Raw genomic sequence first — 112,922 nt, 5'->3', positions numbered from 1 at the left:
TTTATTTATTTATAATCAGAAAACCGGTTTGTCCATTTAATTTTCAGTGACGTCTGTCTGAGTCTAGTCTTCATTTTCGAAACTGCTAAAATTCCTCCCAGGTCATTTCACAGTGTTAACCAACGCTTCTTCCAAAACATGACAAAACCGTCCCGCCTTCAGTTTAAAGTGACGTCACCGCGTCTTCAGGTAAAAACGACTCACCTGTTAACCTCACACGCGCGCGCGGAGCTGCGGCTTACCTGGCTGAAGGTATGCGGAAGTGAGGCGGAGAAGAAGGCTGTTGTTGCGGACAGAGAGGGTTTCCAGGCTATTTCTCGTGATCAGCAGCACTCGTCGGGATGTTTGTTTGTGACAGGAGGACGTTCATGGAGTGGACACCGTCGCTGTTGATGATGCTGGAGGCTGGTTTTCTCTGCTGAGCTTCACGTCAAACACGATCCAGCATGTTCTTCAAGGCTACTGAGGTAAACAGACCCAGCGAGGCTTCTGTCTTCTGATCCAACAGCAGGACTGTCTCCTGTCCTGAGAGGAGATGCAGCTGTGGTGGCTTATAGTCAGTGTTCTCTACGCTTGTTTCACACTACCTGCAGAAAATCCGCCTTAGACTTAAATCCACGTGTTTAGGGACAGGAACATGTTAAGTTGGCTGTTTGTATAATGATGAATGTAAAGATCCATTATTATTTTTACATTAATACATGTGAAGTAGAAGATACAAAATACAAGGCCTGTAATATTTATGTTGCTGTATTGAGGTACTCTTATCCCATAACCAGTCAAGTTACAAAAAAGTTTTGTTTAGAGATAAAAATCATGTTATCTAGTTAGTTTTTATTTTTGAGATGCTGCTGTTGTCACCACAAGGTCTTATAAATATGCTGTTTGGTGTTTTTTTTTTTTTTTTTTTTTTTTACTCTATCTTCCATAACTCTATTGTAAAATGTATAGTTTTATTTATTTATTTTCGGAAAAAAGCTGCACTCAGATTTCCTCCATCTATCAGTCAAATATTATCACCCTTTTTCTAGCACAAACAGTTTGAGGTGATGAAACTACATGATCTGAACTGATACTGTTGGGACCAGATCTTTTGAGTCACACCTAATTGTTCACGCTTACTCACCCAGGATAGAAACTTGGTTTATCTGTCATCGTACCTGTTCTCTTATGTTTTGAGGCAGTAAAAATGCTATGACGCTGCACCTCAGAAAAACAAAGTCTTTGGCGAAAACAGGAGTTGGTCAAAACAATGGGAATGTCTGGCAGGTCTGAACCTGCAGGCTGCTGCAGCGTTCTGGCACAGAACCACACTTTCTGCTCCATGATGCCGTCTGACTTGTACTATTCCATTTGGTAACATTTGCATTTGTTTTGGGACATGATATCTGTATGTAAAAAAATAAAATAAAACAATGAAGCCTGATGCAAATAGTTGAAACTGTGAAATGCAGTTAGAACAGGAAATGGTGTCAAAATGCAGCTCATCCAAACACGGGCCCCTCAGAACCATGAAGTTCTGCTGGTAACAGGTTTGGTTTATATTACAAGTGCTGCACATTCACATTCAATAAAGTATTCTGCTAATCTGATAAACTGTCATTGTTTTACCCACTTTGAGTGACAATAGTTGAAAAAATAAAACGCACCAACTGGAAGCATAAGAGAAAAGAGAGACTACTTCACAACAGAGCAGCATCCCAAAAGTAATGATAATATATTGAATTTATGACTTCTATCAGGGTTACTGATTTGTCTGGAAAAGTATGGAATGAATGTAAAGTATTTGTGGATAAGAAAAAAGAGAAATAGAAAAAAGTCTATCTAGCCATGGTAATCGCTTCCATCTATCCACCCACCCATGAATCTTTGCAGGGTCTATATTGAAAACCTCCCCAGGTTTTTTTTTTTTCTACATGAATTAATAGTGTACAATTGTATTTATACTTTCTAAATGGGCTTAAAAGGACTAAAAATGTGCCAGGCTGAAAAGTATGAACTTGTGTCTTATTAAAAGATATTGGAACCCTGTCATAGTGTGTGTTGACGTGGCAGTAAGACTCATGATCCCAACATCTGGTTGAGTTCACAAACCTTTTTAAGAAATTGTGGGAAGTGATGTTTTTTTTTTTTCTAGTTCTACAGACCACTGAAGAGCAGTCGTACTCTCAAAGTGAGCGTATCCATATATCAATGTTCAGAACAGTAGGAAACCTGGAAGTTAAGCGCCATGCCCATGGGCACATTGACATGTGGCAAGAATTGAACCCAGTACTTTCTGACTAGTCTAGAAACTGAAACACAATTTTGCCAATGCCAACATAAACATCAACAACCGATATATATTTTTGCCCATATGTAGGTTCCTTCTCTTTCTGTCTTAAAGGAGAACATGGAGATGTCTGAAAAAGGGAACGGTCAGCGCAGCACTGATCCTTTACTTCCTTCAATGGTAAGAGTCCGCCTCATCCTCAGCTTCAGCCTCAGCCTCATCCTCAGCTTCAGCCTCATCCTCAGCCTCAGCTTCAGCAGCGCTTTGCCTAAACCTCCAAGATAACTGTAGACCAGCCTCACATGGAACATGCAAACACAGAAGATGCCTGCTCATGTGAAAGAGCTCTCTCACTGTTCTGGCCTGATAGACCTATATTACAACACTTAACAGGTGGAGTTTAACCCGCTGTCAGCATGATAAAAGTCTGATGCTGCTCAGGGTCTCATTTGGCTGACAAATTATGACAGAATCTGATATTGATACTGCAGCTAAGTTTTTGCTCTGGCAGCAAACATCTGAACACCCATTTACTTCGGTTCTGCTGGCTGCTGAATAGAACCAGAGCAGGCCGGTTTGGACGGATCCCAAAGAACTGAGTGGGCGTGTTTGCTGATAACACACATCCTTCAGATAGGAAGTGTCAAAGAGCAGTATTCACTTGCTGCTGTTATGACACCTTCACCCTGATCTGAGTTTGCCGTAGTGTGGAGGGAGGCTGCTAGGTCTGTTCTTACCGATTTTAACTGGGTTCATCCATGGTGTCACTTTGGCAGGTCAAATGCAAGCAGACTGAACAGAGCTGCTTTTGCCTGTCCAGGTCTGAGGTGTGCACCTATGTTGTTGAATTTTGGTTCTAACAGAGACGCAGAAGATATTCTGCTCATGTGTTGTCACGTGGTCTGCATGCTCAAAACCAGCTCTGAGGTTTTTTTTAACTTTTTAAATCAAAATCCACCAGGGGTATGAATAAGAATGCAGAAGGCTAGTTTATCCACCAGAAGGCAAACCTTCCCTCTACTGTCCTGACACGACTCCCTGCAAGCAGCAGCACTATATTCTATAAAAAGCCTCCATTATTCTCAGTGTGCAGGCAGCTAATTTAAGACTAATAACCAGCATATTCTGACAACCACACAAAAGCTTAACTAAAGGAGCTTTTATTGCATGATGGTCCATGACCACAGTAAACCTGCATAGTTATTTTGGCCTAGATTGAGACATTTTGACTGCAGCGTCACTCAAAAGTCTCGCTATGGTGAGGCACGGTGGTGGCTCCATCATTCTGTGGGGAGGCTGTTTAGTTTAGAGATGGGGAAGAGCTGATAAGAAGATGAATAAAGCTAAATTCTGCTGGAGGTTTTCCTTCCTGTTAATGGGGAGTTTTTCTTTCCACTGTCGCTTCATGCTTGCTCAGTATGAGGGATTGCTGCGAAGCCATAGACAATGCAGACGACTCTCCCTGTGGCTCTACGCTCTTTCAGGAGGAGTGAATGCTGCTTGTCGGGACTTTGAAGCAATCAACTGGATTTCCTTAGATAGGAAACTTTTTGACCAATCTGTATAATCTGACCCAATCTGTATAATCGGATTGAATTTGACTTTGGAAAGTGCCTTGAGATGACATGTTTCATGAATTGGCGCTAAATAAATAAAATTGAATTAAATAAGGTGCAACAGTGGAGGGAATCAAGATAAATAGAGCAAAAATCCTGAGACTAGGTCTCTCCTACATAACAATGATCCTAAAATACTACCAGAGCTGTAGTAGATTAGTTTGTGTCAAAGGTTAGATGAGTTCTTCAAAATGGTTTAGTCAAAGTCCAGACACAAATCCAGCAGAGAACTTTTGTCAATGCTTAAATGGATATTCATAGATGCTATCCAACCAATCTGACTGAGTCTGAGCTATTTTGCAAAGAGAAATAGACATAAACTTCCGTTTGTTGATGGCAAAGCCGGTACAGACAAATCGCAAAGACTTGATGCTTTTAATAGTAACTAAAAGTTGTTTTATAAAACCTTTACTGTGCGTTTCAATACAAATGCACAGCAAAGATTATTGTTATTGTTGTTGTTATTATTATTATTATTATGGTTTTTGCTTGTAAAAACCATTGAAAAACATATATCATTTTCCTTCAGATACACACTACTTTGTTTTGGTCTTTAATGTAAATACAGTATAAACTGCTGTCACTGGATCACTGTCATCACTGGATAATCCTTAAATTTTTCTCATTTTTTTTCTTTCAAATGTGATTTTTTTTTTGCTGTTCTTTTGGTCATCTGTGTTTCAAAATGAAATGTTTTTTGTAGTATGAAAAGGATATTGCACAGCGGCTGCAGAGGACATTTGACTACGTACTAGTGGCCAACAAGGAGAATGACGATGAGGACCCAAGGTTCCCGAGGCGAAAAGCCTTTTTAGACGCACTAAAGGAGAAACGGTTTCAAGTCAAAGTATGTTTGCACAAAGCATCAAGCTGCTGAACAGTCACCGTGACCCAAACAACCCACCAAATGTCTCTGTTCTGTTTCTGTGTTATCCGGCAGGAAATTGTCTATGACGATAAAACATTTTACGGCCTGCAAGCCCCCAGAGAGATATTTGAGGACTATCAGTACCTGCTCAAAGTTTCTGACTCCTGCAACTGGTGTGGAGATGAGAAAGGAATCACTCAGGCTAACCGGTAGGTCAACACACACCCACACGCTTCCATTGTCATTCAGACACGCCTACCTATCAAACCCGTGGAGGTAGTTCTAAGAAGCTGTTTTTAGTTTTGATGTTACCTATATGATGCAGTTTACTCTCAGAAAACTCAAATCACTGAAACTCTGCCTCAGAGCCTTAAAAAGTAATTGTCAAATATGGTTTTACCTGCAAATTATGAGCAATAAAGCTCTTCAGCCTAGATGTCACTTAAGACCTCTCTTCGGGTTTCACTTGTCGTTATACAGACTTTTCTTCAACCTCAAAACATTTACTGGTTTTGAGCAACAGCGTTAGATCTCTTCATTTTGGTTTACTTGCATCTCATTTGGGAAAGGTTCATTTCATGTGCTGGACAAAGACCCATCCCATGGGGACAGAAAAACAAAACATGATTTACCTGTTTGCTGAAGTGAAAGTTGAAAGGATTCTGAGAAAACAATTGACTCACTTACTCTAGAAATGATGTCTCATCTAACAAACGTGAGCAATGTTGGCGTTTGTGTCAAGCTTTAATTTTACTTTGCTGCAGTTGCGGTTCATCTTGGGAAAGGAAGAGAAAGGGATTAGTTTCTTGTGTGGGAAATGGCAGATTTTAGACCGTGTGGCAAAGCAGAAGTCCTCACACCACTGTTTAAATCCATCTGTAAAAAGAAATTTCAAAATTAGGATTTTTTTTTTTTAAGACCCTTTGATGTTTTCTAATATAGATGCACCGATATGAAAATATGGGCAGATATGTTTACTGATACTACATGTATAATATGATATTACAATGTATAATCTGATGCCTTGACATTTCTTTGTGGCTTAGTGCTTTTTTAACCTCCTGTCTAAGAAAAAGGATGTATCAGTAAAACAGGGAAAGCTTACATTGGAATCATCTTTGCCTTTTAGGTAGATCATTTTATGAAGAGTGTTTTTTCAGGAGTAGTCATTAAGTTGTTAGAAGAATCCAATGTTTGTTGAACTGACAAAGACTTCAACAAAAAAGTTACTGACAAGGAGACTCATAGGAGTTGCTTTGCTCTACAGCTCATATCTAATTCCAGGAATTATAAATCTATTTATCTTGCATCTTGACCTTAAGCACTCAGTAATATGTTAATTTTCTCACCCAGACCTAACTTTGTGACCAGTTCTGATATCAACTTGTTGTTTTTTTCTTACCAAAGAAGTCCAGTGTCAGGGATTGAGGAAGAACATGTGGGAATGTCTTGGAGTATCTGCTTTATTAGAAATTGATCGCTGAATTACTGGATGGGCTCCGGCTTTCTTGCCCCAAATGTCACCAGTGGCAGTCAAAATGGCAGGAGATAACTTTTGAAGCCCAATGCTGTGTTCCTCTTGTCTCCTTGCTGGAATTGAGATATTCAGGCAGTCATGAAGTGACCCAAGTAGAGCATGCTCTAGCTGCAAGTTAGAGAACGAGGAGGTTTGCTATTTGTTATGTCAACTGTTATGACCAGCACAGGTTGAGATGAACATATTCTCTGTTCTGCAAGTTAAAACACTTCAATAACATGTTGTACAGTGTTGTGTGACACTGGTTTAGTAAAAAAGACACATGCTAATAAAGTTAATTGCAGTTTTCTCAGCCCCAGTATGAACAGCAGCCCTGTTGAAGACAGAGGTGCTCTGTAAGCTTCAGTTTTCCCAGTCAGAGGATTGACTCCTCATTCTGTTGCTGTGGGAGAATTTGAAAAATTTGACCTAAAAGTGCAAAAGGAAACCTGTTATGCCCTTGTTTTCTAAGGTGTCATCAGTCTGCAAAAAATGTTCAGGGAAACGAGCCTCAATCAGTCCCATCAGCAAAACAAGTGACCCATAAGGTGAATGCACTAATGACGCTTTTCAGGGTGGTACCTAAAACGAACCAATATTTATGGAAATTATCACATTGCACATCAGCTTTACTGTCGCTTAAAATACAACAGTTTATGAATCGAATTCCTCAAATAATACCTTGATTAGGATTAACTCGTGCAAAGCATGACGTGATAGGATCTTCTCAGGATTCCGTAACAAAAGATTTGACTTCACCAGAAAAGATGAAGATAAGAAAGACGGCACAAGAATCTGAAAGAACCAGAAATCTTTTCTCTCTGATGGACTTAAATATAGCGCATGATAACGACTGAAAAAGTCTGTTTTCCAAACAGAGGCAGTTTGTAATTCAGACAAAGCGAATAGTTTGAGCGTGCAGGCCGTCCTTTTCTGTCATATCTCTTCCTGTTAACAGGATTGGAACCAAACTCTTTGTTTCCTGTTCTTTCTGTCTGCACTAAGGATTGATCAGTCAATGGTCATGACTTAATTAATTATTGTCTCTGAATAGCCACTCATGTATATTTCCGGTTCAATAAAACAAAAGTTGGCTTTTAGAGCTAAATAGTTAAATTTCATGGCGAAGTCTCTGCAGTATTAAAAAGAGTCCCTACCTTGGCTGTCAATGAATCACAAAGCATAAGACAAGTCAGATGGAGCATGTCTGAAATCAAAACTGATCAGTGCTACCTGATGGGCTCCGTGAGGCATCTTCTGAAAGCAAATCCTGGTGAGCTGTAGGGACTCCAGGTCAGTTTGGCCCTTCTCCAGTTTATACCCAGATTCCATGTCATTCCTTTGTTCCTTTTGTTTTAGAATGTGTCTTGGGACAGAGTTATTCCTTTACATCGGGCTGAGCTGCACTTAAAGTCTTGTTATTGGTCTTTATGCCACTGCGTGCCTTGGGCCTATATCCATTTAGCTGCTTCTCTGGTATATCCCAGATAGACCCCCAGATAGACACCCCCCCACACACACACACACACACACACACACACTTTTTCTTTAGAAAAACCCCTTAAGTTATGTTGTGTATGCCTGGTGTAAACGTAACCTGGCTCCTGTCAGTAAATCAAATTTGTGGTTTCTGTAAAATAAGGATGTTTTGTACTCTCTGTAGTTAACCTTCCTGTGTGTTCCCCAGGATCCGAATTATACATTTCATTCTCTACAACACTGGCATCAAAAAAGATGATGGTGGAAAGGGTGGGTTTGATTTTTTTTTTTTTTCTCCATTTCTTTATTTGTGTATTGTTTCCGTCTGTGTATGTAATATATTAATAATGCAGGTTTTTGTGTACCAGCAAACTGGAAATCCTCTGGCATAATTTTTCTTTCAGAGAAACTGGAGGAGCTGATTCAGAAGGGTGTGTTTCAAACTACGTTCTGTCTTCATGAGGTGAGCAAACCGTTGAGCTGCTGCTCCTCTTGCCTCAGCCTGATCTGTTTAGTAATACTGGTCAGGTATAAATGAGCAGGAGGGAATGCAGAGCCTTCAGCTTTCAGGTTCTGTTTGCTTGCCTCATCCTGGCTGACTAATTTACACACCACAAGAAACCAGGAAGTTCTTATTTTAAACACCTGTCTTTCTTTAAAGTAAAATATGTTTAAATTTAGGTCTCCATTGATGCTTGTTTTATTTAAATTATTTTATGTTTCATGATTCTCAGAAAAAGGACCAGAAGCTCCTGAGAGCGAAATGGGCTCAATGGTCAGCTGTTTTTAAAGATCAACCATTTGACGACATCAAGTCAGTTTGTACCTCTTTCTTTATCTCTATCACTGCTACTGTATAAATGGCACTATTCAGAATTTTAATAGATTTTTGTTTAAACAGATTATAGTCAACGGTGTCAACCGTTGGTCATTGCTGGACTCGCACGTAGTTTGGTTCCATAATGGATCCATTTCTTTGTCTGTCAGACACCAGAACCCTCGTTCCTATATAACAATATCATAATGTTTACATAGTGAATTCAACAAAGTAGCCACCGTGGCTAAGAGGAAGTCGGTCACCTTAACGGATCCCCCGCAATGATACTGTGCCTGTTTTAGATCTGCTACGTCATATATTTTTCCTTTTTCTTTTCTTTCATATTTAATATTTTTATATAGATATAAATATAGTTATTTTATTATAATACTATATTTTTAACTTCACTTACATAGTTGTCTTCATATAGCGGCGGATAAGCCTATTTGAAGTGTGAGGAGGCATTCAGGCGAGGCCGGTAAAGAAATTAACAGTACAGTGTTGCAGTCCTCCTAATTCTTTCCCTGTAAAAGGGGGTCTTCTTTTATTGTTGACTTCATTTGTAGGAAATTACTGTTGAAACAGAGACTATACTTTAATGTATTTAGTCTAATAAGCCAGAGAAATGATACAGCTTCAGTACTGGACTCTTATACTTTAAACAAGGGAGTGTAAAATCAGGAAGTGGAGAGTTCCAAACCCCTCATTTACGACAGCTTAGACGGATCAGCATGGACCTGTCCATTTGTTTATGCGTGCCACATCTGTGACGTCTCCGTCGTCCGTGAATTATCTGTAGTTTCCTCGTTAACTGCCCTCTGCAGCTCCAGCATCTGTGATCCCATTAACAGTCCGGCCCACAACTCCCACGTGCCTCCACTCAAAAAGCACTAATCACTGAGAGTGGGTTTGCTTTTCCCTGCATTGAACAGAAAATAGTCCAGCTAGCACTGGTCCACAAACTCCTTTGTTCAAAGTACTCTGGATTGTCCTCACTTGTGATGAGACTGACGGTGGCAGAGTACTCTGAGAACTTCTGAAGGTGGCAACCTGTGAGTTAAAGCAGAGGTCTGCAGTTTAGAGGGTGAAGCCGCACAGTGCCAGCACCGTACTGTAGACCGACCTGTACGCAGTGCAAGGGTGTAGGCGGCCAGTTAGCAAGTCCAGTATCCATTGGGAAAGGTGGTGGTCCTCTCAGGACAGCTCCAGCTCATCCCACACAAGTCCCGGTTTCACATTGTTAAAAGCACTAGAGGAGGACTGCTTTTCCAGTTGGGTTAGAGCTCAATGCAGGAAGGATTTTGCTTGATAACAGAGCAGGCTTTAGAGAAAAAGAAATCCATACAGTTCCTAATTAAATGTTTTTTTTTCCTGAATGACTACCTTGTACGTTTGTTTATGTGATCATTTCTTCATCATTTGGCTGTTTTTCTTGCAGGCTGTACTTTGGAGAGAAGGTGGCACTGTACTACCTGTGGCTGAGCTTATACACCAAAACACTGATTCCAGCGGCTGTTCTGGGCGTAGTAATCTTCCTCTATGCTCTGGCCTTTTTCAACACCAGCTCTCTCATGTGAGTCAGGTATATGCACAGGTAGAACAGCAAACAGGGTTAACTTCAAAGGCAACCGGACTCTCGCTCAGTTTTTCTGAAAACATTTCAACACCTATCCAGAAGTCTCTGGCGGCTCATGCTGAGCAACCTGCAGTTGGAGCGCTGCTGTTTTTAAGGACATGGAGGCCCGTCCTCCTAGGCGCATTCTCAGTCAGATGCAGATCAGTGACCCACATATCACAGTCCTGAGTCATTAGCAGCTAATGCTTGGTGTGAGTGGAGTAATTGGTCACCTGAATGATGATGAGACTGCTGATGTAATCTCTCTGGAATGTGTTGGACGACCGAGCTGTAAACACTGGGGAGTTGGAAGTGCAGTCCTCCCCCTCTGTTCAGTGTTGGCTTCTCTCGTTTCACATTTTTAGCACTAACTTTAGATTAGACTTGCCTGTTCTTTTTTTAATTATGAATTACCATAACTCTGTCTGTGTTTTTGCCACTGTCACATTCAAGTCTTCCCATCATAGGACAATATAAGTGTCAAATTGTTTTCAGAAAAACTGAGCGAAAGTCTGGTTTCCCACAATTTAAGCCTGTTTGCAGTCACGATGACCTGTACAACCGACAATCTGAACAGGCACGTGTAGAATAAGTTAGGTGTTAATCGATTTTCAAATAAAAACCAATATCAAAACGCTTTTACGAGTGCTTGTTGTATTAATGCTTTAATATTTGTTTGTGTTTGTCCAAAGTAAGGAGGTGTGTGAGTCTAACATCACCATGTGTCCTCCCTGTGATAAGAGGTGTGGAGTATGGCAGCTCTCAGACACATGCACCTATGCAAAGGTGAGCTTGGTAAATTTAATGGTCCTGGTCATTAGTTATAGAATAGAAGGACTGGCAGTAAAGAACTAGATAGTAGAGGAGTGGATGCGTACAGAGATAACACGGTTTCTGTTTGTGACGAGGAAAATCCAAAGAAGTCAGGCAAGATATCAGGAAAAGAGTTTTTGACCTCCAGTCTAGTTCATCCTTGAGTACAATTTATAAATAGCTATAGGTGCAAGGTTAATTTAAGGAAATCATATAATTACTGGAGCGGAGATCTTGTATCTGGATTTTCAGTTACTTTTGTTTTCTTTAAAAAAAAAGCTACTCTTAATCACCTTTTACATCTGTCTGGGGATTCATTAATAACTTTGCAGGAAAAAGTACACAAGAAATAGCATGTGTTGCATTGACCAAGCAGAATGAATTCACATTTAAAAGTAAGATGGGATTTTTTTTTAATTACATAAAAAGTTCCCTTTTTAGAGGTAAAAGGTTATCTGGTCTATTTGCAATATCCAAATGGACCACACAAGCCTAAGAATACCATTCCAGCTGTACAGGGTGGCAGAATCACAACATGGGTGGCACGTTAAGGAAAGAAAATGATGTGGAAAAATAAAGGCCATGAAATCAGCCTTAAAGGAATTACTGCTCATGGAACAAGTAAAAAAATAAATATAAGATAGGCCGACAACCTGAGTCTAAATCCCTTTACCTGGAGCAGTTACCAGATGGGGGCACAATCAGGGCTTTAGATCAAAATATTAAAGCTTGTTCCTGCTACTAGTCAGTTTATTGAATGTATTTCTGGCTGAAAGGCTCATGGGTTGCTCTTTCTTCTTCTCTACACAGGTCAGCCATTTGTTTGACAACGAAGGCACGGTTGCATTTGCTATGTTCATGGCAATCTGGGGTCAGTCTCTGATGTAATCACGTTTGCTGCGTAGCTGGTGCTGGATGATTTGACATTGTGTTTCTGTGTTTCAGCCACACTCTTCCTGGAGCTGTGGAAGAGACACAGAGCCAAATATGTCTCTTCCTGGAAGGTCTTTGACTGGTGTGAGGAGGAGGTACAGCTTCTGTTCCACATCCCAACAATGTCATGCTTTTTGGTGTAGCTTTTAGTAGTCTTTAGGTAATAAATAATCTGAGGTGAGTTTGGTCATTTGCCAAAAGAGAAAAGCCGTAAATCATGGATACAATTGAATAAAATATTATGTGCTCTTGATGATGGCTTTGACTATGAGCTATGATTAAATTATTCTATGCATTAAGTTGCCTCCATTTTAATTCTACCGTTTTGGCTTGTATTTGGACTGGAAACCCATGGTGGTTTGTATTCGGTAGTCAGTGTTCCCAAAGTTAAAGGCTGACTTGGTGTTGATGGTGCAGACAAAAATAAGAATACAATAAAATAAAATAAAATTGAATAAAATGGATATATATACAGAAGCAATATACATTCAGTAAACTGTGCATTAATGTAACGCTTTGCAAATAAAAAATAAAAAAACACAGCAAAACAGCATCACCATTCAGAGGAACATGTCTAGCGAGTGTATGAGCTTGTCCCTTTTAGTGTTTGAATGTGAAATCTGGAGCGAAATACAGCATTAGCAGCACAACAATTGGCGATTCCCACCAGCCCTCTAACTTGCGACCAGGAAAAACTTGGCTAAATTCTTAAATCTGAGCTACGACTTTTGGGGGAACCCCATAATTCCTCGTCATCCACTCCTGTACGTGTCTGTTCCGTTCCAGACCGCCTGCTACATCCGCGGTAACTCCATCTAGCTTCGCTCCAAAGCCTCTTGGAGCCTGAGGGGAGCATATGTGATCATTGTCATTACAAGCAGAATGCAAATCTATTTGGAGAGGAATACCTTGTTTCAAATTAAATGTTGAAAAGACAAATCTGCTTCCTGATCTGGTGCAAAAACTGTGGTTTGCATCAGATATTGAAATAAAACAGTTAATTGTATTGTGAATATTAAAAAAATAAATTAATTTGTGGTTAACGATCTCTATTTACACCATTTAAATTTGACAAACCAGACAACGTTGATGTTCTTCTCCCTGTTTGCTACGATTGCAATTGTGGTGCTTGACCGGGCCAAGGTCTGACATATCGGAACGGAGCGGAAAAATGGACTCAATCCGTATTTTGACGGTGAATGAAGTGGAGCGGACCTGCTGACGGTGACGTTTAGAGTAGTCACGGAGAATGTGGAGCTGCTCTCTTTTTAATTAAAATAACATAGTTGTGCCGTCGGTCGGACATGTACATATGTGAACGGAACGGAGCAAGCACATAAGATGTGGAATACGGTGTTAAATCAAATGCACTATCATCATGTTTCAGATGGGTCAACTAAAAGGCAAATCAAACCTAACCCTAAAAAATCAGGTTGTAGTTTACTACATAACCAGACAGTATTTCTAAGTTGAAGTTTTTTTTTGCTCTGTGTAAATTCCACCAAAATCTCATATGTAACTTTAAGTGTGTGTGTCAACAGGAGGAACTGATCATGGACATCGTCAATGATCCAAACTGTGAGCCCAAAAGGTTCATACACTCTTACTGGCGCAGCACCCTCGTCCTCATCCTAGTCACAGTCATGGTAAAAAAAAAACACACACGCACATGCACACATCCTTGTTTAGTATATATAGTGAGGCCCATTCCTTGACTTCCATTTTCAACCCTTTCCATAGCCTTACTATCCCCTAAACCTAACCTTTACCAGTACACACCTAAACCTAATTGGCACCTTTTTTGGTCCTCACTTGGTGGTAAAAGTACAAGAAATATGTTCTCACTCAACTGGCAATACACACACACACACACACACACACACACACACACACACACCTTTATTTGTACCCAGATTAAGACTTTTCACTGACTTCCTCTTATTCCCATTCTAGTACCTAAATGTATGCCTAGATATTAAATTAAATTCAATTCAATTTTATTTATATAGCGCCAAATCATGAAACATGTCATCTCAAGGCACTTTACAAAATCAAGTTCAATTATATACCATTGTTTATTATATTACCATTGTCATCCTAACCATAACCTTCACCAAAACATGATTGACTCCATACCTCTACAGTTGGGCCATACTCTTTCCATTTCTGGATGATGGATTGAACAGACCTCTGTGTTCTAAGCTTTATAGCCTAAGCCTGCTTTAAACTTCTTCACAACTTCATCCCTTACCTGTCTGGTGTGTTCCTTGGACAATTTAATTCAAATTCTGTTGTAATTTTATTTTCCATAACCATAAAGGTGTAGGGGATTGGGAGTGCGTCAACCCAGTTGGGACGCAGATGGGGGTGCATGGCTAAAACATTTTTTGGGAACTGCTGATCTAGAGCAACCAAACTTTGATTCTATTTTCTTGTCCACATTAAACATCTGAAATAAAGCACAAAAGCTTTTAAAAATTGTTGTATTGTGTTTACATCTGTCCTGTAACTTAGACGTAACTGTTGTTGCTACAGACCATGACTGAGTAGTGTTCCCTATAAATAAACTCTGTGGGGGAAGGCTTCAGGGCACTTTTGATTAAACGCCCCAAAACAATGGCAAGCCCGTGTAACTCATCCACACTCATTTCTACCTTTTTTAAGGTTTTCTCAAAACGTTTTTCCCCCTTGGAGAAGACATGTATGGGGGAAATGTTTTTTTTTTTTGGTTTACCTTATTCTGACAGTCAGTGAGACTGTCAGAATCTCGCCCAGTGAACACTAGAGATAGGCACCAGCAACCCCCACAACCCCATGAGGGATTAAGCGGGTCAGAAGATGGATGGATGGATGGACCTTATACTGACTTATAATAAAATCCACCATCAAAGAACAGTTTTGCGAGACAAAGTATCATCAGATTTTAGTTTTTGTTTTTAATTGTTTGACTTTAGTGTGTGTGTGTGTGTGTGTGTGTGTGTGTGTGTGTGTGTGTGTGTGTGTGTGTGTGTGTGCTTTGCAGCTGATGGTGATCCTCGGACTCACTCATGCTCTTGTGGTGTTTCGGGTGGTGGCTGCTCCTTTGATGTCGGATAGCAAGTGGGAATTTCTAGAAGCCCACGCCAACACTTTGGCTCTGCTGATGGGAGCAGTGCTGCACTACATCACCATTCAGGTCATGACCAAGGTATGTTTACACAGATTTAATCCTTCCACTTCATTTACAAAATGTAACAAATGGTGAAAAAAACCCACTACTTCACATAGTTTGAAATTCAATTTCACCTGCCACACCTAGGCCTCATTACTGCCAGAAATATTTTATATGGAATCTTTCTAACAACATGAAGTAGATTTTATCATTAATTCTGATCAATCTGGAAAAGATTTCAAAGGCATTTCTAAGGATTTGGGCCCTGGGAAAACCACAATAAGAAGCCATTATCCAAAAAGAAAAAAATAGAGTGATGGTGAACATTAGCATGACTGGCAAGCCTCTCAAAATTACTCCAAAATTTAATTCAATTCATTTCAAAATTCAAAAATACTTTATTAATCCCAAAGGGAACTTAAATACTAGTGCAACTCATGGGATTTCTTCAGTTTGCTGTAGATGCTGATGGCTGAGGGCAGGAAGGATCTCCTGTAGTGGTCTGGCTTATAGCTGATCTGGAGAAGCCTCTGACTGAAGACACTCTGTTGTTCTATGACAGTCTGATGAAGAGGATGCTCAGGGTAGTCCACAATATTCTTCATTTTATGAAGAATCCTTCTTTGCAACATCATCCCTAGAGGTTCTAGAGATGAAGTAAAGTCAGTTGATCTGATGCTGCTACCCCACCTGATACAATCACACTCTGCACAACAAACCTATAGAAGATCCACAGCTTCATGCTGCAAACCCTGAAAGACCTAAGCTTCCTCAGGAAGTACTCTGCTCTTTCCTATCTTGTAGACAGCGTCACAGTTGCCTCTCCAGTCTAGTTTATTGTCCAGGTGAACACCAATGTATTCATACTCCTCCACCACCTCCACTTCTCCTCTCAGGAGGGAAATTGTGTTAGTCCTATCCCTGTTTCTACTGAAATCTACATCATCTTTGTTTGATCCACATTCAGAATGACATGATTGCTTCCACACCATTCCACAGACCATGAGTACAGCTCCCTGTATTCAGCTTCTTGTCCATCTCTGACACATCCAACCACTGCAGAATCATCTGAGTATTTCTGCAGATGACCAGAGTCTGTCTTTACTGGAAGTCTGAGGTGTAAAGAGTGAAAGGTGATTGTTGAGGCCTCCACCTGAATCTTCTGGAGTTTCAGACAAAGCAAATCAAGCTGAATTGTATTAAATTCACTGGAGAAATCAAAGAACATGATCCTTGCAGTGCTACCAGCTGACAGTGGGTTTGTTGAAACAGGTGTATGATGGCATCTTCAACTCCAACTCCATGGTGATAGGCAAACTGCAGGGGATCCTGATAGCTGCTTATCTGTTTACCCAGGAGGGCCAACAGAAGTCTCTCTAGGACCTTCATGACGTGGGATGTCAGGGCTACAGGTCTATAACGGCTGATGGGTGGGATTTCCTTGATACTGGAACAATGCAGAAGATCTTTCACACCATTGGAACTGTCTTCTTGGTCAGACTAAGGCTGAAGAGGTGCTGTAGAACCCCAGAGAGCTGCTCTGCACAGACTTTCAGGACTCTGAGGTAGACATAATCTGGACCTGCAGCTTTATTTCGTTTCAGTCTCTCCAGCTGTCTCTTCACCTGACTTCTAGAAACAGGAAAGTGGGAGGTGGTGGCAAAGGGAGAAGCACGATTTTCTGATTTGGTTGGCAGAAGGGTCAATGGCTGATGTGGAAGATAAACATCTAAGGTGACATAGAGGCTTTGGGTCAAAGGAAGGTGTGATGTCAAAACAGCTTCTAGGTTCACCAGGAGCTCACAAAAGAACCCAAAACAAAACTGAAAGTTAAAATTTACTCAAGTAACATTTTAGTTGGAACGCACAAAAACACTGGCCCCCTATTAAGCTTCCTCAAGACCTTTAGAGGTATATTAATCTAGAGTGGGGAAAGATTCATCAGAATTTACCACTAGTGTTCATATATAATACACAGTTAGTTGAGACGCTTTAAATTTGACAGCAATGAAACCAGAAAAAACATTTCTGAATCTGTAGTTATTGTCTTTCCATCATTTTTGCGTCTCTAAAATTGACCTAATGCTGGAACAAACCATTCTCAGCCGACTGAGAGAACATACATAAGTCTCTTGATTCAATTCAACAGTAACATGTTTTTTTTTTTTTTAAAGCACCAGAAGAATGATTTACTTTCTTTGTTCTTGGTCATTGTTTCCATTACGTCTTATCTCATATTTGTCTGAATCTGTTTTCATACAATCTGCAGGTTAACAGATGTGTGTCCCTAAAACTGTGTGAGCTAGGTGAGAGCACGTGTGTAATAGTTAGTATGAAGCATTTCTTTTATTCAATTTGAAACAACATCCACAGTTCTTCTCACTGTTGTGAGTTCTGGGTTGTCTGTGTTCCTCAGAGAAGCTGAACTCAGTCGCTGCCAAAGAGAGAAGCTTCACAGTCAAGATGTTTACCTTCCAGTTCTTCACTCTCTTCTCCTCTCTCTTCTACGTGGCTTTTTTTCTGGGCAGGTACGTACCGGCTGTAACGTCAATGCCCTGGAAGACGGGACTGGCACAACAACACAACATGTAGCCTCATACTCGATGTTCCATTTCTCCTGTACATGCTTTAGAGTACTGCTTGATTCTGGTCAAGCGTTTACGTGAAATTATTTTCATATAAACTAAAGGCTTCCAATTTCTAAGCAAATCAGTGTAATATAGGTTTTCTTGCTTTTTATCAGGGTAAACGGACATCCAAGAAACTACTCTCGCCTTGCAGGGTTTAGACTGGAAGAGGTGAGAAAACGCTGCGGTTTCCCTGCGTCTCACTGAAACAGATCGTAAAGAGATCAATAAAGCTTAGCTTATCTTATCTTAAACCCTGACGTATTGCTTGTCTTTCAGTGCCACCCTAGTGGCTGTTTAACGGACCTCTTTATCCAAATGGCAGTGATCATGCTGCTCAAGCAGACTATCAACAACATCTTGGAGTTCACTGTGCCGTAAGCATAGTGTCTTGTTTCGCACATTGGGTTTGGGTCTGCTATAGGATCCAACATTGGGTCTATGGTGAACTGTTTGTCTTGCAGTTGGGTCAAGAGCTTCATAAGAAGAAAAACGGCAAAGCGGCTGAAGAGACAGTGCGGTCGCTGTTACAGGAAGGCTTGTCGCAGTGAGCAGGGCAGTGTTGAGCGATGTGACACTTGCAAAATCCGAGACTGGCTAAGAAACTACCACCTGGATAACTCGGATGCCTTCAGCCTGTTTAATGAGTTCCTGGAAATGGGTAGGTCTACCGATGACGCTGTAGCGATGAGGGATCCACAAAGCTTTACCTCCAGGACATAGTTTTTAAGTTGGCAAAATGTCTTGTGTCTTTTATTGGGCATAAATGTGACGACACCGGAAAAACATTTGAGACCTCGCTGGTCCTTAATAATGCTCTGGATTTGTAACAGGAGCATAGGTATCAAACTTGTACAAATTTGGGTTTTAGGCTTGACCTTAGAAAAGCCTGCCAGCCCTTCACCACCCCTACTACTCATTTTGGACACGCCTTCTCATTAAATGGTCTGTCTTCATTTTTCTTCCTACCTCTGGGAACTCCTTTGAGACCGTTGGAGAACCAGTTATGGATGTCTTCTCATCCAGAGAAGGCTAGTAGTGTACAGTAATCAAAGGAAAAGGGGGGCTATTTTAAAATATTTAAATGTAAAAGATATTTTGAGTTGTCTCAAATTACATACATCCTTATATAAACTTTTCTTTCATAGACATGTCTTTACTATGTGTCTACAATGTAGAAAGTGATACAAAATAAAGCAAAGCCATTGAATGACAAAGCTGTATCACAAGTGTCTTTTTGCCCTGCTAGCTGCTATATCTGTAACAGTAATATAGACAAATGTAAAGTACGAGTATGCGTCTTACAGGCAGGTTATAGAACTTTGGATTCAATTCTAAAGTGGAGACCTAAAGAAACTCTTATGTTGTTAGTCTTGTGTGAGTGGTTTTCTTTTTTTGGTTATCATTTTTTTGTTTTCTTTTACAGTGAAATACAACACTTATTATTTAGTAGATACATTATAATGAACTGATCTGTAACATGCATATGGAGATTTAGATGACCCCAATGATAACAGCAGCTTTTATGATCCGTTTTTATTTTAATGGTTAAACTTTTGTCAAACATAGCTTGGTTGTTGTGACATCATTTTATGTTTCTCTCGGACATCCTTTTTCCGTCCAGGTGGTAGAATTGAATGTTGCAGTTTTACTCATGAATGAACACGTTGCTCACTGCTGTCTTTGCTCTGCAGTGATCCAGTTCAGTTTCACCACCATATTTGTGGCTGCATTCCCCCTGGCGCCCCTTCTGGCTCTTATCAACAACATCTGGGAGATCCGCCTGGATGCCATCAAAATGACCCGCTTGGAGCGGCGCCTTATTCCCAGGAAGACCAACGACATAGGTAAGGCATGGCAAACAAGTATTTCATGTAAAACTGATTAATGTTCACACCAAAACTATTAGATACACTAGTTTTTGGGAATTGATTTTAGATCCCAGGAACCCTTTTTGGCGCTCATGTGGCAAGCAACACATAAACAAGTGTTTCTAAGAGTGCTTTATTTGGGGGTTATTGTTCTGTCTGCAGGTGTGTGGATGCAGGTGTTGGAAGTTATTGGTGTACTGGCCGTGATAGCTAATGGCTTGGTCATTGGAATCTCATCGGACTTTATTCCTCGTCTGGTTTACCGCTATCATTATGGCCCATGTTCCCGTGGCAGCCCTTCCACAGAGTCAGTCATGTCTCCAGCTTGAAAGTTCTAACAAGTCATGGCTGGATTCTGTTCTGTCCTCATGTTGTTGTTTTTTTTTCTTCTTCACAGCTGTATGGAAGGCTACATTAATGACACTCTGTCCGTAGCCTTCTTGTTGACTGAAAAAATAGGTGAAAATAAATACAATCATACATTTATAGATCCGGTGCTGAGAAACCAAGTCAACGTCTCCCAGTGCAGGTGAGAGAGCAGAATGATTCTGTTTTTTGTAAAGACATGCAGCATATAGTCAGAGATGGTTCACACAGGCCAAACTGTCATCTACAGCTATAGAGACTACAGGAACACGGAGGACTACTCTCTGACCCCAAAGTTCTGGTTCGTCCTGGCTGTACGCTTTGCCTTCGTCATTCTCTTTGAGGTTTGTTCTTGGAATGTTGCAAACGTCTTTTATTCAAATAAAAGCTAATTTGATTGTTTACCTCATTTTGTCTTGTTTGTGTTTTCTTTCTACAGCATGTTGTGGTGGTGTGTAAGTTCATCGCGGCTTGGTTCGTCCCAGGCAGTCCCATGAGGGTTAAGAATAAACGCTTGGATGATAAGATGAAACGACTCAAGGATGAATTACGGTAAATTTGCCCCCAAGTGGAATAAATCTGTCATCTCTAAAGAAAAACTTGCAGATGTTTTGAACTTACTCTATAGATGATATGTGACAGTTTCTGTCAAACTCTAAGCTCGGACCACATTCCAAAGTGACCCAGACCCAATCTGAGCCCCACCAATAAACTTGAATTGTTGGCCCGAGCCCGGAGAAAACTTGACTGAAATACTAATTTTTTTAATTAATGTTATCAATGCTACTAGTCGTCCAAGTGCTAGTACTTGGAACTAAAGTTCTGGTCCTCTATTTATAATAAGGGTAACCACATTTTGTATCCACTACATCTAAATAGACTAAGCTTATATCACTTGAGATGGAAAAAAAAAAATAAAAATGACCACCCTGCGTGACATCAAGACCCAAGCCGGCACACATTTTGGGTCGGGCTTGGGTATATGACCTATACTCTCCTCAGGGCATGACCCCACGTGGCCCCCTCCCCTACATTGTGACCCTATTGCTATTATTATGTTTATATTTAAATTAAGGCTGTTTTAACACGTTAACTTTCTTAGACCATAAGGGCAACATTTTTTTTGACGCGTGTTAGTTTTTTTTCCCTGTAGCGCTCTACGGACTTTTTTTTTTTATTTATTTTTTTTACCCTTGGCGCTTTCCATAGTTCCAAGAATGCTAGAGACTGTAGCAAAACAGACCCGCGCTCACTTTTGCCAAGTCCACTTTTTTCATGCGACTTTGGGCTTCTTTATTCTAAAGTCACTTGTAAATTTCATGAGTCGCGGGTGGCAATTTTTTTGGACTTGTTTCTGAAAGTGAAGTTGCTTATTTGAGCTCTAAAATAAGTGCTGCCGCCGCACTACAGACACAGTGAGTATAACCAGCTGAAATATCCCTCCGCCTGATTACGCGCTGACATAGGAGCCGAGGGAGTAAAGGTAGAGGGAGCAACACTGCCCGTATTTTCTGCAGTTTACGGTTGCAATAACTGGTGACTGCTGAAAGATTACGCGGTGCTGGTCACCATTTTTATCAGAGATTGGTTCTGAAGAGGAGTTTTTACATGCTGATAACATTGTAGAAACCCATCCCATAAACTATACTTTAATGCTTATTAATGTGTTGCCTTTGTATTTGACAAACTAAGGCTGAATCACATAGCCAAATGAACTACCCTGGAGTTACAGTGTCAGCACATGAAGCTGTGCTAAACAGTTCTCTTTCAGGGGTACTAAGCTCCTGCCCCAGTTGCAAGCAAATTGTAAGACTCTGGAATGACCTTTTCCAGGCTTTAAACTGTATGAATGTGGATATAAACAGCATACAAAAATATATGATGAAATTATTAAAATGTAAAATTAGTATTCATTTATATGTAAATGCTTAATACCATGTCTATCTTTGTTTAAGAGGCAAACAAATATTTATGCAAGGCAAATTTATTTGTATAGCACAATTCAGTACAGAGACAATACAAAGTGCTTTACATGATTAAAATATATGAAAATAAAACAGAATAAAAGCAAGTAGGCATAAAATGTAGAAACAAAAATAGAACATTGAAAATAGTTGGACTAAAAAAGTTGAACTAGTGATATTTCAGTAGAACTATTTAACTAGAGCAGTCGAAGGCAGTCCTAAAAAAATTAGTTTTTCATCTTGATTTAAAAGAACTCAGGCTTTCTACACTTTTACAGTTTTCTGGAAGTTTGTTCCAGATAAGTGGAGCATAGGAACTAAATGCTGCTTCTCCGTGTTTGGTTCGTGTTCTAGGTATGCAGAGTAGGCTGGAGCCAGAAGACCTTAGTGGTCTGGATGGTTTATACACTGATAACAAGTCTGTGATGTATTTAAGTGCTAAGCCATTTAGGGATTTATAGACTAACAGAAGTATTTTTATTTATTTTTTGGGCTCTAGTGGCTCGCTTTTTATTACAGTAGGCTGACAGGAAGGGGGTGGAAGAGGGGGAGAGACATGCAGCAGAGGACCGCGGGTCGGATACTAACCCAGGTCGACCGCGTTTAGGACTAAGGCCTCCGTACATGGGTCGCGCACCCTAACAGAAGTATTTTAAAGTCTATTCTCTGAGATACAGGGAGCCAGTGTAAGGACTTTAGAACTGGGGTTATGTGCTCTACTTTCTTAGTCTTAGTGAGGACGCAGGCAGCAGCGTTCTGGATCAGCTGCAGCTGTCTGACCCACTTTTTAGGCAGACCTGTAAAAACACCGTTGCAGTAATCAATTCTACTAAAAATAAATGCATGGATTTGTTTTTCCAGATCCTGCTGAGACATTAGTCCTTTAATCCTGGAAATGTTCTTCAGGTGACAGAAAGCCGACCTTGTAATTGTCTTTAGATGCTTTTGGAGGTTCAGGTCTGAGTCCATCACTACTCCCAGATTTCAGGCCTGATTAGTGGTTTTTAGCTGAAGCGACTGAAGCTGTGTTCTAACTTTTGATCTCTCCTCTATTGGTCCAAATATTATTACTTCAGTTTTGTTTTTATTCAATTGAAGAAAGTTTTGGCACATCCACGTATTGATTTCTTCTAGGCATTTACTCAGTGCTTGAACTGGTTCATAGTCACCTGGTGACATGGTGATGTAGAGCTGTGTGTCGTCTGCATAGTTATGGTAGCTGATGTTATTTTTTATTATCTGAGCTAGAGGGAGCATGTAGATATTGAATAGGGGGGACCCAGGATGGACCCTTGGGGAACCAAGGGTCCATCCTGGGTCCCCCTTGCTACTAAGGTTTCTTCCGTTTGAAGTAAAGATGTCTTCTGTAATAGAACCATCCCCTTTAACCTGGTTAGAAATCTGTCACTGGAATGTGGGTGGGACTTGGACTTTAATGGAAGCGGTCTCATACCATCTCTCACGCTGTTATTTCTTGTTAATCAAAATCTCATCAGATTAAACCAGGTTTGTGTGGGGCACCAGATTCATCTGTCAGCAAAACAGCAGATGATGCATAATTGGAGCCTAGAAGAAGAAAATGAAGAAAAGTGTTCAGTGTTCAATTGCCTTAGAATATAAGAGAGTGGTCATGATGTCCTGACCTGCTCTAAGTATGAGCTATATCAAAAAGGACAGCCTAGTGTTCAAAACGTACAGGGTGCCTGTCTCATGGACAACAGCTAAGGATCAGAAGCCTCCCTTGGATGAGATACTTTGGCGTGCTCCACTTGGGGAAGATCCAAAACTCATTATATAACCCTTCTGGCCTGGGAAACACCAGGGGAGACCCCCAGGTTTAGATGGAGAGTTTTTTTTTTTTTTTAAGAAAACTGATGACAATATTTCTGTCCTGGAACATTTACCACTGCAACCTGATCTCAGACATGCAGAAGACAATGAATGAATGAATGAATGAATGAATGAATGAATGGATGGCCTGAAGTGTAGAAAAACCACACAGAACAGGCCCATGTAAAGTTGAAAGGTTTTAACAACTAGCTGCAGTGGGTGAACTTTGTAAAAATGTATCTTCCACATATTTTTTCAAACTGTCATGACAGTAGAATACTAGATGGAGGATCTGTGAAAAAAACAATCAAGCTCCTGTGGTTCCTCCCAGGGGTCCTGTTGCCATTTGCAGAAATACACCGTTCCTGGTATAAAACAACCAATCAGAACCCAGGAGGCGTGTTTTAGCGGTGTCAGTCAGTTATGCTCATGCTCACGCCACCCAGCAGTAACCCATCTGCAGAATGCTGTGAACAAATTATTAAATGAAAAATTTTGCATGTATGCATGCTGTACAGTTCACTGCGATCTGATCTTATTCTGTATGTCTTCTGTCTTTTCCATTCAGAGAGAAGAGATATGGCAAAGGAACAGTAGTGTGACCTAAGCTGACCACAGATCTGCTTCCATTGAAAGGCGTTTAAATGGAAATGTTGCACTAATGCTTTTTAATCATTTATACCTACTGTTGGAACACAGTAACTCAGATTAATGTGAGATCTTTGTTCAAGAAAAATTTATTAAAAGCTTTAGGCTTTGTTTCATTGTGAAATTTAAGAAATGTATTTTTTATGTTTATAATTTGTTGCTGAATAATACGCAGCGGACCATTCAACTTCATTCTTAAAGTTGTGTCATTGTTGTTCTTCTCTCAGGTTTTTCGGAAACGACAAATAGAGATATTTTTAAGAAGACATGTGCAGTGACCCAAACTGCAGGGTACTTTCATTTCAATGTTTGTAGCTAATTTAGTAATGGAAGATAAATATGGAGCCATCTCTTTGTTCTGTGTACATCATTTAAACAAATGAAATAAATGAGCCTTTCTTCGAGGCTTGTCTCATGTTAGCTGTATATTCTCTGCACTGTTGGCTAAAGAATATGAAATACATGAATAAATACAAATAAAATATCAATGAAGGAAAGGGGATTAAACAATACATACTACATCTACGCTTGTTTTTTTTTTTTTTTGGAAATAAACACTTGGAATGAGCTGAAGGTTTTCTGGGAAGCAGGTTTTATACATAACAGAGCATATCTCCATATTATTTTAGATGAACAGACTTTAACACTGCTGTTCAGATTAAATCGTGTTTGTATTAGGACAGAGGCTGAACATGGGATCAATTCTCATGTCTTTGTTACTTTTGCATTTATCATTTGTTTTTCATTTGTTCAATGAAGTTTACTGTTGCTTTGGTGAAAAACTGCATGTGAAATGATGCTTTGCCACTTTTTTTGTCTACAACATTAAAAAAAAAGTTATTTTTGTAAGGTGTTTTCAACATTTCCATTGCCAACCATTTTTCCATTCATCACCTTTTTTCACTTCTCAATTTAATATTGAGCTCATGCAGTACCCCCCACCACCACCTCTTTTCTTTAGGCAAATATGCTTTTATTGCTTATATATTATAACATGTTTTAAACGTCTTTATTTTAGATATGCTGTTACTATATTTACTATAACTGTGATTTTGCTCTAGCTGGTATTCCCCTATGCGCAGTAGTACTGTCACTTTTTTGATGTTTTCTTTCAACTTGAAGCACTGGTAAAAGTTGTACTATGTAACATATATGCACCACAGAGAGAATAACCTAATTTTGTTCCTAATGTTAAGCTATTGTGCAGTCTTGAAGGTCAAATTGTGATAGGAGGAGATTTTAATCAAGTTTCATATGAGTATATAGACAGGAGTGGAACAGCAATAAGCTGCTCTGTTAGAAATAAATCTGTTCCTACCATCTAGGAAATTGGGCTGGTTTACATCTGGAGACTAACACACCCTTTGGAAACGAAATATACATTTTATTCACACACCCACCAATGCTATTCCTGAATTGATTCATTTTTAAATCTCTGGTCTGGAGTGTTGATGTAGGTGTGGGATTTAAGAAGACCATGCTCCAGTAGAATTACAAATAGATCTACAAGCTGAAAAGAAGAGTCTTGTCAGATGGAGATTGAACTCAAGTATACAACAGGACAGGCAATTTATGGCAACACTAAATGTTGATGTAGATTTTTTTTTTTTTTTTTTTTGTTTTAGAAGCTAACACTGGCACTACAGATAGGCTCGGTACTATGTGAGATGCCCTAAAAGCTGTCTTAAAGCTCTAAAAAGGTAAGTAAACGTATAAGGAAAAACAGATAAGTGACTTGGTAAAACAACTGGTAGGTAACACATTTAGAAGAATATGCCAACTGACATTTAGTATTCATGAAATTTAAAAAAGAAAGGCAGAATACGCACTGTATAGGCTTAAAACAAATGTATGAAAATGAAAAAGCAGGAAAGTGAATGGTTGCACAACATAAGTGACTGGAGAAGCACAGGGTAATCACAGCTTTAAAAAAGGATGACAAGATAATATCTGATAATACTGTTTTTATATCTGAAAATGTAGCTAGTATTGAAGATTTGGAGTCATTTTCTGACAAAATAGCAATACTAAAAATTTCTCAGGAAGGAAAAGCTATACTGGAGGTATCTATAACGGAGGCTGAAAAGCTGTTACAGGAATGAAAACTTAAGTTTCTTCATATAGACGGCTTAAGGACATACTTGCATCAGTTTTAACTCAGGTGTATCAAGAAGCTTTCCAAATATGGTACACTCCATGAAAGTTTCAATCAAGCTAAAATAACTCTCCTACCAAAAGGTGACAATAACCCGCTTTCCATTAAAAGCCCCAGACCTGGTTTCCTGGGGTAAACCATGTTTTTGTGTTTCCACTTGCTAAGGGCCATTTCTGTAAAACAGCTTATGACGCGTGGGGAAGTCGTGAGGAAAACAGTCTAGTGTTGTTTTGTGTTCATAGCATCATATGTGAGTCTCCTGACAAGAGGATATGTAGCGCATTTATAATTCTATCAGCATTTATTTTGTGAATAACACTAGACTTGGTAACAGATTTTGAAGCATTGTGTATATTTACCATTTATTATGGTAATCTATTCTGTATTTTGCCTGATATTGGTGATGTTGGGGTCATGATAATGGGGCCCAGGGTACAGCAAAGTATATTGGAATTAATTCAAGTCCTATACAAACATCTGTTGAAGATTTGAATCTTGAATTAATTAAATATTCTTGTAACAAAATCATACTTTTTATCTGAGCTCACTCAGTTTCCAAATTTAATAAAGCTGAAAGCTTTACCTTCTCCACCTATCTTTCCTCCACCTCATGACTTTGCAAATGAAGGCAATAAAATAAATTTTTAGTTTTCTTTGGCTGCATGCTAACGAGATATTCCATCTCACTTTTCCTCATTTTTATAATTATTTTAATGTGCCTACACACATGTAAAGCTTCACAGGCAACAAGTCTAAAGTTATTTTCAACATTACTCTCCAAATCTAATGCCGTTGCTCATAGATAATTGTAGCTGTGGTACAGGTTGGTAATTTGTGCTACTCCATATTCACCAGCAAGGAAAATACCCAGGCTAAGATTGATTGATTGAGTGGCTGACTTTGCAAAAATAAAATCATGCGTCCATCTCAAGATTTAGTTTTTGGATCAACAAATCACATCTGCATTACCTCTATTTATACATTCAAATAAGGAAAATCTTAAATCAGAGTAATAAATGGCTGCCATATTTTGCTGTCGGGCACTGCATTTGGAAGCAAACTGTTGCAGTTATATTTTATGGTAATTTAACCCAAATCTGTCATTTCATGTTGAACGATTGATTGAAATGAGTAGCAGCGGTTCAAGATAGCATGAACAGTTAAATATGCTAGACCCCACCTACCTGTAATATGGACTGCCACAAGAGGGCAGCTAAGGCTGCAGGAGAGCAGCAGGGAGTCAGTCCGGACCTCCTTCAAGTTCTCTAACTAGGATCAGATTAGTCATGGAGACGGAAACCACAGGCCCACGCAGGACCACACCTATTGTCGGAAAACTGAAGCAACAGCATGTCTGTGAAACCAACATGAAGGACAGCTGGTTGAATTTATCAGCAGAGTGTTTGGCATTCCTGTAGAGATGAAAGAAATCTTTCAACTGCAATTTGATATTCAATTAACAAAAGTAAATATTGAGAGCCTGCTTATATAGTTCCTTGTAAAGCTCCTCCTACCACTTAGACTTTCCCCTTTGTGTCTGATTATACCCACAAACCTGAATGAGTTTTCAAATGTTTTTAATAAAAAATAACTGAATAGTGGGACTGGCATGCATTTATATTTAGCCCTGAATAAAATCTTGTCAATTGATCTCAGAAATCACGAAATTAGCCATTAGACCTGACCTGTCTAATTTAATCATGTTACACACAGGGTGACCAGATCTAAAAAAAACAACAATAAAACAAAATAGAAATGTGGGACAGCAAGGATGTTTATGAGAGTCAACACGGGACACGCTATGATGCTGTTTACATTTTAATTTAACACAAACCACATATTACAGCAATCATTCTCTGCTGTGCCTTTGCCTTAGCAGAAAATGTTATTAAACTTTTGTGTAAAATGAAAGATTAAAGTTAATCTTTGCTGCAGTACCCCGTCTATCTGGCAGACATCTTTGGCTTTGAGTCAAACAGAATCCATAGATCGGCATTTTCAGCAGCGCGTTTCTTCTGTGACTCACAGTGTTGCTTTACATCAAACTTCACCTTTCAAACTTCAAACTTCTCCGACAATCGCCACGCTGGCCTCTTCCACCTAGAAACTGTTCCTCTGTCTTCGTTGTAGCTGCATTTTCTTTTCTTGACGGCGTCCATTATGTTCTGCATAGCCACATCAATATTTTGGTCATGTTCCGATTTATTTAATGAGCATCATGTGCAGGTTGGCCATGACGTGGGACGCTGCTGCTTATTTTGATTGCCAATTAAAATTGTTTTAGTTTTTTTGTTGTTTTGACTTTTCGAAATTTGACCCAGTCAAATGCGGGTCATTGAATCCTGGGGAACACACAAGGAGCAGACAAGGAGAATGATGTGGAGAAGGTTAAAGGAGAGAAACATGACAGAGAACTAACACTGCACACAATCCTAGACACCAGTGCCACAGCAAAACATGGTGGGGGCCGCTGTTTGTTTTTTTCTTCTTTTAGAAGGGACAGGAGAATGATGGCATGTTCCTCTGGAAACCAGTATTTAAAAATCGCCACTGCTTAACCTTGTTACCTCGTCACAATAGCTACAATATCAGTAAATTGACGAAAAACATGATGAAGCAGACCATGATTTATGTCCCTTTCAAGGTTATTCTGACTCCAAAGTTTAATTTTGTGATGTATATTTTTAGTGATATTAATTAATCAACTGCAGTAAAGTTCAACGGGTTTATCAAAGCCTTATTAGACATTAGCTTTGCAAGTTAAATCATTTCAGTTCTTGGACAAGATTTCTGATCTTAAATAATAAATAAATCCTAACGATGAATCGGTTCATTGACCTCATAACATCTGAAAGTCTCAGATCTGGTGTGAAACACGAGTGCAGCTAGGTTATTCAACTCCTGAGTAATATAGCAAGCTCACCCTCTGCTGCATTCGTCCAGCAACAGTCTAAGTTGCAGGACCAATGCAGTAGTACGCACAATGGAAGTGTGGTGGAGTAACTATGTTATGTGAACCTGTGTAGGATCGCTGGAGCCAAAGCATGACAGTACTTTACTGGAAGTAAATGTAAGCTTAAACACAAAGCAATATGCTTTCTGAGGTTTTTCTATGATCTCCAGCCTCTGAACGGCCTCAGATGTAAACAGACTAATATTGAAAAACCTTTTCTCTTATGGAAGCCACTGAGGTTTGCCAATAGTTCCTTTCTGCTGTGCAGGATGACACTTTTCTTGAGCCTCTCACCAGAAGGCTCCAGCTGGTCTGTTGCCTTTTTATTTGGATGATCTTAAGATCAAGAAATTCTCACGTCCGTTCCACACCCGCCCACACAGCAGAATGCTTTTAAAGCAGTCACATGGTTATGCCAAGTCCAGAAGTGTAGCTAGTGTGTTATTTATTCAACAGAGAATCCTGCTACCTGCTCAGCTTCATTATATTTAGAAAACTGCATCTATGGTTTGATGATACATGTAAGGTAAAAATGACCAGAATATTAGGAATATTTTACATGCAATCAAGTTAAAAAATATTCTGCATTCAGGAGATTAATCACGGGCACGGTACCCAGACAACCATGACCCTTGGCTTAAAATCCAGGAAGTATCTTTTAGTAAAAAAGAAAAAAATAATAATTTCTTGGTGCACATTACTTTAGGTACCTCAACATTGTGCGATATTGTTGAAGAATCATAAAGGCCACAGCATTTATGATGGCAGTTTTAAACGTGCAGACAGACTGACAGGGTGAGTCCAGTTCCACCTTCCCTATCACTCTCCCCTACTTTCCAATGATGCATAGTCAAACTGATTATGTGCGCTACGAGGCCCAGTGATACTGGGATGTTCTTCAAAGGCATTCTTCAGTGGTCCACTTACTAAGGCAAGTCTTGTCAGAGGTCCAGGGTTTGGTTTATTATCCCTTGCTAATATTTGTTGTCATGTTACATCCTGTCAGGGTTCAGTTTTCCTGTCTCACCCTGGACACTTCTAGAACTTTCCACCTCTCACCTGTTGCCTCTGTTCTCCTCTCACCCGCTGATCATTTACACCTGTCATGACTAACCAAGCCTGGACTCAGTGCACCTGCCAACACCTCTACTTAAACCTCCCTCAGTCTGCTCTACCCCACCGGATCATCATCCTTAAGATGAACCTCATACCAGCCTTGGCTCACGTCAACATGCCTGTGTTCCTTTCATCTACCTGCCTGCTCCCTGCTCCAGCCATCTCCATCTCCACCATTCCTCTGCTGCAGCCTGGTACAGCCTTCTGGTTCTACTTTCCACTATTTAACAGTCTCAATAAAGACTCTTTTTAAACGTGGCTCTGTGTGTGGCTGAATTCGGGTTCAGATCCTACAATCCTGACACATCCTAATGGAGCTTTTCAATGAGCTTTTCAATGAAGCAGATGAATAAATGTGCAGGAAACCACCACCATTCAGAAAAAAAACACATAAAAAGGCATATAAGCAACTTCTACTTAAAATGTTTATTCTAATTGTTTCAAACACAGATTAATTTTCCACATTTTCTATTACCTTTACTAAACTTCATTACACTGGAAAATGCTGCGTTGTCGAGCCAGTTTAACAGAAGTGACTGAAGTGCCGAGAGAGGAACAGAAAACATGTGATGAGTTTATTCTCACATTAAACAGTTTTTTTTTAACATCGTTGGTTCAAAGGCACTTAGTGTTTTACTAGTTTTACACTTGTTTGTTAAGCACCGATCCTTCATCTTGGAGAGTTGTTTAGCATGAACCCCTCACTCATAGTACAGATAGCTGCACATTAATGCATTCATTTGCTTCCCCTAAAAATATTAGTGATGACACAAAAGCTTGTATTGTAACAAAGTTACATAAAGTTAGGCCTGTTTACCACACATTTAATGTTAGACAAAATTACCACACTTCTAACCTGCATTAACCACGTTTTTATGAACAATCACATCATGTACTGAAAATGACAAATTTTCTGTCCACAAAGCAGAACCCGCGGCTTTTTTACACTTCATAGCTCTGCTTTTGGAAAGTCTCATTTAGTTATCTATTTGGAGTCGAAGCTTTAACTAACATGCTGTCTGCTTTGTTTCTGCGTGAAGATCAGAGATGTTCATGCTGTCTGCCTTGTCAAGTACTTTGTGGGCCATCTGAGTACTTTCAACTCGACAATGTCAGGTTAAAAGTACTCAGGGGACCCACAAATTTTTTTTGATTTTTTTTCAAATTGCAAAAACAACTGTATTTTTTTGTCATTTTTACCTGCTCAACAATAAACTAAACACAATATTTTAATGCATAAGGCAAAGTAGTCATTTTCTTTAGAAAATGGAATAATTGTTGATTTGAAACATTAAAATTGTTTTAGCAGGTTTGCCTGGATTAAAGGAAAAAAAATAGAGAAAACATATTTTATGACAATTGTTTTCTAGATTTTTTTGTGTGTGTCGTTTCAGCAATAAGAACAGGATATTGCTCACTCTTGTGATATCCATCCATCCATTTTCTTACTCGCTTTATCCCTCATGGGGTCACCAGGTGTGCCTGTCTCCATCATTTCACTGGGCGATAGGCGGGGTACACCCTGGACAGGTCGCCAGTCTGTCGCAGACTCTTGTGATATTTTACCAATAGATGCCAATAATTAATAAATGGGTGCACCCAGGCCTGATCTTTAGTATAAATTACTGGATGTTTGTGGGACTGTTTGCTGTTAAATGACAAGGAAAAACATGACTGATAAAAGATGAACACTTTGTGTATGCTGGCTACTTGCACTGTGTTCCATCTATCCCACAAACCTAACCTCTTGATCTGGCTCACTAACAACAATGTGTTTTTCTGTGATTTGTTCTTTCAAACGATGTAGCAACATCTTCACACAAGGGAGCAGTATAATCTGTTTTGTTTCCTTTTACTGCAGAAATATGTTTCATGCAAGGTAGTCACACTGGATCTTAAGGTCGACACTGGAGGGAAACCTCCAACCTTCCCACGCGGAATTCAAGCCTCTGTGAAGCTTCTGTGATGCTTCATCACGCGTCAAAGCATCCACTTCTGATTAAAAACAGAATTCACACAGTCACACTGGACCCATCACCCTATCATGCTGCGTTTTTAATGACAAAACACAAAAAGCTGAGATTAGTCAGAGTCCTGTTGTACTAGCGTTTGAAGATGACTGTCAACATCATGCTAAGTTAGCTTTACTGAGACCCACTGACCTAAACTAATCGAGATTATTTAAACATTGTGCTTAATTCACAGAGCATCACAAAACAAAGGGAACCCAGTTTCAGTTAAAAGTCATTCATTTCTATACCAAACAGTTAGTGATGTTAGGTTCTACTCCTGAACTAAAACAAACAATGACCCTCCAGAGGTGACTGAGGAGGACATCAGGGTCAGTGGTCTGCAATCTGAGGGCAGAGGGCCTCAGCATTCCTCTCTGAGATGTGAAGCTGAGGGGTGGATGAGGACTGCAGTCTCCTTGGCTCTGCCCTCATTTTTCACACTGCTTTGTGCAAACAGTGCATGCATGCAGTCTTTTTTCACTGCCTCACTATTTTACGCATTAATCACATTTTTTTCTAACATAAGAACAGTTGTGTTATGCCTATAATGCATAACCATTTTCCATAATTGAAACTCTTACATGACTTGCTTTGTAAAAATAAAGTGTGTACATATATGTGTGTGTGCTCAATGGAGCCAGCACATAGTTTTCTAATATAGTTCCTTGGTTAAGGAGGGAATGAATCAGTGTGTGCAGGAGGGACTGAAAGACAATTTCTTTTAGAAAACAATTCATGAATATTCAGGAGCAACTCAGTTGAGTTAAATATCCAATTTAAATGTGTTCATCTATGAGCTACAACCAGCTGCAGATCCATTCTGTATCCCTCCAAGAATGGCTAAAATGTTTCCCAACTAACAGTCTGTATAAAAGTTTTAAAATCTCCAAAACAGGAGTATTGAGTAGTTTTCTTCTTTCTCCAATGGTAGAGTGAGCAGCGTTTTATTTTCACAAAGAGACGGTTTCCCAGGATGAGATGCATGAAACCTTCAGTAGCCTCAGCAATGAGATGCTAGAAATGAGTTCAAATGTGTCAGAATTAGGTGTAAAGTGTGTACAACATCAGGTAAAGGCACCAATTGTTAAAAAGGCACTTTGATGCACACAACGCTAACTGATCGCTGCAGTCTGACTACGTATGTCTGAGCTGGAGTAATCCTGGATCTATTCTGTTAGGAGGAAGCCATATATCATGTCAGTGTCAGTCTAAAATAAACTAATTTCATGTCACTGCCAAAAACACAACACAGCCGTGTCCCGGTTACATGCATCCAGGGCAAACATCTCCTGTGTTCTGTTTTTCCAGTCAGTCCAGCTGAGGTGGACAGTCTCTCCGCCTTCTTCTCCTCACCGCTGCCCTCATGCTGGCAGGAAACGGACGCCGCCGACTAGAAGCTGCCGTCGATGAAGTTCTGTCGGGTGAATCCTCTCTGTCAAACACAAAGGAATGATACACATTCTTAAAAAATAAAATTAAAGCAACAAGACAGTTCCTTCTAAATCTAGACTAGGCATGTACTGCCACCAGGCATTTGCTGAATATTTAATACATGACTACACTAAACAAGGAAGATAAAATGTAAAAAAAGCTACATTTATTTCTAGCAAATGCATAAAAACAAATCATCCAGCTGATAAAACAGCATGGTGGAGTAAAACGTAAAGATTCGTCCTGCAGGGAAAATCCTCAGTGTTTTTTATGCGAGCCAGGAGCGACACAAGGACACATACCGCTCAGCCTGTGTAGGCTTTGTTTGCTGTGTAAAGTTCAGTTTGTAATGATTGTGTGTGATTTTTTTTCAGTGCAGTGATTATACAGGAGAAAATCAGCGCTCGCTGACTGCCAGGTCCACCTCACCAGAGACAAACAGACAACCCCTGGGATGGATTCTCTGTGTTCCTGCTGAGAGACCTCAGTCCAAAACTAAAACCCAGCAGAAGATACAATAAAAAAAACCTCACACTGCCGGGGCAATTTAAGAGGAATGTTGAAATCAGGCATGGCCATGAAGGATATTTGTGCTGTAGAGTACCTGCACTTGTACCTTCTTCTTAAATCCCCTGTTTTCAGGGAAAAAAAACAACGGAAAAACTCATATTTTCAGTTTGTTAACAACAGCTGTGGTTCCTCAACCCTGATTCTCAGCTCCATAACAAACTGAGACCCAGTCAGACATTTGCCAGAGTGGAGGTAATCATTTAGTGACCAAAAAGTCCACAGCAATGTTGGCTTGTGCAGGCCAGTGTGCAGAGATAAGCCTGGCCAGAGGTTGACAGGGCAGAGGCTTTCAGAACAAAAGAAGGGAGGAAGAAGGTGGACCGATGGGATGCTGAGGTCAAGCAGAAAATAATCACAGCAGATGTCAAGTTAAAGACCATCTGGTGGAAACACATGGCTTCCAGCACAAATCCAACACCCACACACGTTCAGCTGATTTTGGCCTTAAGTTCAAGTCTTCTTCAATCTTCTGCCAATAATAAAGCAGGAGGAGTGGAAAACTATTTCTATCTCTGTGAAGGCAAGAGAAACACAAACATGTCTGCCTTATTTTAAATGTTTAATAAAGCATATGTAATGTATACAACAATTTTCATACAATACAGCAACACAAAGTACTTTACTAATATAATTACAATAAATAATTCTATAAACAAATAACTAAAAAGCACACAGAAACAGACAAAGATATCACAGATGTGTAAACTCAATACCATATCTTCTTACTTTTCTTACAATTTAAACCAAAGATTTACATATACTACATTAAAGGCAGATTACCTTTTTTGCTCACAGTATTTAATCAGACTATACTTTTCCTGCTTTAAGTCAGTTAGCATTACCCAAATTATTTCTATTACCTAAATAGCACAATAATTACTAATTTACGCTTCATACATCTTTTCTTTCAAAGTATATGATTTGGTTCAGATGTTTTTGGCAGTGGAGGGCACACCTAACCAAAAAGTTAGCTTCACAAACTCATATTCCACAGAGAACAATGTTAGCTTCACTACTGTTAAACAGATGATAAATAAGGAAATTTGAGCTAGCTGCTATCCGATAGCCAACAGCTGTCACTCAGTCTCTGCCACATACATGCACACGTGGCACATGATGAAGGTGCGCAGCTCTGCATGTTTGAGCGGATAGCTGTTTTAGTTCAGGACAACTGACTTTTAAATTTGAGAAGAATATTTTATCCCTCTGTGCCCTGGCAGGAAGCATATCTTAAAAGAAGCGTGGGTAGCCAGTGTTGCCAGTACTTGAGAGGGAAACAAAAAAAATCAGCTCAATAATAGCCAACCATCTGAAACAAGCCCAACAGGCAACCCACCACACTGTAAAACAGAGGTATAAGTTAACCAAACGTTGCTGATAATAAGCAGATGTGGCAACACTGCTGGAAGCCTGGAACACAGCGGTGCACTGTTTATGCGTAATATGAGCTGACAATATTAAGACTGCATCATAAAAACAAGAAGAACGGTAAGAAGCAAACAACACAGCTATTAATAATGGTCTTTAGTGGAGCCGTGACCGCTACTGGAAAAGTCTGTGTGGATGTGTATTGAGAGCCAGGACAGTGACGTAAATAGTGGCTGAATATCTTGAATGGTGTTATTGCACTTACAGGTATGGAAGTTTCTCAACTTAGCGTGAATGATAATGCAATGAACGAAAGATTTGCTACACAATTATCTGTATGCGGATTAGCGCGACTGTGCCCACCACGAATCCTTCCACAAGCTGCTCACAATTTCTTCTGACAAAACTTGTGTAACTGGGTTAGGTTGGCAAGTTTCCTCTGGGACTGACATCAGTTATTCGTGACGGCCACTCCAAACCCCCTTTGAATTAAAGCTTTTGTTCTGTAATTTACTCATCCATCCATCCATCCATTTTCCGAACCGCTTTATCCCTCATGGGGTCGCGGGGGTGCTGGTGCCTATCTCCAGCGTTCACTGAGCAAGAGGCGGGGTACACCCTGGACAGGTCTAATTTACTCATGTTCAATTCAATTAAATCAAATTTTATTTACATAGTGCCAATTCATGAAACATGTCATTTTAGGGCACTTTCCAAAGTCAAATTCAATCAGATTACACAGATTGGGTCAGATTATACAGATTGGTCAAAATATTTCCTATATAAGGGAACCAGTTGATTGCATCAAAGTCTTGACAAGCAGCATTTACTCCTCCTGAAAGAGCGTAGAGCCACAGGGAGTCATCTGCATTGTCCATGGCTTTGCAGCAATCCCTCATACCGAGGAAGCATGAAGCGACAGTGGAAAGAAAAAATTCCATTAACTGGAAGGAAAACCTCCAGCAGAACCAGGCTCAGTATGAACGGTCATTTGCCTCGACCGACTGGGGGTTAGAAAAGCTGACAGAAAGGGGAGCTGAAGTTGACTCTAACATGAAAAAGCAATGACAGCAGCAGAAAGTCTGCAGGTGCAGAGAGAGAGCAGAGACAGAATAATCCTCCAGTGTCTGTCTTATCTGTGCAATACGTTCATCAGTAGAATCCGATGCAGATATTAACTTGAAAATGACGAACAACATTTTGCTTGTATTTCAAGCATTGGCTACATTTAGATAGCCTGAAGACTGCAACATAGATCTCAGCAAGCTAGAGAGTAAATTCTCAAAACCTGTTATCCATAAGGCTCAGGGGAAGGCTGCGAGTTCTAAGCCCCGCGCCTTCAGTTCTACTATCCCAGCTATAAGTATTAAAGGTACACATGGCCAAATCTCAATGGATTGACTTGTATGATGCGAATTAGGGGAAAAAAAAATACATGAAAAAAAGTACAAATACAGATAAAACTGCTAGACTTCAGAACAAAAAGGAAAAGGAAAACAATTATATAGATAAAATTGGTAAATTCTCAAACTGCAATTACAGTACCTCAGAGAAAACAAAATCTATGTCAAAAAAGTGGCCATAAAATTAAGTAAAAACACAAAATAAGATGGAAAAAACCAACAACTATGCTTTATGTTCGAGTGAGTCAGGAATGAAAAACAATTAACTAGCTGAACTTGATAGACTGCTGCAATGAGTCAGCCTAAAGCTGTAACCTTTATTGGTTTTTGCTACCTCTAATGAGTGTCTTAATGAATGGGTGTAAAATGTGTGGTTGCCACTCCACCCAACACATCTACTAGATGGAGACTATTCTGAACCATTTGCGGAACCATCTTTTTTTAATAGATCAGTCTAGGTTACTCCACAGTTTTTGTTTATCAAGCAAGGAAAACAACTAGAGTTGAATCCAAAGTGAGATCTGTATTTTGGAAGTGCTATAAGTGCTATAAATGTAAATCATACTTAGTCTAAAAAATTAAACCAAATCCATCTGGAAGAAATCAGAGACATTAGATGTGGTCTATGTTAGAGTTTGGCCCAATCTGAGAAAGACACCATGTTTGCCTATCCCGGCTAGGCTCGCACTACCAGACAACCCCGTGAGCTGTTGGGATGCTGCTAACCATTATTTTAGTAGTGTAATATTCTGTTGATTGTTCTGTTTACTAATTGAGTAATCACCTAAAAATAACCACATTCTGCAGATATTTTCTTTAACTACTTAAACTTACTTTGCTTAAACTTGCAGTAAATGTTTCCTGCTCAGGAGTTGCAGCATCGAGGACATGGTTTGATAGAATGCTAATTCAGTTTGTACAGAAATGCACTGTGCCGTTTTCCTTTTTGTAAAGCTTAAAGTGATCACACACTTTTGACACTTCTTGTTGTCTTTTCTGTTTTTTTTTTTCTTTTGGTTATTGGTAGTCTCCTTCCTTGTCTTATAAATGCACTTGGCATCTACGTATCAGTCGTTTAGGCTAACATTAGCGGAAGTCAAAGTGGGTACAGAGCATCAAATAGTTAAACAGTATTTAACAAAGCTTCGAGGCAGATCATTTACTTTGAGGAATTTTTGGAATCGAGGTACTTGAATCATTCAAGATTACACTTCAGCCCCACTGCACAGACCCACCAGCACCATGCTGTTCCCCACAACTCCTGGCCCAGACAAAACTAGTCACAGTAATTAAGTTGTTTTTATACTCCCATTAAAGGAGTACTTTAAACTTTATTTTAGCAGCATATAGTTTTTATGGGAAGTGCTGAAACCCTGAATTCATTTAAATCACGGTCTAAAACCTATTTCTTTAGAGTTGCCTTTAAATGTTAATGTTTGTAGTCCAACTTATCCTATATTTTGACCCGCTGCTACTATTCCACTGCAATTTGCTTTCTTCTGTTTTTCCCTCTGTCTGGGAAATGTCTTTTTCTTTCCACTGTAAGGTTTTCTTTTTTTTTCCTGTACAGCACTTTGAATCATCTTGTTACTGAACAATGCTTTATAAATAAACTTGGCCTTGCCTTAAGTAAGTCACCCAGTACATTACAGTGGATCTGTGGTAAACCAACAGCACAGCTGCACAGTCTGTAGTCTTTCTCTTCTGCTCATCTGAAATCAGACTTTAGAGGCTACAGGTCCAGGAGAGCAATCCAGACATCTCCAGCAGTGGAGGCCAAGGCCTTCCCAGGTTAAAAGGGATCTATCATCCCTCCAGTGAGTTCTGGGACAGCCCCAGGTTCTCCTCCTGTTGGCTTTTGCCCAGAAAACCTCCACATTGGGGCACCTGGGAGACACGGTTTAGATGCCCAAACCACATCACCTAATTTCTTTAGATGTAAAGCCTCCCATCCAAGATGATGGAGCTCCTCACCCTAGCCCAGTCTTAAGGCTGAGCTCGCCCACTAAGCTGACTTCAGATGCTTCTATCCAGGATCTTGATCTTCTGTCATGACTCCTATCTCGTGAGCATAGGTGAGAGTTAACTGAAGGCTTTGGTATTTTTAGTCAGCTCTTTCTTCAAGGCGACAGCCCAATGCAGCTCCTGCATTACTGCAGACAAGTCCTCTCCATCTATTCTATCCTACTCATCACTCAAGAACATTAGACCAAGATAGTTCTAATCTTGAGCTAAATGCTGCGCTGACCCAAAACAAGAAGTTCACCTTTTCTACTTCAGAACCATGGCCTCACATTAAGAGCAGCTGACTCTCATCCCAGCTGCATCACACTCAGTTATGAACCGCGCCAATGCATGCCGAACGTTATGGGATGGAAAATGCCAACAGAATGACATTATTTGCAAAAAGTAAAAGGATCCCTTTCTAGGACCAAACATTTAAATCCTCTAAATGAAAACTGACATAGACCCATAGGGATAAGCGTGTAGGAAAATGGATGGATAATAGAGCACCTGTTCATGCCTGAATTTCAAAATAAAGGTATATATTAAAAATGATCATATAGGTGAATGTTTTCATTTTGCATCAATTGGATCATTAATAATTTAATTGATATATCGATGTGCATCAATGTATTGTTACAAATCTCGTAAATATGTGTAAAAAGAGTGTGTGTGGGGTGGGGTTGTAAGGAATCCCCACACAACACAAAATCACAGGCAGCCTAAAACTGTGGTTCCTGCTGTTAATACTTTGCACAACCTAGTTTTGTCATTAGAACAGCACTTAATCCATACTCGTGACAATTCTGTTTCCCAGTATACACTGAATCGACAAAAAAGAAAGTCTATATGATACAAAAGAACAGCTTAGTACTCCGCTATTAACAGAGAAGGAAAACAAGTTTTTCTCAAACCTGATAAAAACGTGTTTTTCTTAGGCTGATATAGTGTGTTGACATAAAGCTCTGTTGGACCTACCAGTTTGTAATCTCTGTGCAGCTTGTTGTACTGGTACATGTTGCAGAGGACGGTGGAGGCTGCCCTGGCAGCCTTAAGACTCCCAGAGCTAGACGGAGACACAGCAGGCAGTTCAAAATAAGCAGGAGGAGGAAAAACAAAAAGGAAATACCAGAGCTAACACAGAAGTCAGACAGTCACTGAATAATATTTATAAATGACCTGCAAATCTCTAATAAAAACAAAATTCAGTGTGTTCAGTGACCTGAGGGTGAGCAGCAGTAGCAGTAGCTCATAAACAGGAAACAGAAGCAGCCAACGAGGAAAGGCTCTGTCAAAGCTGGAGGAAAATAACTACAACTACTTGAAGAAAGCCTTCTGACCCCCATCGGCAGCAGCTGTAAGTCCTACCTGTTATCGTGGGACGTCTTTATGCCCATCAGCTTTGGAAGGCCGTTGAAGTAGGCGATATCTCGAGCTGCCAAAGAACTGCAGGTTACCAGGTGATTCAGGGCCACGCAGATGTTGACCACCACCTCACTGGATGGGGTCTTCTGCAGGCCATCGCTCGGCAGCTTGGACACCAGAATATTCACCATGATCTTAGCTGCCAACGAAAAAGGTAAGTGAGACACACCTCCAGAGATTTAGGTTTATTTCGGGCAATGCAGGGCAACATAAATATTTTGTCTGTATCGTGGTCTGTATCTCACCCATGTGGCTTTTGTCTGCAGCGTGCCTGGCCAGGTTTCTCAGCAGGCCGGTCAGAGGCCTCAGCAGCATTTCACTGCTGCTGTCGAACAGATCCAGCAGCATGGGGAGCATCCTCTCCTGCTCTGTCACCACGCCGCTCAGCACTGCACACCACTAACACAAACACAGACAGCATTTCACTCCTGAGACTTCCCAGCTGATGCTTCGTTTCTTTTCCAAAGACCCTTTGTCAGGTGAGCCTACCCGTGCCTCTCCTGACGTGATGTTCTGCAGGGCTCCGACGGCAGCTTCCTGGGCAGCAGAGCAGCCTTCACTGTTCTGTAGGGCGAGCTTGTAGAGCGGCACCACCTTTGGGTGCCACAGCCACTCGGAGCCCTTGGGGTGTGACAGTGTAGGCAGGTTCCTGTGTTGAAACTGTGAAGAAGAGGAAGAGCAAAGCATCAAAAAGCCACTTTGGACAGTCTTCATCCACAGAGCACATCATTACCAGTGGGTCCCTACACATTCCCAAGAATGAACAAGAATGACCCCGAGGTAGAAATTTTCATCGTCTGGTGACAAAGGCTTCACCTCGGTGGCTTTCTTGCTCTGCACAGTAAAGCAGCCGATGATCTCAGTGGTTCTGGAGGCAGAAGCTCTTGAAGGGCCTTCCAGATGAAGGCGGACTGAGGGAGGAAGCTCCGCATACAGCTGGTACGACAGATTCCTCATCACGCACAGGGAATTTTCTAAGCCCTAAACAGGAGGAAGAGCACACAGACATTCAGCTTAAGTCAAGACAGCTTTTCCATTTTTAGAATTGGTGTATACGACGCTTTAACCTCAAGGCACAGTTAATGTTTTAGTCCAACGTGCTTCACAAAGCAGGGTAAATAGAAGAACACAAATACGAGTCCTGTTGGGATGTTCCAACACAGCATTTCCATAAACAGGCACAATCAGCTCATGTAAAAAATGAAAATATTGCAAAAACTCCACAACTGGCAGCTACTGTGGAGCAAAAGGAAACATCTTATTAACTTGTAATTTAGCAAAATGACAAGACCATCATACGAAAAACTAATCAAAAAAGGTTTAGTTGGCCCTCCTGATGGATTTTCCTTGTTGAAACACTTCGTCTGTTCTCCAAGAGACTTCTTCAGTCAGAGGAGTTAAAGGGAAACTCAGCCTTATCCACAGCTCCTTTGCATAGTGGATCAACAAGTTTAATGGTGACAATCAAAGCCGGTGGTTCACAGCCAAAAGAGGACCATCAGGCTACCAACCAGGGCTTTGAAGGAACGAAAACGAAAACCGGGAACTTTTTGTATTTTACAGGGAACAGAAACGAAACCGGAAACGTTATTATTTTTTATGTTCTAGAACTGGAACTTATTTAAAAATAATGGTAACCGGTTAATACCGGTTTTATTAAGTTCCTCAAAGTTTTCGTTTCCTAATTAACTAGAAAAAAAGTAATTATTTTCCTGCGCATGTTTAACCTGACTCCGCCAGCTGTATGTTGCTCCGCCTAGCTCCACTCACATCCATCTGGGACCTCTCCCATAGAGAGTGATTTCTCCAACCAATCTTATGGTCTGGCCAATCAGGACGCAGGGCTGGAGTTTCATAGATGTGACGTAGTGGAGAAGCGACCATGACGTGAGACAGACAGCAATGGCGGCTCACATCGAGGAAGCAAGCGTTAACATTGATGCTGCTATTTCTTCCATGTTGTCCAATCTACCTGATATTGTTTCATTAAAAGAACATCAGAGAACGGCTCTGAAGGCTTTTGTTGATGGAAACCATGTTTTCGCCCTTTTTCCCGACCGGATTTGGCAAGTTTTGTTTTCCGGGGCGCGTCCGCAGCGGACATCTTGTTGGTTAGCGGTTAGCGGTTAGCGCGAACCATATTAGGAGGCCTTTAGTCCTCAACGTGGTCGGCCCGGAATCGACTCCGACCTACGGCGCTTTGCCGCCTGTCTTCCCCCCTCTTCCTGTCAGCTCACTGTCAATAAAATGCGTGCCACTAGAGCCGCAAACACATAAAAAAAAAAAGTTTATTTTCCTGCGTCGCTCTCACAGCATCACGGGTTAGCTTCGGTGTGAGTGGTTGAAATAGCACTTCTATAAAGATGACAGACAAGTGGCATATCCAATCATATGCAAGGAGTTTTGATAAGGCCCAGCCTTCAATAAAGGCAATTCCTATGGCGGTGTCCCAGATGAATGTGAGTGAAGCTAGGCGGAGCGACATGCATCTGGCGCAGTCAGGTTAGCGCACGTTACCATGACGGCTGAGGTTCACTTCCTGTGTGACATCACATCACACATTCGCTGACTGAATAGAGAGAGAGTGGTGTCTCCACTAGAGCTACACATCTTAAATAAGAGGTATATTACGATCCATCGTTAAGTAAAACGCTTATTCCAAATACAATATCAACAGCTATATTTGTCAAACGAAAGGAACGAAATTAACCGTTCTGGGAACAGTATTTTTTTGTTCTAACCGGTTCGGGAACGTCAATTTATTGGTGGAACTCAGAACCGGAAACGTTATAATTCCGTTTCTGTTCGGAACGAACCGATTAGGAAAAAAAATCGGTTCAAAGCCCTGCTACCAACTGATTGTTAGTACTCTGTGGGCTTAATCTTTCCATGGGGCTGGATGTGGATGTGCATTGAGAGCCAGGACAATGACGTAAATGGCGGATGAATATCTTGTTGTGAACATTATGGCACTTACAGCTGTCGAAACCCAATTAAGTGAAAGCTAACTGGTCAGCAAACATTTTCAAAACTTAGCATGATTGATAATGTGATTAACAAGAAGTTAGCGCTGACATCATTTGTTTTCGGATTAGCGTGACTGTGCCCACCACTGATATTTTAGAATTCCTACTAACCATTTTTCTTTATACCAGCGTTTCAACACACTGACTTTCTACTATCATCACATTACAGAACAAAATCATTTTGAAACAAATTAGCACTTGAAAAAAAGTCTTGTCACTGAGGCAAATGATGACATCTAAAGCTTTTAGGCTTAAAATATAAACCTGGCCTTATCAGGTCTGAGAACACTAACATCGCTACTGCTAAGTTTCCTCCATTCCTCAAGAACCAATTCGAAGGAGCGGGGATCACCATCTCAACTAATAAACCACTGGTCAGCTCTGCTTCTGCTAAGTTTTCCATGGTGTAAGCATGAACTTCTACCATAGCAGTTCCCTGGTAAAACCTTTTTTTCCATTCAAATAGGCAGCTCAGCTTTTAAAGAATATATTTATGTTTGACATCTAAGTTTAGATGTCATCTCTCTATGTTGCTTGACTTGTCATGGAGTGACGAGTGTCTCCAACCCCTGAGTTTGTCTCCCACTATGCCAGGGAATTATGAGACTGCAGCCCATGGATGGATGCTGGGGTGGTGGAGGGACAGAGAAGAAACAAACAGTAGTCAGACAGAGGCAGGCAGGACATGCAGAAAGAGGCAGGAGGCTTGGGGCTTAAACAGACCTTCGAAATTGGTAAGGTTTAATTGATATGTTGTGTGGAGAGTGTAGCGCATTGTCAGTAAAGCAGCAGCACTGCCTGAACTTGCTCGCAGGCGTTACCTAATCGTTGGCACTAAGAACTGCTGGACCTCACAAGATGTTGCTCTGACCACGTAGTGCTGCTGATTCAGGGTACAGGACACTTTGGTCCTGCTTTCCACACCAAAACAGCACCAACCCAAAGCACGGTCTTGATGAAAAGTATGACCTTGATGTTAAATGCACTGAACTGGTTTGTTCAGTGCATTTAACAGATAATTATTTTGATTTAAAGCGGGAGAATTAAGAAGCTAGATAAACATTTCCATATTGTTATGTTTCCTAAATCCTTCTTGAAAGATTTATGCTGAGCGATGGGGGGCCAGGTCCTGCCCAAAGAAGACATCATCTTCATTGTTTCCCATGAAACAGAAGTCACATGGCACATAAAGATCCACAAACTCTTAAGGATTTTCAAGCTGAATATAAACCACATTCTTAAACTTCTGCCACTGCTCTATTGTATTTTCTTAGTGCATCCAGGCTCCATGACATCCCTTGGTAACTGACACACACAGACCTTGACATCCACACAATGTAAGAAATAATTTACCAGACCAGGCTGCCTTTGATTACGGTTCTGTGACCCAGTTCTAATGTGCAGGTATCATGGTAGATGGTAGAACTATCATTAGTTGAGAAAGGTCAGCAATGACAATTCTCGTCCACTCACTCACTGGAGCCCTACTTCTGGGTGTAGATAACAGAAAACCTGTAATATCCTAAATAACTCCAGTCAGAGACACCGGGCCGCTCTTATCCAACCATTCACCATGTGATCCTTGTTAAAGTCCCACAAATGCTCACACCGCCTGTTTTCTTTTGCCTCCATCAGATCATCTTCATGCACAGAACGCTCTCTTGTAACCCGAGGTAACCCAGGCACCACCAGCAGCCTCCAATTAGGTCATATTTTCTCTCATCAAACCTATCAGAGACCATCATGGTATGTCTGCTGGGTTTACATTGGTGGTGTTTCTGGTAAACTGAGTCACTGGCTTTTACAGGAGCAACGTCCAGTGGATTTTGAAATCAGACCTCGTTTTTTGTGCTACTGCATTATTTACAGCTTGTTAGTGCAGATCAGTGTTACCTTATCGTCTCCTCTTTCCTCCTGCTGAATGTAGAACACCAGAGAGTCCACCAGACCCTGCATGCCTCTCATCTTCCGTCTCGTTTTCTCATTTACTGAGCTCAAGTTCCTTAACATGCAGACACAAAGTAAGCATAGAGAAAGACACATTTATACCCAGCAGTAAAGATGTTTGAGAGCTGCAGAGGCCACTTTGACCTTGTTATTCTCAAACTCAACCGTTTGTCTGGACTGGCCTGGTTGCCCTGAAGATGTTCTTGCTAATTATACAAAGACACTGCACAAAGACTCTCAATGACCTTGCCAAAGGTCATTGAGTGTCCGAGGGAATGACTGGACGGCTGTCTGATGGCCTCTCCAGAAGCTTCCCTTCCTGCTGTAGCCAGTGAAAGATGGACTTGGCCTTTTGGTCCTTGCCATGTTGGAACGACCACGGATGTAGCAGCGCAGCTTCCAGGCTGATGAGAGTGAATCTTCCTCCAGTCTTTTCTCAGAACTTGCTGCAGTCATCTTGCCATTAATCCTGACCCAGTGTTTTCCCCCAACCATCAGCACCTCTGTGCCTCCCAGCAGGAATAAAGCTCTCATCCCAGGCTGTGCTGACTCCTCTCCAAAGGTAGCGTTAGTGGTTGTGGCCTTAAAGTTGGATCTTGGTCTCTCCAGGTCTCTGTGCTCTTTGGTGGATTCTCAGCAGACTGCTGCTGTAGTAACGGCTTTCTTCTGCCGACCCAACCGTGTGGGCCAGTTTTCTACAACTGGTTCCTTATTGTGCGTCCTAAAAGAGCCCCGCTGCTGTTTTTCCAGGAGTAATTCATGTCAGCTGGAGATATTTGTGTCATGAACAAATGACACAAATATGTGGCATAAAGTTTGATCAGTCTACCTGACTGTGTTGGTTTCAACATAATCCCTCATTATTTCCATGTTTTAATTCTGCTGATTGGTCTTTTCAAATCATTCGATATCCTTTTGTATCCTGATTTGTAAGGTTTGACTAACTTTCTCAGCAGAACCTTTGATTCCATTGCCTTCCCCACAGGACTGGATGAAACATGCAGGTGTCTCTCAGGAGCATAAAAACTCCCTGACTTTTTATGCAGACACACTAATTCTAAGCAAACACTTATTCACTGTCATCCACCAAAACAGCAGAGAGCGTTAACATTACATATCAGGCTAACTTTCTGTTTTTAAATCTTCTCTTAAAACAGTTTTTTCTCTCTCTCTTTGGCTTTTAACCCACATAGATATGTTGGCTTTTGTGGTTTTATTGATTATCTTTATGTATCTGCTCTTTATTGTGTTTTTGCTTTTACTGTTTCTTCTGTCTTAAAGTCTTCAAGTAATATCTATCTATCTATCTATCTATCTATCTATATATGGTGATATATGTATCCTATATATCATGTAATATATATAATTAGAATATATATATATATATATTTATATATATATATCTCATATCTACATATATCGATAATATACAGAAACAACATACATATTATATATATATATAGATATATATATATATAATATTATATATATATACATACATACATACATACATACATTAATATAATATATATATATATTATATATATATATTATATAGATATATATATATATATAGTATATATATATATAATATAGATATATATATATATATATATATATATATATCATGTATGTATGTATGTATGTATAAGAGCAAACAGAACTGCTACCCATGACTCATAGCAATAGTTTTATATTATCATTCCTATTCTCTAGAAGAGGACCAAACATGATAGATTCTGCCAGAGTATTGAAGCTTATGGGAACAGATGAAAGTGATGTGATGCAGCACACTGGTTACAAATAATAAATAAAATAAATCAGTTTGTAAAAAAAATTACAAAAAGGCAATTTTTTTGGCAAGAAAGGATTTTTGGCTTTTGTCACACAAAAATTCAAGTAAACAAAATAAAGAATAGCTTACATTAGGTATTTCCACGTCTTTCATTATTTGACACAAGACATCTGCTAAATGGCTCTAGGAACCCACTGGTATTTCCCCACCAGCTCTAAGATCAGTCATTCTGACAGAAAGACTCACTTTAGAAATGAGCTGATCTACAGTAGCTTAAACCAGAGCCTTGCCCTGCTAGCTGCCGGACGCCAGATGAACGGATGGATGGATGATTTCGTGTAGATATGCAACATCATATTCAAAAGCTAAAATTTCTTATATAAAAGTACAAAGGCAAACACAGCGATAAAAGTTACAGGTATATTTAGCATCATTAAAATGGTAAATCTGTGCTACAGATTCCTTTCCTCTTAGCACATATTTTAACACTGCTCTGTTTGATGGATCATGAGGTCAGTTAGGTGACCTTTGATCCCTGGGATTATAAAACAGGACTATGAGGTTTTACTCTGGAATCAATATATACCAAAATATGTGATAATGTGAATGGTGTTGTTTACTGAAGACTAACCAAAAAGCCTATATTTTAGACACCTGCTTTCTGTTTGTAGTAATATCCCACCTGCAGCTTTGCCAGGTCAGTGTTTTGGTGTGACAGCACTCAGCAGGTCTGAGCTTATAGAGTGGTGGTCTGTGGGGTCTCCATCCTGTTCTCACCTGAGACAGCCGGTGGTGTTGTTGAAGATCTCTCTCTCAGACGGGTTCAGTGGGATGCTCTTGCACAGCGGAACCAGGATCTTCTCGGTTAAAAGCGGCAGTGCTTCCACAGCCAGCCTGTCCTTCAGGTTGTCTCTGGAGGACAGATTCCAAAGGATGCCTAACACACCAAAGGATGCCAGAATAACTCCGTGAGTCAAACTAGTAACACACTTACTCCAATTTGGGGACACCACTTTCCTACCTGTGATGGTCTTCCAGAGCTCTTCGTCATGCTGGTTCAGGATGTTCACCAGAGACGTCAGTCCGCCGGCTTCCATGAGGGCGACCTTGTTGTCAGCGTTCTCATAAATGAGATTCCGCGTAGCTGCTGTAGCGTAACGCTGCACTTCTATACTGTCGCTGGAGAAGAGGGTCACCAACGCTGGAACACCGTTCAGAACACGGACCTTGGAGGAATACACAGGATCAATTACCCAATGTTTAAAACCAAGCTTTGATTTTCACATATCACTGAGCGCCCATGTTGTTGTACACAGCCCTAATGAAAAAACGGTCAGTCAGTAGAGAAACTGACAATGGACAAGCAAACATTCAACCATGCGTCCTACAGTTCCTTACACCTGACTCTGGCTGAAACAGTTTAAAAACACCACTGTTGGATTCATTGGTTACTCTGAATTCCCCCTAAGTGTAAACGTGTTTCCTGTGATACTCTGGCCACCTATCCAGGGTGTACCCCACCTCTTGCCCTTTGATTGGTGGAGATAGGTACCCTCCACCCCCAACTACTTTGTGTTGGTGTTGATAGACCAACACAAACTACTGCAAAATTACGAAATGGAAGTTACATGATGTGCAATTTTCACATTTGTTTGCAAATTACAATACACCATATGTGACGTGCATATGTTATGTGACCTCAGTGTAAATACAGCTATTCTGTGAAGGCCTCAGAGGTTTGAGGATTGAGTACAGATGTCATGATCCATTTTTTCCTCTTTTACCTACTTCCTCAAGAATCAAGAGCCTTTGTGGTCATTACGTAACCATAATTAAATTCACGTTCACACTTAATACACAGACAGAAATCTAGAGAAGACCCTCAAATATCCAAGAACTTTGAAAAAAGCTATATTTAAAGTTAAGCTGTACAGCAGAAGGAAAAGACTTATCAGAAGGGTAACACTGTACAAATATTAATAGAAAATAAGGTATATTCAGATTGAAATAAAATGTTCAAGTTGAATGTACCAAATAACACTTCCTGAGAAGCTAAAACATGTTCAAATAGTCTGCATAAAATTAAAAGTCATAAAAGACAGACAGCAGTCAGTTTAAGGTGTAAAACAAAAAGGCCAAGTGAGTGAATGTAGCAGACAAAATACTCCCAGAGAAGCTAAAAAGTATACAAATAGTCATTAGTAAAAACTAAACTGTTCAAGTTAATTATTCTACATGTGGATCAGGTTGTCCCTGAGCATGCAACAGATCTTATTGGTGAGAAATAATAAACAAAAAACAGCAACAATGATTCCATCTCCTGTGCTGGTTTATCACCTTAAGGATTTCCAGTTTTAACGTGACAAAATGTGAAAAAGTCCATGTCATATGGACGTTTTTGTGATGCACTGTACCTGTTATAATCAATGGTCTAAGTAAAAGTAATGGCAAGTGTCGCTATTTGCAATCAATAGTCCAGATAATTAGCCAAATGCATCCCTGAACCATCAAAGTAAACCACATACCTGGTTCTTGGCATCGTTGCTGTGGTAACACTGGTGTTGTATGTAAGCAGCTCCCAAGACTTGCAGAGAAGTATTGGAGTCGGAGAGATATCTGACAGCTGTGGGCATGTCAATACTCTGCATGCTACACTCCAAACCACACAAAGTAAACAGTGTTAAAAGCTTTTTAAAGAAAGTGCAAATGCAGATTCATTAAATATAAAAGCAATTTTCTCAGCTTGCAACAGCTTAGACAGCTTAATTGATCTCTTTGCTAGAAGAATACGCATCAAATGCAGTTTTCTGTCTTTCTGTCCTTGTCATATGGTAGATAGCATGCGTGGGCTTTTTTTAAATTTTTTCCAAACAACAAGAAAACATAAATAAATGAATAATAGGTCTCACTCTGCCAGTGGATCGTTGCTATGTATGGAGGCTGCATCCATGATATCCGCTCCCTTGCCGACGCTCCTCAGTGAGCGCAGCGAGGCCGCGCGATGGAGCGGGGCGTACTGCGCCGCCGCCATGGCGTGGTTGGCCCTGGATGAGTGCTGCTGCCACTGCGCGCCCATGCTCTCGCCTGCACTGGAGATGCCTCTGCCGTTGCCCACCCAGCCCTCCTGCCCAAATCCGGAGCTCTGCTGCTGGTAGTACTGCTGCCGGTTGGTGATTCTGTTGATGATGCGATGAGACGGGCCTTTATAGGTGTACTCGTAAGGCAGCTCCTCGTCCTGCCAGTGGCCTCGCTCCCGGGCCAGCACCCCGCTGAGGCTGCGCCGGAGGTCTCCAGGTGGGGGCACAGTGAGGGGTACAGACAAAGTCTCTTGTTGGACCAGACCTGTGAGAGGAAAGGCTCTCTGGTCTTCCTGGCACAGGGACTTAGAGCGCTGGCTGCGGTTTTGCATCTGGGAGGTGTGGAAGCTGCTCTGGACGCTGCTGCTTTCTTTATGCCTCATCTTTAAACTGCTGTCCACAGCAGAGTGGGAGGAGATCCCAGAGGCTCGAGAAGACACAGCAGAGACCTGAAAGGTTGTTGATCAGAGGACAGAAGCTTAAAAGGCTTGTTGCATGTCGGTTTCAGATAAAAAACACATTATTCCTGAATCAGGAGGCTATAGTAAAATGTACCGGCATGTTTAGTTTTCATTTTCATTAAAACCTGGTTAGTGATTTGCAGGAAGCTCAGTGTGGCTTCTGTATTGTTGGACTGGCCAGTTAAAGGCAGCCAGGCATCCTGTTTATAGTTTGGATCTGTCTTTACATTGTTCCCAAATCAGCAGAGTGCAGCTTTCACGCGTCTCCGAACCCTTTTAATAATGGCAGGAAATTCCTACACAATAGCTGCTCATTGTTTTCCCTACTGCGTATGTGAGGAAAACTGTGTGCGTACAATTAAAACAGTTAAAGCAGAACTCTGTCTGGGCCAACTTCTACTAGCTGCTGGTGGTTTACAGACATTTGTGATTGCTAGCATCACTGCACTGGAGTCGAGCACAGCTGTGATTCCGCTCCAGACGCTGAAAATTGATCCCAATCGCCATGTTGGTGGTTTCACATTACTCAGTCAGCTGTTAAATCTTGAAGATCGTGTCTGTTAGAAAAAGACGGAACAAGTAAGGCTTGTTTGGAAGGGCTGATTATTTTTATAGAGAAAAGCCTCTTTTCTATACAAAGGAAATTGCAGCACAAATGTGATTTACAAAGCTGCAACTAATTGAACCTCAGATATCTGGATCAATGCCCTTCAGACCAATGAGACCAAAACAGAGGTGTCTCTCTGTCATACAGAGCAGCATGTTTGGAGAAAATGAAAGACAGGATATAGATGCCTCATTGTCATTTCTCACAGCTCTGAAGAGAACCCAAACAAAAAACCGGAGACAGGCTATAGCGCTTAAACTTGCAGCTCAAACTTCATAGTATGTTATTGGGATTCTACATGATAGACCAACACAGAGTAGTGCATCATCATCATCAGGGGTGGATACATGGTTTCAACAGCTTTTTTGCTTTTATTTTTATTTTACAAATTCAATTCTGAAAAGTGTGGCCTGTATTAGTATTCAGCCACTCTGAGTCAATACTTGAAAACATCAGTTACAGTTACAGCTGCATGTCTTTGGGTGGTATGTCTCTACCGGTTCTTCTATGCCGAACAGCTAAAGCTACAATACAGCTTTTCAGAAAGCTTTTGGCCTGGACTTTAACTGAGACAAAATATCAAATAAATGTGCTTTGACAAGAGCTCTGGCTGTATGCTTGTTGTTCTGCGGGAAGGTCACGAGAACCGCCCCAATTCTAGGTGCAGGCCAGGTTTTGTTCCAGGGTGGCCCTTTATGTACCTCTGTCCATCTTACCCTCAACTCTGTCCACCTTCCCTACCCCTGCTCAGGAAAGACATTCAAACAGTATGGTGGACTTTGGGTGTCTGGGGTGAAGTGTAGTAATAAAGCAATCAGCATGTAGGCCAAATAGTTATATTTTAAGTCAACTCAGCAAACATGGCTTTTGGCCAACTATAAATGCCATTTCCTCTGGCCAAAAAAAAGTTCTCACAAGAGATTGTCTCACCTAAGTTGTGGAGATCTGCAGCTCCTCCAGAGTTCCCATAAGCCGGGCTTACACTGTACACAGAGAAGCAGCTGCTTCTCTGTCACTTTAGGTGGATGGCCATGCCTTGGTAGGCTTACAGTTGTCAACAACTCCACAACTCAAACCCTGATCTTCTGTGCTGCTTGGTCTTGGTGATGCTGTTTGTTTACTAATATTTGAATTTTAGTGAACAAACGTCATCACCAACACCAACGTATGTACAATTTAGCTTTGACTTAACAGTTATTCATGACTGTTGGTCAATAATATAAAATCCCAACAAAACTTATAGATGTTTGTCTTTATTATGTGAGATAACATTATAAAGTGCAACATGTTGAGAGTTTTGCAATGCACTACATGTAGATATATTTTGAACACCGTAAAGCTGAATCATTATGGTAAAATGCATGACTCAACACTCTTTAACAGCATATGCTGCAGAACATGGATTTGATGTTTTGTTAATGTGAAACTTTGCACTCACAGCCATCGGACGAGTGGGCATGCTTGTCATGGACCTGGAGCTGAAGCCATGTGTCTTGGAGAAATGTTTCACTTCAGGATAACTGTGGTCTACATAAAGGAGAGAGCAAACACATGTTATTTGTTTAAAATATGCCACCAGGGATCACATGAAAAGTGTGATCCTACATTGTTAGGAACACCGAGACACTTTTTGGAACTATTCTGTCAGTCAATCAAGCCAGAAACCAGACAGGATGGTGTCTGATCCCCCTCCCCCAGACTGTGTTGGATCACAGATTTGAATGAGTCCATCTAGTGGGATCACAGAGTGGGGCTGCTTATTCAGGTTTTGTATACTTCTAAATAAACTGACCACCTCACACTTAAAGTTTAACTCTCTATGAAAATAATTGAGCGAATAATTATTGGTTGGATTAATTTGAAACTGCACTGTCATCGCGGATTCAGCATTTGGACTTGAGCTGATCTTCTTCAGTGCAGACAGAGGTTCTGCATACCATTGCTACATCATTAAATAAAGATATCTTTATTAAGAATTAGGAAATAATTAAGAATTAATTAGGAATGTCTGCATAACACTCATGTAATATCTGAAGTAAATGTGTGGTTTATGTAGGGTCTCAGACATATGATGCTGATGAAAAGAAATAATTAATTTACCATTCTTATCATAAAATGTTTGAGTAAGTTTTCTTCTGTGTTGACTGCACCTATCCCAGGGTCTGTCCCCCTAAAAAACACTCTGTGCTACATGATGCCAGCAGAAACTGCTTTAAGGGTACACAGGCAGTAAGCAAATTGCATTTAAAAGAAACCATGGTACTTATTCGCTATTGATACACTTATCAGCTATGGTATGACGGCAGCTTCCTGTCTGCAGCTCAAACAGCCCTGAACCATCTATGTATAGTCTTCTAACGTCCATACAGAGATGGTGTCTGATACTAAGCCATCAGCTGGAGGTCCTTATGCTCTAGAAGATGAGCAACGGGGCTTCAGTGAACTGAAAAGGTCTACGGAGCAGACCCCAAAGCTCTTCAACTGGACTACATTAGACAACTAGCTGGAAAACAGAGCAGTCCCCCTTCTGGCTTCATCCCATAGTACATTTATCAACCGGTCCAAATTATATCATTTAAGGCTATTCGTTTAAATTCACAAAATGATTTTGGAGTTTAAAGTAGTATATCAAGATTTGTCCCCCTGTACAATAAACCTATAAATATGGAAGAGTCCTCTACATGTTTCTATATCATTTAGAGGAGCCTTCCCGCTATTGGTTCCTGAGAATGAGATGAGACAAGAAGAGTTGCTTTGGATATTTTAGGGATTTCCTTTTATGCCTTTTTACCAGTTTACATATTTTAGACTTTGAAGTATCCACTACGACGTGTTCAGCTGCCTTTTTTGGTCAGGTCGCCCTCGTGAAAAAGGTCTTGATCTCGATGGATTGTTTATCTGATTGAATAAAAGTTTAATGATAAATAATATTAAGAAAACTGGAGCTGATCAAATACAGTTGAAATTGCTTAAAAACAGAGAAATATCCTTTTACTTCAGCACCACATAGAAGACTTAAACGAGATCCTGATACTGGTGTTATTCCACAGCCATATTTTATGTGCTTACACTGTGCAAAACACCTAGAGGCACCAACTTATCATTGACTGGACATTTAGATAAGCATTCAAAAGATTGTTCAGGGTGGAACTGACAGATATGTCTTCTGCAGAGGTGTCCTGGGTGATCTTGGCCATATCAAAACTACCACTGCAGATTTGTTCCCTTCCTAATTACTCATGTTCCACCCTTTATGAGGGCGGACAAAAAGAACAAACCATGCTACTCACTAGCTGGTAAGTTATTCTGCGTTGTTTTCAGTGAAACCTGAATGGCAGCAGAAAACATACCAGAGTCTGTGATAAAGCTCATTCATCCAGCTCATGGAGCTCTTTAGAGCTGACATGGAAGAAGACAGGACATTCTTGGTTTATGAAGGCAGTTCTGCCCTGATCCCAAAAGCTTAAGAGTTCCAGGATTAAAGCTCCCATGGAGGCATTCTCACTAAGAATACAACAGCAGGACATAAGCTGGGTGATTCAGTGAAGCATAATGGCCACAGACCTTTCCTGGGTACAAGAGACACAGAGAAAGTGCTTTTTATAGCATGGCTTAACACAAGAAACACTCAGCAGCACACCTGCTGGATAAGAGTTAGTAATAAAAACGGGGAAGGCATCATTACATACAAAAGATATTCAGATATTAAACATCTTTAAGGAAAGAGGTCCAGTTTCCCTCACTGTAAGCACTTCAAACGTTCTGCATTATCTACTGTACCACACAGCTAGCATATGCAGCACGACAGCCTGTGGATGGGAGTGGATAAAAGATTACGTCATGTAAAGAGAACTGCATGGAGCAATTACAGCTAAGGGGTTTATTTCACCTGACACACGGACTGCATAAAGCTTTGTCGTACGGCTCATTGTAACCACATGAAGAAACAACACAGAGGAGAGTTTTGATTGTGGCAAAGACTATGAGTGAGCACAAACTCGGACGCACGCGCAAAGACACACAAACACCATACAAAACCCTTCAGCCTGGAAGGAAGGAAGGAGGGAGGAAATGCTGCTGGGAGGAGCCCTGGGCTGCATGCCTGAACATAAGCATCACCTCATCAGAGGTCAGTGGAGGAGCGCTCATATACCTCCACTGCACCACCGATGAAAATAACACACTATGTAGCACAAACTGCAAAATTTCTAACTTCAGAAACAGAAAAACAGCGGCTCTGAGTGACTCAACAGGAGACTGAAGTCCAATCACTTTAGGAGATTAATACATCATGGGGAAAAAATGGAATAATTTTTTTGGACAAGCTGAAGAAAATGTAAACGGTCCTCCTTCTGGCTTGTCGTCTCGTTTGAGATGTTTAAATCATGATCTGTCGCTTTTAAAATGAAGCGTTTACTGGCAAAATCCAACAGTATATTAATTTCCTACAGTGATGTGACAAAATTAGGACAACCCATTATGTGTTTATCTTATTTCAATGTCAAATGTTTGTTTTTTGGGGTTGTTCCTCTGGAAAATAATGTGATTTGAATACAGTTACCTCATTTTGGCTGAAATAACTTAAATGATCCTTCCTGGATCTATCTACCAGTCTCTGACATGGCGGTGAGGAAAGGTTGTCCCCCTCCTTAACTTCAGCTGTGAGATATTTGAGGAGTTTCCTGCATGTGCAGCCTGTTTACAGTCACTCCACAGCGTCACACGAGGAAAACATCTAGGCTTTGACCTCATCCCAGGGCTTTTCATTTCCTAACTCTCAGCCGGCCATTGGCAGATTTCCTGCTACATTTTTGCTTATTGTCCTGTTTCAGGTACATGCTCCGCTTCAGATAGATTATTTTTTTATTTTTTAGAGATAGTCTCACATTTTTTTCTCCAGCACCCGCTGATAGACGGAAGAATTGATGGTGGATTCTCTAAAGAATCTATGAGGACCACCTCCATGCTTCAAGTTAGCGTGAGGTTATTTTCCTGGAATGTTATATTTGGTTTACGCCAAACATGACATCTGCTCTGGTGTCCAAATAATTTTACTTTAAAATCCTCTGTCCAAAGAACCTTATTCCAAAAATCCAGTATTTATTCTGCCTTCTCTCTGGCAAACTTTGGTCTGCTGTCACGTTTTTCTAAGAGCCAAAGCTAAACTTGTGTTGCTCTTTCTGATTGTATAGACATCCACGTTCACATCAACAGTAGCAAGGACCTGATGCAGGTCCTGTGATGAACCCTCAGCGCTTTTTGACAGCTGATTTTAGCTTTGCTCAGCCAGATCTTTAAATTACCTACTAGACTCATAACTTACTATAATCTGCTTTCTCTATTTATCTCACTATGATGTTAACACCACACCAAAATAAATGACTAAGGGTTAAACAGGACAAACCTTCCAAATGCTAAGTAATGATTTAACCTTATTTATTGTGGCTGTGTTTAATTTGAGCTTTTTAAGTATGTGGGGTGTCATGATTTATTTCTCGCCAGAAATTGTATTTTGTTCACATTTTACATTAACTTTTGAAAGGTGTTTTTCTGATGTGTAAAACTGAACTGTGTGTAAAAGTGTAAATATGAACTGTGCTCATTTTCTGGGTAACAGCTCTTCATTTTGCCAACTTCATAGCTTGTAATCTTTTATTATGCTTGACGTTTAACATGATGTGTGAAACAGTATGGCCATGTTGGAAAGTTCTGCAGGCTAAAACCAACTCCTGCTCATGTACTGCAGAGAAATCTAACAATGACGTGGTTTGTTAAAACTCTTTGATCACAATAAAGTAAAACGATAGTTGTGTTTCTGCTGGAATGCCTTAAACCTCTCAATAAAACATTAAATTAAACAAGATTAAAATGTTTGAGATTCTACCCATCGTGTCATATTTAGCCATGCTGATGAAGGTGTGAATGCAGGCTACTGGGGGGACAAGAGTCAGGTCTAAAATAGATACTGACAGTATGTTGTCAAGAGTAGATTGGACAGGAATGTTCAGTAAGCAAAGCCCTGTAGAGTCCTGGCAGCACAAAGTGGCTCTCACATTAGGGTTTAAAAAACATCTTTATCTGTTTTACTCCTTTTGCTTTCATTTATTCTTCTGTAATGTACATGTTATGTTGAAATCTGGTACTTGTGTCATTTGCTCAGGTGCTTACTGCTATTTCATGTTTAAGAGGCAAGTAGGAGAGGACTTGCCTCTTAAACAGGTCAATAGTACATTGTGATGAAAAAGTGAAGAAGCTCCCCAAATTCAATGCTCTGTTTAACTTTCAGAGATCAATATCATTCTTAAAGTGTGTTTTTGCTTTCGTAAAGCAGCAGCAGGTAACCTTTGTAAAAATATTTTGTTTTACATATTTGTTAAAACTGTCGCTATGTCCTGACAGTAAAATATAAGACAGATAATCTGTGAAAAAATCCCCTCCCAGTGGTCCTATTGTCATTTGCAGAAATACACCGCTCCCGGTAAGAAACAACCAATCAGAGCCAGGAGGAGTGTCTTAGAAGTGTCGCACACTGCTCACACCCACTACCCTGCACATTGCGTACCCTTGTTCAAGTTCAATGGTACGCAGCAGCTGTCTGGAGAAGCAACCTAATGTTACAGAAAAATGTGTCAAGTGGCACCTGCTCAGAAAACAAAGACAGGTAAACAGAAGGTTGATGACGATAAAAGGAGATAGAAAGAAAGAATCAGACCCTGGCTGAGGTAAAACGAGGATACATACTGGAGAAGCAAGGCAGGCCCCACTGTGGGGGAGGAGCTGTGGAGGGAGGGTTGCAGCAGAGACCAAGGCGGGGGGCAAGAATAAGTAAAATTTTCAGACTAAGTCCATGAATTTCTCAGAACTCCCTACTCTCCAGGAAAACATCAAAGTACTAGGTGTCTTCTGAACACCGTGCTGCCACACACATGTGCAGCATCATCCTGAAACGTTTGATGTAACTTGAAGGACTCGCCTGGTTACTGATGGAAGCAAACCGATGTGGGAGATCTGGTGATGTCATGTAAAAACAACAACCTCTCTCTCACATGACTTTCTGTTGAAATTCAGCTGCTGCATCATCCCGAGCAACCGAACCATTGTGTGGTGTCAAGATATCCTGAAGAAAGACTGCAAACCAGAGGGCTTAGGGACTCATATGCCCCTTCTCCATAGCATTGTCTCCCCTGCACCACTATATTCTCCTGGCCCCACCCTGTCTCTGCTCCATTGTTGCTTCCCACAGACCCTTAAAGAGCACATGAACATTGTTAAAAGAAATTGATCATCAACTTATTGGAAATATTTGTGGTTAATATAAAATTCAGCCATTTATTTGATGATGAAAGGTTGTCCTCTCTCTCTCTCTCTCTCTCTCTCTCTCTCTCTCTCTCTCTCTATATATATATATATATATATATATTATATATATATATATATATATATATATATATATATATATATATATATATATATATATATATATATATATATATATATATATATATATATATATATATATGTATTGTAAAAAGGTGTTTTCCTAACTGTAGTATAAATCACCTTCTGCACTATTTTTCCATCTCTGGTGTGTTAAATGCTACCCTGATCCTCCCTGAGTCATCTTTAGGTCTTCTGGGAAATAGCCCCTAACTTTAAATATGTATCGCCTTATTTTAACATGATTCCATCATAAATGCTACACTTGGAAAAATCCCAATAGAGATGTGTGTAAACCCCTGAACAGTCACAAACAGCAGTGTGGAGATTGCCTATTGTCTTGTGGGGATTTGTCCTGATTGTAGAGAGATTAATGAGGGCAGAGTAAGACGATGAGGAAAGCTTGAGGTTCCCTCAAAAAGAGTGATAGTTGGCAACATTGTGTTGGAGATAGGCACCATACCCCAATGAACCTGCACAGAGGAAGCATGGATGGATGGAAGGAGGGATGGATGGATGGATGTTTCTATTGCAAAATTAAGAAGCACCCTAAGACACCATGTGGTATAGGATGTATCTGCTGACCCCTGATCAGTCTCTATCTCTTCAGGCTGAAGGAATTTAAGTTCTTCCTCTGAACTGAAAACCTGAAGTATTTGCTTCCTCTCTAAAGCTTGTATTTTCATGTACACGTCCAAACCATTTCTTCTTTCTATCAGACTTATGAGGTATGTTCTGATGTTTAGATTTTTATTATTAAACTTTTTCTATGGGGGTTGACTGTCTTATCTCACAAAGGATGGACAACAATAAAAATGACAAAAAAATCCTACTTGCTATATTTTTATACTTCTACCTGAGCAGTGAGTTCCAACCAGCAGAAGATCTGAGAGCCTATCAACTGTAACTGGAATTTCTCTTGTATTCAATGCAGAGCAGATCTAGAAACATGATGCATGCAAATCACCTGTAATCACTCTACTAGCAGATCTCTGGAGGTACAGAGAGCAAAGCTACTTCTTAATTTCGGTCTACGGGATTATGGATGTTTCATACACAAAGGAATGTCGACGTTCTAATCCTGGCTATTCGCTGCTCTACTCTTTAAACATTGGCATTGGCATCAGCCATAGAAAATCAGATTTAAATTGACTCTGGTACCTCATTTAAATTGGTTAGAATATTCAACTGCCTTATGGGAGCATCATCATCATCATCATCATCATCATCATCATCATCATCATCAACACCTTGTAAGTAAGCAGATGCAGCATCCGTATATGACCATGTTGCCATGATTTCTTTAGAAAAGGACCTAAGTACAGATATCCGGCTCTTTAATGAATAAAATAGAAGATCTTATTGCTGGCATGGCACAAGAACAGGACATGCAGCACGGGCAGAAACAACGGGCAGGCTGACAGGAGCACGGAGTAAAACAGCATCAGGCAATCTAATGGAAAATTTCAGCGACAGAGTGTTACAATCCCCAAGTATTAGGCTTATTTGAACTTACTCTTTATGTTCCAGGGATCGTGGACTCTTTAGTTTCACCCTTTAGTGTGGTTTATTTAGTTAGTAGATTCAGTTTATTCCTTTCTGTATTGTGCTATTGTTAGATTTCTGTTTCCTCTCTATCTGCCCTGGCATTGCTCTTCCTCTCCCTCATCTCCACCTTCACTGCTCTCATCAATATCAGCTGATTAACTTCATCTGGTCCTCATGCCTTCACTCTCCCTCTTCTCCCAGTATTTAAGCAGAATGGTTTCATGTTCTTGTTGCTGGTTTCTTCTGTATACTACCTCTGCTTGGTTTCCTGTCCGTTTGTGCACCAGTTTGTTTCCCTGCCTGTGATCTGTGCTGTAAGTTCAGTTTTCTCCACTTCGCCTTTACTATGGTCTGCATGTGCGACCTTAATCTACAAAACATGCCAGCGAGGCGATACACAGGGGGACGTGTGGCAGAATGCATAGACTGCAGGTGAGAACAAGCTGAGGAAGAGTGAAAGCCAGAGCTGAGGGACGGACCCTGCTGAAACCATTGGGTACAAACCTAACAGGGAATGATCTGAATGTACAACCAATAAGAAAAAAATAAACAACAGGGAAAGAAAGAAAAGCAACACAAAAGAAACTAGGAGCTAAGAACACCTATAAGGATCATAACACATGTGCAGCCTGAATAAGAATGAAGTATGTTCCCTTTTAATTCCAGAGCTTTACATGTGTTAAATTTATCGACAGCTTTTATACGCTACACTTTGCTTTACATTTTGACTTCATTCTCAGTTTTATAAATAATGACATAAGAGAATCCGTAATATGCTGTTTTGTGCTCTTGAAATTAGTTTGAACAATCTGGTAAGCTGGTAAAACTACATCATGTGTGCATTCAAAGCATAAAGTTGACAGAGGGTGTACTTTATTTTGACCGTGACCAAACGTCCTTCCTACAGTCATCTTGCCAGTAACAAGTGTTGGTATTATTTTTATGTCGTTTTTTTTTTTTTTTTGGGGGGGGGGGATTCTCCCAAAATATTGAAATATTACAATGAGAAACATCACCCTATTGCTGAGATTTGAGACTTGTTGGAAAGTCAGCCATGATTTCTGATTATTTTCACACCTACCACTTTACCTTATCCTAATATCACAGTAGGTTCTGGGAAACCACCGCTCCCCCACAGCCAACAGGCAGCCCGATGGAGGTGTATCTGGTGAAAAGGCTGAAATAGGATTCGAGCTCCAGCTACATTATTTATTACACAGTATATCTGCAGGTTACAGCAGTCCAGACTCTTTATAGAAATGACTTTGTTGTCTTTACCAAGTCTGAAAACAAATAAAACAGTTTCTACAATCAAGCCAAAATGATTCCTAATCCTGGCAGATTTAGATCGCATCTATTTTTTCTTTCAGCCAAGAACTACTTCTGAGAGGAAATGACACTGGCATCTCCAAGAACAGTAATAAGATAATGCTAAAGGGATGTCATTCTGGGAAGGTTTTCTTGGTTTTTATTTACATTTCAACAAAAATGGGAGGCTGAACTGTATCCATAACCTTCAATATTATGGAAAGCATTTTTTGGCATGATAGTGATCATATTTTACTTAAAATCACTGACAAGCGTTATTGCTTGTATTACAGATATTTATTACAATTCCTATTTTGCCAAAATCCAGATCTTTACAGCTGGAAGGCCTCCATGTCATCACCCTAATATTTAGTGGACAGAGTCTCTGTCTGACCAGGCCTGTCATGGACCTAGGAATGGTGGTTTATATTTTGTGGTCATTTGTATATTCTGTCATTTTTGGTATTCCATGTTTAGTTCAGGCCTTAGTTTTGAGATCTTAAGTTTTAAGTCTTGTACCACAGGTCTTATGCTGACAAATGCTGAAAGTTATAAACCACATCCTTTGTTTCTACAACCCCAACGGTGTGACCTGAAAGCTCATAAGAGCCATGATGTCTGTGGATTGAGTTGTGTAATTTGAAAGGACAAAGTGATTTGTGGTTGCATGTTTATTGTGGGATGACCCGAAAAGGGCAACTGTTTCTCTCTGTTCACCTTAACTTCTTGCTTTCTCCTAGTTACATGTCCTGCCTTGTGTGCCGTGTTCTATTGTCTTTATTTTTACCTAAAATACTGTTTCTTTGTCATCTTTTGGTTCGGTAATTCCAGTCATTCTTGTGTTGGGTTATGTTCTGATATTTTCTGGTTTCTCTGCTCTGTATTAATTCTGTTCAAACATTTCCTCCCACTGGGTTTTCTCAGTGAACTCCAGCTCCGTGTCTCCAGTCACAGCTGCAGCCTCTTGTAAATGTTCTCATGCTTTCACTTCTCTAGTCAACCCCCTTTTCAGTGTGACTGAACGCTTTCAGTTTTCAGTCATACTTCGTTGGATTGTTTTTGCTTTCTTGTGAAATGTTGGATAATGGTTCTTGGTTCCCCTGAGTTTTCCCTCCCTGTCTGAGTTTTTGGAGCTGTTCACTCATCATTAGGCTGCTGTGTTCCTGTTGGAGTTTGTGTCCACCAAAAACAGTGCACATCACACCGCCACTACAAAAGGTTAAGATTATCTTTAGTCAGCAAAATCATGTCTAATTGAAAAGATTGCTTTCAATGTAAAAAATACCAGGGGTATAAATAATTTTGGGCATAACTGCAAATGATCTGATATTTTCTGCTGGTGGGAAGGCTAAAGCAAGACTAAGGTCTGCTATTAATTCAACAACTCAAATAATGATTGATATTTTAAAGAAATAGCTACTTTAGCTCTAATTTTACAGCTAGCTGACATTTTGGACATCCTCAATGTAAAGTCACCAAAATCCTAATTAAACAACCTTCTGAATCCCTTGACAATGTGCACAAATCTATTATTATTGCAATGTTTGAATTAATCTCCTATTAAAATGACTTTAACATCTTGTCAATTCCACAGGCCAAATCCCTCAACAATAGTAATAATAATATAATCCATATTGTCATTGCAATGAAATTTGTTCTCTGCATTTAACCCATGCTCTTGGGGAACAGTGGGCTGCCACTGTGTGGCACCCAGGGAGCAATGTGGGGTCAAGGGTTTTGCTCAGGGACCCAGGCTGGCAGCCTGTGGGAGTTGAACCCAGAACCTCATGGACACACAATGCTCCAACCACTAGGTCACCTCTCCCTGTAGTAGTGCTGTGGCCTTGAACTTGAACGATGAAGAGCGGGACAAAGCAAGAGCCTGTGATCATGGAGATGACGGAAATCTGATTACAGCAGCTTTTTTTTGTCTGCAGCCTGCTGCATTACCCTGATTAAACCTAATTAAACCAAACAAGCTGGCAGTTCTATTTCCAACAAAAGGGCTTTAGATGTTAAATGATGCATCTACAACTTAACATTAACATTGTGAACCTTCTGGTTTAGTTCTGATTTCTGCTTCTGGCCATTTTAGCATGATTTACAGACTGCTTTTTAATGGCTTCTTCTTTCCAGATAATTGTTAGAAAAGATGAACGTCACACAATTATATATCTGGAAATTGTGGAGGATGACACTTCTCTTCCTGAATCTTGACAGATTGTTTTTATTTTTTTACATGATGTCACAAAATGAGGTGCTGCCATAAAATACATCAACCGTTGCTCCACCATTAAATTTATTAAATTCAAATTATTTATATAGCTCCAATTCACAACACATGTCATCTCAAGGCACATCATAAAGTCAAATTCAATGAAATCTGATTGACTGATTGGTCAAAAAGTTTCCTATCTAAGGACACCCAGCAGATTGTCTTGACAAGTAGCATCCACTCCTTATGAAAGAGCGTAGAGCCACAGTGGACAGTCGTCTGCGCCATTGTCTATGGCTTTGCAGCAATCCCTCATAGTGAGCATGCATGAAACAAGAGTGAAGAGGAAAACTCCCCTTTAACATGGAGGAGAACCTCCAGCAGAACCAGGCTCAGTGTCAGCGGACATCTGCCTCGGCTGACTGGGGGTTAGAGAAGACAGAGCAGAGACACAAAAAGCACACATTGATGGAGGAATCCTTTTCTATGTTATATGTGAATGGCAGATGATCTGCCTACCTGGATGTTGTCACAGCTAACAGAACATCAGACCTACCTACTATAAAGAGAAAAAAACAAGTAACCTTGGAGTTCGAATATTATTCATTAAGTTGAACAAACTGGAATTTGTCAGACAGACAAGGTTTAAACCAGCCTAATACTTTACCCTTAATCCCTACAGTATGTTCAAGTCTTTGTAGGAGAATATTGTGATCAACTGTATCAAATGCAGCACTGACATCTAACAGGAAAAGTACAGACACAAGTCCATTATCTGAGGCCATGACAATATCATTAGTGACCTTCACCAGAGCTGTTTCGGTGCTATGATGTTATTACTTTGTCAATAATTTTAGATAGGAAAAGAAGATTAGATATAGATCTGTAATTTATTAAGTCATCTTGAGCAAGAGAAGGTTTCTTAAGTAAAGGTTTAATAAAAGCTACTTTAAAGGCTTGTGGTACATATCCATTTACTAAGGATAGATTAATCATGTCTAAAATAGGCCCATTGATCAAAGAGAATACCTCCTTAAATAACTTGGTTGGGATTGGGTTTAGATGAAGTTAAAATTTTAGATAACTCATAAAGCTCTACTGTGTCATTTTAACATTTTTAATAGAATCAGTTTTATTTATGAGTAATCCCATAAAGTCATTACTGCTGAGAGCTAAGGGAATGGATGGATCAATGGAGCTGTGACTCTGGGTAAAGTTGGCAACTATACTAAAGAGAAACCTAGGATTATTTTTTATTCTCTATTAATGATAAAAAATATGCTGCTCTAGCTCTTTTATACAACAGTAGACTGTTTATCCAGATTAAGTAGGATTCCTCTAGGTGTGTAGAGCACCATTGTCTCTCCAATTTCCTAACATTGTTCTTCAAAGAACGCTGCTCTGGATTAAACCAGGGAGCCTGCTTCCTGTGAATTTACAACAAAAAATTGTTGTGAATGAACGTATCAGAAGCTTTCAAATCCACATCTGGCTTTCCAATTGCTTAAAGGCATAGTAATTACACTTTTGACTTTGAACAATGTAATGTAAACAATTTTCATTGTTAGAATGGAAAAGAGTAGAACTAGAAACATCTAGTGGGGTTATTCAGATGTACAAGTAGCAAAGTGAAGTGGAAATGGATGCGTGAAGATACACAGAAGGGTAAAAATCTAAAAACCAAAAATGACAAGAAATGACTTTAAAGTGAGGGCATGTACTCCATACAAAAAAACTGAACAGTTACTGAACGGTTATACTCAGATTGAAGAAATGTGCAACTGAGTAGGGTGATTTTTTTTTTTTATTACTAACTATGAATGTATATTTGTACATCAAAATAGCAACAGACTATTTACAACAAATGAAACAACGGTGCAAAAACAGGAAGGATGTAAACACTTCTTGACTTTGTTGGAAGCAGTGAGGGTTGTAAAGTCTAGAAGCAGCTGGGAGGAAGGATCTGCAGTAACTCTCCTTTGTGCACCTAGGATGCAGCAGTCTGTCACTAAAGGAGCTATCCAGCTCTGTAACCAAGGGCGTAACCATCATCTAAAAAGTGAGGGGGACATATTTTTTCAGAGGTCTATTGAGTGGTTTATCATCAGAATCAGAATCAGAAATACTTTAGTAATCCCAGAGGGAAATTACTGAATTCTCTCACTTTCAATCGTACCTCTTCTTAGGGGCTAAGGAACCACATAATCGCAAACAGCCACAGGACATATTGCTGGTTCCTTTAAAAACACAAATAATGCAGATGTCAAATAACATCTGAAAGTAAATATTTACTAAATACTTATACTCTGCTATTGCGGCAATAATGATTTATTTTAAATATGTGAAAAGCCACAGTGAACATAAGTTCTATACAGAAATTAAAGAGGGTTGTATTTATTCTCCCTAACTCGTAAGGGATGTAACACAGGTAACAATAGTATTCTATTCGACTATCTTAACATAATATACTGGCATGTATTACCGGATCATCATTTAGCATTATCTGCATCATGTATGCCACAGCATTACTCAACTTACACGGTTTATTTGGAAAAGTATGTTTACGGTTTTATGCCTTTTGCTGGCTCTGGCTGGTTTGCTGATGCACGTGTGTGCGTCCACACAGACACTGCTCAGCTGCTGCACGTCTCCCATCTGTGATCCACACCAGTCTGCTTATGGTGCGTTTAATGACGGCTCGGAAAAACACCTTACAACACGTAAATAATGGATTAAACAGTCATAGTGGATGGAAAATAATGTGTGTGTGTGGGGGGGGGGGGGGGGGGGCAGAGAGCACAGATTTGAAAAATGGGGGGACATGACCCACCTGCCCCCCCCCCCCCCCCCCCACACACACACACACACACTCTGTTACGCCATTGGATGGGGGGAGTGGGGGCACTGTGGAACAGTGACGTTATTTTTACCAGAGTGCTTCTGCTGCACTGTTTCAAGGAGGCATCCTAGAACAGAGCTGGTCCTCCTGATCAGCACATCTAACTGGTTCCTCTCAGCTACAGATAAGCTGCTGCTCCAACTAACTACACCAATGGCTGAAGCCACCACAGAGTCAAAGAAGGTCCTCAGGAGTGCACATAAGGAAATCTAAGCTTCTTGGTTTTGATCAGAAGATGGTTCTGCTGGCACCAGTCCACAAAGCCCTGTGTCCACTGTACTTTGTGATGAGGCCAACTATGGCAGAGCCATCTGAAAACATCTGAAGACGGCGGCCTGGGGAGTTGATGGAGAAGTCTGTTTTGTAGAGGGCAAACGGTGCCAGCACCATTCCCTGAGGGGCCCCCGTACTACACAGCAGCCTGTCAGAGATACAAGCCTGTGTTCCCACATGCAGTGGGCGGCCAGTGAGGTAGTCCAGTATCCACTGGGACGGGTAGGAGTCCACTCCTGTCAAGTATTAACTGAACAGAAATGATGCCCGTAATCATAGCTGACTTAAAACAGGAAACGTTTCGTCTGAAATAATATCAGACGATGACGGGAAAAACGGTAATGGGACTTCTTGCTAACTTTGTGTTAACATCTGTTTTCAATTGTATTACATTATTTTAAGGTTTCGCTTTTAGTTTCTGGGATTAGTCCCAAGTCCCTGGCACTACCTCCTATTTTGATGCGTGAGTCTAAGTCTATATAGTGAAAATGTCAGTTAGTGATCAGACGCAGGTATTTCAGGAGACAACTCCCACAAGGGTCAGTCAAACATTATTACTACCAGGTGGGGTAAAGGGAGCTCCTGCTTTATCGGACACAGGAAGGGCAGTCATATGAAGGAGACGTCTGTCCTTCCTGTGTTGTCATTTCCTTTCAAAAAGAATGGAAGTTTTGCTCTTTAGCCTACAGTGACAGCATGGTTCAACATGAATACAAAATGTGTTACTTTGCTTAACATGTAGGAAAAAGTTCATCTGTGGGAATCTAGGCTGTCATGGTTGGATTTTCCACAAAGAGGGAGAAAACACAGGAAATGGACAGGAAGTAACATGCTCTCACGTTCCAAAGGTCTAGAAATATATACGTCTGTCTGGTGTGATTTTACATGTTTGGTCCCAAGAAAGTGGAATAGAGAATACAGAGCTGTAATATGGATGCTCAGAGTGAATTTAGTATTTTCCAAACCATGGTAAACACTCAGCTCTGAACTCTGCACAAAACAGAAGAAGTTGGATTTGTAGGATTCCACATCATGAGTTCAGTTTCAAAGAAAGGGCAGACCTTGGCTGAGCAAAGTCTTACCCAGCGCTGTGTACTGCCTTTGTTGAGATGTTACTGGGACTCTGCTTGACTCCACAAAGCTCTGCATTGTAATTTAGGGGACAGACTGTCCAATAAAAGCCCAAGTTTTCAAGTCCAATTTGATGTAACCATGGTGACATGTACAGTTTGGGGCTGTTTCTCCCCGGTCAGTGTTTCTGTTCAAGTTTCTGCTCAACTAAAATGAGTTTACAAAAACTTAGGAATCCATCTTTTTTCAGTCTTTTGTTGAAATGAAGATATTTTCTCAAGCTGACTTATATTTGCCTGAAAGAGCTTCCCAAGTAAGCACATTGGATATTATTGCTAGTTTCCCCCCTGCAAAATCCATATAAATGACATGCAGCTTGTATGGTATTGTTGTACTGTTCTCCTGGGTCTCAGATTCAGAAAAAAAACAACATCTTAACATTTCTGTTCTGCTGTGTTTATGAACATTTCAGTGGTTTAAGTGGTGTGGGTGAACAGTCACTGCAGCACACCCAGGGGGGGAAAAACCAGACGAGGCATCAAACAAAAGATGGAAGGCTATAAAGGTCCCAGTCAGGACAACTTCTGGATAGAATCTGTTTGCAATTTAGGCCAAATGAAATCCCCTAGCTACTGTTGGCCTACGTGTGCTGAATGTAGATCAGGAACAGCTTGCAATACAATGTCAGGAGATAAAATACAGCCCACCAACCCACAGCGCATATATATATATATATATATATATACTGGCGCGGATTCAGGCGGTGGCGCAGGGGGCGCGCGCACCCCCCTTTTGGAGACCAAAAGTATTTTTTAAAGAGCCTGAATTTTTAAACATCCTTCATAGAATTAAGATTAATAGCCAGTACCTGTCATTTAGAACGCACTGTGATGCCGGCGCGGCATAAATTGTCGTTGCAATCACCGATACTGGCGGCGGCATTTAGTGCCCAAATATGGGCAGTAATGGCGGCCTGACGTCACATCCTGTGTCGTTTCTTAGCAGAGAGGCACTGCGCTCACACAGCTGTGATAAACAACAATTATTTCGGATTCCCAGAGGACTTCACCATTGAAATTTTCTAGAGCTATTATTGAAGCAACAATGCCCACGTGCATGGCAGTTTGATGTTGCAATACATCGGGTAAAAGTGGAAAAAACATCACAAAAATAAGGAGACCGCTGCCGCAGCAGACAGATTCAACTCACATCGTTCCTTTTTGGTCTCCTTGCCTCAAATTGGTATGGCTGGATTTCGTCAAAAATCAGGTTGCTGTCAAGAAAGTCTTCTATATATTCCAAATCGCTCTCAGATGATGATGATAAATCCATGAAACTCCATCACTATCGCTAAATAATCACTCTCTGCCGCACCGGTCGTCGCCATCTTGGATAATAGCGCGCAGTGACGAGCCTGTTCTTCTTCTTCTTCTTCTTCTTCTGTTGTGTTTTCTGGCAGTTTACATCCTGTGTGCATTACCACCATCAGCTGGACGGATATGTAATTTAGAAATATATTTTCCTATACATCTTTATATCTTAATGAAACTAAATGATATCTATACTTTCACACTCACACACACATACACACTAAATCCTCCCAGCTAATTCTGTATCTTTTAAATATTTAAGTGCTTTAAATATTTTATCTGATTGATGCTTCCCTAATAAATCAGCCATCTTTACTGAACTCCCCAATACCCTTTCCAGTTCTTTCCTCTCTTTTATATATTTTCTACAATAAATCAAAACATGTTCTACTCCTTCGATTTCTCCACAATAAGAACAATTACCTGTTGGATGTTTCCCTATTATTTTTAAACCAGTATTTAAACTAGTATGCCCTATCCTCAACCTGTTTATCCATATTTCCTCTCTTCTATTCATTATACTATTATATCTTATGATAATATCTTTCTATATTTTATATAAATGTCTTCCTTTTTCTTCTAAATTCCATCTCTCCTGCCATACATTATTTATTTTATCTTTAATAATTACTTTTATTTTTTTTCTACTTAGCGGGACATCATATTCAATTTCTCTTGCCTCAACTGCTTCTTTAGCTAATTTATCTACTTTTTCATTACCTAAAATTCCTTTATGTGCTGGAACCCATGTAAATTGAATACTTATTTTTTTGTTGCTTTATACCATATATTAAATAACTGACTTCATCTAGAAGATCTTGACGGCTTTCAGATTTTCCACTTTTAAAACTAGTCAGGCAAGACAATGAATCTGAACAGATAACTACATTTCTAGGCTTCACCTCCAGCACCCATTGTAATGCCAAAATAATTGCCAACATCTCTGCTGAAAAAAATTATAAATTATCTGCTGTTCTTCTTTTTATAGAATTTTTTTCTTTCGGAATATATACTGCTACTCCTGTTTTACCATTTTCCTGTTTTGATGCATCTGAATATATTTGTGTCATATTTTTATACCTTATAACTAAATACTGCTGAATAATTTGATACAAACCTCCACAGGACTGTTCTATTTTTTGGTTTCTAAATTTACTGTTGACATTTCAAATAACCATGGAGCAATTTTAGATGTAATTACAGTATGCTATATTACTTATCCCAGAATACTCTGCATAAATATTTCCTTCCCATCCAAAACTCCTTATGTGATGGCCATATTCCCAACATTCTCTGAATATCTGTTTAGTAGGGTGATTTTCCTCATGCCCTTGTAAATTTAACCAGTAATTTATTGACAGTTTCATCCTCCTTAAGTCCAGTGGCATTTCTCCAGTAATCACCTGAAGAGGAGGAATTGGAGATGTTCTAAAAGCACCACAACATATTCTAAGCGCTTTGGCTTGGATTCTATCTAAATCTAATAACAAAGAATTTGCAGCTGACTTATAAACGATACATCCATAATCCAACACAGATCTAACTAAAACATCATATATTCTTTTCAAAGATGTACTAGTTGCCCCCCTGTCATTCCCTGACAAATATCTCAAAATATTAATACCTTTTTTTACATTTATCAATGATCTTCTGTATATGTATCTTAAATGAAAGTTTTTCATCAAACCATACGCCGAGGTACCTTATGATATTTACCTGTTTCAATGTATGCCCATATAATGTAAGATCTACTGTTGGATTAACCCTTTTCCTTGAAAAACATATTACTTGTGTCTTCTCAACAGACAAATGAAACCCCCATTTATGTGACCATATTTCAACCGTGTTAATTGCTGATTGCATTCTATTTTTTAAATCACTAATATTTCCTCCTCTCACCCATAATGCCCCATCATCTGCATATAATGCTTTACTAATTCTAAAATCTATATTATCAAAAATATCATTAATCATTATATTAAAAAGCAATGGACTACATACACTACCTTGAGGAGTTCCATTTTGTATAGCATAAATATTTGAATAATTTACCCCAACTCTTACTTCGATTGTTCTATTCTTTAAAAAATCCTTAATTCAATTAAACATTTTTCCTTTAATTCCCATTTTATCCATCTTCATTAATAAACCCTCCTTCCAAAGCATATCATATGCTTTTTCCATATCAAAATGTAGCTAAGAGCATTTATTTATTTACCTGAGCCTTTCTTATTTCATTTTCTAAACAAACAATTGGATCTACCGTTGTCCGTCCACTTCTAAAACCACTCTGATAAGTAGATAAAAGACCTCTTTTTTTCTATTTCTTACATTAATCTCCTAGTTATCATTTTCTCCATCAATTTACATAAATTAGAAGTAAGAGATATGGGCCTATAACTAACTACTACTACTTCTTCTTCTTCTCTTTTTTAATAGTGGTTTGCAAACAACTTTTAGGTGCATTACCACCACCTTCCAGATTGGAGTATGGATCAACCTTAATCTTATATTCTCCCCACAGAAAACAAGTATGATGATCGTTAGAAAATGTTGATAATGAGAAAACATGGGGTTCTCACAAGTTGTGTAAAGTTGTAAAGTAATGCAATTTCAGGAAAACTTTTTCAAGTAACGGCAAAGTTATGAAAATTTAATTTTTGTTGCAGTTTTTGAAAAGTAATGAAAAAAGAGTGTAAAGTAAAAAAAATAGTGGACATTGACACCCATACAATAGTTATTGTGTAGTGTGTATTGTCTGATTTTAAACCTTTTAGTGCCACATGTGTTTTATTGTTAAAACTAAGAATGGTCTCCTTTATGAAAACATACTAGGCTTAAAACTATTGCCAAGCAACTTGCATATGATGAACGATGAGAGTGAGAAAGAGATCTTTACATCATATAAGGATGATCTATCATCAGGATCAACATTTAGACAGGAAGTGAAGTTGTGGCACACAAAGTGGTCATCATCAGTGGAAAAACCCAGCTCTCTCCCTGAAATTCTAAGGATAACAAATATGAAGTGCTACCCAAACATTTCTATGATTCGTCACCTTCTGTCAGTTATACCTATCACGAGTGCTTCTGTGGAACGTGCTAACTCAGGTCTTAAAGCAGTGAAAACTTTGCTAAGGTCGACTATGGGACAAGAAAGGTTTGTGGCTTTGCAACTTATGTATGTCCACAAGGACATTCATTTAGACATCAACAAAATCATAGGCATGTTTTGCACAGAAGCATCCTAGAGGGTTGACATTCATAAACCCATTATCATCGTCATCATAAAGTTGAAGGTGTTGTAGAAGAGAACAATATTCTTTGTCAAGTCTTACAGTTCTATTATAGGCTTATGGCTTAACTTCACCGTACATGTTCATTGGTTTAACTTACTTTAAAAAAAATTTTCTCAACATGGTTTATCTTGTTAAAATGTGTTGAAAAATCCTTTGTCACTTGAACTATACCAAACTGTTCTTAAGTCCTTGGGTCTTTCTAAGTATTTTTTTTTCTTAATATAGTTTATATGGTTAAAATATATTGTTAAAATACATGTATATTTTTAAAACTCTTGTCAATTGAACCATACCAAACTGTTCTTTAGTCCTTGGGTCTTTTTATTTCATTTTCTGTATACATATCATTTCTGGCAATAAAGAAAATCTTTGTTTGATTAATTGTTGATAAGGATAATTTTTTCTTCAAACTACTTTTTAACCTTGTGCATGCTGTAAAAAGCACGAGATTTTGACTTAAAAACCCATTTTCAATTACAATAAGGTAATCATGCTAATTCCACTTATGTTCATCCATTAAAATTATTATCAATTAAAAAATCCTTAGATGAATAATTAGGGTAGTGTAAAAGAGTAAAGATGGCATTCTTTGGTCATTTAGCCTCACATTGTCTCGACCCCATGACCCTTGACCCTTAACCCCATGACCCTTAGGTGCGCACCCCCCTTTGAAAAATCCTGGATCCGCCCCTGATATATATATATATATATATATATATATATATATATATATATATATATATATATATATATATATATATATATATATATATATGTGTGATTTTTTTGTTATTTATAGAAGGGATTTCCAGACTAAGATATAAACTATAGTCATCAGTGAGTGAGCAGTGTAAGCGGTAGGCTGTATTCTGGTTTTGTTCCCTATTTTGATTCTGAACTCTTGAGTTTTATTACTTATATAAATGACTTTTCTATTCTATTCTATTCTATTCTATTCTATTCTATTCTATTCTATTCTATTCTATTCTACTCAGGTAACGGTGTAACGGGACTCCAGCGCGTCTGGGCGCAGGTCACCTTTACGCAGCACCGTTATTACGCAGCACAACGGGCACTCCGCTCACCAGAACCTGGACCTTCCCACCATGCCTCTCACCTGTTGCTGGCCCGTGCTGCGAGTCGCCCTGTCTGGACAGCGAGTAGGACTTCCTCTCGGCCAGCCGCATCCGGACCTGCTCCTGGACCCTGCGGACTTTGGCCATGGGGTCCGCAGACTGGCCGTCCGAGGGCAGCACGTAGGCGGTGCAGGAGGAGTTGGGCTGCAGCGCGGACAGAAAACAGCCCTCCGACATAGCAGCGCTCAGTCTCGCTCACGGCGGGGACTAGAACAACTTCACCGGGAGGAAAGCAGCGGGAGCTGGGATTCCAGCGCTCCTTGGTCCCGTCGGCAACCCGCAGTTTGAGGGAGAGTCCGCCCGCTGCGAAATGGAGACCCGTCAGCAGCCCGAACATCTGGAGGCGGGGAACTACACAGGGAGGAGGTCCGGAGTAAATCCACCTGCTGCCAATGACAACCCACACACGGGCCATACTTTTATGACGTCATACTGCCAATGATTTTTAGGTGTTTTAATAGTAACATTTATAGTGGGCTGTTTACAAAAGTATGTTACTGGTGATGCAAAGTACAGCATGTCTCTGGAAATGTTGAAGTTTTCATTGTAGGGTTGAAAGTTGAGTGGAAGGAAAAAGGGTGGCAGAAAAAGACGCACAAGCAACAGGATTATGAAGGAAAGCCCATTCAAGAGTTTGGAGGAGATCCATAATGTGAGAACCACAGATAGAGCCCTCACACAGACATGTCCAGGATGGGCTACAGCAAAAGGATGGATGGACGACACGTTTTCCTTCCACCTGACCATTATTCACTACTTTGTGTTGATGTATTACATAAAACTATTGACGTCTAAACATGTAGAAGTTTAGGGGTAAGAATACTTAAACAAAGAGACTGTCAATGAAATCGCATTTATTGCTCAGTTGATATTTATTATATGTATGTGTGTTATATTTTTAACCTAAAGCCATTAAAAGTGCATTAGGAAGGCCTAAAATGCTTTGAACAGAATACAAACGTCCTTGTACAAAATTATAAGTCTCCGAGGTGCGACAGCCAATCATACAACCTTCGTTCCAGTGTCTGTCTGTCTGCCTGTCTGTCTGCTTGTCTTCACACACATACACATATAAACAGTATTTAATATAGTGCAGCTTTGTAAGGAATACTTTTACAGTTTAACTAGTAAATCTACTGATGCTCGTGTCCATTGTGCATCAGGCAAATTCTTGTGCTGAGGTGCATAAACACACTGATGACGGTAAGAAGGCAATATTGACTTTCAAAATAAAACGTGCATCATTGCATTTTGTGCAGTTATGACAAAGTAATAGGATTCACACTTTACTACAAACTCATGCAGGCTGGTCAAAAGCAGTCAGTGGGCTGGATGTGGCCCGCAGGCCGTAAAATGCCCTGGTCTTCTCTGGGACTTGTTGATGATTTAGCCATTAGATCTTTGCTTGACTATATTTTGTACTTTTTTTCTTCCCCGTGACAGCAATTGAGACAATCCGAGATCCCATACATGTTTTGTATTTAAATGTTTTCATCCTATAAGCATTCAGTGTGAAAGTGTTTGACATGGTCATTTTATGCAGTTACATAAGTTCTTATTCCATTCTCTCACTTCCAAGAGTGTAGGGGGCCCTGAGCATAATTTAATATATGTGGGCCTTCCAACCACTATGCAGGAGCAGGGCTCAACTAGGACCACATAAAGCCCTGATGTGAACTGCTTGTATTGGTCTGATGAAGGCCACTCTGGGAAACACTGAGACTCATGTAGATCCCAGATGTACACATTTCAACAGATTTACCCAATACTCTTTTAAAGCAGTAGTAAAACTTTAGTTAAAACTTTAACATCAAGTTTCGTTTTTGATGTTGGATTCCTCACCTAGCCTCACACTTTTAAACCCATTCTTGTGTGAGACTTCTTTAGGTCACTGTTGACTTTGGAGCCGCTAAGCACCTGCATACTTTGCCTGTGCCTTGGGCTGGCTCTACAATTTATGAAATCATTTCAGTATAGCTGTTATTCATTTAATTCATCTCTCCATGTCAAAAGTCATCGTCAATGGTTAAGAAGATGTAAAGAAAAGACTCAATATTTCTATATTTCAATGTCACCGATTTGTACGTTTATTGTAGAAGTAGGACAGTGATTATACTTAGAGAAAACTCAGTTTTGCAAGGTTTCTTGGCCAAAAGAAACATTTCTAGCTTTTGCAGGCCAGAACAAATGGGAGTTCTGGGTTACCTTGGGGTCTCCTTCCAGTGGGACAACTATAACCTACAAATGGAGGCGTCCAGGATGCATCTCATATGACTTAACATCCTCAGCTGACTCCTTCCAACGCACCTCTACCCTGAGCCAAACCACCCAGCAGCTTGTTTCCCACTCTTTTTTATTATTACAACCCATATCCTAAAACCAGATGTGAGGTTTGACATGTCTGAAATGTCTGAAAAATAAACACGCAAGAAAGCAAACTCTACATAAATAACAGAACTGTATTAGTCATTGCCCATCGAGATGTGAAGGATTTGATACTCAGCTGTACAGATTCTGAAGAGTGCAGCTTCTACAGCTCAGAGCAGAAGATATCCAGACTCCCCGTCATTATCTCCCTCAACATTCCCTTCAAATCGTGTTGCATTCCTGGTTCCACTAAAGTGGGAATTCCAGTTTTTCCTGCCACTGCTCGTTTCTCTTCCCAGCAAACCATAAATAACGCCTACTTTGAACTGTGTGGGAACTCCAATCCCGCTGCACACCAACGTCAGCATTGTCAGGCCAGCTCTCACATTTTCTCTTCACTGAAGCAGAAATCTTGGTTTGACAATGCTGAGCAAATTATGTTGAATAAAGCTGTACTCCAGTTTTAGAATTTTTTTTATTCAAACTAAGATGTATAAGAGACCTCTGGTTCCTGTTTGTAGGCTATTATCTTTACACCTCTTTTGAAGGCAAATGGAAAGTAATTTCCCATTTTTGTCATGAACATGAAAACAGTGCAACGTAAAGGTGCATAGCCACGTTATTTGACCTTTTTAATTTATACGTCAGTAGCTCACTCTGGTTACATACAAGTTTTTATGAAAGATTATCACGTCCTGCTGGCGTATTAGTTGTTATTTCAGTTAAGATTTGGTAAAAAAAAAAAAGTACATGATTCCCAGAGAGAAAAGACTGGAATGTCACTGGGAATGTGAGTGTTGGTGTTCACTGAAGCGGACACTAAACCTGCCGATGCTCAGATGTGACAACAGAGTTGACTGACGTGAGTAAATGTTCTGATATGAGGCTCTTAAAGTTGCTGTAGATCGGTGTATTTAATTAATAATGGTTGGTCTTCAATCACGCTGAGCTGCTGCTTTACTGTGAACCCAGTAGAACCCGGAGATTATCACAGAACCTGGACTTCTCCATGGAAGGCTCTGGTTTAGAAGACATCTAACAGACCAGCAGTGAATCTCATTGATGCATTGCATTTGCATTTAATTAATCCTTGACATTTGATTTACAGCTCTATTGGTTGCAAAATATATCTGTAAGTCATAATATTATGATTCCTGTGTATGTGATGCAAGTGCTTTAAAATAACAATTCCATGCCAATTCTGAACTACATTTGGAGCGCAGAGCGTGGGTGGAGGGGAGACTCAGGGGTGGGATGGATGACAAGCTAGAGCTCATAGCTCTCTTAAAGTACTTGACATCATGTCAAAACCTTTGAAGTGAAGAACTCGATCAACAAAGACTAATACATGTTTTTTGAAGTACCTTCCATATTCACACTACTATGAGGTGACGTCAGAATGGTATTCTGTCCTGTTGCTTTCTCCTCTTCTCGTTACTACCAGTTCAGATTATAAATGAGAGCGGAGGATGATTGCGAAATCTGATGTAGACCTTTCCTGTTCGCTGACTGATTGTTTCAGGGTCCAGGAATGTGGAAACAACTTCACCCAAAGCTGACATGAGAGGAGGAGGGGAAGTCTGGGGAACTAAGTCGGAGGAGAACTATGTCAGGAGCAGAGAGGCCTCAGGGAGGAATTCCTGCTGCCTGTCTCACAAACGCCACTGAAGCCAAGAGGTTTTCACACAAACCCCACACTCAGGGTCTGGGTGTAATGTGGGGAGAGTTTAATTGGTAACCATGTTCCCTCCCAGAGGTCGTGGCCTCTTGTTCTGTATGAAGTCAGTGTTACATATATAATTTTCTTTTCTTGCTCACTAATTTCTCTGCTGTTCTAATCCTTCTTAGGGTTGTGGGGAGAGGGAGCCTTGGATAGCGGGGCTTAACTCAGAGGAAAACAGATGAGAGGCTAACTCCACCCTGAAGCTGTCACCAACCTATCACCGGGCAAAAGCAGTGACACCTAACACAAATACCATGTATGTTCACATTCTAATGTTAGTGCCAGTCACCAAGTATCAGAATTACATGTTTTTGGTGTGTGGGAGGAAGTCAGTGGCTTAATGTTAGCCCCTTACATGTCTCTTCTGTTTTTACTTTTTTCTCACACTTAGATGTTTCAGATTATCAAATAACGTTTTTCTTTTATGTTCACACTGAGACAACCGAAATAAATACATTAAATTTATTGGAGAAAAAACTATCGGACCAGTCTTGAAAACGTGATTGCCCCCTAAACTTAATATATCCCTTCAGCACCAACTGTCATGAAGTGTTTTTAACAACCAGTTCATGATGTCATTGTGGTGTGAACATCCTCTGGGGTTGCTTTTGATTTCCATCTGTGTTTTCATTTTGATCATTTCCTTCTTTGGTCTTGCCTAATTCACTTCTTTGCTCCTTTCATTAGGCGCTTTATAGTTTGGTGTATTTGTTTAGTTCATGCTTTTGTGTTTTACTTGTGATCCTTTTACATTTAGATTGTTTCCTGTTACATCTGCTTGACGTTTCCCCCCAGGGTTTCTTATTCAGCTCCATTCATGCTGTCTTTTCTCTGCTCCTCTGCTCTGGCCTTTTCTTTTTTGTCAGCTGCTCCACATCTCCCCTGATTGCTCTGCATTCTCTCTCCTTCATCCTCACTCATTAGCAAAACATCTGACCTCCAAGCACCCTTTCTCCTTTGCACTTCAACGCATTGGAGCAGCGAGACTTGTAAAGACAAACAGCAAAAAGCGTCTGAACCAACTTTAAGATTTATACCATTCCATGTTTTTACTTTGCAGTTTCAATATTGAGGTGAGAACTGGAAATACTGTGTGGCTGCCGGGGTAACGTCAGTTTGGAGAGTCTGTTGATTTCATAGCAGTAAATTAGTCCAGTTTAACATTGATGAGACACATGTCGTAAACACTCAATCCAAACACCAACACACAGATCAGCACCTCTCTGATAGCAGTCAGTTTTCCTCCACGGCATGGCCACGTCTATAACAATGGGAGGGCTTGCTGTGGAATGGACAGCAGAGCAGTCGCACTTACCTGAAGCTGCAAGCTCTGTCCCAAATTTGTTTATATGTAAGCGTTGTATCTCTACTCTTGATGTGCTTTAGGGCAGCAAATTTACCTGGCTACCAGATGGAAAGTAAGAACTCTCTCTAAATCCAGCCAGTTTAGACACTCTTGCCCGCTGTTCTACTTAGTGGTGCAGAGACATCTTACCGCCAATGAACACGGCAGAAACAAATCAACACGAGAATTAAAAGAACTAAAGATACGGCAGATGAAAATGCTTATAACACCCTGAAGAAACACATTTTGGCATCAGCGGCCTGCAAAGAGGAGGGTGTCCATTTTGCCAAAAATCTGAGAGAGAACTTTTTGCCAAGACAAGCAATGTGGCCAAAGCTTGAGCAAGCTGGAAAAGAGCTGAAGGCAGCATGTGTTTGATGTCCATTTTTTTGTTTTTGATGTCCATATGGCTACATCAACGGCAAGCGCGTGGAAGCCAATAGGAACGGCTAAAGTATTCAAAATAAATGAAAGTCGTGTGGAGAGGTTATTCTAAACATGGGATGGTCGCAGTTATCCCTACTACCTCGTTAACTAGTCTGTTTTCTGTTCTAATTGAGTATTATGTGTTCATTATTACCACATTAAAAATGCATTTCCTGTTCATTGTTTAATGCTAGGGGTTTAAAAGACTCAGTCAAATTTAATGCTAGGGGGAGAGTCAGTCAAGCAGAAAGGTGTTTTTCTGTTTTTTAAGAGGCTAAGGTCAAATGTTTATTCTCACCAAGAAACTTTTTCTGATGAGTCTGATATGAAATTCTGGTCCCAACAATTAGGGAGACAACATTACATTCAGTCATGGATCCAACCGCTCCTCAGGAGTGGCTATTTCTTTTCAGACGTTTCCTGAAAATATTAATCTAAATTGAAACCATAACCATCCATCCATCCATCCATTTTCTGACCCGCTTAATCCCTCATGGGGTCGCGGGGGTTGCTGGTGCCTATCTCCAGCGTTCACCAGACACCTCAAATCATGTGTTTTTCCTGTTTCAGAAAGGAGGGATAAAGAAGATCACTGGGTTGCTTGTAGAGAGATATTTAACTGCATTGTAACATTTAATCCTCTTCATATAGTGATTCCAAAAACTGATGACACCTTTAAAAAGCTCTGTGAAGAAAGTTTTAAATTAGCAGAATTACTGGTAGATAATGTTATTAAAAGAATAGCATCTGATCGTTCGCCTGGTCCAGATGAATTCACAGCACATTTTTACAAGCATTTTTGGGAAGAAATTAAATATGTATTAGTTGATGCAATTAAAGACAGTATTAGTAAAAACGAATTGATGATCACGATGAAACGAGATATAATAAAATCAAATCGAATCCCTAAACCCAGAAAAGATAGAAAAATATGAAATAACTTGAGGCCTATTACTCTTTTGAATAGAGACTATGAACTCCTTACCTTGGTACTAGCATCTAGATTAATATCAGAGCTGTCAAAAATTCATGAAAGGAAGATCCATTCATAATAATATCAGATTGGGCCGGGACCTTATAGATTACAGTGATATGGTGGGGGACAATGCTTACATTTTATTTCTTGATTTCCAAAAAATATTTGGAAATATTAAAACATTTTGGGTTTGGAGGATTGATTTAGAAGTACAAGACAAGGGTGTCGTTGGTCTCCATTATTGTTTATCAGTGCTGCGGATATACTGTTCATTCTACTGAAAAACTCTGAAATTGAAGCCATTACTCTAGATGGAAAAATAAGTTAATAGTCAACTAGTAGATGACATTTCACTGTTTTGAAAAATAAGGAGCAAATACCTGTCACCCTTCAATTCCATTCAGTTTTATTTATATAGCGCCAATTCACAACACGTTATCTTAAGGCACTTTACAAAGTCAAATTCTATCATATCATCCAGACTGATTGGTCAAAAAGTGTCCTATCTAAAGAAACCCAGCAGATTGCATCGAGTCTTGAGAAGCAGCATTCACTCCTCATGAAAGAGTGTAGAACCACAGTGAACAGTTGTCTGCATTGTCGATGGCTTTGCAGCATTCTTTGATAGCAAGCATGCATGATGCGACAGTGGAGAGGAAAACTCCCCTTTAACAGAAGACAAAACCTCCAGCAGAACCAGGTTCATTGTGAACGGTCATCTGCCTCGGCCACCTGGGGGTTAGAGAAAACAGAGCAGAGACACAAAAAGCACAGAAGCACACATTGATGTTATATGGCAATGGCAGACGATCTGCCCCCTTGATGATGTCACAGCTAACAGAAAATAGACAAAGAGAAGATAAAGTTAAAAGTTGAAATAACAAACAATGCAAATTGGGGAACAGTATGAGAACTAAGCAGAGTGAGAAAAATAGACCCTGATGTCCTCCAGCAGCCTAAACCTATAGCAGCATAACTATAGAGATAGCTCAAGGTAGCCTAAGCTGGTTTAACTCTAAGCTTTGTCAAAAAGGAAAGTTTTAAGATTAGTCTTAAAAATAGATAGGGTGTCTGCCTCATGGACCAAAACTGGGAGTTGGTTCCACAGGAGAGGAGCCTGATAGCTAAAGGATCTGCCTCCCATTCTACTTTTAGAGACTCTAGGAACCACCAGCAGACCTGCAGTCTGAGAGCAATCTTAAGGGTTTTATATGTGAGAAGGAAAATTTTAAATTCTATTCTTTATTTAACAGGAAGCCAATGAAGGGAAGCTAAAATAGGAGAAAAATGCAACCCCTCTTGTTGATTTTCATCGGAAATCTTGCTTTGAACTGCATTTTGTGGACTTGTTGATAGTAAAGAATTACAATAGTCCAGTCTTGAAGTAACAAATGCATGGGCAAGTTTTTCAGCATCAATACTGGACAGAATATTTATAATTTTGGCAATATTCTGGAGGAGAAAAGAGAAAATTCGCAAACCTGTTTAATATGGGATTTAAAATGAAGCTGAAGGCGCAAGTTCAATCGAAGAAACTCATCGCCTGCCTCCATTCAGGCAGAGTCCGATACGCCTCTGATGTGAGCCAATCAGCTACGAACCGCACCTCCATGAAGCCAATCAGCATCCCACGCTCATCTTAAAAGCAACTTCAAATCCACGTCTCAGCCTGCTAACCAGCAAGCGCAAACGGATTGCATGTTGGATTTCGAATAAGATGTCCGATTCAACCCACCCCCAACCCCTTCTCCACCATCATAGCTGAGTTCATCTAGCTTCCAAGACGTTCCTCCATCCTCATCCCATCAGAGTGTTTTCTCCCTTCAGTCTTCATCACTCCCTATCGCCTGTTATTGGTCCGGCAGAAGACCACCATGTTGGGCCCGGTTCTGCCAGAGGTTTCTTCCCAAAGGGGAGTTTTTCCTCTCCACAGTCGCTTCAAGCTTGCTCATCATGGACAGTTCATGCAAACCTGTGTTTATCAAGTCGGACATCTATCTTAAACAGATCATCATATGGACTGAACAAACTTCTTCTATCTCCACTCCACCACCAGTTTCAGACCTGGGGGGAACATACCTGTTCTCATACATCTACTTATGCATATTAAAGTATAATTCAGCATTAATATTCCTGCCGAGGTCTGAGCGCCAAAGACTTAAAATATTGTATCAATAAAATCCTTCTAATTGCCATTTCTTTCTCTGTGAGTTTTTCAGATTGAATTACATATTGTGGTCAAAAATAATACTAAGGTTTTTTAACTTTATTTTTGAGGACTCTGGTCCTCAAAAACTTCTGTCTTGTCAGAATTTAAAAGCAGAACATTTCAAGTCATCCAGGTTTTGATGTCATCAAGACATGCCTGTAGTCCAAGTAACTGGTTGGATTCGTCAAGATTTATGTATAAATACAGCTGAGTGTCATCAGCATAACAGTGGAAATGAATCCCATGCTGTCTGATCATTTTACTAATTGGAAGAATATTTATAGTAAACAGAATTGGCCCAAGGACTGAACCCTGTGCTACTCTGCAAGTAACCCTGGAGTTTGAAGATTATCAACATGAACAAACCAGAATCTTCCAGACGGATAAGATTAAAACTAGCCCAATCTTTTTCCAATCCCTACAGTATGTTCAAATCTTTTTATGAGAGTATTGTGATCAGCTGTATTAAATGCAGCTCTGAGATTTAACAGGAGAGGTGCAGACTCAACACAAGTCCATTATCTGAGGCCCTGAGAATATCATTAGTGACTTTCACCAGAGCTGTTTCGGAGCTATGGTCAGTTCTGAAGCCCGACTGAAACCTTTCAAAAAGGTCATTACTTTGTAAATATTCACATACTTGATTAGCAACAACTTTCTTTCTCAAGAATTTTAGATAGGAAAATAAAATAAAATATAGGTCTGCAATTTGTTAAGTCATCTTGATCAAGAAAGGGTTTTTTAAAAATTTAATAACAGCTACTTTAAAAGCCTGTGGAACATATCCGGTGGCAGACCTCATGCTTATTCCCTAATCTTGATAGGTGTGAAGTTTTAAGTATTTGTGATTGTTCAAAAAAGGGATATATAAAATATATCCCTGAAGAATGAGGTTCATTATCCAGGAATATGGATCTCCAAAGACTCAAAAGCAAGTGACAGTGAAAACACCCAAATGTTGATTGAATAATCCAAAACAATTCTTCATAACTGGTTGCAGAGAGACTTAACATTAATTGGAAGATCATTATTTGTAATGCGCAGCAGATCAGAGAACCCAGGATTTAAGCGGCAGCCAGACACTGAGTTGCACTGTAAAGGTTTAATTTAAAATGTAAAATAAAAATAACACAAACAAAACAGATAACAAAACAGATATGGGCAGGAAAATGTCCAGAAGAGACCAGGCTTTTCATAGCAAGAGATGAAAGGCAGTAGAAAGCAGACAAAAACAAAGGCTAGGCTGGAAATATGCTCAAAACAGTCCAAGGCCATATCCGCAATCAGAGAGCTGATGAGGTGTCCAGCAAGAGCAAGGCGACCAAGGAGAATACAAAAACAGAGGCTATGGTTAAAACAGGGAGGCAGACAAGGAATGCTGCAAGGTTTACTCAGACAATGGCTTTCTGACAATGAGTGACTGTGGGAGGCAGGTATAAATAGGCAGAGTCCCAGGTGACACAGATGCAGCATAATGAGCACAGCACAGGTGATTGAATTGGGTAATTGGCTGGGACTATGGTGGAGGGTGCAGACTAAAATAAATACGAATGGAGCTGAATAGAAAAACAAGGACATAATCTAACTCCAAGTACAAATTAATGTAACAATTACTTGAAGGCATAAAGTAAAAAAAAAAACAGTAATAAAGAAAAGGATCTAACAAATCTAAAACACGCAGAAGTGAACCTGATGACCATACTCTGGTGGCAAAACTAAAAACTTAATGTGGCAAGACCGATAGAAATGCAATAAATGACAAGAAAAATATGAATCTATATTAAAACCATAACCACACACCTCGAAATCATGACAGTTATTAACAAAAACAGACCAATATATCCCACTTACTCACTACCCCTTTCCAAAAAAAAGTATAAAAGAAATAAACAGCCTCATTTTTAATGCTATTTGGAAGAAACTTTTGGAGCTGTGTTTTATTAAATTTAGTTTTTGTGGTGACAAATAGAGGATCCCTAAAATCCTTGTGACAGAAACTTGGACAAAGTCTGAAGTCATTGCACAGACTTTGATGCACAGTCTGATTTTTTATTGCAAGATGTCGAATAAAATTATGATGAGTAAAGTTTCTGCACAAACAGCAGCATAGGAGTGTAGATTAATATATTGAAACAATATGACATGAGATGGTGCAAACTAGTCAGAGTCTAACTGCTGCATGATTTTCCTGTCAGCTCTCCTCCGTGGTGAACCGCTACACATTACTACGGTCACGGCTGTTAAGTCAGCTCTCCCCTGGAGCCGGCAGCCAGCGGCCACGCCTATCTGACATCCTGCAACATAAATACTTCCACCAGCTAAAATAATGGATTTTTGAGAGTGTTTCGGGAGGGAGTTGTGGATGGAGGGGGAAGGGGTGTGGGGCGCATTTGATCGGGTATATGGTTGTAGCCAATCAGAGTGAAGTCAACAAGATAGAGCCGTGTCAGGCGGGGTCCTTGGCAGCAAAGCCTCAGTCAAATCGTTCCCAATGGACGGTTGTACAGGAACAGTCATTTCCCTCTGGGATTATTAAAGTATTTCTGATTCTGATTCTGATATCATTACTGTACCCAACCATTTTAATGAGGAGGGACATTTGGCCTGACAAAACAACAAGCTAACAACATCTTTTTTATGAAATTCTTTGGAGAATTTACATATGCAGCAATATCATCTACATTAATTGATTTATACAGTGATGTCATGGCACCTTTAATATGCTTGGATCCAGCATATTTACAACCAGCTTCTTCAGCAATGACCTTTAGTGTCTTCCCCTCCTTGTGAAGGGTATTGATGACCGTCTTCTGGACATCTGTCCAGTCAGCCATCTTCCCCATGATGGCGTCGTCTACTGACCCAGAGTGAGAGACAGTTTATAACCTCAGGAACCTTTGCAGGTGTTTTCAGTTCATTAGGTGGTTAGGATGTGACACCATGAGTTTCCAATAATGAACTTTTTCACAGTATTCTAATTTTCCAGACACTGAAATTTGGGTTTTCATTATCTGTAATCCATAATTATCAAAAATCAGCTACAATAACTACGCAGACAGTTATGGTAGCACACAGCTCTACATCACCATGTTACCAGGTGACTATGAACAAGTTCAAGCGCTGAGTAAATGCTTAGAAGAAATCAATGCATGGATGCGTCAAATCTTTCTTACAGTTGAATAAAAAACAAAACTAAAGTAATAATTTTTGGACCAATAGAAGAGTGATCAAGAGTTTGTACACAGCTTCAGCTGCTTCAGCTAGGAACCACTGATCAGAACTGAAATCTGGGAGTAGTGATGGACTCAGACCTGAACCTCCAAAAGCATCTAAAGACAATTACAAGGTCGGCTTTCTATCACCTGAAAAACATTTCTAGGATTAAAGGACTAATGTCTCAGCAGGATCTGGAAAAAGTAATCCATGCATTTATTTTTAGTCGAATCGATTACTACATTGGTGTTTTTACAAGTTTACCTAAAAAAGTCGATCAGACAGCTTCAGTTGAACCAGAATGCTGCAGCATTATGGGGACACCAAGGACGACGCTGGCAGCAGAAACAGCAGATCGGTCCTGTGAGGTAAACGTTCGATACGTCAGAATTAATTAGACAAATATGTTTCCATCTCATCTTTAGCACATTTACTGTTTATCGAAAAAGTCAAAAATCACCTCAAGCGAGAAGGAAAACATTTTTAACTTAATTCAAATTTAGCTGTTTCCATCAATCTTTTCTAATGCAAGACTTCAAAACGGGCATTAAAAAAACATTGATGGAAACATGACTCATGGCTCCCTGTATCTCAGAGAATAGACTTTAAAATACTTCTGTCAGTCTATAAATCCCTGAATGGCTTAGCTCCTAAATACATTATATTGTTATCAGTGTATAAACCATCCAGACCACTCAGCTCTTCTGGCACAAGCCTACTCTGCATACCCAGAACTAAAATAAAACCTGGAGAAAAGTTCTGAAACCTTGTTCCTTTAAACCAAGGTTAAAAACGTGTTTGTTTAGAGTTGCTTTTGAATGTTAAAGTTCTATTAAACTGTTGTAGTTCACAGAAACATAATTAAATGAAGCTTGTAGTCCAACAGACCGTGACCTGCTGTGACTATTCCAATGCAATGTGCTATCCTCTGTAATGTTTTCTTATGTTGTGTTCATGTACAGCACTTTAAATGGTCTTAAAAATGCATGGCCGCCATGGTAACAATGTGCTGAACACAATGCATCCAACTGTGTCAATGCACCCAAAGGTAATGCTGTAAGTTAGTTCAATTCACAATGGTAGAAAAAAAAAATCTGTTAAAAAGTGATGTTTTAAAGAAAGATGGTTTATGGCTTTAAACAAGCTAAAAATGCTAACAGCTATACTTAAAAAAGTAAAAACGCTGATGATTATTGCTGATGATTAAATTGCTTATTGGCAATTTTTACCAGAATGCCAATGAAGAGTTCAACAAGCTTTGAACTTTTCTTCTTCTTCTTCATTGGACCTGGTTTAATTAGGTGTTTAGTCAGGGTTTAATACACAGTGCATGAGAACACTACACAAATGTTTCATAAATTCTCCCACCTGAGCCGCTGGGCTCTGCTCATGGCCGTGGCTGCTTCTCTGATCCACGCGCTCCTGTTTACGTATGGCCCAGGTATTGGTTGAACTGTTTCCTGGCCAGCCTATGTAGCCTCTCCCACGCATGTCTCTGTTGCATTGCATAAAGAGTGCATCTCCGGCAGAAAATGTTCAACGGTGAAGAGCTTGTGTGAAAAACATCTGTGGAATCACTGGCCTCTACGAACAGAAGTGTACAGACGTGTACTGAGCTTGGTACTGTTGTAATTTAACCAACATGTATTAGAGCGATTATTGTACGATTCCAAATTTTGTCTAAAGACAGAACATAGAATCTCTTCAATTGCACAAGTTCAATAAACCAAAGAATTTCAACTATAAAAAATGCACCGCTCAACCGGTTAAAATGTAACACAGCGTGGTGTTTCTCGTCTTCACTGCTGAGTGAGCAGGGACGGTTTTCATTAGGAAGGAGGAGTGGAATTTGGAGCATCTGGGTCCAATACTGTCAGCTATTAATCACACAAACAGACAGCGAGAAACTCTGTGTGGAGATAAAGCAGCAGTACACAGAGAGAGGAGGGGCTGAGGAAATACAAGCAAATTAACCCATGAGTACTGAGACCTAAGTCAATGACCTAAAGGATGTTTATACTTTCTTGAACTGATTCTGGCTGTGTTGGGTCAAATAGTCAAACACAAGAAAACAGTTCTACAGGAGAATGAACTAAAGTTCCACCCAGTAATGGCAGAAGCTCATCCCCACGTACTGAAATCATTATCTTGCGGTTTATGGCGATAAGAGTTGCACAATGTGGCATGAAGCTCAGAAGCTGTTTCAGTTTTCACATTGGAGCCTTGGGGTTTAGAAAGTGTTGTTGCATAAAATGATTAACTGCTGACATTGAGTTTAAACAGAGAGTTTTTATACAAGACAATGATAATCAGAGACAGTGTGGTGCATTCACTGCGAGGGAATGCAACATCTCACGGTTTTAGACTTCCTTCTGCAGGGAGCTTTGTATGAGACCATACCAATAATCAGCAACAACATCTGCAGGTTTTGACCCACCTGTTATCTCATCATATAAATGTGTGCTTCAGGATATCTATGATTGTTGCTGAACTTTTCTCCAGCGAGTAAATCACTGCAGTCAAGGAAATCAATGGGAAAAACAAATGGATTTTGTTTTTGTGCGTGTTATGAAATTAGAATTAGAACATTGGGAGCTTGCTTATCTTATGTACATTCTTTGATGTGAGTTTGTGTTTGTAGTATGTCCACCTCTAAAGGTTTTTTAGGGTGTGCTGCTTCAAAGGCATTCCTGACACAGGATGCATCTCACAAGCTCCGCAGACCTTCTTGTTCCTCTTTTAAAAAAACAAACAGAACAGGTTTGTTTCTGAGACTTGGGCAGGAGCTCCGGGGATGAGCTGTACATTTACAGCAGCAGCAAGGTCCTTATCTTACATACAATAATGGGAAAAAGTCTTGAGTCTGTGTCAGTTTAAGGAACAAATGGTTTTCTCCCCAGCAATCAGAGGTTCTTGAGACGTTCTAAAGTGATCCTCTGCAATAAATCTTTGGGGCTCTTTGGGTTCTTAGCAGCCCATTTAATCGTGTTTTTGTTGTTGTTTTTTTTGCCTACACATTTTTAAATCATGCCTTTTGGCATGAGGCATCGTTCAATTACCACTGACCAATGAGTGGTAAGTACTAAGTAACTGATGATTACGAGTTCTCCAGTTTCATGTTGTTACGTGGCATAACAATTCGTTTTGAAAATTGATTAGTGGTTCCCGAGGCGATTCAAGGTCAATATTGATCCATTTAGAACGCTTTGATCCAAAGCGATTCAGTGACTTGAAATCGATTCAGTAACGTTTTAATCAGAAATTCAGCATGTGTGACTGGGAAATAAATACCTGGATATTGAACAGTGCAGATGAAGTTGCATAGACTCCTGCTTGTTGTAAAGGAATCAAGTACAAATTAACTACAGATACTGAAAAAATTGAAAAGAACATTTAATAAAAAATGCGTTCACATTTTATTTAAATAAGTGGAACCAACATTTCTTCAGGTTGAATCAAGTAGTAGTTTTAGCTGCTACTCCCGCTTTTGTTTTCAACCTAGAAATACAACCAACATTTCATTTCTTCAGATTTAAAGAGCAGTGGTTCAACCTGGCACCATTCTGATTTTAATAAACAAACAGCAGTGCAATAATATCTCATAAAAGATCACATGTCAATTACTCTACAGAATTTTTTTCCTAATACATCAATTGATCTACAGAACCGGGTTGCAGAACCCTTCTCTGTGCATTCTCTATGTACTAAAAACCTGCTCTGCTGGCACATGGGTCCCTGGAACACAGATACAGTTTTCACACTTCATGGCATTTTCAGTCAAAGGTAACACATATTTTTCTCAGTACTCAATCCACTCTGCTTTGAATGTCTTGTGTATGGATTTTCTTTCCCTTTGAGTAAAGGAATCCCCAAGTGGAGCTTTGTCTTACAAGGAGACTCATTTGGAGCTGCAATATATATATATAAAAAAATGTATTTTAAAATATAGTCATGATTCTCATTTCTCATTAATACACAACAACAACAATTTCCTTCGTCTTCCTACTGATTGGCCCTTGCTTGCATCTATAGATGTTAAACGCTATAGATGTTAAAAGTTCTGCTCTGTAAGACTGCATATAAATAGGATTAAGATAGGATAGATAAATAACAGATGTGAGAGGACACATAAAAGAGGAAAACACAACAGAACAAAGGAAAGGTGTGGCACTTCTGCCTCTGGAAGCATTTCACCTGTTTCCTGTCTGCTTTTCTTCCAGGTAGGGCAGTTCTCTAAATCGTGGGTCTGCTGCTTATGCTGCCTAAAGAGCAAGAGTATTGTGTTGCATTAAAACTTATCACTAACTACTTATTCTTAACTTTATTAACTTTATTCTGCATCAGTAGATTAAACTTTTGTATACTGCTTTTAATTGGCACAACAATGAAGTAAAGCCACCATGAACTGATATTTTGCAGATATCTTGTTTACTTTTCAATGCAAAAAAAAACCTTCAAATTCAAACTTTAAAATAAAAGTGTGGCATTTTACAAATGAATACAGTCTAACAAACATATTCTAACTGAGCTTAATTTTAATTAGGAGTCCAAATTAATTACCGATGTTGAGAGCATCTTGGGTGTCACTGTAGTGTGGAAAGGTCATGGGTCATCGCCCTCTTGGTAGATAAAAAAGGATAATGGTTACATTTGATCTGAAAAGCTTTTTCTTTTTCTACTAAAACCAACAACAGAGCCAATGTGATACTGCGAGCCAGATAGGAAGAGAAGAGACATTGTGGAGCTTATGAAGGACGTCTGCTCCTACGTTGACCGGCTGCTTTCCCTTTGGTCTGGAACCACTGCGTTGCAATCATAAAATACTTGTATTTTTTTTTAAATTGGTGCTGAATATCCCTCTAGTTTTAGGTTTCGTCCTAAAGCAAATAATTTTCATGCTGCAGTTGGTTAATGTTTTATGCTTTTTATAAAGGGCCTGTTCCTTCATAAAATGGTCAGGTTTGTGGTGAGGAAGTTGAATAGAGTTGCTCTCCGTGTCTTCTTAGACATTCACACATGCAGGACTCATCAGCTCCGGGGAAATTGGTTCTGTTACCCCGGATTGACTTTGTGACGGTAACTCCTCAGCATATTTTCAGAAATTAGAATTACTGTCTCTGCGTCAGCAGCGATGGCACATCAGGACATTCTATACCTGACCGAAAAAGACATGAAAGCCAAATGTATGTGCTGATTTTCACGTTTTAAGGTAATGTTTTTGAATATGTGATAAGTTGATGAAAAGTGTGCTTAAACTCAACTCATTTAAGTTCCTGCCTGGTCTTAAGATTGTGATAAGGGATGCATCAGGAGCCCGACTAACAAAAAAACTAGTAAGGCATAAATTTGGTCTGAAAGTATAAAAGCTGCCAGTAAAATTTTAAAAACATGTTGAGAGGGAAAACCGTGACAGAAATGAATCCTGGTTGAATATTGGCTTCTGCTGTCACACAGCGGAGAAAACGTCTCGCAGAGGGAGAGACGTTTTCCTGCTAAAGAGTAGGAGGCTCCATCTGTGAAGCTTTAGAGTCGTGAACTGTAGCAATGAAACGGTGCAAAACTGGACAAAGCCACTCAGGCTGTAGTTTTCCTTTTTTAGTGTTGCTTATATTAGACCCTGCAGAGCAATCGTGGAATTTTACTATCAGCTTTTGAGAGGTTCCTCAGGTGGTGTGTCTGTAGGTAAACTGAGCGATGACTGTTCCTGTCTCAGAATGATGTCTCCAAACAGTGAGTAGCTGGAGCACACACTGAGGCAAACTGTGGGAAACAGACATGCTGTTAAGAACAAACTCTTTGTATATTGCGCTCCCCAGAGGAAGTGTTTGGAACTGTTTGCTTGAAACTGACTGGCTGCTTTGTGGAAGTTTAAAGTTGGATCGTTATGTAATTTTGCGTTGACTGTTTAATGCAGGGGTGTCTAAGTCCAGTACTGGAGGGCCAGTGTGCTGCAACCAGACCTGTACCTGGATCAACACCTCAATCAAGAGGTTGATTACCTCCTCAGCATGCAGCCAACTTGTGCAGATCCCTGCTAATGACCTTACAAGTTGATTCATCATGTGTGGAAGCAAAGCTCAATCTAGAGCTTGCAGAACAGCGGTCTTGGAGGACTAGATTTTAACACCCATGGTGTGATGAGTGAAGTTTTGGTGACTGGTTATTTCGGGGTGAATAAATTACAGAAGGAAAAAAATAGTTTTCTCCCAGTGTTTAACTATCAAACCCAAAGCCACGGACACAAAAAGGGGATTAGTCCACCAATAAACACATATATCTTGTCAGCTGCATTTTAATGGCACAGCTGATAAATATGTGTGAATATGTGCTTCACAAAATGGGTTCAAACCATTTTGCGAAGCTAGTGTGAGCAACATTTTAACAAAACTGTGGCTGGTCTATTTTAATCACTACAAGGGATGCAAACAAATAATTGATTTATGATTGATTGTGGATTAATGGTTAATTAGATTAAAGTTTGTCCCATCTGATTAACTGATAACATTCACTTAGACCTTGGTTCCATTTTAAAAAAAAACTAATGATAGCATCTATAGTTGTTTTTCTTTACCAAAATCAACTAAGTGCGTGATCCCTTCTCTCTTTTTGTTTGTTGATTTCACTTTTGAAATCACTTTTATTCTTAAAAACCTTCAACTTCTGGTTTAATGTTACTTCCCCTTTTGCCTGACTGAACTGGGTTGTAACAGTATATGTATACCCAATATTTTTTAATGGCAAGTCAGAATAGTACAAATAAGCTTATTTTGTGTCACAGTCGTGTGGCTGACTACTCATTTCATTCATCAGAGTGACAGCCTGTCTTTTTGGCAGCTGGTTTTTGTAAAAGTGCACTGCAGCGCCACCTGAAGGTAAAAGTCTGAACATTTTGTGTCCATGATGTGTGGAGTCTGCAGAGATGTTAGCTGCCCTTCTCCTGTCCCTACACTTCTACAAAACCTGAATGGAGGGAAGGTCAACCCGGTGATCCTCTCTGCAGACTTGATTGTTTGTTGTTTGGACCGGCTGGGTTCAGTCATTTGCATAGAGAGAGAGAAGAGGAGTGAGGAGAGAAGACCTGCTGCCATCATTCAGGAAGCTGGTGATCCACTAACAGATGGAGGCCAGCGCTGTGAGCTGGGCCAGCTTCTGGTGAACCTGTGTACCAGATGCAAACAGGCTGACAGATAAAGTTCATTATTCTTCGGGAATAATACAGAGTCATTGTCAGTACAAGCATGTCTGCAGTGTAAGCAGGGCTGGGCAATAAATTGATTTAATCGATTCATTCGAATTTCCTCCCACAGTTCAAAAACATGACTGTTAATTGGTTAATTGGTCTCTCTAAATTCTCCTTAGGTGTGAGTGTGTGTGAATGGTTGTTTGTCCTGTTTGTCTCTGTGTTGCCCTGCGACAGACTGGCGACCTGTCCAGGGTGAACCCCGCCTCTCACCCAGTGAATGCTGGAGATAGGCACCAGCAACCCCGTGACCCCATGAGGGATAAAGCGAGTAAGAAAATGGATGGATGGATTAATTCGAATTTACAATTTATTAAGATTTAATTTTTGGAAAATCAAGATTTTATTTTGCAATAGCATGAAATGCTAAATATATGTTTTGGAAATCATATTGTCAAAATGCCATAAAGATTAAACATTTTACCAAAAGTTGAGACATTTTAATTAACTCATTTAGTTTTTTTTCAGTTAGTTTGAAGTTACAGTAAGCTAGTGTAAAACCACGGCCGCCATCTTGTTTTGCTTATCGCGTTTCACAGCTTCTACTTAGTTGCACTTTAGACTCTGGTCAACCCCCCAGAAAAAAATGCTTGAAATAAAAAAAAAAGGAAAAATTTCATATAATTTCTTTACTTTTTTTGTGAAACAAAAAGGAGGAAAAGGAAACCGATTAATCCGATTTGGTAAAATAAAATTGGAGATATTATTTGCCAGCCACATCGCCCAGCCCTAGTCTGCATCATTAAAGGCAATGTTATGTTTATTCAAAATATTCCAATTTATTAGCACTGTGCGTTTGATGGCACGACAACACACTGTAGTAAAGTTATTTCTCATTTTATACTTATTTTAATGAGAATAAAATCACAAAAAATAAATGTAAGCAGATTTTACCAAGATAAGAGTTGTAGTATGATTAGGATCAGGTACTTTGTGTGCTGTGAGTTTGATGGTACTGCAACACGTTATAGTGAAGCTATTGCAAGTTTAATACTTATTTTAATGATAATATACTCACCTGTTCCTCACTGCACTAATCCCAGGATCTAATTGCTCAATTTTTCTTTTTTTTTAGTTGCTCATCGATGGATTTGTTTGTTGCTCTTCATATGACTCCTGTCTTTCTGGTTGCTGTTCTGGTTGTCACACCCCTAATAATACAGGCCATTTCACCTGCAGGTATTTCCTCACCAGGCTGCGGGGATTTTGCAGAGTTCACACATTTAGCCCTCCTCTTTCCTCCAGGATGCTGCCTGCCAGCGGCCCAATCACCTGATCAGGATTTCTCTTGGTCTGATCAGACTTTTGGCTCCTCCATCCACGGTCGTCTCCAGGCTGCTCCTTCCTCCCTCCTGCCCGCTCTCCACTAACCTGACAACAGCCAGCTGCATGTATCGCTCCGCCTAGCTCCACTCACATACATCTGGGACATCGCTCATTGAAAATGATTTCCCCAACCAAATTTATGGTCTGGCCAATCAGGACGCAGGGCGGGTGTTTCCTGGATGTGACGTAGCGGAGAAGCGTTCCAACAACAATGGCGGCTCGCATCGAGGAAGCAAGCGTTAGCATTGATGCTGCTATTTCTTCTGTGTTGTCCAATCTACCTGATATTGTTTCATTAAAAGAACATCAGAGAACGGCTCTGAAAGCTTTTGTTGGTGGAAACGATGTTTTCGCCCTTCTCCCGACCGGTTTTGGCAAGCGGTTAGCCGCTAACGAGCGGTTAGCCGCTAACCGTTAGCGATTAGCGCGAACCGTTAGCGGTTAGCGCGAACCATATTAGTCCTCAACGCGGTCCGCCCGGGATCGACTCCGACCCGCGGCGCTTTGCCCCCCCCCACTTCCTGTCAGCTCACTGTCAATAAAACTATTTTTTTCCCCCTGCGTCTCTCTCGTCAGCGTCACGGGTTAGCTTCGGTGTGAGTGGTTGAAATAGCACGTCGATAAAGATGACAGACAAGTGGCTTATCCAATCATATGCAAGAATTTTTGATAAGCCCTAGCCTTCAATAAAGGCAATTACTATGGCGGTGTCCCAGATGTATGTGAGTGGAGCTAGGCGGAGCGAGACATCCATCTGGCTGTTGTCAGGTTAGCTCTCCACTGCTCCCCTCCAGGAACTCCACCTCATGCAGCTACCAGGATCCTCAGGCCTCCTCCTCTCAAAGACCAGCCACTGGCCTTTCCTCATCCACCAACTAATTGTCTTCTCGTCTCCAGATACTGCTGGGCCACCTGTGGAAACCCCGCTGAGCCCAGACGAACTTTTCTCCTGGAGAGAATCAACGTGTTTCCTTGGTTACCCAGAGTCTCCACTTGGTTTCTGCTTGTGGGTCAGGAAGATACCTGACAGGGTCTCAGCGAAAGACTGAAGGTCATGCAGAGCCTCAAGTACTTCAGGGTCAATATGTTGTCTATTTGCATCTGTATACTTTTATTCTATACACATTTTTATTTATTTTACTGACACCTGGGGGCTCCAACAGAACTTTGAATTGTATCTTTATCAAATACATTCTAAACAAGATAGTTTGATTTTATTTGTGTTGTACTGAGACACTAAAAGCACAATCACAAGCGGAACTCTGTACAGAAATCATTTCACACCCCAGGTCTTCTAAACCGTACGAACCGACAGGAGCAGCTGTTAGCAATCCTCCAGCAGATGCACAGGATCATTCAAGGGACCGATCCAGTAATGAAGAGACTTTTAATTGGCATCTCTGTGGTTAGAAATGTGGTTTTAGTCAAACGTAAGCCTGGGACCACAGTGAGTGACACGCAGGTGTATTATCAACGGTAGATTAAAACTTATTCACATCAGCGGTAATAACAACACATTATCTGTGCTACTTCTTGTCTGCTGTTCTAGTCTTTCTCCAGAGTCATTTAGCACCACTGATAGGGGCATTGTTTCACATTACAGTGCAGCATGATGGGGAAAAAAAGACCAAACCAGCCAATTAGTTAATTGGAAAATACATTTAATCCCCTTTAATCTGGGCAAAACAAAGTCTACAAGGGCAAAAAGGCAGAGACTTGTGGCAGTGGATCCAGAGTGTACTTTGCCAAATATAAAGTATATTTACCTGGACAAACAGTGTCCTCATCAAGAGCCCAATACATTTTTATTTTTTTTAGTTTATTTAAATGATATGTGGAGAGAGCTTGACGTCCCCCTCAATCGACCCTGCCACTAAATCCCCCTCCTCCCTCACCAGACTTTGTTTGACATACCAGACAAACATATCGCGATACAAAGAGAAAAAAGGCATACATTGTTCTCTACAACCTTCTTTATAAGGATACATTAGAGGTGCATTACACACTTCCACTGTTTACCAGTCTAGGTAGAAGCTGATAACAAGGCAAGGCTTATACATAGGCTGACCTATAGGCTAAGACTAGGTGGGAGGTTATAAAGATGCAGCGAAGGGATGCGCGTTTGCTGACGCGTCAACAGGCAGTGCCGACCTGCAGCTGCATCTGGGAGAGTAAATTTGGACCCAAATAGTGAAACAGAAAGAGATCTGCTGCTTCTTCCCCATCTGGCCCCTGACTAAGACGTGTTAGTGCATGAATGGTGAACTACAAAGGGCACAGTGGAGGAGGAGGAGGAGGAGGAGGCACATGATGGCATGTGAGAGACAGACCTTGACAGCACCAATCAAAGCAATTTTGCCAGACTTAGATTTGAATCTTGCTTTTTTTAAATTCATAATTGGAAATGGTTAGTCATGAAGTTATGCAAATGTTGCAGCAGGAGGTGTGATGATCTGTACTCTAGGTTTGTATGAGATGGCAGCTGGAAGCGTTAGAAGTGGCGCTCTAATACTTTAAATTCACTATGGCAGCCAGTAAGGGGGGGAAAAAAAGGTCCATTAGTTTAGGCGCAAGAGAAACTTCTTTTTTATAGATGAGCGAACAGTTGTAGGAAACCCTGGTGATTGGCGTTACCTGCAGCTTTTTAGAGTAAATAGATTCATGCAGACATAGCACATTAACGTGGATGTTGGGGCAACGTGTGTTTGGTCTAACTGCTATACTGCGTCGGTAAGGCCAACCAGTGTAGTGTCAGTAACATACAGCCATATCTGACTCAGTCTAAAGCAAGACAGTCGAGCAGAGGTTAGTAAAGAGAAACTACTGGACAGAGACCTTGTATAATACAATATCCATGCTCAGGCAGACATAAAGCATTGTTAACATATATTTATATACAGTTTATACAGAAAAACAGTCAAATAAATCCATAAAACAGAATGTATCAGCATGTTCATAGGCAGGATTGCAGAAAAAAAATCAAGATAAACAAATAAAAAAAAAAATCTTCAAAGAACTACAGCACCTTGACTGGTGATTTTAACCAATGAGTGACAGTGTGATTAAAAAAACAACTACAATTCATTAAAGGATAGGGCCGATTGTATACATATGACACCATCTGTGAATAAAAAAACGTGGAACAGTGTAATGAAGTTTAAGGGCAGCATTTTAAACAGCTCACTAAATCCAGCAAGCATTATATGGGATATTTCCATGTAATAAAGAAAGAACAGAGACTGTGACTGATGTGGTCTTCATTCCATCCACTCAGTCCGTTTAGTACACTGGGCTGTTGCGAATCCCGCAGCACAACACCATGCTGAGGATCATCTCAAAGATCTGCAGGGACAAACACAAGCAATGCATTATTTCTCTGTGTGTGGCTGTAGCGCTGAGCAGACAGGTTTCTAAAAAGCTAATTACCCATTCTTCAATCGCAGCATCTGTGATGACTAACTTGTTTGCAATCAAGGATTAAATAAATACATCTATTGTTTGTGTGGTGTTTGGAGTGAATTTGATTGTTGGAAGTAAAGAACACCTTTTGTAAATGGAAATTTAGAAGAAGAAAAAAATGCAATCCTGAAATTTGAATTTCTTCATCACAAGAAAGTTTTGAGCGTAACTTCACTGTTTTGTCAGGTTTTATTTGTTCAACTGAAAAAAAGTGATCTGTTATTTTTTACAGATTTTGTATTTTTTTAAACTGCATTTTACAGATCACATTCTCTTCACGTCTGGTGTGGGCTTTCTTCTGTAGTCAGAAGTGAAGATGCATGTCTATTGGTTTGCAGGGACGTTAGCAACGACCTTTTTATTGGTCAATGTGCGTGTCGAGAGTGAGAAGTGAGGAGAATGTAATCTGTAAACTGCAAAACATTAAAATGAAAAAATGCCCATTTTTTCTTCGAAATTTTTTTTTATCTTGGAATACAGCAAAGTCACTCTGAAAACCGTTTTTTATTAAGAAGTTTTGCAAAGTTTTTTTTATTTTTTTTTCAAATTTCCATTTACAAAATGTGTTCTTTGCTTGCAACAATAATGAAACAAAATTCACTCCATACAAACCTACATTTTCCTGCCTTTTCTTTAACCACCATGATCATGTCATTCTCTGACATCTCAAGCATTAAAATCTATAGCAGGTGGGGCATCAACAGCTAGAATGGTCCATCCAGCTGACATGCACAGTGTAAAAATGTACTATTTGAAACTTTATAGCGTATCAATTGTTGCATCCAAGCATTCTTTGTGTTTGCAATGTTGCACATGATGATCTGGCAATTTCCTGTACTGTGCAACTCTAGTTGACCTATGTGTGAAGGTTCATGTTGATGTAGTGCAGTATTAAGGGATATTAATGCATTAGTTACTGCATGGCTCCTTCACTCAGTTGCTCCACCCAGTTGGGACCGACAGCACAGTTGAACTGACTTAATGGAAACGACTTCCTGACACATGCTGGACGTGCGTCCTCGTGTTCTCACCATTATGATGGCAACAACCAGCGCGGCGATTCCCACCAGGTAAATCTTATCTGAGAAGAGTTCGTCGATTTTATTGTGGCAGTCCTGTAAAAGAAAAAAATAAATAAATCAGACAGGACTTACATTCCCAGTACCGTATTCTGGACCCAGACTAAACTCTTCTCTACTTGTGATACTAGTCCAGCGAACAATGCTGCAGTCCCTGCCACTAACAAAGGCAGGAACAATGAGACAAAGCCTGCTGGCAGGGCGTTAGCTAGGCATTTTCTGCTATGGTTCTGTCTTATAGCTGTGAACTGGAGCGCTTCCTGAGGCTTTCTTAGGCATTTTCCCCCATGCCAGCGGTTTTACATCTGAGACCGGCCTCGCGTTACCCACAGAGTGACAGCAGTGCTGCTGCCGGCAGTGAAGCTCGTCTCTTCCATCCTCGGCTTCACACCCACTGGTCATGTCGGCTTTGCGGCTGGCTGCCTGTCGGTCCTGATGGGTCCAGCTTAGGCGCGTCTCATTTTACATTGACCCATCAGAGTCAGAGAAGATTTGAACCGGCAGCTTTATGCAGATTCTAACCCATAACTGGACCCAACCACTGAACGCCCATCTGAGCCTCGCTGTACCCAACAGTCTCAGAAAAGGAGGCAGGGGCAGAGTTTTTCTCGTATTTCTCTTTTTGGAGAAAGCGTTAGCACAAAGCTTTGTGCTCTAGCTTTCTGCCCTCCTCCTGCTTTGCATCAGAGGCCCAGATATAGGTTGCTCTGAATGCTGCTTCTCATGGTAATCATCTGTTAAATGCACTAGATTGTGTAATGTAGAAAAAGGACATCTTAAAATCATGTTACTTGCAAACAAAAGAACCCAGAAAGTTAGTGGGTTAAACAAACCAAAGCCATAAAACGATGAAAGGGCTTCTTGTATTAGTCCCTGCTGCTTTCATTGAATTGGAAACTTCTTTTTAATCTGGAACAACACAGAAACATCTGTTTCAACCCTGAACTGAAGGGGTCGTTTCACTGAGAAGAGACATGAGCTGATTGCGATTGTGTGGCTGTTAATTAGTCATTGCAACATGACATTATGGAGATCAGGCTGTGAAATGAGCTCAACATTTAAAGTCTGACATCATCTGATGACTTGGAGAGAAGAAGTTATGATTCAGGCAGAAGCTAGTTGCTTTGGTGTCACAGTAGTCCTTATTCCAATTACCTGCTTTTGGAAAGTGACATTAGTCAACTCTACATTGCAAAAAGGGAACTAAAAGTAAGTAGAATTTTCTTGAAATGAGTAAATTTGTCCTTGATTTGAGCAGGTACATACAATTATCTGCCAATAGAATGAGTATTTTGACCCCAAAAATAAGATAATTAGATATTTTGCACTTGGAAGAAGATGGAGATGAGTTGTTTGTATTTTAAGTGCAAAAATCTTATTCCACTGGCAGATCATTTAAACTTGCCTGATCAAATCAGTGACAAATACACTTATTTCAAGAAAATTCTACCTACCTTTAGTTCCCTTTTTGCAGCGTATCCCCCATTTCACATTCATGAGTAGTCGGCGCCTCCTGCTGGTCATTTTGCCCCTATGTCATCATCTAACTCTGCAGTCCCGTTGTAACTGCCAGAGGGATGCCCCCTCTGGATGACTGCAATAAATAAAATCTACCAGGGGTGTGCTCCGATGGCATGGGGGTAGTGAGAACGACACGGAGGCCTTAGTCCCTGACGCAGCTGACCTGGGTTTGATTCTGGCCTGAGGTCCTTTACCGCATGTCTTCCCCCCTTTCCTGTCAGCCTACTTTGTAGAGGACGAGCCAATAGTGGTGTAAGAACTCAGGGAGGTCGCTCAGGGCCCCTTGGCTTAATTATATTCTGTTATCCTTCAAACGACTTATGATCAGAACCATAATCAGTGGAAACTGTGTAATAAAACGTCTTCAGAAAATAATGTACAAATAAATCATTTTGTGTGTAAGATTTATCTCTGGAATCCACAACAATGTTAAACTAAAAGAAAAGACAAACTGACATGCAATGGTTTGAATACAATGGTGTAAAGCAGCTTGTTTTTGGAACTGAAGTGTACTGACCTGAAGTCAGAGGGGACTAAAGGGTGAAAGGGTCCAAGTGGACCAAGGAATTGGCAAAGGGGCAAACTGGTGCTACAGTCATTATATTTCATTCAACCAAACTGCTGATGTCACAGACAGCACTTACAACTCCGATATATTTGTCTGAGCAGACGTCCTGGAAGCCGACTTTAGACGTTATCACTGAGAAAACCGAGGTCATAGTGTCCTTGCCGCAGCACTGAAGCTGAAACATAAAACATCACACAAACAACAATGTTAAAGCCTTTCTTATCAAAGGAGAGGTACAACGCACCAAAGTTTGGCTACAGGTTACAGCGAGCTCAGGAAAACAGCAGAATAATCTCCTGACACTGGGACATCACCACAGGTTAGAATCACACTGATCCCTCACAACAAAGAAGCCCTGAGTACGGTCAGATGGTTTCCATAACTGGAACCTATCTGTACTCTACGGTGACATTTCTATTAGAATCACACACAGCATTTCCTTCAAACGGCCCCTTGCTCTACACAGTTCCTCTCTAATGGTTTACTTTAGACCAAACACCCTTTTGAACATGAATTGGTCGTACCGTCTCATGGAAGACCTTGAGCACCTGTCCAACAGCCGTCTTTTTATTCGGGTCAGCGATGTTCTCTGTGAGGGCCTGGTCATAGACAGAGTCATAGAAGCCCTTCATGTCCTTTGAAACCTGAAAAGGAAAGCAGATGTTACAAACGGCTGTCCCACCAACGTCTTAGAACCTGCGTTAGGCTCATCATTTCTTTTAAATGTTTCATTTTTTTAGACGTTCATTCCTCTTACTGCCTAACAACTGATATCTGAGTTTAGCTTCTCATCTTCATCCGATGGACCACAAACTGACAGGACGAATGGATGGGTAAATGATACCTGGTTGTCCCAATATATTATAAACACAAAGCTGAAAAGTGTTGTAGCCCTGTCCAGTCCATCCATCACCAACATGGAATGAGAATGGTCCAAACCCACCACGGTGTCACCGCCCTCCCAACCTGACAGTCTTAGGCAGGACCAAAAACCATCAAGTGTACCAAATGTAAGCTGGTATTGATCTAAGAAAATGTGATACATCTCTAAGGGTATGGATACTTTTGCATGGCACTGTAGTTTAGTCTTCACGTTTGTCCTCACTTACAGACTCTCTGTGCATGTAACCCCAGATTCCAACGGCAACTTCGCAGGCGAACAGGATGACCAGGCAGACGAAGAACTGCAGCAGAGAGGGAAAAGAAGAGGAAAGAAAAAAATGATATCAGCCTGGAAAATTTACTGAGCTCGGTGGAAGCGCACATCACAACCCACAGAGTCTGTAACTCACAGTTCCCAGCAAGCACTGGGACTCCTGAATGGCACCGTAGCAGCCAAGGAACCCGACCACCATCATCACAGCGCCGACTGCGATCAGAATGTGGACACCTGGACAACACACACAGACAGGCAGACTGAGAAATGCAGCGCAGTAACAAGAGCAAAAACTGCTCAAAGCAACAAACTTTGCTCCACTGCAGTAAAATGAGATATCCTACAGGGGGCAGCAGTTGGATTCTCTGCCGGTAGGAAAAAGTGAGTCATAGCCCTTATTTGCATCCATGTTGTTCCCTCTTTTGCTCCCTCTCCACAGAGCAACCCAGTTACTTTAATACGGATAATAAACAGGCTCTGGGCTTTAGTTTTCCCCTCACACACTCACAGCTCACTCCCCCGTCTGCTCTGAACCGGGTTGAGTTTATCCCACCCGGGAGATTAGCCGGACCCTGGGCAGAATGAAAAGAGAGCTGTCTGCTTGGTATTTAAATGATGGATCTCCCCTTTAATTGTTATTCCTAAGTAGCGTGCCACACAACTCTGACACCATCAGAACATCTCTACCTTTATAAAACATCTAAACAATAAAAAAAGAATGTAAACTGCGTTTGAAAAGAAGTGAGCGTTTTCTCAGCATTATCTGCAGAATTTCAAGAACGAACGGCACATTTTTGTCTTACACCAGGGAGGCCACACAGGGGAAAGAAGGATCAGAGCCGTGCGCCGTGAGGCCTCGCTGGATCGTTCTGACTAAAATGTTCAGGATCTTTCTCTCATCAGCAAACGTGTTCATTGTTTGTTGCAGGGGAATATTTTCTTATCTGCCTGTGAAGAACGGACAACAGAGTACGGTATGTTCTGGAGCGATGCTACGCTGGGTCTGCTGCTGCAGCTCTCCCAGCTTTGTTCAACATGCTCGACTCTTAACACCCACCACTATCAATAACAAGAACCATGACGACCATTTGGAGATAAGACCCAAAAACAGGCTGTGTTTCTGAAGTGCAAAAAAATGATTCAGGGTTCTGACGTTTTAGAGATGAGGCATTTGGATTCCACACAAGTCAATGTTTAAAGAACTCAGCATAATAAAAAGAGATAAAAGGCCTGTGACTAATAATTCTATACATGTGTTAGTAAAATGATTTGCTGAAATACATTCACTTCCAATTAGTTTAAGTTGACTGAAGAAACTGAACGTTTTCTTCCTTCCTTTAGCTCAAGTTCAGTGAGATTGGATGGAGGGGTTCTCATAGACCGGACCTGGATCCATTCTAACACCTGAATATTCTGTAAGGGGCTGCCTCCAACGTCCCATCCACTCTGACCAACACCACCGTCCCTGCTGAGGAGGACAGCATGACGCTGCCTCCACCATGCCTACAGCAGGGATGGGCCCTTCCTGTGCTGCTGAACTTCACACACAGCGTTGTCCCAGTCGGACAAAGTTATCTGACCAGAGCACCTTCCTCCACGTTTGCTGTGTGCTCCACATGGCTCGCCGCAAACTGCAAATAAACTTCTTATGGCTTCTTCCACAAAGTTTAGATTTGTGAATTATTTGACTAATAGTTAACAGATTCTCCCATATAACTAGGGGATCTCTGCAGCTTTTTCACAGAACAGCTGAATTTATGCTGAGGTGCAAAGCCACACAGGTGGACCTTTCTACTAAGTGATTTCTGACCGTAAATGGCTGCACTGGATTTATTTAAGAGTAAAAGAGTAGACAGGACTCATCAGAGATGCATGCCAAACCTGTTTTCAGATGTTCATTTGTAAAAAAAATATTGTAAATGATGAATAATAACTACTTTGTGTCGGTCTGTCACAAGGCAACGATGAAAAGAAAAAGCCACTGAGGAATTTTTCAAAAGAAGTAAAACAAATGTTTGAGACGCGATTTAAAAAAATTACAAATTAACAAAAAAAACTTTTTGAAAGTGGGAATAAGTTGCTTAGATTATTCCTGACTGTTACCAGTTTCCATTGCTGTTTCATTTTCATTAAATTGTTTTATATCCTTGAACCTGATGCCCAACAGAGACCAGCTACTATCCAGGTTGTACCAGAATGAAACCTTGTCTTTGTTTCATACATATTATTATATGGAGGTAGGGCCGGATGATAATTCAATAACAATATATAGTGAATGATAGACATGTGGTGTGACAGAGGAAAAAAAGGGTCAATAAAAAGCTCAATAGAAGAAGAGTTTTCCTTCCTATTGCCTTTCATATAGGTTAATACTAAAGTTATTAAACCCTTCCAACCAATCACAAACATCCAGGAATGCTCCGTCACCAAGCTCCGCCCCTTCAAAGAGCTCAGAAAGCACACGTTCTTTTTTTTAAAAAACGTACAGAAGTTGGTTGAATGAAGGGTTGAGTTTGAATTCAGTGTTTGCATGTCAAAAAATAGGTCACTAAGCAACAGCATAAAAAAGCCAGAGCTGCACTTAAATTATATGTTTTGAATTTGTTGATAATCATGGATGTTGGTCAATATGATTTCTATTTTATCAATAACTTGTTTCTATAAACGGCCAGCCCTATATGGAGGGCACTGGGCTGCTCTTTTGTACAGTTTCCAACCAGGATAAACAGAATGCTCCTGAAGCTTGCTAAACTACGTATCAACACTGGGATCAAACCTGATCTGACTGCAAATCTGGAAATTGTAGTAACAAGATAAAAGACAAATGAAAGACTCTTTTGAAAAATGTTGGTAACTCTAACTGACTTCCAAAAGTGAAGGTTTAGTCTGGTTTGTTGTAACATAATGAGAAAACTAAAGTTTATTTGTGTCTGTGGTCAATTTAATTGTTTTGCTTTTAAACTGTATTTTCCAAATGTGACATAATAAACGTTTCCACATAAATGCAATGAAGGTAGCAATGCCTGAATGTCTAGACTGTCTCACAGTCCACAGCCTCCTGATGTCCAAGAAGAACAACAGCGCTGCTCTGACTGATCTACCGCTTGCTTCAGGCGCTCAGGGCAACAGCTCTCCTGCACCATTACTCTTAGCCGTCAGCTCAGACATAATTTAATTCCAGACCACTAACTGGTGCCGTGCTTTGTATATGCCATCTCCCACATCCTCCTCACTCACTGAGCTAGACAAGCACACGTGATTTAGAAATCAATACGTTTGCAAGTGCTCTGTCCATCTTTCATACGACGGCTGTATACTTACTATTTGGCTAAGGCCGCCTTCATTTGGCATTCAGCCATCCTCTCTGCGTAATGCCTTCTCATTCAGGCTTAGGCTCTCAAAGCTCCCATCCACTTAAACGCTTTCCCTCAGATTCTCTTCCATTATGGTCTGTGGGTGCAGCTATTCATCAGCCATTTAGCGTTATGAGAAGAACAACTGATGATCTCTCACTGTTACTGTGCATTAGACGTATTAAGATACAGGTGACTGCCTCTTGAAGCTCATCAAGAGAATGCCAAGAGTGTGCGAAGTAGTGATCAAAGCTAAAGGTGGCTACTTTGAAGAACCTAGAATATGACGGATTTTCAGTTGTTTCACACTTTTTTGTTAAGTATTTAATTCCACATGTGTTAATTCATAGTTTTGATGCCTTCAGTGTGAAGCTACAATTTTCATAGTCATGAAAATAAAGAAACTCTTTGAATGAGAAGGTGAAAGCCTCAGATCCACTGCTGCTATGCTAGTGCTACCAAACAGAACAGTAGCGGTACAGGCTATAGAAAACCGGCTTGAGGTCACTTGCTGGAGCAAATTCAGGTGTAACATTCAACAAATCCTTCAGCACACAAATCAAACCAGAAGTGCCAGATGACATCAGAGGTCCAGAGAAAGTGAAGAATAAAAGATGCATGCTTCAGATCAGTGGAAAAAGTAGGCTGGCAAACCTGGATGTGTTTTACCAGTTTTACAAGCAAGCAGGAAGGCTCTGTTGCAGCAATGCCTGGCCAACAGCTTTAGCTGCCAAACTGAAAACATTTGAGTCTGGCATCTCTGTTCCACATGTGTTCAGATAAGACGTGCATTTAGTACGTTCTTAATACTAAACATCGTCTATGTGACTCCCGTGTGTGCACTACAGTTTCACAACTTAAGACTAAATTAACCACATATCAGAGTTACCTCATTTCAATGTCTTTAAACAGAACAAAAGTTTCATAATGGTTACCAACCATCGGGCTTTAGGAAACTAGTGAAATGACAGTTTTTGTCAAAGCTTTTAGACTATACATTTCTAAGAGTTGTAGCAGAAACTGGTTCAGTGTAAAACCAAAAAGGGTAAATGACATGAAGAGTTCTGTATGAATGAAAAATGCAGTGCAGCTATTTAGGGTGTTCCTCTGTGGGCTGCCAGGTGAGTGTGAGATCCCTCCAGATTGGACCCATCTGTGGGATTTCCCAAAACACGCATCACTCACCCATGCTGGTTTCTTAGGACCTCGTCTGAGGGAGGAAACAGGAAGTTTAACCAAACTTGTGCAAATGTTAGATGTGATCACTTTCTCAGTAAGTGAGGAGTGACACTGTGGAAGTCAGTGACGGTGGAAATGAGTCAAGTGGTGTCACGTCCCAGCAACATCCTGAAGTTCTGCTATTGTCAGGCGAAAGTTGTTAGCGTCAGGATTATTTTAGTAGCTGACTAAGCTATCAGCATTTTTCAGTAACATTTTTTCATTAGTGTTTATCTAATATACCTCCAATGCTGTGAAAATGTTTCTACTATATCTTATCTGGCTTGTGGTGAGCGAGAGAGATCCAGTGCTGTTATAGGACTTAAAACGCTGAACGAGATTCTGTTTGTTTTACCTTTTCCTCTGCATAGCTGTAAACTGTCCCACTGAAGAGATCCCCACACACACAGACACTTTTGGGCGTGAGATGGATCGAACCAACTCTGAGGCAAAGGGAGTTGAACAAAATGTTTGCAATTATTTATTTCCAAGATTTTTTTTTTTTTTTTTTGATTCCTCGTGAAAAGAAAAGGAATTTAAAAAGGACACTTTGTTAATCTGTCTGACTGCAGGAGAATAATCAGGTTTCTTTAGGTCAGTAAAAGGCAGAGCAAAAGGATAAGTTTGAAAGCCAACTTTTCCAAACTGGGGAGTCACTCCATTGTTTAACATGCTCCATTGTTCAATTATAATCATGTAATTTTTGGTAAACAAAAGTCAGAATAAAGTCTAAAAGTCTGCATTTGACCAAAAAATCCCAGACATTTTTTTTCTCTATGTGCCCTAAAGCCTAAAAGGATTTTGCAACTTGTAGGAAAGTGCTTTTTCAGCTTCTTTGCTGATGAGGAAACGGATGTTATTAGGGGGCAAAACAACTGAACAGGAATTTGAACATGAATTCGACAGAATGGACCAAATTTAATCCTTAGTTCCAGTTATTAACAAGTTGACCAAACTTCTGCTTAGTGCAGTTCTGCTCTGGGAGTTTAAAAATGCATGTGTATTTTCATTAGCTGGGGAGGTGGTCTTTGGTTAATGTTAGGCATTTTAGTTTTTAGTGTGTGTGGGGGGTTCTGAGGGACAAAAGGAGAAAAACAGATGGAGGGAAAAGAGAAGGTGGGAGGGACTAAGGAAAAATGAAGGGACATAAGGCGATTTTAACACTAACTACTACCAGACGGGGAGGTGAGGGGAGCTCCAGCGTGAAAAAAACAGGGTGGCGAAAAGAAAAGGGAACTGTCAGAAAAGAGGGGGAGTGCTGTGGTAGGACTGGCCAGAGGCGGGGCCAAGGGAGGAGGAGAAGAGAGGGGGAGTGAGGAATTTTTTCCTATACTGATGATTTTTTTTCTCCCCATCTGCGGAAAGAAGGGGAGGCTTTATGTAATGGGCAGGATGCAATCACTGAGGGAAAAAATCACTAAGTGGCTCTTATAAACAACCACAGCTATGCTGCCTTTAATAGCAGCAAAACACTGATTCAAACCAACACCCCTGGCTTTCAGCGTGGTCCACGGGCAGACAGAACAATCCCACATTCCTTCCTCAGATCCCATCACCCTAAAGCCTCCCACCGAACTTTTAGCTTTTTCCTCTTCGTCATCCCGAGGCGGTGACTCATGGATGTGGATGGAGCCGGGAGGAAATGACAGGGAGGCTAACCTAATTTGTGAGAGCTAACTACAAACAGATTCATGTGATTTGCAGTATGTCCACTGTTAGTTCTGGTCACAAGTAGCTGCTGATCTGGGCGAGGCTGCGTCACCCCTCCTCCCCAACCCCAACATCATTGTAAGACACGGTCACCCAGAACCGGCTCAGATCTCCGCAGCATTTACTCCACATGATGCTGGAAACATTCCTTTAACATCAGCCTCCATGTTTGTCTCGTTGCATCTCACCACGTCTGACTTGTCAACAGCACATTTCTGTTCCGACTGCGTGGCCACGCCTTCAGCCAAGAAGGCAGAGCTGGTGAGTGAGGAAAGCCACTGAACTCCCAGGCTCACAAAAGTAGTTCAGGAGGCATTTTCCTTTGTGATATAGTGCCACAAAATGGCAGATGGTGTTCAAGAGAAACGTTACAAAAGGCTATGACGTTGAAACCACAGAGTTAAAGAGGGCCAGGAAAACATTCTACAAAACCACACCCGAGCCTTGATCCAGGTTTTTAATCTGGTGGGCTCAGGAGAAACAGAATAACTTGTTCTAATCTTTCCGCTTTAACATGATTTTTCTGTTCTTGGTTTACAAAACATGGAGCTCAGCGGCTCCCACCAATGGGCGTGTTATTATCTGCTATGGGATGCTTATTATGCCAGAAATTAGTAGTCTGTATCTTCATCCAAGTTAAACTGTTTAAAGGGCAATTCTACCACATATTAAGGTCATGTATGTAATATTCTGAATTTGAAGAGCAAAAAAAAAAAAATAATAATAATAATAATTCTTCGAATGATTCTCACAGTATTCTTACATCTGCAAAGAGAAATAACCTTGGTCATTTTAACTGACCTAAAACAGAAAAGGTTTAGTGTCAGATAGAAAGAAAAATAAAGAGTATTTTTTAAACAACATCTGTATTATCTGGTTCAACTGTAAAAGCTGAGCCTTTATCAGGCAAACAAGTGCTTTCTTCCCCCAGGGAGATGCTTCAGCTGAGAGCGACGATGACGACCAGAATCTCTGTGTGGGGGTTGGTTTGTTTTGCCTGACCAGCACCGCCGACAGGGCGGGGAAGGCGCGTTGGACTCAGCTACTCTACGGCGTGGAGACAGCGTCAGGACCAGGTAAATACATCAGGCCAACAGCCTATTAGCAGCTCTATCACAGTCTGTTTAAATGTACTATGCCATGATCCACCGCTGTGTGTTACTGCACTCTGAGGCAAAGGTTTTCTGGAAAATTTGAGTCATTTTGAATAAATTAGAATATCGCTTCTAACAAGGCTCATCTGTCAGATTAAAAATACATTTTGAAAAAATCTCTAAGCAAGTATAAACCTACTTTTCATTCAGCTCACATTTCTTTATTACTAAAAAATGTTTTTCTTAATTGGTTTGATTAATTTTCTAATCTTAATGTCATGTTTTCATTTAATTACCTTACCAATTATCAAATTGGCTTTTTGATAATATTCACATTTCTTGACTATGATTGTTTTCCATCCATCCACCTTCTTCCGCTTGTGGGAGAGTATGACTGTAATTATACGGAAATACAACAATAGGCCCCCCATGATGTAACATTATTTCCCTTTTACATCCTCCAAAGGATGTTGCAAACCTGCGTTTTTTTGTCTTTTGCAATATCCGGCAGAGCAGAGATGTTGGACAGCTTTTTTATATTTATTTATTTTTTCACAAAGTAGGCTGACAGGAAAGGGGGTTTTGAGAGAGGGGGGAAGGCATGTGGTAAAGGACCTCAGGCCGGAATCAAACCTGGGTCAGCCACCACGAGGGACTCAGGTCTCCGTATATGAGTCATGCTCACCACCCTGCTCCATCGGAGCACGCCCCAATGTTGGACCGCTTAAAGCAACATTTGTAGTAACCCTTTAGTTTCACCCCCTTATAGCTGGTGAGGAGCACAAAGCCCTAAAACTTTCAAACAATTCAACATCTCCAGGACCTGACAATCTCGAGCCTTACATCCTAAAATTAGCGGCCAAATTTTATAGCACCTCCTTTGACCCACCTGTTCAACCTCGTTCTAGTTACAAATGAATTTCCACTATTGTGAAAGTCAGCTTTTGTTTTACCACTGTGTAAAGGTGGTAACCCAATGCTTGTGAAAAATTAAAGACTAATTATAAACTTCTGGAATCTCTCATCAGTTTTTAGATAAAAGAATTTCCATTATAGGAAACATAGCACAACCACTGCAGCATTAAAAGTAGTCAATGAAATCACCACACTGGACACTAAACTTCACAGACTTCACTAAAGCTTTTGATACAGTTGACCATTCTCTACCGAACAAAGACTCACTGCATGTGGACTTCCACTTCAACCGGTTTAAATGGTTCCATAACTACCTCTCAGACTGGACCCAATGTGTAAAGGTAGATGGACTCCTATCACACAGACTCTATCAATAAAGGACTATAGGATCAGTACTAGGGCCTCTACTATTTATTCTTTTATCAATAATATAAATCAGAATATCACAAATGGATGCTTACAATTCTATGCTGATGACACAATAACTTTTTGTTCTGCGCCCTTACCCTTACAAGTCATCACTTAGTTACAATTAGCTTTTGATACTACAAGGAATAACCTCCATGATCTAAAACTCATCCAAAATTCAGATAAAACCAAAAATATTGTTGTTTCTCAAACACAAGATCCAATTCCCAAAACTCTCCACAGACCTTTCGGGTGTTCAATAGAACCTGTTAGCCATTAGCAATTGGAATCTGAATTAACATGGACATTTATTTGCATTCCATATTAAATTGCTTGTGAACCGACTTAAAATACAGTTGGGTTTTCTTTTTTTATGAATCCAGGATTATCTGTCCTTTGAGGCCAGGAAGAGGCTTGTTTCTACCACATTCATGCCATTGTTGACTTGGCTGATGGATTGTACATGCACTCATCCGTTCAGAGACTGAGAGCTCTGAGGTTCATCGCTGGCCTCCAGAGCTTTTACACATCACTGTGTACTTTATGTTCGTGTTGGTGGTCTTTCTGGCATCCTTCAGGCTTCAAATGTACATACTTATAAATGTCGACTTTGTCAGCTTCCTTATTATATACGAGCGATGCACATCTATCAGAAATACACTGGTTCTTATCATCCTAGCTCTACCACCTGTTTTTATTGTCAGTTCCAAATGTCTGATCGGAGTTGGGAAAGAAGTGTTTTCTGCTGCTCCTTGTGCTTGGAACATTCTACAAATGATTTTAAACTAAAGGAGCTGGTCTCCTTACGCCCATTTTTCACATCCACTCTGGTGGGCCATTCCGTTCACGTATGTTCACACCGACTACGGAGCAACTAAGTTGTTATTTTCATAATGGAATGGTCCACATCCTCCGTGACTACTCCGCTGTGTCCGAAACGCGAGGTCAAACAGCCACGTTTTGTCAAGGTGTAAAATGGTGTAAATAGAGATATTTAACCACAAATGAAATATTTGTTGCATATTCACAATTAAAATGTTTTATTCAAATATCAGATGCAAACCACTCTTTTTGCACCAAATAAGGAAGCCAGAGTTGTCTCTTATCAAACATCCTCCAAAAAGGATTTGCATTTGCTGTGACAATGATGTTTGCACATGTTCTCCTCTGGCTCCAGGAAACTTCAGAGCGGAGCTAGCCGGAGCAGCCGTTGGATATAGTAGGCTTTGCTTTTCACTGACTCACATAGGTGGAACGAGGATGAGCAATTGCCATGAGGAGTCTTTTAAGTGGCAGGGAGGCTGTAACCTCAGCATGTAGCTGT

General features: G+C 40.2%; 3 protein-coding genes and 1 long non-coding RNA gene across 5 annotated transcripts; 2 read left to right on the top strand and 2 right to left on the bottom strand.

The window, feature by feature from the left end:
• The first annotated feature begins 218 nt into the window (after positions 1-218).
• On the top strand, positions 219-25,235 carry ano9b (anoctamin 9b). Of its 2 annotated transcripts, none has more exons than XM_021315982.2 (24): positions 219-467; positions 2,387-2,452; positions 4,601-4,735; positions 4,829-4,965; positions 7,960-8,021; positions 8,156-8,214; positions 8,486-8,565; positions 10,007-10,141; positions 10,876-10,969; positions 11,807-11,867; positions 11,942-12,024; positions 13,471-13,575; positions 14,952-15,116; positions 17,350-17,386; positions 17,497-17,608; positions 17,824-17,878; positions 17,987-18,084; positions 18,172-18,368; positions 19,402-19,554; positions 19,741-19,885; positions 19,976-20,107; positions 20,195-20,288; positions 20,384-20,496; positions 24,307-25,235. In XM_021315982.2, exons 1-24 carry the CDS (start codon positions 447-449, stop codon positions 24,338-24,340), a joined length of 2,373 nt encoding a protein of 790 aa, XP_021171657.2. In that variant the 5' UTR covers positions 219-446; the 3' UTR covers positions 24,341-25,235. The 2 variants fall into 2 exon arrangements, with proteins under 2 accessions (XP_021171657.2, XP_012717068.3); XM_012861614.3 differs by having other exon boundaries at positions 4,592-4,735.
• A 5,782-nt stretch (positions 25,236-31,017) lies between these two features.
• On the bottom strand, positions 31,018-74,651 carry pkp3b (plakophilin 3b). The gene is made up of 13 exons (XM_036136305.1): positions 74,274-74,651; positions 53,175-53,263; positions 50,501-51,117; positions 50,117-50,240; positions 48,613-48,817; positions 48,369-48,528; positions 45,743-45,851; positions 41,640-41,804; positions 41,313-41,483; positions 41,069-41,222; positions 40,767-40,962; positions 40,377-40,464; positions 31,018-34,054 (listed from the first exon to the last, which is right to left on the bottom strand). Exons 1-13 carry the CDS (start codon positions 74,467-74,469, stop codon positions 34,013-34,015), a joined length of 2,316 nt encoding a protein of 771 aa, XP_035992198.1. The 5' UTR covers positions 74,470-74,651; the 3' UTR covers positions 31,018-34,012.
• Positions 74,652-96,761: 22,110 nt separating this feature from the next.
• On the bottom strand, positions 96,762-103,160 carry LOC118562963 (CD81 antigen-like). The gene is made up of 6 exons (XM_036136315.1): positions 103,037-103,160; positions 102,854-102,928; positions 102,269-102,388; positions 101,821-101,919; positions 99,608-99,691; positions 96,762-98,459 (listed from the first exon to the last, which is right to left on the bottom strand). The coding sequence occupies exons 1-6, from the start codon at positions 103,100-103,102 to the stop codon at positions 98,397-98,399; spliced, it is 507 nt and encodes a 168-aa protein (XP_035992208.1). The 5' UTR covers positions 103,103-103,160; the 3' UTR covers positions 96,762-98,396.
• Positions 103,161-103,783: 623 nt separating this feature from the next.
• LOC110368475 lies at positions 103,784-104,811 on the top strand. The gene is made up of 2 exons (XR_002428103.2): positions 103,784-103,874; positions 104,242-104,811. It is a non-coding gene; the product is annotated as an uncharacterized LOC110368475 (long non-coding RNA).
• Positions 104,812-112,922: the final 8,111 nt, after the last annotated feature.

The sequence above is a fragment of the Fundulus heteroclitus genome, chromosome 4, assembly GCF_011125445.2.
Source record: "Fundulus heteroclitus isolate FHET01 chromosome 4, MU-UCD_Fhet_4.1, whole genome shotgun sequence".
Taxonomy (NCBI): Eukaryota; Metazoa; Chordata; class Actinopteri; order Cyprinodontiformes; family Fundulidae; genus Fundulus; species Fundulus heteroclitus.
This window is presented reverse-complemented; position numbering and strand designations above follow the sequence as displayed.

Bases quoted from the DNA above. Each gene is read 5' to 3' on its own strand.
- ano9b (XM_012861614.3), top strand. From the start codon at position 447: ATGTTCTTCAAGGCTACTGAG. The intron at 8,215-8,485 runs GTGAGCAAACCG...CATGATTCTCAG, and splicing joins CTACGTTCTGTCTTCATGAG to AAAAAGGACCAGAAGCTCCT. The intron at 15,117-17,349 runs GTATGTTTACAC...TACAATCTGCAG, and splicing joins CCATTCAGGTCATGACCAAG to GTTAACAGATGTGTGTCCCT.
- pkp3b (XM_036136305.1), bottom strand. From the start codon at position 74,469: ATGTCGGAGGGCTGTTTTCTGTCCGCGCTGCAGCCCAACTCCTCCTGC. The intron at 40,465-40,766 runs GTAGGACTTACA...GTCTCCGTCTAG, and splicing joins AAGACGTCCCACGATAACAG to CTCTGGGAGTCTTAAGGCTG. The intron at 34,055-40,376 runs GTAGGTCCAACA...TGTGTTTGACAG, and splicing joins TGCACAGAGATTACAAACTG to AGAGGATTCACCCGACAGAA.
- LOC118562963 (XM_036136315.1), bottom strand. From the start codon at position 103,102: ATGATGGTGGTCGGGTTCCTTGGCTGCTACGGTGCCATTCAGGAGTCC. The intron at 102,929-103,036 runs GTGAGTTACAGA...TCTCTGCTGCAG, and splicing joins CCCAGTGCTTGCTGGGAACT to TTCTTCGTCTGCCTGGTCAT. The intron at 101,920-102,268 runs GTACGACCAATT...TTTATGTTTCAG, and splicing joins TCAAGGTCTTCCATGAGACG to CTTCAGTGCTGCGGCAAGGA.